Genomic DNA, 144179 nt, shown 5'->3' on the forward strand with positions numbered 1-144179 from the left:
CTTAAAAAACGAAAAAAAAATTATGTAAATACACATAAATAAATAATACCCAAATGGTGTAATGTCCATTCTGTAAATTTTGTAATTTACGCTTAATTATATATTAAAATAAAAAGTTAGAAAACTTGAGGAAGCATTTACAACTTTTGAATGGATAGAATCCTAATAGGTGTAAATAAAAACTTTTTTTCAAAAAAAAATTGTAAATCAAAATTGTTTAAGCACTATTATATCTATGATACTTTTTTTTTTTTTTTTGAAAAAGCTAAAATGAAATTTATTAAAATCTCAATGAATCTTAACCAGCACAATGAGTGTTAGGCTAGGAGTCTTACAGCCCGTTTGGTGCACATGATAAGGAGAAAGGATATGATATCACTATCATATCCTATTTAAATCCCTTGTTTGATGCAACAATAGGAAAGGATAAACCAAACCTATTACTTATCCTATCCTATTCATCCTTTGTATTTTCTATCCTGACAATAAGCTGGGTTAGATATATCCTATCCTTTTTTTCTTATTTTGCTCTTCGTGAAACAGTTTTCAAATCTCTCTTCTCTCTCTCCGTGACTTCGTCTTCATCACTCTCTCTCCATCGCTCATCACCATCCTTTTTTTTTTCCTTTCAAATATTGTATAGTGAAAACATTCCTCAAAATTTAAATGGTTAGGTTTATTGGAGTTGCTGCGCCTAATAATTTCTTCTTTTTGTTCTTCACGTTAGCTTTGAAATTCCATTTGTTATAATTTGCTTTCTAATTAATCAACAATTCCATTTAATTGGGTACTTGTGTTTGATAAAATGAAGCTTTGTAATTCAATTGATTTCTTTAAACAAATTACCATAATAATCGAATATCATAGTTCTGGGCTTTTCTTTTATCAAGATCTGATTTATCGATGAATGTGGTGAGGTGTGCTGAAAATTCTCAATTTTTTTTTGTTTATGGATTTTTCTTGGTAAAAGAATAAAAGGGTAATTTTGTCATTTCATTATTATATATATCATATCACATCATTATCAGAGTGCACACCAAACACATGATATGATAAGTTATTATCATGTCTGTATCATATCCTATCTCTATCCAGCGTTATATCCTATCATATCTTTATTCTATCATGTGCACCAAACATTAAAGAAGCAACATACAAAGGATAGATGGGGAGTCCCCAATAGAAAACCCATGCACCCGTGAATCAAAGAAAAAATTCAAAAAACCTATAGGAAATGTCTCCTAACAAAAGGCTATCTCTGAGATCAATTAATAGAAAAACCAAAACCAAGCTAACAGCGCGATCAACGAAACAACATAAACATATGTTGTACCAAAATCTTCAAACATCGTCACAACACCACAAAAACAACTTTCACCACCCATATTCCACTGCTCGCACACAACCCCTGAACACCAACTTAAAACCCTACACAGCAACCTTTGAAAAACAGTCGGGAATAAAACCCCAAACACCACCCTTAGTTCTCCCAAGCACCTTCACCCAAAACACACATCGAAGAACCGCAAAAGCCAACCACAAACCCTTGTACCATCATACAAACAAGAAAATAAAAACATAGCCATCACTAACAACCACCAAAAACACCACAAACACCACCACAAAAATCAACACCCCTACCACCACCGTCAGCAAAACTACCATTGACCACCACAAAAACCACCATTAACCATCACTAAAAAGCAACACCAGCCACCATGCGCATCACCACCAAAAACCACCACAAACACCACCACCAAAAACCACCACGAGCCCCACCACAAAAGACTCAAAATCAGCACCACCATGAAAACCGCCATGAAGCACCAAATATATGGATTACAAATAAAGAATATTCAATCACCAAATGAACATGGTTTAAATAATCAACTTAAAATTATATCAAAGGACTGACTTTTAGATTCATGATATCTTTGATATATTAATAAAATGGTAAGTAGTCCTAGTTTCATGTCATGATATCTTTTTAAATAAATTTGTGTTTTATTATCTTAAGTTCTCGTCTAACATTGACGGAAATATTTCACTTTCAAAGTTAGCAATTCATAAATAACAATAAGCTACTGATTGAACAAACGCATCAAGTACTCAATTGAATTGTAGCTGACAACAACAAAACAGAAAGAAGAATATGTCAAACAGAAGCTTAAACATGTAGAAAGAAAAATATAACAACAAAATAATCACTAAATGATCGAAACCTTGCTCGTTATGTCCTCAAGGGTGAGCTCTCTTGTTGTTATTGCATGATGGACACTTGTATATCTCGATATGCTTAGCCCTAGCAGGGGTGATATTCACACATTTCCCATGGAACCACCTCTCACAAATGTCACAGAAAATCCAGAATTCATCAGGGCCATATTGCTCACCGCAAGCACCGCATGAGTTCTCTCCGTGTTCATCTTCATCTGCCTCACAAAGTTCTTCCACATCCTCGTCTTTAGGTAACTCCAAAGCCTACTTAAGAGAAAATTCAAAATTATAAACACATAACTACCATATATCCAACAAGTATTAAGGATGTCACTGAAAATGCATACCTTCCCAATCAATGTGTTAAAATCTACAAACTGCATTTCACTTGCACCATCTTCTCGTTGATATTCAATGTCCAATACATTTTCAATGTTTGGTCCATAGGGATGAGAAATTTCTTCCTCAATTATTTTTCTCTCTGGCCTTATCGCATTATTTTCAAGTATTTGAAATTGTTCTATCTCCATATGGGAATTCAGTCTACCAATATCATTATCACCAATAACAATGGTGCCATCCCAATTTATTGTATGAGTTGAAGACAAAGGACTAGGATCAGAAAATAAAACATTTCCAGCCCAATCCTCGGTACCCATTGCCACACAATGAGTCGGGCAATATTTCTCTTCTACTAAAACCTCCTGCAGCATAATAACAAATATGAAATTCAAATCTTTAAAATACAATGATAATCAGCACACTCTTACATTTTTTACCATTGTTTGAAATTGAATAAATAAAAAAGAGCCTTATTCAGCATCAAATAAAGAAAACTTATTGTGACAACTACATAAAAATAGGGTGAGAAAACCACCTTTCCCAAAGCATATTCTTCCTTTATATTACCCATAGAAAGTTCCAATTTTTTAGCTTCCATCTTGCTAAGCATTTCTGAGACACACATAAAACCAGATGCCTTGGCTATACGAACAAGTGCCCCTGTAGGCGGCTGACACTTTAGTCTCCTACATGGTTAATCTTCGTTAAGATCTAATACACAAAAAGTTACAAAATGAAAACTCCAACACCAAAATCATAAAACATGTTTTAAACCACAACTTACATGCACACACTACAGTTGCAAATGCCTCTACACTTCGGGCACATCCAATTAGTCAAAAGGTTTACCTCTTTTGCCTCTTCCCCATATCTAAATTCAACACATGATAATCGTTAGCATACAAAAAAAAACATGCATACAATATGTTTTTGAACCTTTGTACTCAGAATAATTTAAAATAAAAAGTTGGTCAAACCTGTCTAAGAGGCAGTTTTTGCAAAACCTCAGGAAACAAGACTTCCTTTTTCTCAGGTTTTTGCATGTAGCAGCAAAAACCCTTATTTCTTGTCGGCACTTCCATGTGAAAAAAAAAAACAATATTCATGTTAGCAACAAATTGAACTTTTAAATTAAAAAATAAAAGATCTGCAATTTAATTTGTCAAATTAATCTCAAGAAACTAGAAATCAACCTGGTGACAAAATTTGCTAGGAACACGGGTTTTCTTTCCAACTCGATTTCCACGGGATTTTTTTCGTGGGGAAGAAAAATTGGATTTCATGTTGTTGCAAGTGGTGGTGGGAATTTATTGAATTGGTGTTGGATTTAGAGGGATGATTTTTTGGGGTGAGCAGCGATGGAAGGGGGTTTATGGATTTTTTTTGAGGGGTCGTTTTATGATGGAGTTTGATTTAGGGGGTGGAGTTGATTTTGGTGGTTGTTGTTCTCTTGGATGTTGAAGGTAGGTCTTGGTCACCTTCCTTAAGGGTGTGTTTGGTTTTGAGGAAGAGAGTGAAAAAAGACATATGTGAGAAAAAGAGTGAACAGAGAGAAAAAGATGAGAAATATAGTAGATTTTACATATTGTTTTGTACGAGAGAAGAACAAGAGAAATATCGTAGAAAGAAGTTTGTTTAATTATCACACAATGTTTTGGTAAATTAACCAATGTGTCTTTGGATTTAGATCTCTATAGGCAATAGAAGTCATGAATGTTTGTTTTTCAAGTTGAAAACTTGTGTTGGATTAAAGTAAATGGAAGTTGTTATTAAAAATTACTGATTTTTGTTTAAAGAGAGAAAAAGTTTACCGAATTTTATTATTTTAATTTTTTATGGTATAATATAAATAGTAAATATTTTTGTATAAAAGTTAATAATTTCGGTACCAAAAACATGTAATATCGGTCAAAGGATTTTTTTTTAAAGAAATAAAAAGTTTGCCAAATTTTATCATATCGGTCAAAGGATTTTTTTTTAAAGAAATAAAAAGTTTGCCAAATTTTATCATATCGGTCAAAGGATTTTTTTTAAAGGAAGAAAAAGTTTACCGAATTTTATTATTTTAATTTTTTATGGTATAATATATATAGTAAATTTATTTTTTATAAAAGTTAATAATTTCGGAACCAAAAAAAATGTAATATCGGTCAAAGGATTTCTTTTTTAAAGAAAGAAAAATTTTACCAAATTTAATTATTTTAATAATTTCCGTACCAAAAAAATGTAATATGAGTCAAATGTTTTTTCCAAGTGATAAAAACTAGGCTTTTTTTTTTTTGGTACATAATAAAAACTAGGCTTATTTATACCTTTAGTCCCTGCAAATAAGGTTCATTTGAAGTTTGGTCCCTGAACATACTAATTATTTCAAATAGGCACTGCAAAATTTAATTATTGAATAATTAGTCACTCAACCCAGATAATTATTGTCACATCATTGATTAACTGACCTGGGAGTGTTGAGTGGCTTGCTGACTGAGCAAAATTTGATGAGAACAGACGAAAATACCCCGGATCTTCTCAGATAAATAAGAAAGGAAAATTTTGAAGGTGAGAAAAACACAAGAAGGGTGATTAAATTGTGTTAACTTTTTCTTCTTCTTAAACTAAGTTCACAGTCCAGAATTTGGAGCAATGCTCAGAGTCTAATGCAACGGATAAAGTAGAGAGAGAGAGAGAGAGAGAGAGAGAGAGAGAGAGAGAGAGAGAGAGAGAGAGAGAGAGAGAGAAGAGAGAGAGACAAAGCAATTATATAGGTCCCTTCCACAATCTGGTAGTAGTCCGATCCCCCTTACACTTCCAAGGAGAGTTCACTAAAATCAAGTTCTAATTACAAATACCCAAGCACACAAGCAAGAGACTTCAAATACTAAAGCACACAAGCAAAAGATTTTCGATGTTTAAGCATAAAAGCAAGAGACTTCTAAACAAACAAATTACAAAGAAATAAGTTTGGTTTGAACACTTGATATACAATCAGTGGTGTTCACAATACAAAATAAATCAGACTCTTAAGACCTTAGAATTTCGATGTTATTGCATGTTGGTGTCACTTGTATATATCGATATGCTTAGCCCTAGCAGGGGTGATATTCACACATTTCCCATGGAACCACCTCTCACAAATGTCACAGAAAATCCATAATTTATCAGGGTCATATTGCTCACTGTCAAAGTCCAAAAGAAGATTTTAGTGAACTCTCTAAAAATGTAGTTGCTTACTGCGGAGGATTACCACTGGCTCTTGAAGTCCTTGGAGCTTACTTATTTGAGAGGACGGAAGAAGAATGGAGAAGTGTACTATCAAAATTAAAGAAGATTCCCAATGATCAAGTGCAACAAAAATTAAGAATCAGCTGCGATGGTTTAGAAGATCACACATTAAAGGATATATTTCTTGACATATGTTGTTTCTTCATTGGAAAAAACAGAGCCGACGTTACAAAGATACTTAGTGGTTGTGGACTTCATGCTGGTATTGGAATAACACTTCTAATAGAGCGAAGCCTCCTAAACGTTGGAAAGAATAACAAGCTTCAAATGCATGATTTGCCGTTAGACATGGGAAGAGCAATTGTTGGCGAAATTGCAGCAAAAGAGCCTGCAAAGCATAGTCAATTGTGGTTTCATGAGGACATGCTGGATGTTTTGTTAAAAAATACTGTAAGAACTTTTGAGCATCCTCTATAATTTTATCATGATCATAAGACTCTTCATTTATTTCTGGACTAGTTTTTGTCTTCATAACTGTTGGCTGAAATTATTTGGATGCATGATTTGCATTCTCATGTTCATTATAAATGTGCTTAGGCTACTGCACCTCTGCTGTTATATACTATACATATTACTTTCTAATTTATACAAACACAAATACAGACCTAAACAAGGCATTTTACAATAATATGTCGACATTGGTAATAGTTTGAGAAAAAAAGACATAATTGAATACCAAACACACCCTCAATCTGAAGTGTCAATGCTACCTACCTTGCTAGCAAGCAAGACAAATAAAAAAAATATTCTCTTATTTTTCTCAGCTTTTTATTTTTTTTTACTTCACACATGCAGGGAACAGAAAGTGTTGAGGGATTGATTTTGAAGTTGCAAAGCACAGGAAGAATTAGCTTCAGTACCAATGCTTTCCAGGAAATGAAAAAACTGAGGTTATTAAAACTTGATGGTGTTGACCTTGTTGGAACAAAATGAGTTTAACAATGAACCTTAAAGAGTTTTGATGATAACAAGGTATTAAAAATTGTAAATTGGACTAGCTAATATTTGTTCAAGTGTACAGGACCATAATTAAAATAGTTACATCATCATTGGTTCTGAATGAGCAAATAAAAAGCAAAGGAAACAACAAAATTTGAAGCTTGGACGCTGCTGAAGGCAACTTGCTACTGAAGAGAAAAAGCGCTCCTGAAGTTAAGTCGCTTCTGAAGTAAGAATAGTGCTCCTGAAGAATAGTGCTTCTGAAGACAAGAGGTCCAGAAGCCATTTCACCAGAAGCTGAAAATCAACTGGATTTGCGAAGATTCAAGGATTGAAGAATCATCACTGCAAAAGCTGTCTATTGGATTCGAAAACACAACAAAGGATTAGTGGAATTTTGCAACGGTCATTTCAAAAGTGTTTGAAGGCATGTGCTTGCAATTTGGACGAAAGCGTTGACATTTGTACGAATTGTACAACCACGTTCTCCACTACTCTGTTTTGTGTCCACGCTACAAGACAAGAAAACAGCTCCAGAATACGGCTTCGCCTGCATAGATGGTCCTTTGGATAAGGAACGGATTTCAAATTGGTTCTTCATAGGACAACAAACAAATCAGGCAAAAGATCAAAGGTGAAAGATCAAGCTTTTTTAAGCCCATGTCAAATCAATAATATGATCGCGCTTTCTTTAAGCCCATGTCAAATCAATAATTTTTTAATACGGTAGGATAAGACTAGAAAGCTTTTTTTAAATCTACATGATGGGCCTATTTAAGTAAATATGAATGACTTTTAATAAATATTTTTTTATTGTATTAGATTGAGTTTAACATTTTCAATTTTTTATGAACAACATTTATATTAATTGAAGCTTATTACCTTACATTAATTTAGGTTTTTAATATATTTAAGTATGTGTCAAATTACTTATTTAAAGATGTTGGTATTAAATAGATCGTTAAGTACATGTTGAATGTCTTAAAAACACAAAAAATGAAAGGTTTCAATTGAGTTGACAATTTTAAAATGTTTTCTTTAGACATAGGTTAATTTAAACCATTGTCTTTTTTCAAATTAATTTTAAAACAAATAATTTATTTATCAAATCATTTAATTTCGTTTCAAGTTAAAACAAAAATTGATATTAAACCATAAACAACTTGCGCAAAGTAAATAAAGAGAGTAAGGGGAGAGAGACTGATGTGGTATATTTATATTGGTTCACTATTTTTTTTTTGTGGTGGCCGGGGTTTGAATCCCGGACCTTACATATTATGCATTGTCCATACCAACTGAGTTATCCTCGCAAGGACTATGGGTTCACTATCCAACAATATTTAGTCCAATCTAATCTTAATAATATAATGTTTTATTCTCTCATAAAAGAATTAAGCCGCTAACTGAATATTATTTACTCTACCTATATACGTTAAGTACTATTTTTTAAACATTCTATATAGGCTTTCCTTCAAAAAAATAAAAAAAATTCTATATAGGCTTTATGATTATTCATATTTTGCCTCTCTAAGCAGATCAACTTTTTTTCAGTAACCTCTCCAAGATGGATCAATTATGGCTTAAGGGGAGATGCTCCTATGCGAAATGACGTACATACGACCTTCCACAATCCTTCATAAGTTAGTGTATTTGGTTATTATGGCTTAAGGGGCTTGTTTGCGTTGATAGTCATTAGACCGAATAGTGACAAATAATTTTACGTTATTCTTAGCATGTTTTCTAGTCATGATTTGACCAAAATAAGAGAAGTTTAGATAAGTTGCATATGATTTGACCCAAATAAGATGAGGTTTAGATAATTTGGGTCAAATCTAAACTAAAATGACTAAAAAATATGTTGAAAATAACGTAAGATGATCGGTCATCAAGTTGATGGAGAGGCCAATGGAGAAAAGCTACAATATAGAGAAAAAGTTTAACAGATACCAAAATCTAATGACCGGTGAAAATGTGCCACTGTAATCTAGGCAAAAAATATGAGTATATCCCATGACCACCAAGCCAGCCGTAAATCAATTAATTTTACCATGAGTGCAAACTTTAAAGGTAAAAAACCAATGATAATCTACTAATAACTTTCAAGGAGTTAAATGAACCAATTGCCAAGTGTAATTTCTTTGAATAGCACACATCTCGTCGATCATTGATTTCCTTCAGTTAGGGTAGGATAATGCTTCACCTGAAGATTAAGGAATAGAAATTGAAGACAAAGATCATAAGGAAGTATAATGTACAGGAGAAAGTTGATGCTAACACAAGTCAATGTAATGAGGAAATGGATTTGAATTAGGACGTTAACCTTTACGAATAACAATGAGAATATCTATGGTCGCGTCCTGCAAAGGTAGTGGCAACAGAGGAGAATCTTGAATGTCCACGATATTTGGAACAAATGTCGGAACATGCAGACCCGATGGTTGTGGATAGAGACAGTGGTACATTTAAAAGAGGTTGTCCAGTCGAAGGATCTGCGAGAAGGCTGCATGAGGGCTAGTGGGAGAAACAAAAATAGTGGGCTCAGCTGGGACATACATGGTAGGTTTAAGAGAGACAATATCAGACAGGGTAGGCATATCGACATGAAGATGGTCTAGATATGCGTGAGTCTACCCAAAGTAAATAACATATTCAAACCAATGTAACATTTATGGAATTGAGGTACAATCGAAGAGTAGGAGACTAAAAACGATAACCTTTTTGAGGCCGATGATAACCAAGAAAGACATATTATAGTTATCGGGTTGAGAGTTTGTCCAGAACAGGAGAAAGATCATGGAGAAAACATATGGACCTAGTGACACGGGGTGGGAGCGAGTGTAAAAGGGTATTAGGAAAAAGGATATAGTGTGGGACTTGATTACCTAATACCGATGATGACATGTGGTTTATAATATAGAATGTTGTTAGAACATCCTCCCACCAAAAATGAAACGAAACATTGTTATGAAGTAAAAATGTTATAGTAGTTTCAATGAGATGCTGATTTTTGCGCTCGGCTATCCATTTCATTGGGGTGTATCAGCAGAAGAAGTTTGTTGAAGAATACCATTAGAAGCCACAAAATTTTGGAATCGGTGGAACAAATATTCTTTGGTGTTATCACTAAGGAAACACCGAATAGACACTCCAAATTGAGTTTTAACTTCATGATAAAATTGTTCAAAAAGAAACTAGCCTCAGATTAAGTGAAACAGAAATGATTGTTGTGTTTCTGTTAATGAAATAACTTCTCAAATTGATTGATTAAGTGATTATACAAATTGAGGGTTGTTTGATAGCATCAGATTTATGTCTAGAAAGGAGAATTATAGTCTAAAAAAACTCCTCCGAAGAAAGAAAAATAAGTAACATATATTTTTTTTTATTTAAGTAGGGTGTGGGTAATAGACTTAATTTTTTTTTTAGGCCCATAGCTTTTGGAGGCTCGACTTGGTTGAGCAGCTTGCACACCCTCAAAGTCAGGCCTGATGACGACTACACAAAAGAGATAACGTCGAGGGCAAAATGATTCAATGAAAAGTTAACGACTACATGAACAAGGTGGAAATAGTGGTTCGAAGTGTGAATCTCGTTGTACTACGTACCACCAACATTAGTTACATCGCGAAGCAGCACATCCACAAAAGCACAAGGAACTGAAGCTCCCACAGACGGAAGTTCCGACCCAAAAACAAGATATGTTGAAACTGCACAGACTAAAACAAGAAATGCACCATGCCCGACTCGCACTAATCAATGGGCAAACCGCGATATTAGCCAAAACACATTAAACAACATGAAAAGCTACACACGACAGACCCTAAAACAACATTTTTGTACCGTTGCAACCCCAAACACAACACGAACCAACTAGCGAGCACAAGAACTTGGGAAATGAACCAAGTGATAAAAAGAACAACCATGGGTTAAGCACCTTCAGCCACCATCGAATGCGAGAGGACAAGCCCATCAGAGACCCATCGGATCTACCTGAACGACGGGGGTTGAGGTGAAGCCGAGGGTGGAAATGAGTTCTCAATACCTCCTCGGCTCACTGCTAGCTAAATATACATGTTGAAGAACTAGATTTAGATTAGGGAGGTAGGGGAGGATGGTGGTTGTGTAGTGTTGTAAGAGAGAAGGCAGAAGATAAAGTTTAGAGAGAGAGATGGCGTGAACTTGACACACCCACATAAACATACAACATACTTTTAGGAGTGAAAAAACAAAACGAAATGATTAAATATAAGAAAAAAATAAACTAGCAAGAGAATTCTTGTTCACAAGTTTCTTTTTGAGCTTGAAGTAGTTACATTGTGCTCAGAGCTTTATCACATATAAAATTCACAAAGCTATGCATTTAGATAAACCTAAATTATAGTATCCACTAATTCATTCATTAAGCAAATTCATGCAAAATTATTTTTGAACAAGATCATATTCAGTTATTAAATCCTCAAGAACATTCAAAGAATGAATTATTTCCATTTTTAGCACTTGAGGATGAAGACCCACACCTAATTGATAAAAGAAATAACAAACTTTATTACAAAGACATTTCTTCCATCGTCCCATAGTCAAGCAATCCATTAGTAAAAAAGATTTGTCTCAAAATGAACTACTCTTTTCACTTTTCAATGTAGCAATGATTGGCTTCTTCCAATTATAGTACACTATAATTAAGGATTTAAAATCATCGAAAAATAACTAATTTGAAGACAGAAGTAACATTGAATGACCTATATGCAACAAAAATTAATTAAGGGAACAAAATAAAAGAATACTAAAACAAAATAAATAAATTGACTAATTTAGGACCCGTTTGTTTTGGATTTTTGATAAAAAGTCTATTTTTTGATTAAAAAAATCACTTTTTTATTTTTGTAGTGTTTGTTTTAGATTTTTAAAAAGTCCATTTTTAAAAAAAAAAAAAAATCATTTTTAGCCTCAAAATGAAAAGATATTTCAAGTAGGTTTTCTAAAATCTATTTTTTTTCTAAACATAAGGAACTCTAATGTAAGAGTTGCAAATCTTAAAAAAATGATTTTTATCATAGTAAATAAACAGAAATAGCTTTAGATGTTTTTAAAAATCTCAAAAAAAAAAATCTCTAGATCCTTTCAACTCAAATTTTCTTTTTAAGCTGAACAAAAGCACCCTTAATCATATTTTTAAGACGTAAAATCTTTAATTGAATAACCACAATAGTGTCATAATAATTATTATTTTTTTGGTCAGGATAATTATTATTTTTTTTTTTACCTTCCTGTGTGGTTTAGAATTTTATTTTCATTCTCACGTGATTTGCTGGAGATTTGTTTTCCATAATATACTCAAATGAAGTATCATTCAAACCCTCATTTTTTCTGATCGCTAATTTGCTTCTTCTGAGCGGTTGACTCGTTCAGTATCATCACGTGTCACACAACTTACACAATCAAACCCTCTTTTCATAAACAAAACTCACTCACATATTCATTCACAAACCAACCTATATTGTTATATATACAATCAAACCCTCTTTTCACTTTCATTAGCCGCTGCTGCTCCTTTTCCCATTTTGAGCAAATATTTGCATACTTTCAACAACCCAACTTTATCAATCCCACAACTCCGATGTAACCAAGAGCGGCTCTCTTTGCGATCTCTATGCTTGGAACGATGAATCGGGCAACAACTAGATGCACCATCAATGCATGTGTATATTTACCATATCCTACATGGTTTGTGAAATCATCAAAGATAATTTTTATCTTTTCATCGAGTGTAATTTCCTTGATTAATCATGTCCAAAGAAGTTGGTGATGTTGATTCAGAAGATTCACCACACAAAGAAAATGTTGGAACACTAGTTAATTCTAGTGAAGAAAATTGGAAAGAAAAACTCTATGAAAAAACTAGTGTGTAGGTGTGACTTAAAAATGTCCCACATTGAAGGGTCACCCCAACTAGTAAGTGTTTATATATGGGAAAAATGACCTCCAAGGGTGTGCCCTTGGGGTACCCAATTTTGTGAACGGGTGAACGCTTAAAAAAAATTGATATATATTTTTTTGTCACTTGAAAATGTTAAATTAATTAATTAATTAATTTAATCATTATCCGTAAGCGCTACGCGTAACAAATAAATTTGTTACGATCCGACCCGATCCAAAAGCATATCCAGAAATTTCCGGATATATCCAATTAAGAAACAAAACGCGTTTGCTTAAGGATTAATCAGACTTAATCCCCAAGTCACTCATTTTTTGTTACAAACTCTCCCTATAAAAGGAGAGCTCGCCCCATTTGATTCTTTACACCGAAAATTCACAGTCGATGCTTCCTATGTTTTTTCCTCTCTTCTCCCTCCGACTTGTTTTTAACAAGTTTCTTCTGCTTCTACTCCTTTCTGTCCCTTCGGTATTAAGAGTGTTCTTAAGATCATAGTCCCTTGGTCTTAAGTTCATAGTCCCTTCGATAATATATGATTCTTCGGAATATAGAGTACTATTAAGATCATATTAAAGAATGATCTTAACAGTATATATATTATTTTAATAATTTTAAGGAGAAATGGTGGTATCACCATATTTGAGTGGTCGTAGTGCCATATCCATGTTTTGGAGAAATTAGAATGGTGGAAACACCATATTTGAGTGGTCTCAGCACCATAATAGAATGGTAATAATACCATATTAATTTGAACGGTTTCGAATAGAGCGGTTACGTACCGTATCGAGTGGCTTCGATCAAACGATTGAGCCATATTTTGAGGGTGTAATTCTCGAACGATTTTTCTACAGTGCAGTAGTTAATCGAACAGTTGTAGCTGGGCTTGTTTTATCCTGGAGGCGGCGTGGTTGATAGTCTACCTTGCACAACTTTGGGTAGTGCCACGAAACGTCTTAAAGAGAGCGACCTGGTCGTGACTCAACCTAGTAACAACTTCGGTAGATGATAGAATTTGGAAATTCAAATTTAACAGTTTGGAAATCCAAAAACAACAATTTTAAGACGTTTCTATATGCTATGTCTACCGAAGAAGTTACATATTGAGGTTAAGTTGTCCCTACATTAAGGATAAATCAAGCTATAGAATTACATCTTTTGACTGAAACGACGAAGTGCTTGTTGTTTCAAACAATAACACTAAAATTCATGAGATATCAATGTTGTTCTTATTTGATATTAAAAGCCACGGTAGCTCCATTTAATTTTGCCTGGCTTGTTTACCTTTCATATTGATTAAGAATATAACTTTTGACGATGTTAAAGAACTTTTATGCAATTACATAAAAGCATGATGAACCTATATTGGATATGAATTCATTCTTGCTATTGAAAAACCAATATATGCAGCGAACATCTTCTGTGCTAATAATTTGTTGGGATGGATTCGACCGTAACATTAATGAATTGTTCTATACCATCCTGGAATAACCATTTGAAAAAATGCGCAGATTTAATATTCTTAAATTTGTGTCCTTGGTTAATTGGTTGAAGGAACTAACATGATTTTAGTTCTAAGGGAGTGCTAAAATTCGGAAGTTAGTTACTCTAAGAAAGAATCTGAATTTCAGATTTCTATTGAATAAGACTGAGTTGACTCAGACTTAAAGAGAGACTTGTGTACCATGCACTCTTGTGAAAAAGATTGCACTTTGATGGTATGTTAAAAAATTAAATTCTCCTTCTATGTTATTAGTTGTGTGATTTTAATATTTGACATATCAAAATTGATCACGAACAAGTGTTTAAATTTTAAAACTTGAGTAACTTGGACTTAATTCCAAAGTTATATAATTAAACAATTTTATTTATTGCAGTCAAGATATATGAATCAAAAGTTCATATAAATTAGAATTTAGAGGATATGAATCTCTAAACATAATGATATGTGTTAATTTGATGACACATAAAATAGAAATGATAAAATAATATTTTTATCATATTTATTGATGACTGTGAACTTTGGAAAAATAAAATTGATATGCTTGAATGTTCAATTTTTTATAACGAAAATTGAAATTTATAGAGTACCCAAGTCTAAAGACAAAAATTCTAATTAAGAAATTTTTGAAGAAAAGACAATCCAACTTGTCTTATTTTTTGAACTTGGGATTGTCTGGACTATATTTAGATCCTGGACCCCAAGAGAGTTGAACTCACTAGTAGAGCCTATGAATATGTATTCATCACCTATGCGATAAATAACGAAACATATAGGTTTTATGACCTAAATGTTAAAGTGATCATAGAATTTAAAAGATGTCGAATTCTATGTAAATATATACCCCTTTAACTAAAGAATAGTGGGGGCACTAGTGGGGGCTCTAATGGGAGCACGACATTAGTGGGGGCAAATTAAATTTCCCTTTTTAAAAACTAGTGGGGGCACTAAATCTGATCACATTCATGTTATCAGAAATAGTTATGAAACAGTTATGAAAACATCGTACGAGATGTTATAGAACCTCAAGGAGGTAAGAAAGCTAAAATTGCTAAAGAGTATGAACTTGGTTTATACAATGGAAGAAGATCCATTAAGCCTTAAAAAGCTATATCCTTAATGGATGCTGAATTATGGCAAGAAACAATAAACGATGAAATGGATTTTCTAGAGTCTAACAAAACATGAAACTTAGTTGACTTGTCTCATAGTTGCAAAACCAATCGGTTGTATTTGGATTTTTGAAAAAAAAAGGAACTAAAACCTGATGGTACGGTTGATGAATACAAGGCTTTCCTTGTAGTCAAAGGTTTTAGACAAAGAGAAAAATATAGACTTCTTCGACATTCATTCACCAGTCACGAAAATCATATCCATAAGAGTACTAGTCCCTTTAGCCGCCATTTATAACTCGATAGTACTCCAAATGGATGTGAAAGTTGCCTTTTTATGGTGAACTAGAAGAGCAAGTCTATATGGAACAACCTGAAAAAATTTTGCAATTCATGGACAAGAAAACAAGGTCTGTAAGTTAGATAATTATTTGAATGGTCTAAAATAAACTCCTGAGGAATGGCATGAAAAATTTGACATTCTAATGTTATCGAATGAGTATAAAGTGAATGAAAGTGACAAATAATATTTGCACGATCATATGTCTCTATGAAGACGACTTGCTCATATTTGATTTAAAGATTCATGTTATGAATTATGTGAAATCATTGTTTATCAACAACATTGATAAGAAAGACCTAAACAAAAAAAAATTGAAGTAATTCTTGGTTTCAAGATTACTAGATCAGAAAAGATAACTTTTTTGATAATCTCACAAAGTTGAGAAGATCTTAAAGAAATGTAATTATTTCACCGTAAACTTGCAATCACATATTATGATCCAAGTGTAAGAACACTTGAGATGGAATTAGAAAAACAGAATATACGAGCATCATTGGCAGCACTTAGGTATGCCACTGAATGTATTAGATCCGACATTGTCGATGTCGTGAAACTCTTGTGCAAGTTTACTAGTAGACGGGTGGGAAGCATTGCCATGCTATAGAAAGAGTCATGAGGTGTTTAAAGAAGACTATGACTCTAAGATTACTTCACTAGGAGTAACATATTGTACTTAAATGATACAAGATATAAATTGAACATCTTTCAGATGAATATTTAGCGACTAGTGTTTGCACATTGAGCATCACTAGAGGAGTTGTTTGTTAAAACAAATGATATTGACTCAGTCCACTATGGAATGAATCTGAGATGAGAACACTAGATAAAACTAGTGAAGAAGCAAGTTGGCTAAGATCCTTGCTAGCTGAGATCCCTCTATGGGAAAAACCGTTACCTGCTGTGTTAATTCATTGTGATAGTACCGCGGCTATTGCAAAGATTAAGAATCGTTATTACAATGGTAAGAGACGACAGATAAGGCGAAAACATAGCACGATTAGAGAGTGTATCTCTAAATGGAGCGGTTAGAGTTGATTTTGTACGTACGAATGAAAACTTAGCTGATCCTTTGACGAAAGGACTTAATAGAGAGAAAGTCCAAGAAACATCCAGTAGGATGGGACTAATGCCTATAGCCCACAAGTGATGGTAACCCGACCTAAATGACTGGAGATCCCAAGAAATAGGTTCAATGGGTAAAAACAAGTCATGAAGTGGTAGAACATGCTATGAGAGAAAGAATATAGAAAGCATGATCCTGCAGCGAAAGAAGGATGAGGTAATAGTAACTCTTAATGAGATCTATACTCTATGTTGAGTGGGGTACACTGCTACAGGAGTACCCTTGATAGACTCACCTATACGAATGTGGAACTTAGGCCAGTCCTATGGAATTTCGAGGCAGAATTCCTAGAGCATTCGTTAAAACCGGGATACACGTGCAGGGCCTTAAAACGCACGGGCTTTTAGAATACACCTATGAAAAGGTTTGTGTGTGGATTCTATGTCTGAGATAGAGTTCAATGCTGTAAGCAACTCTTGTTAAATCAGAATACCTTCCACTATGCTAAGGTTCAAGTTGTTGGCGACACCTTTGTATATTAGCAAATCTTATGGAAACGTTTTACGTTATTTCTCGAAACCATTTTGAAGTCAAGTGGGGGATTGTTGGAACACTAGTTAATTCTAGTGAAGAAAATTGGAAAGAAAAACTCTATGAAAAAACTAGTGTGTAGGTGTGACTTAAAAATGTCCCACATTGAAGGGTCACCCCAACTAGTAAGTGTTTATATATGGGAAAAATGACCTCCAAGGGTGTGCCCTTGGGGTACCCAATTTTGTGAACGGGTGAACGCTTAAAAAAAATTGATATATATTTTTTTGTCACTTGAAAATGTTAAATTAATTAATTAATTAATTTAATCATTATCCGTAAGCGCTACGCGTAACAAATAAATTTGTTACGATCCGACCCGATCCAAAAGCATATCCAGAAATTTCCGGATATATCCAATTAAGAAACAAAACGCGTTTGCTTAAGGATTAAGCAGACTTAATCCCCAAGTCACTCGTTTTTTGTTACAAACTCTCCCTATAAAAGGAGAGCTCGCCCCATTTGATTCTTTACACCGAAAATTCACAGTCGATGCTTCCTGTGTTTTTTCCTCTCTTCTCCCTCCGACTTGTTTTTAACAAGTTTCTTCTGCTTCTACTCCTTTCTGTCCCTTCGGTATTAAGAGTGTTCTTAAGATCATAGTCCCTTGGTCTTAAGTTCATAGTCCCTTCGATAATATATGATTCTTCGGAATATAGAGTACTATTAAGATCATATTAAAGAATGATCTTAACAGTATATATATTATTTTAATAATTTTAAGGAGAAATGGTGGTATCACCATATTTGAGTGGTCGTAGTGCCATATCCATGTTTTGGAGAAATTAGAATGGTGGAAACACCATATTTGAGTGGTCTCAGCACCATAATAGAATGGTAATAATACCATATTAATTTGAACGGTTTCGAATAGAGCGGTTACGTACCGTATCGAGTGGCTTCGATCAAACGATTGAGCCATATTTTGAGGGTGTAATTTTCGAACGATTTTTCTACAGTGCAGTAGTTAATCGAACAGTTGTAGCTGGGCTTGTTTTATCCTGGAGGCGGCGTGGTTGATAGTCTACCTTGCACAACTTTGGGTAGTGCCACGAAACGTCTTAAAGAGAGCGACCTGGTCGTGACTCAACCTAGTAACAACTTCGGTAGATGATAGAATTTGGAAATTCAAATTTAACAGTTTGGAAATCCAAAAACAACAATTTTAAGACGTTTCTATATGCTATGTCTACCGAAGAAGTTACATATTGAGGTTAAGTTGTCCCTAAATACATTAAGGATAAATCAAGCTATAGAATTACATCTTTTGACTGAAACGACGAAGTGCTTGTTGTTTCAAACAATAACACTAAAATTCATGAGATATCAATGTTGTTCTTATTTGATATTAAAAGCCATGGTAGCTCCATTTAATTTTGCCTGGCTTGTTTACCTTTCATATTGATTAAGAATATAACTTTTGACGATGTTAAAGAACTTTTATGCAATTACATAAAAGCATGATGAACCTATATTGGATATGAATTCATTCTTGCTATTGAAAAACCAATATATGCAGCGAACATCTTCTGTGCTAATAATTTGTTGGGATGGATTCGACCGTAACATTAATGAATTGTTCTATACCATCCTGGAATAACCATTTGAAAAAATGCGCAGATTTAATATTCTTAAATTTGTGTCCTTGGTTAATTGGTTGAAGGAACTAACATGATTTTAGTTCTAAGGGAGTGCTAAAATTCGGAAGTTAGTTACTCTAAGAAAGAATCTGAATTTCAGATTTCTATTGAATAAGACTGAGTTGACTCAGACTTAAAGAGAGACTTGTGTACCATGCACTCTTGTGAAAAAGATTGCACTTTGATGGTATGTTAAAAAATTAAATTCTCCTTCTATGTTATTAGTTGTGTGATTTTAATATTTGACATATCAAAATTGATCACGAACAAGTGTTTAAATTTTAAAACTTGAGTAACTTGGACTTAATTCCAAAGTTATATAATTAAACAATTTTATTTATTGCAGTCAAGATATATGAATCAAAAGTTCATATAAATTAGAATTTAGAGGATATGAATCTCTAAACATAATGATATGTGTTAATTTGATGACACATAAAATAGAAATGATAAAATAATATTTTTATCATATTTATTGATGACTGTGAACTTTGGAAAAATAAAATTGATATGCTTGAATGTTCAATTTTTTATAACGAAAATTGAAATTTATAGAGTACCCAAGTCTAAAGACAAAAATTCTAATTAAGAAATTTTTGAAGAAAAGACAATCCAACTTGTCTTATTTTTTGAACTTGGGATTGTCTGGACTATATTTAGATCCTGGACCCCAAGAGAGTTGAACTCACTAGTAGAGCCTATGAATATGTATTCATCAGGTATGCGATAAATAACGAAACATATAGGTTTTATGACCTAAATGTTAAAGTGATCATAGAATTTAAAAGATGTCGAATTCTATGTAAATATATACCCCTTTAACTAAAGAATAGTGGGGGCACTAGTGGGGGCTCTAATGGGAGCACGACATTAGTGGGGGCAAATTAAATTTCCCTTTTTAAAAACTAGTGGGGGCACTAAATCTGATCACATTCATGTTATCAGAAATAGTTATGAAACAGTTATGAAAACATCGTACGAGATGTTATAGAACCTCAAGGAGGTAAGAAAGCTAAAATTGCTAAAGAGTATGAACTTGGTTTATACAATGGAAGAAGATCCATTAAGCCTTAAAAAGCTATATCCTTAATGGATGCTGAATTATGGCAAGAAACAATAAACGATGAAATGGATTTTCTAGAGTCTAACAAAACATGAAACTTAGTTGACTTGTCTCATAGTTGCAAAACCAATCGGTTGTATTTGGATTTTTGAAAAAAAAAGGAACTAAAACCTGATGGTACGGTTGATGAATACAAGGCTTTCCTTGTAGTCAATGGTTTTAGACAAAGAGAAAAATATAGACTTCTTCGACATTCATTCACCAGTCACGAAAATCATATCCATAAGAGTACTAGTCCCTTTAGCCGCCATTTATAACTCGATAGTACTCCAAATGGATGTGAAAGTTGCCTTTTTATGGTGAACTAGAAGAACAAGTCTATATGGAACAACCTGAAATTTTTTTGCAATTCATGGACAAGAAAACAAGGTCTGTAAGTTAGATAATTATTTGAATGGTCTAAAATAAACTCCTGAGGAATGGCATGAAAAATTTGACATTCTAATGTTATCGAATGAGTATAAAGTGAATGAAAGTGACAAATAATATTTGCACGATCATATGTCTTTATGAAGACGACTTGCTCATATTTGATTTAAAGATTCATGTTATGAATTATGTGAAATCATTGTTTATCAACAACATTGATAAGAAAGACCTAAACAAAAAAAAAATTGAAGTAATTCTTGGTTTCAAGATTACTAGATCAGAAAAGATAACTTTTTTGATAATCTCACAAAGTTGAGAAGATCTTAAAGAAATGTAATTATTTCACCGTAAACTTGCAATCACATATTATGATCCAAGTGTAAGAACACTTGAGATGGAATTAGAAAAACAGAATATACGAGCATCATTGGCAGCACTTAGGTATGCCACTGAATGTATTAGATCCGACATTGTCGATGTCGTGAAACTCTTGTGCAAGTTTACTAGTAGACGGGTGGGAAGCATTGCCATGCTATAGAAAGAGTCATGAGGTGTTTAAAGAAGACTATGACTCTAAGATTACTTCACTAGGAGTAACATATTGTACTTAAATGATACAAGATATAAATTGAACATCTTTCAGATGAATATTTAGCGACTAGTGTTTGCACATTGAGCATCACTAGAGGAGTTGTTTGTTAAAACAAATGATATTGACTCAGTCCACTATGGAATGAATCTGAGATGAGAACACTAGATAAAACTAGTGAAGAAGCAAGTTGGCTAAGATCCTTGCTAGCTGAGATCCCTCTATGGGAAAAACCGTTACCTGCTGTGTTAATTCATTGTGATAGTACCGCGGCTATTGCAAAGATTAAGAATCGTTATTACAATGGTAAGAGACGACAGATAAGGCGAAAACATAGCACGATTAGAGAGTGTATCTCTAAATGGAGCGGTTTGAGTTGATTTTGTACGTACGAATGAAAACTTAGCTGATCCTTTGACGAAAGGACTTAATAGAGAGAAAGTCCAAGAAACATCCAGTAGGATGGGACTAATGCCTATAGCCCACAAGTGATGGTAACCCGACCTAAATGACTGGAGATCCCAAGAAATAGGTTCAATGGGTAAAAACAAGTCATGAAGTGGTAGAACATGCTATGAGAGAAAGAATATAGAAAGCATGATCCTGCAGCGAAAGAAGGATGAGGTAATAGTAACTCTTAATGAGATCTATACTCTATGTTGAGTGGGGTACACTGCTACAGGAGTACCCTTGATAGACTCACCTATACGAATGTGGAACTTAGGCCAGTCCTATGGAATTTCGAGGCAGAATTCCTAGAGCATTCGTTAAAACCGGGATACACGTGCAGGGCCTTAAAACGCACGGGCTTTTAGAATACACCTATGAAAAGGTTTGTGTGTGGATTCTATGTCTGAGATAGAGTTCAATGCTGTAAGCAACTCTTGTTAAATCAGAATACCTTCCACTATGCTAAGGTTCAAGTTGTTGGCGACACCTTTGTATATTAGCAAATCTTATGGAAACGTTTTACGTTATTTCTCGAAAATATTTTGAAGTCAAGTGGGGGATTGTTGGAACACTAGTTAATTCTAGTGAAGAAAATTGGAAAGAAAAACTCTATGAAAAAACTAGTGTGTAGGTGTGACTTAAAAATGTCCCACATTGAAGGGTCACCCCAACTAGTAAGTGTTTATATATGGGAAAAATGACCTCCAAGGGTGTGCCCTTGGGGTACCCAATTTTGTGAACGGGTGAACGCTTAAAAAAAATTGATATATATTTTTTTGTCACTTGAAAATGTTAAATTAATTAATTAATTAATTTAATCATTATCCGTAAGCGCTACGCGTAACAAATAAATTTGTTACGATCCGACCCGATCCAAAAGCATATCCAGAAATTTCCGGATATATCCAATTAAGAAACAAAACGCGTTTGCTTAAGGATTAAGCAGACTTAATCCCCAAGTCACTCGTTTTTTGTTACAAACTCTCCCTATAAAAGGAGAGCTCGCCCCATTTGATTCTTTACACCGAAAATTCACAATCGATGCTTCCTGTGTTTTTTCCTCTCTTCTCCCTCCGACTTGTTTTTAACAAGTTTCTTCTGCTTCTACTCCTTTCTGTCCCTTCGGTATTAAGAGTGTTCTTAAGATCATAGTCCCTTGGTCTTAAGTTCATAGTCCCTTCGATAATATATGATTCTTCGGAATATAGAGTACTATTAAGATCATATTAAAGAATGATCTTAACAGTATATATATTATTTTAATAATTTTAAGGAGAAATGGTGGTATCACCATATTTGAGTGGTCGTAGTGCCATATCCATGTTTTGGAGAAATTAGAATGGTGGAAACACCATATTTGAGTGGTCTCAGCACCATAATAGAATGGTAATAATACCATATTAATTTGAACGGTTTCGAATAGAGCGGTTACGTACCGTATCGAGTGGCTTCGATCAAACGATTGAGCCATATTTTGAGGGTGTAATTCTCGAACGATTTTTCTACAGTGCAGTAGTTAATCGAACAGTTGTAGCTGGGCTTGTTTTATCCTGGAGGCGGCGTGGTTGATAGTCTACCTTGCACAACTTTGGGTAGTGCCACGAAACGTCTTAAAGAGAGCGACCTGGTCGTGACTCAACCTAGTAACAACTTCGGTAGATGATAGAATTTGGAAATTCAAATTTAACAGTTTGGAAATCCAAAAACAACAGAAAATAATCATTTGAAGGTGCTGAATTTAAATTATGTGTATTTTTTTTGGACAGATATAAATTATCTATATATTCAATTTTGTAAGTGTTACCAACAAAATTAAATCACTTAACCTTTCTTTTACTTACACTACGTGTATTCTGAACTGCCTTAACCCCTTATATTACTTATAATATGAACAGACTCTTGAAGATTTGATCGAAGCAAGTGAGGTATATGTCTTTTGCCACAATATTTATAACATGTAAATTTTTTGTGATTTACTTGTTGTTATGTCTTAAATTTTTACCAGTTGATGATAAAAAAAAAAAAAAAATATTACAAAAATGTGTTGGAACTGTTTTGGCGCACACCTGTGGGCTAGAGACTGATTTAGGCTGGTATTATCAAGCTTTCACAAAATGTGCATCGAAAGTTATTGCTGGTAGCATGTACCGTGAGAAATGCAGAAAAACCAAAGAATGCTATTCCAAGGCAAGTCATTCAAATGGGTTTTAATCTATGATGATATGATTACCATACTTTTTTCCGTGGTGATCACGATTATGCATTCAAATTTGCAGGTTTAAGGGTCATATCGAGCTGATAGCCAATTCGGGGTCAACAACTTTCACATTGTTCGACCGTGTTGTTTTCAAAATTTTGGGAAGAAATGTGCAAGATTTACTCGATTCAGTGGATCAAGTAATTCAGTTTTGTTGTAAATCTTGTGTCGTTATAAAAATTAGATTCACTCTTATTTATAAAATTACTTACTCAAATGATATTGATTACCCACCAGAACTCAATATATTTGTGGACAAAAGGATGTTGCTCAAGGTTAAGAGGTCAACGATGCAATCTAGGGTTTTAATCTATGATGATCTGATTACCATACATTTTTTTCCGGTGGTGATAGGTTTAAGGTTCATATCCATCTGATAGCCAATTCGGGGTCAACAACTTTCACATTTGTTCAACCGTGTTGTTTTCCAAATTTTGGGTAGAAATGTGCAAGATTTACTCGATTCAGTGGATCAAGTAATTCAGTTTTGTTGTAAATCTTGTGTTGTTATAAAAATTAGATTCACTCCTTATTTAAAAAATTACTTAGGCTTAATTGCAGTTTTAACCCCTTAAGTTTCTCAAAGTTGAAATTTTGGCCCCCTAAGAAAAAAACTACAAAACCACCCCCAAGTTTTGCAACTGTAGCAGTTTTGGCCCCCCGAGACGAAAAAAAATTAAAAAAATGACACGTGGCGCCTCACTTAGGGTGCCACATCAGCGTAGACCAAGTCAAAATTGGCCTTGGGGTCAAAACTGCCACAGTTGCAAAACATAGGGGGCGGTTTTGTAGTTTTTTTTCTTAGGGGGCCAAAATCGCAACTTTGGGAAAATTAGGGGGTTAAAACTGCAATTAAGCCAATTACTTACTCAAATATTATTTACCCACCAGAACTCTATATTTGTGGACAAAAGGATGTTGTTCAAGGTTAAGGTCAGCGATGCCAATCTATTTCGCAACTGGCGTAATGGCGAAGTTATACAGTGAAGAAAATTGGCGTAGTGACGTAGTTATACAGTGAAGAAACTTACTCAAGATGAGAATATTATTAACCACTTTTTTTACTTTTCATGGGAGCAACGTAAGAAAACAGTTTATGGTTTAATTAATTCATTCTCAACAGTTTCATATCTATATATGTTGTATATAGTGAGAAAAAACTTGAGAAAGCATTTACATTTTTTGAATAGATAGAACCCAATTAGGTGTAAATCAAAACTTTTTGTCAAAAAAAAGGTGTAAAACAAATTGTTTAAGCTATAATAACCCCATTGTATCTATAATATTTAATTCGATTTATATGAAATAAAAATAAGGAATAGTCAATCACCAAATGAACAATTCAAAATCATATCTAAGGACCGATTATTAGATTCATGATATCTTTGATATTAATAAAATGGTAAGTATAGTCCCAGTTTCATGTCATGATATCTTTTTAAATAAATTTGTGTTTTATTATCTTAGTTCTCCGCTAACATTGAGGGAAATATTTCACTTTCAAAGTTAGCAATTCATAAATAACAATAAGCTACTGATTGAACAAACGCAACAAGTACTCAATTGAATTGTAGCTGACAACAACAAAACAGAAAGAAGAATATGTTAAACAGAAACTTAAATAATCACTAAATGATCGAAACCTTGCTCGTTATGTCATCAAGGGCGAGCTCTCTTGTTGTTATTGCATGATGGACACTTGTATATCTCGATATGCTTAGCCCTAGCAGGGGTGATATTCACACATTTCCCATGGAACCACCTTTCACAAACGTCACAGAAAATCCAGAATTCATCAGGGCCATATTGCTCACCGCATGCACCACATGAGTTATCTCCGCGTTCATCTTCATCTTCCTCAGAAAGTTCTTCCACCTCCTCGTCTTTAGGTAACTCCAAAGCCTTAGTCTGCTTATATTAGATGCATCATTATGTTAAAATAAATCAAACAAGACTTAAGAGAAAATTCAAAATTATAAACACATAACTGCCATATATCCAACAAGTATTAAGGATGTCATTGAAAATGCATACCTTCCCAATCAATGTGTTAAAATCTACAAACTGCATTTCACTCGCAGCATCTTCTCGTTGAAATTCAATGCCCAGTACATTTTCAATGTTTGGTCCAGAGGAATGAGAAATTTCTTCCTCAATTATTTTTCTCTCTGGCCTTATAGCACTATTATCAAGTATTTGAAGTTGCTCTATCTCCATATGGGAATTCAGTCTACCATTATCATTATCACCAATAACAATGGTGCCATCCCAATTTATTTTATGAGTTGAAGACAAAGGACTAGGATCAGAAAATAAAACATTTCCAGCCCAATCCTCGGTACCCATTGCCACACAATGAGTCGGGCAATATTTCTCTTCTACTAAAACCTCCTGCAGCATAATAACAAATATGAAATTCAAATCTTTAAAATACAATGATAATCAGCACACTCTTACATTTTTTACCATTGTTTGAAATTGAATAAATAAAAAAGAGCCTTATTCAGCATCAAATAAAGAAAACTTATTGTGACAACTACATAAAAATAGGGAGAGAAAACCACCTTTCCCAAAGCATATTCTTCCTTTATATTACCCATAGAAAGTTCCAATTTTTTAGCTTCCATCTTGCTAAGCATTTCTGAGACACACATAAAACCAGATGCCTTGGCTATACGAACAAGTGCCCCTGTAGGCGGCTGACACTTTAGTCTCCTACATGGTTAATCTTCGTTAAGATCTAATACACAAAAAGTTACAAAATGAAAACTCCAACACCAAAATCATAAAACATGTTTTAAACCACAACTTACATGCACACACTACAGTTGCAAATGCCTCTACACTTCGGGCACATCCAATTAGTCAAAAGGTTTACCTCTTTTGCCTCTTCCCCATATCTAAATTCAACACATGATAATCGTTAGCATACAAAAAAAAAAACATGCATACAATATGTTTTTGAACCTTTGTACTCAGAATAATTTAAAATAAAAAGTTGGTCAAACCTGTCTAAGAGGCATTTTTTGCAAAACCTCAGGAAACAAGACTTCCTTTTTCTCAGGTTTTTGCATGTAGCAGCAAAAACCCTTATTTCTTGTCGGCACTTTCATGTGAAAAAAAAAACAATATTCATGTCAGCAACAAATTGAACTTTTAAATTAAAAAATAAAAGATCTGCAATTTAATTTGTCAAATTAATCTCAAGAAACTAGAAATCAACCTGGTGACAAAATTTGCTAGGAACACGGGTTTTCTTTCCAACTCGATTTCCACGGGATTTTTTTCGTGGGGAAGAAAAATTGGATTTCATGTTGTTGCAAGTTGTGGTGGGAATTTATTGAATTGGTGTTGGATTTAGAGGGATGATTTTTTGGGGTGAGCAGCGATGGAAGGGGGTTTATGGATTTTTTTTGAGGGGTCGTTTTATGATGGAGTTTGATTTAGGGGGTGGAGTTGATTTTGGTGGTTGTTGTTCTCTTGGATGTTGAAGGTAGGTCTTGGTCACCTTCCTTAAGGGTGTGTTTGGTTTTGAGGAAGAGAGTGAAAAAAGACATATGTGAGAAAAAGAGTGAACAGAGAGAAAAAGATGAGAAATATAGTAGATTTTACATATTGTTTTGTACGAGAGAAGAACAAGAGAAATATCGTAGAAAGAAGTTTGTTTAATTATCACACAATGTTTTGGTAAATTAACCAATGTGTCTTTGGATTTAGATCTCTATAGGCAATAGAAGTCATGAATGTGTGTTTTTCAAGTTGAAAACTTGTGTTGGATTAAAGTAAATGGAAGTTGTTATTAAAAATTACTGATTTTTGTTTAAAGAGACAAAAAGTTTACCGAATTTTATTATTTTAATTTTTATGGTATAATATAAATAGTAAATATTTTTGTATAAAAGTTAATAATTTCGGTACCAAAAACATGTAATATCGGTCAAAGGATTTTTTTTTAAAGAAATAAAAAGTTTGCCAAATTTTATCATATCGGTCAAAGGATTTTTTTTAAAGGAAGAAAAAGTTTACCGAATTTTATTATTTTAATTTTTTATGGTATAATATATATAGTAAATTTATTTTTTATAAAAGTTAATAATTTCGGAACCAAAAAAAATGTAATATCGGTCAAAGGATTTCTTTTTTAAAGAAAGAAAAATTTTACCAAATTTAATTATTTTAATAATTTCGGTACCAAAAAAATGTAATATGAGTCAAATGTTTTTTCCAAGTAATAAAAACTAGGCTTTTTTTTTTTGGTACATAATAAAAACTAGGCTTATTTATACCTTTAGTCCCTGCAAATAAGGTTCATTTGAAGTTTGGTCCCTGAACATACTAATTATTTCAAATAGGCACTGCAAAATTTAATTATTGAATAATTAGTCACTCAACCCAGATAATTATTGTCACATCATTGATTAACTGACCTGGGAGTGTTGAGTGGCTTGCTGACTGAGCAAAATTTGATGAGAACAGACGAAAATACCCCGGATCTTCTCAGATAAATAAGAAAGGAAAATTTTGAAGGTGAGAAAAACACAAGAAGGGTGATTAAATTGTGTTAACTTTTTCTTCTTCTTAAACTAAGTTCACAGTCCAGAATTTGGAACAATGCTCAGAGTCTAATGCAACGGATAAAGTAGAGAGAGAGAGAGAGAGAGAGAGAGAGAGAGAGAGAGAGAGAGAGAGAGAGAGAGAGAAGAGAGAGAGACAAAGCAATTATATAGGTCCCTTCCATAATCTGGTAGTAGTCCGATCCCGCTTACACTTCCAAGGAGAGTTCACTAAAATCAAGTTCTAATTACAAATACCCAAGCACACAAGCAAGAGACTTCAAATACTAAAGCACACAAGCAAAAGATTTTCGATGTTTAAGCATAAAAGCAAGAGACTTCTAAACAAACAAATTACAAAGAAATAAGTTTGGTTTGAACACTTGATATACAATCAGTGGTGTTCACAATACAAAATAAATCAGACTCTTAAGACCTTAGAATTTCGATGTTATTGCATGTTGGTGTCACTTGTATATATCGATATGCTTAGCCCTAGCAGGGGTGATATTCACACATTTCCCATGGAACCACCTCTCACAAATGTCACAGAAAATCCATAATTTATCAGGGTCATATTGCTCACTGTCAAAGTCCAAAAGATGATTTTAGTCAACTCTCTAAAAATGTAGTTGCTTACTGCGGAGGATTACCACTGGCTCTTGAAGTCCTTGGAGCTTACTTATTTGAGAGGACGGAAGAAGAATGGAGAAGTGTACTATCAAAATTAAAGAAGATTCCCAATGATCAAGTGCAACAAAAATTAAGAATCAGCTACGATGGTTTAGAAGATCACACATTAAAGGATATATTTCTTGACATATGTTGTTTCTTCATTGGAAAAAACAGAGCCGACGTTACAAAGATACTTAGTGGTTGTGAACTTCATGCTGGTATTGGAATAACACTGCTAATAGAGCGAAGCCTCCTAAACGTTGGAAAGAATAACAAGCTTCAAATGCATGATTTGCCGCGAGACATGGGAAGAGCAATTGTTGGCGAAATTGCAGCAAAAGAGCCTGCAAAGCATAGTCGATTGTGGTTTCATGAGGACATGCTGGATGTTTTGTCAAAAAATACTGTAAGAACTTTTGAGCATCCTCTATAATTTTATCATGATCATAAGACTCTTTTCATTTATTTCTGGACTAGTTTTTGTCTTCATAACTGTTGGCTGAAATTATTTGGATGCATGATTTGCATTCTCATGTTCATTATAAATGTGCTTAGGCTGCTGCACCTCTGCAGTTATATACTATACATATTACTTTCTAATTTATACAAACACAAATACAGACCTAAACAAGGCATTTTACAATAATATGTCGACATTGGTAATAGTTTGAGAAAAAAAGACATAATTGAATACCAAACACACCCTCAATCTGAAGTGTCAATGCTACCTACCTTGCTAGCAAGCAAGACAAATAAAAAAAATATTCTCTTATATTTTTTCTCAGCTTTTTATTTTTTTTTACTTCACACATGCAGGGAACAGAAAGTGTTGAGGGATTGATTTTGAAGTTGCAAAGCACAGGAAGAATTAGCTTCAGTACCAATGCTTTCCAGGAAATGAAAAAACTGAGGTTATTAAAACTTGATGGTGTTGACCTTGTTGGAACAAAATGAGTTTAACAATGAACCTTAAAGAGTTTTGATGATAACAAGGTATTAAAAATTGTAAATTGGACTAGCTAATATTTGTTCAAGTGTACATGACCATAATTAAAATAGTTACATCATCATTGGTTCTGAATGAGCAAATAAAGAGCAAAGGAAACAACAAAATTTGAAGCTTGGACGCTCCTGAAGGCAACTTGCTACTGAAGAGAAAAAGCGCTCCTGAAGTTAAGTTGCTTCTGAAGTAAGAATAGTGCTCCTGAAGAATAGTGCTTCTGAAGACAAGAGGTCCAGAAGCCATATCATCAGAAGCTGCATCATCAGAAGCTGCATCATCAGAAGCTGCCTCATCAGAAGCCATTTCACCAGAAGCTGAAGATCAACTGGATTTGCGAAGATTCAAGGATTGAAGAATCATCACTGCAAAAGCTGTCTATTAGATTCGAAAACACAACAAAGGATTAGTGGAATTTTGCAACGGTCATTTCAAAAGTGTTTGAAGGCATGTGCTTGCAATTTGGACGAAAGCGTTGACATTTGTACGAATTGTACAACCACGTTCTCCACTACTCTGTTTTGTGTCCACGCTACAAGACAAGAAAACAGCTCCAGAATACGGCTTCGCCTGCATAGATGTTCCTTTGGATAAGGAATGGATTTCAAATTGGTTCTTCATAGGACAACAAACAAATCAGGGAAAAGATCAAAGGTGAAAGATCAATCTTCAACAATGACTCTTTGATGTGCTGGCAATTTCACAACGTCTCTTTCACACCTCTATATAAAGGAGTGAAGACCTAGAGATTTGGCAATGCTGAACAACAGACTCTCAATATTTTTACAAGTGCCAAACCTCTGCTGAAATTGTTCTGCATTCACTTAGAATTTCTGTGTCTCAAAGTCATATCTTAGAAATTCTTAAGTCCATTGAGTCTGTATTTGATTTGTACTGTGAGCACCTCTGATTATATATCAAGTGTTCAACCTTAAACAATTTTCTGTGTAATTTTGTTTAGTTAGAAGTCTCTTGCAGTTGTGCTTGAGCAGGAAGTCTCTTGATTGTGTTCTTGAGCAAAGGAAGTCTCTTGCTTGTGTGCTTGAGCAAAGGAAGTCTCTTGCTTGTGTGCTTGAGCAATTGTAATCAGATATTACTCTTAGTGAAATCTCCTTGGAAGTGCAAGGGGGACTGGACTACTTCCGGATTGTGGAAGGAACCAGTATAATTGCTTTGTGTCGTTCTTCTTTTTTTTCTCTCTCTCTCTCTCTCTCTCTCTGTTTTATTCCGCTGCATGTAGATTCTGATAATCACTTCAGAAGCTGTCTCACTTAGCTTCTGATCAAGTGTGTTCAGTTTTAGGAGAAACGAAGAATTTTTCAAAACACAATTCAACCCCCCTTCTTGTGTTTTCCTCACCGTCAATTGGTATCTAGAGCCTTGGTCTGTTGTGTAACATTTAACCGTGCAACAGTCAAAGATCTGAGAAAAACATGTCTACTCCTCCTCCTACTGGTTCTGATGATACTAGCTATAAACATGTCTCACATGATTATAGTGATAGTAAGAAATCCAGTGTTGGAAAGATTCCAAAATTCAATGGAGATGCTGAAGAATTTTCTTGGTGGAAGACCAACTTTTACAGTTACATCATGAGCCTAGATGAAGAATTTTGGGATATTCTGGAAGATGGTGTTGGAGATTTAGTCCTTGATGAAGAAGGAGTTGCTGTGGATAGAAAGAAACATACTCCTGAGTTGAAGAAACTCTACAAGAAGCATCATATTATCAGAGGAGCTCTTGTCACTGCTATACCCAAAGCAGAGTACATGAAGATGAGTGACAAGTCCACTGCCAAAGCTATGTTTGCTTCTCTCTGTTCAAACTACGAAGGCAGCAAGAAGGTCAAAGAAGCTAAAGCTCTCATGCTTGTACATCAGTACCAGTTATTCAAGATGAAGGATGATGAGACTATTGAGGAGATGTACTCAAGGTTTCAAACCTTAGTCTCTGGGCTAAAGATTCTGAAGAAGAGCTATGTTGCTTCTGATCATGTAAGCAAGATACTCTGAAGCTTACCTACCAGATGGAGACCAAAGGTGACTGCCATTGAGGAAGCTAAAGATTTAAACACTTTAAGTGTCGAAGATCTTGTTAGTTCTCTCAAAGTTCATGAGTTAAGTCTTAATGAACATGAGTCTACTAAGAAGAGTAAATCAATAGCTCTTCCATCCAAAGGCAAGTCATCAAAAGCTCTCAAAGTGGTTGAATCTGAAGAAGAAGATCAATCAAGTTCAGATTCTGAACCAGATGCTGCTGAAATGGCCATGCTCTCAAACAGACTTCAATATCTGGCCAAGAAGAACATAAAGTTTTTAACCAAGAGGAGTAACTCCAGAAGCTCAAGGAAAGAAGATCAGAAGGGGTGCTTCAACTGTAAGAAGCCTGGACATTTCATTGCTGAATGCCCTGATCTTCAAAAAGAAAAGTCAAAGGACAAGTCAAAGAGGTCTACATTCAAACCAAGCAAATTCAAGAAGCAGATCAAGCAGAGTTTAATGGCAACCTGGGATGATTTGGGAAGTGAATCTGGATCTGATAAAGAGGAAGCTGATGAAGATGCAAAGGTAGTTGTTGGGTTGGTAGCAACAGCAACTTCAGAAGCTGGATCAGATTCAGACTCAGAAGATGAAAACGAGGTTTATTCCAAAATTCCCAGAGATGAACTTGTTGAGTCACTTAAAGAACTTCTTACACATTTTGAAGTAAGAACCAATGAGTTGTAGGATTTAAAAGAAAAATATGCTGATTTGGTGAAACAGCAAAAATCAACTCTATTGGATTTGAAAGCTTCTGAACAAGGACTTAGGGGCTTTGACTTCATGTGTAAAACGTATGAAGATCAGCTCAGGTTCTTATGTCAGAAGCTACAATAAAAGTGTAATGAAAAACCTTTAAGTAACCATGAAATTGCTCTTGAAGATTTTATTATATCTGGCATTGACAGAAGCAGAGTGACTTCTATGATTTATAGCATTTACAAGAACAATGGCAGAGGAATTGATTTTCCAGAAGTGAAACTTGAGAAAACCAATCTAAAATCTTGTTGTGAATGCATCAAGGAAGGTCTGAAAACCTTCTTTGTACCTGAAGGTGCTGAGTTGGAAACTGTTGTTCAATCAGAACCTGAAGCTTCTAGTTCTAAGGCTAAGATTACTTCAAAGCCAAAGAACTCTAAGTCAAAGGCTATAATCAAATCTGATTCCAAGACTTCAAAGATCAGGATCCTGAAAAGATCAGAACCTGTACCTCAGAGTCTGGTGAAACCAAAATCTGAGGTTCTGAAGTCTAAGTTTCAGAAGAAGACAGTTACTGCTTCTGAAGTACCAAAACCAAAGGTAATGGTTAATCAGAAGCAACCCAACTCACAGCACAAGGTACAAGGAGCGAAGAGTAAAGCCTTAAGCACTAACCTTCCAGGACCCATAGGACAATGGGTACCTAAATCTGAAAATGTCAATGATGCAGGTATGTCTAAGAGTGGCACCAAAGTAGAGATCATGGTACCTAGACAGCGGTTGCTTAAGACACATGACAGGAGAAAAGTCCAGTTTCCTCAGCCTAACAATGAAAGAGGGAGGAAATGTGAAATTTGGAGGCAACCAGTCAGGCAAGATCATAGGTACAGGAACTATTGGTAATTCCTCTACCTCAATTAATAATGTATGGTTGGTAGATGGACTTGAACATAACCTTTTGAGCATTAGTCAATTTTGTGACAATGGTTATGATGTGCTTTTTGAGAAAACCAACTGTACAGTAATCAACAAGGAAGACAAATCCATTGTGTTCAAGGGAAAGAGAGTTGATAATGTCTATAAAATCAATTTTTCTGAACTGGCTGATCAGAAGGTGATTTGCCTTCTATCAGTGAATGATAAGAAATGGATGTGGCACAGAAGGTTGGGACATGCTAACTGGAGGTTAATCTCTAAGCTTAGTAAGTTACAACTTGTCAAAGGGCTACCAGACATTGACTATCATTCAGATGCACTATGTGGTGCATGTCAGAGAGGGAAAATTATGAAATCATCTTTTAAAACCAAAGACATTGTTGTTTTATCTTGGTTTTCGGGTGTCAAACATTGATTACGTTTGAACCTTTTAAACCGGTGATATCTTATTTTTTCTTGGGAAGGGAAAAAGTAAGCAAAACCCTTGAGAATCGAGGTCCGGGAGTTGTTTTCGCTACGGGAAGGTGTTAGGCACCCATAACGACTATAGTATCCTATAGGAACCGTCTTTATTTTCTACGCGCGCGCTTTATTTTTAAATGCTATTTTGAAATGATATTTACACCTAAGAGTTACTAAATGAAGAATTGGAGGGAGAAGAATGTTTTTGGATTTTTGTTTTAGTTGAATTGAAGGAATTTTGTTCCTTGCCTACGTACCCGTTTAAGGGATCAAATCCACCGTAGTTCTCTTCCAAAAATGTTTTTGTTTTTGTTGGTTGATTTTAAGTTTGAAAATGGAATTTTGAAGAATAGAAGGAGGCCTCAAGGGCATGAGATTTAGAAAAGGTGAGGTGGAATTAGTTATTTGCAAAATGTGGTCTAAACATGATTATTTTTCATTGAAATTTGATTAAGAAAATGAAAGGAAAATCAATGGGATTTTGATCCCAAGGTTTATTATGAAAAAAGGTTTGAGTGATATTGTTCATTTTTTTTTGGAAAATGATTTTTCTAAGTATAAGGCCTAAACATACATCTAAACATACAATCCTAAACATACATCTAAACATGCATATTCTAGCTATATACCTAAAGTGATGTGTGTGCATGTGTCGGTGCTTGTGTCGGTGTACATTATTAGAGTCCATTGTCCTTTACATCATACCCTAGATACATTCTATGGCCTCTTTGCCAAGAAATTAAAAGAGAAAAATGGCATGAAGTAAAATATTACAAAAGCTCCTAAGTATTACATTCTAAGCCTTGGTACAAATTAAATTGCAAGAAGATAAAGGTGAATATGAGATGAGATGGGAATACTTATGAAATGATGAACAAAAGAGTTAGTGATAATAGGCATAGTATGGTAGGAAATATTGACAAAGAAATAAGGCATGATAACATGATAAAATGGCAAGGAAAGATGACAAAATACATTTAACAAGATACCAAAATTCCAAGCAAACAAAAGACCCATAACCCTCACATTGTAACTTTTTTCAAAGAGTTTTGGGGTCAGCCCTAATGTGAGAGTTACAAGAAAATTATAAGCCAAGGAATCATGATATGAAACTAGGTCTATTTTTGCACCAATTCACATATTAAAATGACAAATAACTTGCTAACTAAGCAACCAATTATCACCCATTCAAAACAGCACCAAACACTACATATTATGCAACAAATAACACCCTAAGATCACCCATCAAGTACCAATTATCATGAGCCAAGATATTGGAATTAAAACATGCAAAAAGGCTTCACTAAATATGATAAAAAAACAACACAAATCGCTCACAATCTCACATGTATTTTTCCATCAATTTTCAACATGCAAAAGGTCACAAGAAACAAGTCTTAATCACTCAAAGCAAATGTAAAAGAAATCGCAAGGTTTTGCAAGTTTTTCATCAAGATTTCCAACAAAAATTAAAGAAAAAAAACAATAAACCAAAGTAAAAATAATTCTCCAGTATTTCTTGATCAATCTTGACATGCAATATGTCAAAATTGATCAAAAAGTACAAAGAAAATTATAGGAATTTTTCCAGAATTTTTAAAGGACTTTTTGAACACGCAGGGGTGCAATTAGCAAAAAATTAGTAAAACATGCAGGAAAAGGGGGGTGCGTACAGCAAAAACGTAGTGAGAAAAAAAAACAGCAAGAAAGGCATGGGCCTGGAGCAGGTTAGTGGGTAAGGGCATGGATCATGGGTTCATGGATTCACATAAAGGAGGTTTTGCCAAAAGAAAAAATCATTTGTTACAAACTTGAAGAAAAAAACGTGAAATGTCCTTCTTCTTTCTTAAGCTACAGCGCTGGCCTCCTTCTTCTCCGGTGAGGCATCAGTTTTCCGGCACGGTGGCCGGTGATGCACCACCGTGCCGGAATTCGAAAACTCCGCCGTTTCCCAAACTTCTTTACATCAAAATGATTCCCTTCACCTCCTCTATTCAAATCCATACACAAAATTACCAAAAACTAAACAACAGAGCTGGATCTACCCTTCAATATTTCGACACTTTTCACATGTTCTTGGTTCATACCAAAAAACGGGAATGAGCAAGCAAAATAACACGAAATTCACCGCATACAAAACGAATTGGTGGATGAAAATAATACCTTGAGTTCGGATTTGGTATGGTCCTGTTATTGCTTCTTTCCACACTTTCAATCCTCTTCTTTTGCAATTTCGGTTCTTGCCTTGAGTTCGTATACGTCGCTGTTTGTTATTGAATTCGGACCAGCTCCTTCTTTTCCTCTTCCTTGCGGTTTCGGCTTGCTTCTATGGCGCCCTTGAATCGGAGGTTTGAAGGAAGTTAAGATTTCAAATTTGGGGAGCAAAAAATGAAAAAGATTGCAAGAGTAAAGCTGAATGTGAATTGAAGGTTGGTGATGGAGATTGAAGGTAGTTATGGAGGTTAAGAGGTGAAGATTGTGGTGGTTTTGATGGAGGTGTTGTGGTGGTGAGAGGTGGTTTATGAGTTTGTTATGGTGGTGGAGGAGTTTGTTAGGGTGGTTGAGTTAGTTAGAGGTGAGAAAAGTGGTTTGTTGTGGTGGTGGAAGATGAGAAAAATAGTTAGTTATGGTGGTGGTGATGTTGTTACGTGAGAGAAGAGAAGAAAGAGGGAAGAAAGAAAAATTTTTTTTGTGACTTTTTGGTGAATTTTTGTGAAAAGTGTGATAATGATTGGTGTGTTGAAAATTGACCATAGTTTGACTTATATAGGTGATGTGGTAAGTCTTGGACCAATTGGAATGGGACATGTGGCACTTGGATCTAACAAACTTTTGTGGACTAATGACATTTGGACACGTGGCACTTGGACTCTAACAAACTAAAAAAGGGATTAAAATGCAAATAATAAAAGTGCGAGGACTAAAATGAAAATTAAAACTAAAATTGAATTGAAAAAGTAAACTGAAAATTAACGTAAAACGAGACGATTAAAAACAACAAAGCAGATTAAAACGAATCAGAAATATTATGTGAAATGACCAAAACGCCCCTAGGGACTAAAATGACTCGAAACGACTTAAATGCAATTTTAAAATGATTTTTTAACAAGGGACTAAAGCAAGAGTTTATACAAGCGAATTAAAAGACTCAGAGACAATTTTTAGAATTTAAACAGGGTTTTAACACATGAAAAGACTAAAATGCCCCTAGGGGCAAAACTGACTCAAAATGACTTCAAATGCAATTTTAAAATGGACTTTGACATAAAATTGAAATGAAGACTTATTCAAATCAAATGAAAAGACTCAAACAAATTTTTAAAGGACTGAAAGAAATTTTAACATAGGAAATGACTAAAATGCCCCTAGGGGCTAAACTGACTAAAAAATGACTCAACTGATATTTTTGAAATGGATTTTGACGTGAGATTGAAACAGGGACTTATACAAACCAATTAAAAAGACTCAAACAATTTTCAAGGATTAAAATGAGTTGAATGCAGGAAATGACTAAAATACCCTTTTATGCGAATTTTGCAAGTAATATTGAAATAAAATGCAGAGAAAGATGTAATTGATCAGAGACATATCAAATGAAAATACAAGAAAAGAGGAATTGAACTAGTATTTTTAGGTCCAAAATTAGGGTATAACAACTGCCCCTATTTAAGTTTCTTTGTCCGGAGAGTCAGGAGACGAAGTCCTTGATTTGACGGGACGAAGATACTTAAATATTAACATTTGCACTGCTTTTGGACATAAAAATACGTTTTCAGATTTTCAAAAATATGAATGTCATGCAATACTTTGATTGTGAATGCAAGACAAACAACTGGAGTCCATGGAACATGTCATGTCACTGGGGATTCAGATGGACATTGACAGGGTGGACAAACCAGGGGATAGAAACAGGGTACAAGCTATTCTTTGGATCGAACTAGCCACTTGACCGAGGAATACAAAGCAAGAGATAGGTGCAAGCTGTTCTTGGGATCGAACTTGGCACTTGACCGGAAACATAGACATATAGGCAGATACAAGCTGTTCTTTGGGTCGAACTTGATACTTGATTGAAAATACAAACAGATAAACAGACACAAACTGTTCTTTGGATTGAACTGGCCGTTTGGCTGGAGACATAGACAAAAGGGTAGATACAAACGGTTCTTTGGATCGAACTCGCTTGTTGGATTATCACCACGTCATGTGGGAAGGTGCAAACTGTTCTTTTAGATCGAACTTGCCGTTTGACCGATAACAAAGCATAAGCTGGGTACAAACTGTTCTTTTAGATCGAACTTGCCGTTTGACCGATAACAAAGCATAAGCTGGGTACAAACTGTTCTTTTAGATCGAACTTGCCGTTTGACCGATAACAAAGCATAAGCTGGGTACAAACTGTTCTTTTAGATCGAACTTGCCGTTTGTCCGGAAGCATAGGCATATAAGCAGGTACAAGTGGTTCTTTTTTGGATCGAACCTGGCGCTTGACCAGTATTGAAAGTCTGGTTTAACAAGATACCCATTGAGGGTAAATTGTCATTGACTTGATTTGAAAATAGACATGACCATTTTTGTTGGCCCAAAAGCAAATTGAGAGAGAATTGACATTGATTTGAATTGAAAGTTGACATTGAAAGAGAGATTGAAAATTGAGATTGAGCAGAGACATAGACATAGACATAGACATTGGATTGGAGAGTTGCAATTGACATTGAAATTGGATTGGAATTGAATTGAAAATTGACATTGACATTGACATTGACATTGACATTGACATTGACATTGACATTGGATATTGACATTGACATTGACATTGGATATTGACATTGACATTGACATTGACATTGACATTGAGATTAGATATTGACATTGACATTGGATATTGAAATTGGAATTGAAATTGGAGATTGACATTGAAATTGGAATTGAAATTGGAGATTGGAAATTGCTTCGAATTGACATTGTATTGAAATTGAAATTGAGATTGCTTCGAATTTGACAGTTGATATGATTTGAAATTGAGATTGGAAAGTTGAGATTGCATCGAATTTGACAGTTGAAATTGAATTGAATTTGACATTGGAATTGGAATTGAAATTGAAATTGAATTTGACAGTTGACAGTTGGATATGCAACATGTATGCATGGTATAGCAAGATTATTGGATGTATGAGCACATAAAATGCATGATTATGCATGTATGAATGCTTGAAATGCATGATTGATTGGCAGTTGGACAGAGAAAGTTTCACAGAGATAGACAAAACATTGGAAGATTGGGCACGTAGTGGCTCGTGCTGCAACATATTCACAGGGGAAAACCTCTTTGGAGAGACCGTCGTTGAGAGACGTATCAAAACCATGGCTGAGGGCAATAAAACTTGTAAAGGAAATAGCCTTGGAAGGTTCTTGAATACAGGTCGCCATTGCTAGGCGTGTCAGTGCTGGGTAATCATTGGATGTTCGCATCTGTGGTCAATGCTTTTCAACATTCTTTCATTTTCAAACCCCATTTTTGCCTGAACCGCCCTTTCGGGTTTTCGATTCACCGGGGAATAATATTCTTTTCATTGCCCCATTTTTGCCTGAATTGCCTTCATAGGTTGTCAATCAGCGGGGTGCTCATTTTTTCCTAAGCCGCCCTTTCGGGTTTTCAGCTTAGCGAGCTTTTTATTTTCATTTTTCATTTTTTCATTTTCATTTTCATTTTCATTTTGTTTTTTCATTCTTGCCATTGACCACAGATCATCCTGGGGAGTAACCTGTTTGTACCATGTATTGAAATAGACATTGACATTCATTCATTCATGCATGTTTCATTGAAATGTACCCCGTTGCTCAGGTTTGCTTTCAAAATAGACAGAAAAAGATTTTTTAATTTTCAAAAATGTTTGTTTCAGACATTGACATTATCAAAATAGAAAGAAAATATTTGTATATAGCATTGAAAGTAGGAAGAAAAATAGAGTTTCAAACAATAGAAAGGCTCAAATTGATGTAGAAGAGTGAAAGTCAGCCAAGGGCATGACTCCACGGATTTACAAAGCTTGGAAAATGGTAATTTTATTGGTTGGTGATACATTGAACACGATGACCGCTACATTTCATAGAAACTTTGAATTCACAAGTACAGAAGCCTCTGATGAAGACGACCGTTGACAGTTGCAGATGCCCCAAGGGGTGATGGTGATTTGCCAGATATAGTTACTTGTCTTTTATCAACCTCATTTTTGCATGAACCGCCCTTTCGGGTTTTCGGCTCATCGAGGCGCTCATTCTTGCCTGAGTTGCGTACAATCTTCAGCGAGCTCTTTCGTATTCATTTTTTTGTCCCTAACTTTTGGCTGGATCGCCCTTTCGGGTTTTCGATCCACCGGGAAGCGCATTTTTGCCTAGGCCGCCCTTTCGGGTTTTCGACCTACCACGCTGTTCTTTTCTTTTTAGACAAAGTATTTCTTGACTATATCGGCATTAACAGGATTTGGGAGTTCAACACCATCCATGTGTGTAAGAATCAAAGCACCACCAGAGAAAGCCTTCTTGACAACATAAGGACCTTCGTAGTTAGGTGTCCACTTGCCCCTTGGGTCGGGTTGCTGGCTTATCCTTCTTTTCAATACAAGTTCGCCTTCCTTGAATTCTCGAGGTCGGACTTCCTTGTCAAAAGCATTCTTCATTCGCACTTGATACAACTGTCCATGAGTCATAGCATCCATACGTTTCTCTTCAATCAGATTCAGTTGATCATACCGACTTTGACACCATTCAGCCTCAGTTAACTTTGCTTCCACGATTACTCGAAGAGATGGAATCTCCACTTCCAGAGGGAGAACTGCTTCCATACCATATACCAAAGAGAAAGGAGTTGCCCCGGTTGAACTGCGCACTGTAGTACGGTAACCATGCAAGGCAAAAGGTAACATTTCATGCCAGTCTTTGTAAGTAGTGACCATCTTCTGAACAATCTTCTTGATGTTCTTGTTAGCGGCCTCAACTGCACCATTCATCTGAGGTCTATAAGGAGAAGAGTTGTGATGTTCAATTTTGAATTCTTCACATAAAGCTTGCATCATACTATTGTTCAGATTGGAACCATTGTCAGTGATGATTTTATTGGGAACACCGTATCGACAGATGATGTTATTCTTGATAAACTTTACAACCACTTGCTTAGTCACATTGGCATAGGAGGCAGCTTCAACCCACTTGGTGAAGTAATCAATAGCCACTAGAATGAAACGATGTCCATTGGAAGCTTTTGGTTCAATTCTTCCGATCATGTCAATGCCCCACATAGAGAAAGGCCATGGGGAAGATATAACATTGAGAGCATGTGGAGGCACATGGACTTTGTCAGCATAAATTTGACATTTGTGGCATCTCTTAGCATGTTTGTGGCAGTCACGCTCCATAGTTATCCAGTAATAGCCGGCTCTTAACAGTTTCCTTGACATGGCATGGCCCGAAGCATGGGTCCCAAAAGTACCATCATGTACATCATGCATCAATTTCTCGGCTTCTTGTTTGTCAACACATCTCAACAAGACCATGTCATAGTTCCTCTTGTATAGGATTTCTCCGTCCAGAAGGAATTTGCTAGCCCATCGTCTCAAAGTCTTTTTATCCCTGTTGGAAGCACCAGGTGGATATTCACGATTCTGCAAGAATTGCTTGATGTTGTAATACCAAGGCTTTTTATCATTCACAACCTCATCAGCCTGATCTGGCATATTTTCGATAGTAAACACATGAGCGGGTCTATCAAGACGCTGTACTTTGATTACAGGCACGTCATTCCAGTGATTGACACGAAACATGGAAGACAGAGTAGCAAGAGCGTCAGCCATTTGATTCTCATCCCGAGGGATGTGGTGCAGCTCGACCTTGGTAAAGTATGTCAACAGACGTCTTGCATAATCACGGTATGGGATCAGCTTCTCATGATGAGTCTCCCATTCACCTTTTATCTGATTAATAACAAGTGCAGAATCTCCATAGATGTCAAGGTGCTTGATTCTCAGGTCAAGGGCTTCTTCGATGCCTAAGATGCATGCTTCATATTCAGCTATGTTGTTTGTGCATTCAAAAGTTATTCGAGCGGTGAAAGGGATGTGATGCCCCTGCGGAGTTACAATGATGGCTCCAATCCCTTTACCATAAGCATTAACAGCACCATCAAACACCAATCCCCACTTGCTATTGGGGTCCGGCCCTTCATTGATCAGTGGTTCTTCACAGTCTTTCGCTTTCAAATACATGATCTCTTCATCAGGGAAATCAAACTTAATTGGCTGGTAATCATCGAGAGGTTGACAAGCAAGATGCTCAGCAAGGATGCTTCCTTTGATTGCTTTCTGAGCTTTGTACACAATATCATATTCAGACAACAACATTTGCCAACGTGCGATCTTTCCAGTAACAGCAGGCTTTTCAAAGATGTACTTGATTGGATCCATTCGGGATATCAACCAAGTTGTATGATTCACCATATAATGACGCAGGCGTTTGGCAGCCCAAGCTAAAGCACAACAAGTCTTTTCAAGCATTGTATACCGAGTCTCACAGTCGGTGAACTTCTTGCTCAGATAGTAGATAGCATGCTCTTTCTTACCAGTCTCATCTTGTTGACCGAGAACACAACCCACTGAATCATCCAACACTGACAGATACATAATCAAAGGCCTTCCTTCCACTGGCGGGACATGGATGGGTGGTTCCAACAGGTATTCTTTGATGCTATCAAAAGCTTCCTGACATTCATCATTCCATACAACAGGCTGATTCTTTCTGAGCAATTTGAAAATTGGTCCACAGGTGGTAGTCATGTGAGATATGAATCTTGAAATATAATTCAGACGTCCGAGGAAACCTCTGACTTGCTTCTCAGTTTGAGGGGCCGGCATCTCCCTGATGGCTCGGACTTTGTCAGGATCAACTTCGATGCCTCTTTGGCTGACAATAAAGCCTAGCAACTTTCCGGATCTTACGCCAAATGTGCACTTGTTAGGATTCAACCGCAGCTTGTACTTTCTCAGTCTTTCAAACATCTTTTTCAAATACACAACATGCTGCTCTTCATCACTTGACTTCACAATCATATCATCAACATATACTTCAATCTCTTTGTGAATCATATCATGAAACAGAGTGGTCATACCCCTTTGATAGGTAGCACCAGCATTTATCAAGCCGAACGGCATCACTTTATAACAGAACGTTCCCCATGGAGTGATGAAGGACGTCTTTTCTCTATCCTCAGGAGACATTCGTATCTGATTATAACCAGAGAAACCATCCATGAAGGAGAACACTTTGGATTGAGCCGTACTGTCAACAAGCACATCTATATGAGGCAATGGGAAGTTATCTTTTGGACTGGCTTTGTTCAAATCTCTGTAATCAACACACATTCGAACTTTCCCATCTTTCTTTGGTACTGGTACGATATTGGCAATCCACTCAGGGTATTCAGCTGTCATGAGGAAACCCGCGTCAATCTGCTTCTGCACCTCAGCCTTGATCTTAAGAGCCATGTCTGGACGAGACCTTCTCAATTTCTGTTTGACAGGAGGATATTCAGGTCTTGTCGGAATCCGATGTTCCACAATCTTGGGGTCTAGACCCGGCATATCTTCATAGGACCATGCAAAGACGTCTGGGTAATCATGGAGAAGCTGAGTAATCTTCTTTTTCACCTCTGGCTCAAGTGCAGCACCGATCTTGATCTCTCGCTTGTTTTCTTCAGTACCCAGGTTGATAAGCTCAATTTCTTCCTGGTGAGGCTGAATGGCTCTTCTTTCTCGCTCAAGCAGTCGAGTGATCTCATACGGTATCTCTTCATTATCATCATCCTCATCTTCAGCTTCATATACAGGGAATTCAAAATTTGGATGAACCATAGGGTCACTGTGTTCAACGGGTTTATTATGGTTCAATCTGCATAATATGATTGGGATGATTTTAGAAAAAGTTTTTCATGCAGATTTTTGAAATTAATAAGAAAATACAGATGTTTTGGTTTTTTCTGGCATTACCATTATTTCCAAGAAAAAGGCACTAAAAAGTAAAAAACAAAGAGTCGTGAGAAAAACGACAACTTTTATTGATAACGGCAATGCCGAAACAAACATGCCCTTACAATGATATCACTTTGGCCTTGGGCAGAGCGAAAGGATTGTTATTTTGAGAACAAAAAACATGAGCAACAAAACACATTACATGGAAGCATGCATGACTAAAGGAACATCAATGGCCTCCCAATTTTTCTCAGTGCCTCCTGGTATAACAAATGTAGGCACGTGACTTCCTTCAGCAGCATCTTCAGTAATAGCGTTGATGAACCCAGCACTGTAGAAGGTTCCCTTTGAAACACCAGAAGTTGGAGAGAATCCAAGGCCCTCTTTACGCTTGTTTTCCAGAATCTGAATCACTTTGCCCCAGCCGGCAGCTTGCCCTGCCTGGACAGCCTTCTGGGCGTCTTTCAGTGAAGCCATAGCAGTACCAGCCCTCCGGGGTTCTGCACCCTCGACAGTCAAGCCTTGAAACGACGTCCCTTCAGCGGACCCTGCTTCAACACAAGAGAAAGATGATACCTGGCTAACCAGAAATGCCTCTTCACCATGCACAGTGACAATCTTACCATTCCTCATGAACTTGAGCTTCTGATGCAAAGTAGAAGTGACTGCTCCAGCGTCGTGGATCCACGGTCTTCCGAGGAGACAGCTGTAAGAGGCATTAATATCCATGACCTGGAAAGTAATCTGAAATGTCGCGGGACCAATGGTAATTGGCAAGTCCACTTCCCCGAGAACATCCTTGCGGGATCCATCAAAAGCTTTAACCAGATAGCTGCTACCCCTCAGAGAAATTCCATGATGGCTCAACTGCCTTAGTGTGGACTCAGGCATTACATTCAACGATGATCCAGTGTCCACGAAAACATTAGATATCATATCAGACCCACAGTGCACCGAGATATGTAGAGCCAAGTTGTGGTGTTTCCCTGCTTCGGGGAGTTCATCGTCACCGAATCCCAAGCTATTGCAAGCGGTAATATTACCCACTATTCCATTGAATTGCTCCACAGAGACTTCATGATCAACATAGGCCTGCTCTAGTATCTTCATCAACACCTTCCTGTGAGCTTCTGAGCTCATGAGCAGGGACAAGATGGATATCTTTGATGGGGTTTGTAGCAGCTGGTCAACAATCTTATAGTCACTTTTCTTGATAAGCCTCAGGATTTCGTCCAGATTGGACTCTTCAATAGATTGGCCTGCTGGGCCGGTATTCTTGTCAACAGGAGGAGCAACTGGTGGTGTTGTTGTGGCAATGGGTGTCACCACCTTCTTTTGAAACAAGGGTGGACGGACTTTCCCGCTTCTGAGAGCTGTAACTTCACTAGCAACATTATCAACTGTAGCTGGGGATACCAGAGGCACCTCCACCCCGTTCTCAATCATGGTTGCATTATACTTGTAGGGAATTGCTTTGGTAGAGGTATAAGATACCGGACCAGGTAACCTGATCACCAAAGGCTCAACATTCTTTGACTGAGATACACTTTCAACAGGAGAGTCATGGAACACTGGTACAATCACACATACATCACTGGTAATCAAGTGCTTGTCATCCATCAGCCTCTGGATATCATTTTGCACAACACCACAGCCCATAGGATTCCGAAGACATTCCGGACAAGAAGCATGATCATGTTTGAACAGAGAAGCCTGGCAAAGTTTGACATGTAATGGCACCAAGGGAGTAACAACATTGCGGACATCCAACATGGGATCCTCTTGAGGAACGGGAACCCTTTCAAAGGCCTCAATCATATTGACAGTAGCATGGTTTGGCAGCGGGTTGTCAAGAACATGAGGAACACTATTCTCAAAAGTCAACCGTCCCTTTTCTATCAGGTCTTTCACAATATATTTCAGAGCAAAGCAACCTTCAACATCGTGGCCTTGAGCGCCCTGATGGAATTCACATGTCAGATCCTGTCGGAACCTGGGAGGCAATGGATTAGGCGGAGGCTTGCCTGGTCTAGTGACACAGTGTCCCTTAGCCAGTAGAGTTGGGAGCAGCTCACCATACCGCATTGGTATTGGTGGAAAAGAAGGTTTGGGTCGGGGACCCTGTTGTTGCTGCCGTTGCTGTTGAGCGGGAGGCTGTTGTTGTACTTGCTGAGGAATGGCATTGACGGGCATTGGTGGTTGACCCGGTGGTAGAGGATATTGCTGGTAGAACGGTGGGAAGAAAGGATGTTGAGAGTACTGCATGTAGTGATAGGGCAGAGGTAATTGTGTAGCAGCTGCAGCTGGGTTACCAGACACCATTCCTACGTCAGATTCTTTCCTCTTATGGTGACCATTGCCATACTTCTTTGGCGCACTGTTTGAAGATTCACCTTTCTCAAGGACAATAATACCATCTCGGACAGCCTCCTCTAAGCGAGTTCCCATCGTAACCATATCAGAGAAGTTGTTTGGGGCAGAGACTATCATTCTCTCCTTATATTCCTTCTTCAGAGTCTTCAGGAATGTCTGTGTTAACTCTTCCTCATCAAGTCGAGGAGAAACACGGGCAGCTGCCCCTCTCCACCTTTGAGCATATTCACGGAAGGTTTCATCTGATTTCTGAGACAGAGCCTTGAGAGAGTCCCTATTTGGCCTTAGACAGGTATTGAACTCATATTGACCTTCAAAAGCAGCAGCGAGTTCCTCAAAAGTATGGATGTTATCTTTGCTCAAACTAGTGTACCAATCTGCTGCATCGTCTGTCAAGCTACTCTGGAAGCAATGGATCATCAGTGCATCATTATCTGCATAATTAGCCATCTTTCGGACATATCGGATGACATGGTTGTGTGGACAAGAAGTTCCATTGTATTTGTCAAATTCTGGCTCTTTGAATTTCTTAGGAACCTCAAATCGGGATACCAAGCACAGATCACGAGCTTTAGCAGGAGCACCATTGTTTCCTCGGCTAGCTTTGACCTCACGGAGTTCTCCAGCCAACTCCCTTAACTGTCTCTTCATAGCTTCCATTGCGGAATCTTGTCCCCGCGGAGTATCAACATCAATCACCTGTTGCACGGTGTGGACAATAGGATAGGTAACAACAGTGGTTACTTGAGGCATAGCAGTGGATACAGGAATCTGTCCTTGACCAGCAAAACCAGAGACACCAGCAGCGGTATTAGGAGAGTAGTAAGCTGAGAGGCCATAAGGACGGCCGTTGGGCATAACAAAACAAGCATCAGTAGCCACAGTAGACAGTGGAATAGAGGGAATCACCTCAGCAGTAACTGGAACAGAAGTGGCTGGTTGTTCCTGTGCAGCCATCATAGCGGACATAGCGTCATGAGCCTTGGCAAAGTCTTCTTTCATAGCAGCGAATTCGGCACGGAGCTGAGCATTTTCTTCTTCAAAATTAGCCATCATTCTTCTCTTGTGAAATCTTGTCTGATGAATTCTATCTGGTTGGTAGACTTTGCGAACACGAGCCACTTTTCAGACTGCGGCGGACAAAACCAGGAGGCAATGAGCACGAGAGAAGTTTTTTGTGACCAATGAATGCATATGATGCATGAAATGTGTTAATGCATATGCAAAAAGACTCTTTTTTGTGTCATCGAAGGGTTTTAGACAAATTAAAAACTTGTAAACATTACTAAACAACGATTAACATAAACGGGAATCAAACAACTAACATATAGTTTTACAAGACAATTTCAGCATAAACAAATGGAAATAACAATAGGAAATGGAAATCCTCAAGCATAGGAAGTGGAAGCATCATCCTCAGACTCAGACTCATAGTTGCAATATCGTGCATAGAAGTCATGGGCACCCCTAGCCCTCTTGGAGTCCCTCATAAGCAGTCTATCTTTCTCCTCAATCTCTCTTTTAGCCTTAGCTAGCTCTTTCTTTAGTGTCAAGACTTCATGAGTCTTCTGCTCATCCTTTCCATCCAAAGTCATGATCAAGTTCTCAGCCTCATAGTATCTAGCCCTCCACCGATGCTTCTCCCGACTCTCCATAGCTAGATGCTCCTGATACATCTCCTGGGTAGGTGGGAGTAGAGGTAAAGGCATGGTAGGAACAGATGCAGACACATATCTCATAGAGGGGTAAGGCATACCAATCTCCTCAGCTTGGTTTATCACCCACTGTGTATAGGCCTCATGAGCAATTCCGGACCTTACACCCATATGCTTCACCTCTTTCTTCCGAAGCTTAGTCCAAGCTTGCATGAAATCTTCTCTAATTCCGGTGGGAGCATTGGAGTAGTGAAAGAAGTAAGGAGCTGTAGCAAGATTGATGGGCTTATCTTTCATCGGAAAACCAAATTGTCGTAAAGCAAGCTCCGGGTTATAGTTGATTCCACCCCGGGTACCAAGAAGAGGTACATTAAGAAACTTTCCACCACCAAGGATAATTTCCTTAACCCTAGAAGCGGGAGTGAGCCAAACCACTTCATTAGGAGTGAGAGCCATAATCCTCTGTGAAATAGACCAATTCTCCGGATTGTCATGGAAAGACTCCGGAAGGTGCGAAATAAACCACCTATAGAGGAGAGGCACACAACAAAGAATGTAGCCACGACCCTTGCCGGAACGATCATGAATAGCATGGTATGTGTCAGCTAGCAGAGTAGGAACCGGATTCTTGGAGTGGAAGATCATAATAGCATTCATGTCCACGAAGCCATCAAGATTCGGAAAGAGAATAAGCCCATAGATGAGAAGTGCAAGAATAGCCTCGAGAGTGTCCTGACAAGTGGTATTGAGGTTGGCTTTCCCAAGAAGATACTCTGAAGTTAACCCTCGGATACGTGCCTTAGTGACAAGATTCTTGGAGACATCGGTGGTCCTGAGATAGAGATCCTTAGCAATAACCAATGGAGTAAGAGGAGGCTCAAGTCCTGAGAAAGGTACCCCCTTAGCAATAGACAAATCCATCAAGGAAGAATAAGCCTCTAGAGTAGGCACCAGCTGAAAGTCCGGGAAAGTGAAGCACCGATAGTCCCGATCATAGAATTGCACTAGAGTGTGCACAAGCTTCTCATCCACATTAGTCTGGAGAATAGTAAGTAGAGCCCCGTAACGACGTCGGAAACCAGTCGGATCCTCAATCTTGAGTGCCAAATCTCTCAAACTAGCCAAATCCACTTCCTTGAGCTTGTAGGAATTAGTCCTCTTCATTCCTACAATGTTTACAAATTCAACTTGTCTAAGCCCTTCGATAACAATGCATGGAAAAAGTTTATGCATGTATGCATGTATGCATGAATGCATGATTATGTTCAAGTTCGGAGAAAACATGGTGGGTTGAAGTTCAAAGTCGAGGAGTCATGGGTGGACACGGTGTCCGGTGAAACTAGGGCTTTAGGATAATAGTAACCGGGTTCTAAAAAGTTCCCAAGTTGCAACCTCTCCGACGTATATCACGGTGTCACGAGACAACACTCGCTCCATGATTATCCGCGGAAGGTCTAACTTGAGTGTAGTATCGCGTGACGACTAAAACTCGAGACGACACTCGGTTTAGCCTCCGCACTACGTCCTAGAAAATGGCCAGGGATGGGTTTGGTTATCTATGGTTCATAGCGTCATAGAACAATTAGAAGTAAAGTGCCTAAACGCGACAACACGCGCCGACAACATCACCCCCAAAATGCCTCAGCTATGTGGGATTGATCGCATAATCCAAAACACGAGGCAACCCCCGGAATGAATTTTCGATTATATCCCTCCTAAATCCTAAGTTCACTCAGCCCGGGTGCAGGACTTTTGATAATCTCACCCCACACGTTTGCAAGAAATTAAACATTTATTCACATAGGAAAGCAAGTAAAGGAAGCAAGTAAAAATACAAGCGCAAGCGTAAAAATAAAGACTAGGCGTAACTCTCGAATCTCCCCAGTGAAGTCGCCAGCTGTTTTATCTTGGTTTTCGGGTGTCAAACATTGATTACGTTTGAACCTTTTAAACCGGTGATATCTTATTTTTTCTTGGGAAGGGAAAAAGTAAGCAAAACCCTTGAGAATCGAGGTCCGGGAGTTGTTTTCGCTACGGGAAGGTGTTAGGCACCCATAACGACTATAGTATCCTATAGGAACCGTCTTTACTTTCTACGCGCGCGCTTTATTTTTAAATGCTATTTTGAAATGATATTTACACCTAAGAGTTACTAAATGAAGAATTGGAGGGAGAAGAATGTTTTTGGATTTTTGTTTTAGTTGAATTGAAGGAATTTTGTTCCTTGCCTACGTACCCGTTTAAGGGATCAAATCCACCGTAGTTCTCTTCCAAAAATGTTTTTGTTTTTGTTGGTTGATTTTAAGTTTGAAAATGGAATTTTGAAGAATAGAAGGAGGCCTCAAGGGCATGAGATTTAGAAAAGGTGAGGTGGAATTAGTTATTTGCAAAATGTGGTCTAAACATGATTATTTTTCATTGAAATTTGATTAAGAAAATGAAAGGAAAATCAATGGGATTTTGATCCCAAGGTTTATTATGAAAAAAGGTTTGAGTGATATTGTTCATTTTTTTTTGGAAAATGATTTTTCTAAGTATAAGGCCTAAACATACATCTAAACATACAATCCTAAACATACATCTAAACATGCATATTCTAGCTATATACCTAAAGTGATGTGTGTGCATGTGTCGGTGCTTGTGTCGGTGTACATTATTAGAGTCCATTGTCCTTTACATCATACCCTAGATACATTCTATGGCCTCTTTGCCAAGAAATTAAAAGAGAAAAATGGCATGAAGTAAAATATTACAAAAGCTCCTAAGTATTACATTCTAAGCCTTGGTACAAATTAAATTGCAAGAAGATAAAGGTGAATATGAGATGAGATGGGAATACTTATGAAATGATGAACAAAAGAGTTAGTGATAATAAGCATAGTATGGTAGGAAATATTGACAAAGAAATAAGGCATGATAACATGATAAAATGGCAAGGAAAGATGACAAAATACATTTAACAAGATACCAAAATTCCAAGCAAACAAAAGACCCATAACCCTCACATTGTAACTTTTTTCAAAGAGTTTTGGGGTCAGCCCTAATGTGAGAGTTACAAGAAAATTATAAGCCAAGGAATCATGATATGAAACTAGGTCTATTTTTGCACCAATTCACATATTAAAATGACAAATAACTTGCTAACTAAGCAACCAATTATCACCCATTCAAAACAGCACCAAACAATACATATTATGCAACAAATGACACCCTAAGATCACCCATCAAGTACCAATTATCATGAGCCAAGATATTGGAATTAAAACGTGCAAAAAGGCTTCACTAAATATGATAAAAAAAACAACACAAATCGCTCACAATCTCACATGTATTTTTCCATCAATTTTCAACATGCAAAAGGTCACAAGAAACAAGTCTTAATCACTCAAAGCAAATGTAAAAGAAATCGCAAGGTTTTGCAAGTTTTTCATCAAGATTTCCAACAAAAATTAAAGAAAAAAAACAATAAACCAAAGTAAAAATAATTCTCCAGTATTTCTTGATCAATCTTGACATGCAATATGTCAAAATTGATCAAAAAGTACAAAGAAAATTATAGGAATTTTTCCAGAATTTTTAAAGGACTTTTTGAACACGCAGGGGTGCAATTAGCAAAAAATTAGTAAAACATGCAGGAAAAGGGGGGTGCGTACAGCAAAAACGTAGTGAGAAAAAAAAACAGCAAGAAAGGCATGGGCCTGGAGCAGGTTAGTGGGTAAGGGCATGGATCATGGGTTCATGGATTCACATAAAGGAGGTTTTGCCAAAAGAAAAAATCATTTGTTACAAACTTGAAGAAAAAAACGTGAAATGTCCTTCTTCTTTCTTAAGCTACAGCGCTGGCCTCCTTCTTCTCCGGTGAGGCATCAGTTTTCCGGCACGGTGGCCGGTGATGCACCACCGTGCCGGAATTCGAAAACTCCGCCGTTTCCCAAACTTTTTTACATCAAAATGATTCCCTTCACCTCCTCTATTCAAATCCATACACAAAATTACCAAAAACTAAACAACAGAGCTGGATCTACCCTTCAATATTTCGACACTTTTCACATGTTCTTGGTTCATACCAAAAAACGGGAATGAGCAAGCAAAATAACACGAAATTCACCGCATACAAAACAAATTGGTGGAAGAAAATAATACCTTGAGTTCGGATTTGGTATGGTCCTGTTATTGCTTCTTTCCACACTTTCAATCCTCTTCTTTTGCAATTTCGGTTCTTGCCTTGAGTTCGTATACGTCGCTGTTTGTTGTTGAATTCGGACCAGCTCCTTCTTTTCCTCTTCCTTGCGGTTTCGGCTTGCTTCTATGGCGCCCTTGAATCGGAGGTTTGAAGGAAGTTAAGATTTCGAATTTGGGGAGCAAAAAATGAAAAAGATTGCAAGAGTAAAGCTGAATGTGAATTGAAGGTTGGTGATGGAGATTGAAGGTAGTTATGGAGGTTAAGAGGTGAAGATTGTGGTGGTTTTGATGGAGGTGTTGTGGTGGTGAGAGGTGGTTTATGAGTTTGTTAGGGTGGTTGAGTTAGTTAGAGGTGAGAAAAGTGGTTTGTTGTGGTGGTGGAAGATGAGAAAAATAGTTAGTTATGGTGGTGGTGATGTTGTTACGTGAGAGAAGAGAAGAAAGAGGGAAGAAAGAAAAAAAAAATTTGTGACTTTTTGGTGAATTTTTGTGAAAAGTGTGATAATGATTGGTGTGTTGAAAATTGACCATAGTTTGACTTATATAGGTGATGTGGTAAGTCTTGGACCAATTGGAATGGGACATGTGGCACTTGGATCTAACAAACTTTTGTGGACTAATGACATTTGGACACGTGGCACTTGGACTCTAACAAACTAAAAAAGGGATTAAAATGCAAATAATAAAAGTGCGAGGACTAAAATGAAAATTAAAACTAAAATTGAATTGAAAAAGTAAACTGAAAATTAACGTAAAACGAGACGATTAAAAACAACAAAGCAGATTAAAACGAATCAGAAATATTATGTGAAATGACCAAAACGCCCCTAGGGACTAAAATGACTCGAAACGACTTAAATGCAATTTTAAAATGATTTTTTAACAAGGGACTAAAGCAAGAGTTTATACAAGCGAATTAAAAGACTCAGAGACAATTTTTAGAATTTAAACAGGGTTTTAACACATGAAAAGACTAAAATGCCCCTAGGGGCAAAACTGACTCAAAATGACTTCAAATGCAATTTTAAAATGGACTTTGACGTAAAATTGAAATGAAGACTTATTCAAATCAAATGAAAAGACTCAAACAAATTTTTAAAGGACTGAAAGAAATTTTAACATAGGAAATGACTAAAATGCCCCTAGGGGCTAAACTGACTAAAAAATGACTCAACTGATATTTTTGAAATGGATTTTGACGTGAGATTGAAACAGGGACTTATACAAACCAATTAAAAAGACTCAAACAATTTTCAAGGATTAAAATGAGTTGAATGCAGGAAATGACTAAAATACCCTTTTATGCGAATTTTGCAAGTAATATTGAAATAAAATGCAGAGAAAGATGTAATTGATCAGAGACATATCAAATGAAAATACAAGAAAAGAGGAATTGAACTAGTATTTTTAGGTCCAAAATTAGGGTATAACAATTGTTTCAACCTCAAGACCCTTAGAGCTGCTTCACATTGATTTATTTGGACCAGTGAGTACTGCATCCTTGTATGGAAGTAAATATGGATTAGTCATTGTTGATGATTACAGCAGATGGACTTGGGTGAAATTCCTGAAAAGTAAGGATCATGCATATGAGGTATTCAGTAACTTCTGCACACAAATTCAAACTGAAAAAGAGTCAAAGATTTTGAAAATCAGAAGTGATCATGGTGGAGAATTTGAAAATGAGTCATTTGAAGCTTTTTGTGAAAAACATGGAATTATCCATGAATTCTCTTCTCCTAGAACTCCACAACAAAATGGGGTTGTAGAGAGAAAGAATAGAACTTTACAAGAAATGGCCAGAACCATGATCCATGAAAACAATTTGGCTAAACATTTTTGGGCAGAAGCAGTTAATACAGCATGTTATGTTCAAAACAAGATCTGTATTAGACCTATTTTGGAGAAAACAGCATATGAACTCTTTAAAGGAAGAAAACCCAATATCTCTTACTTTCATCAATTTGGATGTACATGTTACATTCTGAACAACAAGCTCTACCTAAAGAAATTTGATGCCAAGGCCCAAAGAGGAATCTTCTTAGGTTACTCTGAAAGGTCAAAGGCATACATAGTGTATAATTCAGAGACACTCTGTGTTGAAGAATCTATGCACGTTAAATTTGATGATAAGGAGCTTGAAGATAAAACTTCAAAGCAAGATGAAAGTTTTGCAGAGATACAGGTTCCTGAAGCTACTCCAGAACCTGATCAAATAGCTGAATCTGAAGATAGTCCAGAAGTTGAACCCACATCAGAAGCGCAAGATGAAACTGCTTCTGATGAAGCACAAGATGGCTCACATCAAGAAGATCTTCCCAGAAACACATTCAAACACAAGTCTTCACATCCTGAGGAGCTAATCATTGGAAACAAAGATAGTCCAAGAAGAACAAGATCACATTTCAGACAAGAAGAGTCAATGATTGGACTAATCTCAATGATTGAACCTACAACAGTTGATGAAGCACTTTCAGATGATGGATGGATCTTAGCTATGCAAGAAGAGTTGAATCAATTTCAAAGAAATGATGTGTGGGATCTGGTACCCAAACCTCAGCACAAGAACATTATTGGAACAAAATGGGTATTCAGAAACAAGTTGAATGAGCAAGGAGAAGTAACAAGAAACAAAGCCAGACTTGTTGCACAAGGGTATAGTCAACAAGAAGGCATTGATTACACTGAAACATTTGCTCCAGTTGCAAGATTGGAAGCAATCAGGTTACTTCTTTCCTATGCAGTTAATCATGGCATAATATTATATCAAATGGATGTCAAGAGTGCATTTCTCAATGGTGTCATAGAAGAAGAAGTGTATGTCAAGCAACCTCCTGTATTTGAGGATATTAAATATCCTGACCATGTGTTTAAACTGAAGAAATCACTATATGGCTTGAAACAAGCTCCCAGAGCTTGGTATGATAGACTAAGTAATTTCTTAATCAAAAATGATTTTAAAAGAGGACAGGTTGATACAACACTCTTCAGAAGGACCCTTGGGAAAGATATTCTTGTTGTGCAAATATATGTTGATGATATAATATTTGGTTCTACTAATGCATCTCTTTGCAAGGAATTTTCTAAGTTAATGCAGGATGAATTTGAAATGAGCATGATGGGAGAGCTGAAGTTCTTCCTTGGCATTCAAATCAATCAATGCAAAGATGGAGTCTATGTTCATCAATCAAAGTACACAAAGGAGCTTCTGAAGAAGTTCAAGCTTGAAGATTGTAAAGTAATGAACACTCCAATGCACCCTACGTGCACCTTAAGCAAAGAAGATGAAGGAGCTAAAGTTGATCAGAAGTTGTATAGAGGTATGATTGGTTCTTTGTTATACCTTACTGCATCTAGGCCAGATATTTTATTCAGTGTATGCTTGTGTGCAAGATTCCAATCAGATCCTAGAGAATCTCATATGACTGCTGTCAAGAGAATCTTCAGGTATTTGAAATGAACAACTAATCTTGGACTCCTTTATAGGAAATCCTTAGATTATAAGCTAATTGGATTCTGTGATGCTGATTATGCTGGTGATAGGATTGAAAGAAAGTCAACCAGTGGCGATTGTCAATTTCTGGGAGATAATCTTATATCCTGGGCTAGCAAAAGACAAACAACTATTGCTATGTCTACAGCAGAAGCAGAATACATTTCAGCTGCAAGTTGTTGTACACAACTACTTTGGATGAAACATCAGTTGGAAGACTATCAGATAATTGCTAACAGTATTCCCATTTATTGTGATAATACTGCTGCTATTTGTTTGTCTAAAAATCCAATTTTGCATTCAAGAGCTAAGCATATTGAAATCAAACACCATTTTATCAGAGACTATGTTCAAAAAGGAATTTTAGATATACAATTCATTGACACTGAAAATCAATGGGCTGATATATTTACTAAGCCTTTAACTGTTGAAAGATTTGATTTTATAAAGAAAAATTTGAACATGCACTACGTGTCTGATTAAAGTTTGCTTGCTCCTGAATAGGATTTTAGGTTCTGAAGTTAGTTCAGAAGCAGTAGTCCATCAGAAGCTCTTTATTGAGATTCTGAGGAAAACTCGCTTCTGATGATGACGTCAGCATCTGAAGTCCAGAAGCTGGATTTTTTGCTTCTGAATAGTTGAATTAGTGTAAACGTTGGGAGTTACTTTTTAAGGTAACTTCTGGCCCACTAACTTGGTAGTTACTCTGAGAACTTCTGACGTGGCCTGTTTGTATTGGTGTATAACTAAAAGGGCAATGATGATTTAATAGCTTTGAAAGTACTTTTCACGCGCCCCCAATTTTGTCATTAATGTATGTTTGTTTGTCTCTTTTGAATTGCAATCGTTTTACTTTTAACACTTTGTCAATTCACACACTACTCACTCACAACAAACACATTTGCTCTCAAACCTGTTAGTGCGAAGTAAGCGCATTCTCTCGACCCTAGAACCCTAAAATCTTCATCTTCTTCAAATCTTCTTCAAACATCATCAAATGGCATCATCAAGCTCAAAAGTTTCAGAATCTACCTCAAACATGCAAAGCGCACCAGAATCTGGGTCCGTCTACAAAGAGAAGACTATGGATATTCCATGGAAATCCTTAATCATCCAAATAGAATCACCGGTGGACTTTGCTTCACTTAAGAAGTACGAAGTGAAAATGGAAGGATTGATAGAAACTCAGAAGCTGTCTGAGTATTTCAAGATGCTAAATGGGCCAACGTATGTGAACTTGGTCAAGGATTTTTGGTTAAGGGCTGAGGTGTACAATGAAAAGCCTGCAAAAGTCGTAAGCAAACAAGTTGGGTCAAAGAAAGGGAAAATGACCATGGATATGAACCCTACCTCATTTGGTAGCTTAGAAATAAGGTCTGAAGTGATGGGCATTCCTATAACCATCACTGAAGATGTTATAGCTAAAGCTTGTAGAATGAATGCAGAGGGAAGATTCCAAGAAATAGTCAAGAAGGACGATGTCCTGCTACAAGGTTACTACAACACTCTTCTGGGTGGGAAGAAAGATGCCAAGCCTTCTGAAATGGAGATTCACAACAGGATGTTGGTGAAATTCAGTAATGATTGCTTCTTTCAAAGAGCAGGAGGGTCTGATCAACCCAACAACCAACAGAAGCTAGCAATTTACTTCATGGCTATTCTGGAAAAGATAAACTTCCCAAGATATGTAATGGATCATCTCTGCTGGGCTATAAATGAAAGCACTATCAGAGGAAGGAAGCAAGTGCCTTATGGAAGATTATTGTCTGAGATCTTTCATCAAGGAAGAGTGCCGGACTTCTTAAGAAAGACAAGGGATGCTTCTGATGAATGCTTTAAGGTTTCCACTGCTAAGAAGACTATCTGTAGCAAAACCTTGCATTCCATGGGTCAGTTCAAGAACGCCCCTCAAGATGAAAAGTGGTTGGAGTTGACCACAGAAGAAACTGAGATTATCAGGGACTTTCCTTCCATCTTTAAGGAAACCAATCCTGAAATCTTAGCCAAATCAGTAGCTGAGTACGTCCTGGAGGAAGATGCTAGCCCTCAGGAGGAAGCTGCTCCTGGAAAAGGAAAGAAATTCAAGGGAACTACTGCATCAATAACTGCTACTGATAAGGGCAAGCAACATAAGGTTGCTAAAAGGAGGAGAGGGAAATCTGAAACTGTTTTCCATAAAGAAAGGTTGGAGGAAGCTCTGGATGAGCTAGAGAGAGAAGAGGCTGAGCCAAAGCTGAAAAGGAAGAAGGCTCCTCTTGATATGAAAAGCTCTATGGTTGAAGTAAATCCAGTCATGAAGAGGATGGCTAAGGAACATTCTGATGATTATCTAGCAAATTGGCGAGAAGAAAAAGCTTTGAAGGAATTTGCTGGTGCTGATAATGTAGAGCAAGGACAGATGGATCAGAACGAAAATCTTAGAACTTCAGAAGCTGATGCTTCAGAATCTAATGCTGCAAAGTATAAAGGAAAGAGGCAGAAAGTTGGTGCTGCTTCTATTCCCATCAAAAGAAGTAAAGGCAGATCAGAACCTATCATAACTAAGGATAAATCTGTAGAATTCAAGGAAGTGGCCGTTCAAGCTTTGAAGAAAGTTGGAACATCAGAAGCTGTTCTAAAAGCATCAGATGCTACCATGTCAGTAGTTGGCTCTTCAGTCAAGGTAATTCAGATTCCAGTTACCTCTACCCCCATCTCATCCTCTTCACCACCTGCACCTGAACCTACAGAAGACACTTCTGTTTTAGACAATCTTGCTCTCCACTACTCAGGTGAGCTACTCAAAGTTGTGTCAAACTCAGAAAAAGCCTCTGAGACAACTCCAGAAGCAGCTGCTTCTGATAAAGTTGTTTCAGAAAGCCCCCATCAACAAACACCTGAACCACACAAACCCACATCACCCCCACAATCACCAATAGTGACCATTGACCCCCAACTCAACAATCAAACAACAACTTCACCACAACAACCACCAACTGAAACTAACTATCAACATCCAGAACACTCACCAGAACAAACTCCCATGGATATTGACAATTCTCAAGTCAATGTCCAAGACTCAATCTCTACCGCACACATTGCTTCTGACCAGCCATCAACCTCAACCCCAACTCAACACATCACCATTCAAGTTTCTAGCCCTGTTCAAGACCTTGAACTTAGTGATTCTGATCTTGAAACTCTTGAACAACCACCCCCAAACTTCCTGGAATCTGGATATATTAATGCTGAGCTACTCACTATTCTTTCTCAAATGCATAATTTGGTGGATCAAAGAAGGACAATTGATCTCACCAATGCATATGAAGACTCTTGGGCATCACTTCAGAACCGAGCTGCTGAGTTTATGGAAGATGTAAAAGACAAGTGCATCAGAAGCAAGGAAGCTTCTGTCAGAAAGTTAATGGAGCATTTGAAGAAAAGTCTCAGAGTTAGAAGTCCTACACTGCTCCTAGCAAACAAGTCATTCTTCTCAGAAATGGACTACTTGACCAGAGACGCAAGGATGTTTAAGCTTCTGAGGCAATAGATGGCAAAGCAGCAGCAAGAGGCTAGAGAAAGGGAACATGCTCTTCTCCAGAGGCAACAATATCTTGAAGAACAGTTGCAGAAGAAAATTGAAGAAATGGAGAAGATGAAGAAACAACAACAAATCAACCCTTAGTTGCACACCTTAGTGTTTTCTTTTGTTTGTTGTTTGTTTTAAGTTCTTAGTCTCTGCTTCTGAAACTGTCTTGCTTTGATGTTTATTGCTTCTGAATGCGTAACTGATTCTGACTCTGATTGCCTGAATATTCTAGTTATTTACTTATTATACTCTCTTCATGTTTGAGTTTTTCTCACATCTTTTTGTCTCTTATGCTTATTTTCTTTTATTTCAATTTTTTTTGATAATGACAAAAGGGGGAGTATATGTGACAAGTATTTAAAGGCTCTGAGCCCCATTAATGATATTTGAAACTTTTTGAAAAACTTCTATCATTTTTTACCTTATTGGTATAAGCTATGAACGAAAGAAGGAGTATCAAAAATCAAGTAAAATTAATTGAACCATTCTTTTTATCTATAAGTTAATTCTTTCAATGATTCAATTTTTTTTAAGCTCTGATAATTTTATTATGCATAAAATGAATTTAATTAACCTGGATAGAACTTAGGGGGAGCTTACAAACCTCACCTTAAAGACTATCAGACTCAGGGGGAGTTTGAGCTTACAAACCTCAGGACCCCAAAGTCAACTTGTTAATTAGATTAACAACAATTGATCAATTTTTAAATACTTTTGTTTGTCATCATCAAAAAGGAGGAGATTGTTGGAAAAAAATGAGTTTAACAATGAACCTTAAAGAGTTTTGATGATAACAAGGTATTAAAAATTGTAAATTGGACTAGCTAATATTTGTTCAAGTGTACAGAACCATAATTAAAATAGTTACATCATCATTGGTTCTGAATGAGCAAATAAAGAGCAAAGGAAACAACAAAATTTGAAGCTTGGACGCTCCTGAAGGCAACTTGCTACTGAAGAGAAAAAGCGCTCCTGAAGTTAAGTCGCTTCTGAAGTAAGAATAGTGCTCCTGAAGAATAGTGCTCCTGAAGACAAGAGGTCCAGAAGCCATATCATCAGAAGCTGCATCATCAGAAGCTGCAGAAGCTGCCTCATCAGAAGCCATTTCACCAGAAGCTGAAGATCAACTGGATTTGCGAAGATTCAAGGATTGAAGAATCATCACTGCAAAAGCTGTCTATTGGATTCGAAAACACAACAAAGGATTAGTGGAATTTTGCAACGGTCATTTCAAAAGTGTTTGAAGGCATGTGCTTGCAATTTAGATGAAAGCGTTGACATTTGTACGAATTGTACAACCACGTTCTCCACTACTCTGTTTTGTGTCCACGCTACAAGACAAGAAAACAGCTCCAGAATACGGCTTCGCTTGCATAGATGTTCCTTTGGATAAGGAATGGATTTCAAATTGGTTCTTCATAGAACAACAAACAAATCAGGCAAAAGATCAAAGGTGAAATATCAAGCTTCAACAACGACTCTTTGATGTGCTGGCAATTTCACAACGTCTCTTTCACACCTCTATATAAAGGAGTGAAGACCTAAAGATTTGGCAATGCTGAACAACTGACTCTCAACATTTTTACAAGTGCCAAACCTCTGCTGAAATTGTTCTGCATTCACTTAGAATTTCTGTGTCTCAAAGTCATATCTTAGAAATTCTTAAGTCCATTGAGTCTGTATCTGATTTGTATTGTGAGCACCTCTGATTATATATCAAGTGTTCAACCTTAAACAATTTTCTGTGTAATTTTGTTTAGTTAGAAGTCTCTTGCAGCTGTGCTTGAGCAGGAAGTCTCTTGATTGTGTTCTTGAGCAAAGGAAGTCTCTTGCTTGTGTGCTTGAGCAAAGGAAGTCTCTTGCTTCTGTGCTTGAGCAATTGTAATCAGATATTACTCTTAGTGAAATCTCCTTGGAAGTGCAAGGGGGACTGGACTACTTCCGGATTGTGGAAGGATCCAGTATAATTGCTTTGTGTCGTTCTTCTTCTCTCTCTCTGTTTTATTCCGCTGCATTTAGATTCTGATAATCACTTCAGAAGCTGTCTCACTTAGCTTCTGATCAAGTGTGTTCAGTTTTAGGAGAAACGAAGAATTTTTCAAAACACAATTCAACCCCCCCTTCTTGTGTTTTCCTCACCTTCAGACCTTGCCGGAGATTTTGGATACATTTCCAACAACTGAAATGGATCGATTGGCAACGATCAACCTTCAACTTTTCACCCAACTCCTTTGATCAGGGAAATCTTATTGTTTTTGAATTAAAATATAGCAATGTCAAACAAATTTGGAAAGAAACTAAGGTATCATGACATTCTCTTTTTAACCTCGAAGATTGATCTAACAATAAGATCTGTTGCAAATTTTTCGTTTCCTATTTTCAACTCGTATTGTTTTTTCTAAAATATTATTTTCTTGCAGTTGATGAAGATGCTGAAAATTCTCAATCTCAGTCATTCTATGCACTTGAAAAGCACCCCTGACTTTTCAAAATTACCGAATCTAGAAAAGTTAATTATGAAGGACTGTCAACGTTTGTCCGAGGTACACCCGTCCATAGGAGATCTCAAGTATCTTCTTCTGATAAATTTGAAGGATTGTACCAGACTTGTCAATCTCCCAAGAGAGGTCTATCAATTGAGATCAGTGGAATCTCTCATCCTTTCTGGTTGTTCAAAGATTGAGAAATTGGAAGAAGATATATTGCAAATGGAATCCTTGACAACTCTAGTTGCAGCAAATACTGATGTCAAACAAGTGCCCTTTTGGATAGTAAGATCAAAAAGTATAGGATATATATCTCTATGTGGATATGAAGGATCATCACATGATGTTTTTCCTTCTCTTATTTGGTCTTGGATGTCACCAACAATCAATTCCCTATCCCCTAATTCACCATTTGGAGGCCATTCGTTGTCTCTAGTTTCCTTGGACGTAGAGAGTAATAATTCGGGCTACCAATCACCAATGCTTACCATCCTTTCAAAACTAAGATGTGTTTGGGTTCAGTGTCACTCAAAGAATCAACTAACTGAAGAATTCAGAAAATTTGTTTATGGTCTATACGGTGTGAATTTTACTGAGTTGGAAACAACATCACATGGACCACAAATCTAAAATCTTTCCTTGAAATCAATTGTTATTGGAATGGGAAGTTCCCAGGACACTCTTGGGAAGATCTTATCCATAGTCACATAATTCGTGTAATCAAGGGAGAATTGCGAATTGGTACGTGAGTACCGAATTCGGGTACTTCGGCGTATTGGTACGCACAAACCAGCGAACCAAGAGTACCAAAGCATGGTTACCGCTGATTGGTTGAAAAAAAGGTTTAGACTACAAAATAACTATAAAATGAATCACCATGAGTTGAGGACTGAGTGAGAAGAACAGGAACAAAGAGTGGAGAGTGAGAAACTTGGTAGAAGAAATTAGGTCTGGAACAGTGGTGGCGGCTGTTGTTTGAGCAGATGAGGAAGATGATAAAATTTGGGTTCTTGTGGAAATTGGGCTTTTCTCTTGTTGGACCATTTTTTTATATTGGACTTTGCTGCATTTGGCCCAAAGAATTTTGAATTGCTAACTCTGCAGAAAATAATAATATAAGTGTATGACCTGATTTCTTTAAGAAGTAAACTCTTTTCTTTTTTAACTAAACTACTTTTTTTTAGAAAATCTATAAATATATTTTTTGTAATTAAAAGTTTTAGTAAAAAAAAAATACTTTTTTTTATAGCTCACTATATTTATTTAGGTATTATTAGTACTACGAACCGGAGCGTACCGAAGCTGTATACCCCTATACGTACCGAATTCTTCTCCTGTCGCGTACCGCGAACCCGTACCCGTATCGCGTACCGGAACGAACCGCGAATTATGTGACTATGATCTTATCACAGGTTTCTTCTCTATCCTTTTAATATATATTATTAATTAGAAGAACATGGAGTGATCTTTTTTTCTTGATTTCATTAAATGGTAGTGTTATGAATCAAAGGATTCCATGGTTCTAATTCAAATGCAATAGAAAGATAGATTGTATAGTTCTCTCTAGGAGTCATCACAAAGATGCAAATGAATAAAAGATGTGAAATAGTACATAGGTGTAGCTTATTTATAATGATTTGGAGTAACTAACTCCCTAACTAACTTGCTTGCTCTCCAAATTATCTAGATTGCTTGCTCTCCAAGTTATCATCTCACTATACTCTAATAGGTAGTATAGAAGGTTTTGGTATTGACAAGAAATGTATTCAGGTATCTCTCAGATAGTCTAATATAAATGCTAGGGGTTAAACATATAACACAGAAGTGAAGTAAATTTTGAGATAATTACGTCCTTTTTTCGTTTTCTATATATCGTGTTTCTTTTACTTTTCATATAGTGTTTCTTTTGTCCATTTGCATGGCACAACTAGAATTATATATATATATAATATTAATAACTAAGCATATGTTAATGATACAGGTATTGGCAACCAATTCTAGTAATTCTTTCCTTTCGGGTGACAACTGTCCTTCTTGGTTAGCCTATACATGTGAAGGAGAAGGACCTTCCTTAGTTTTCCAAGTGCCCAAGGATAGTGATTTCTGCATGAAGGGAATAGCTTTACGACTACGTGTTCTTTATTCATCAACACCTAGAAACGTAGCAAATGAATGTGTCATTAGTGTCTTGATCATTAACTACACAAAACTCACTATCCAAATGTACAAGCAAGACATAATAATGTCATTTAATGATAAAGATTGGGAAGGTTTAGCATCAAATTTAGGACATGGTGACAATGTGGAGATATTTGTAGCAATTGAGCATGGATCGAGTTATATATGACCAGTCAAATGCTACGGAATTTGAACCATCAAATGCTATGGAAGTTGACCCATTGACTGACACTAAATTTGAACCATTACATGAATTGGAATTGCAACCATCACCTAATGTGAAAACGGAGCCATCAGCTGAAGAGGAAGTGCAATCATCACCTAATGACCTATGTTTGAATATTTGCCTATTTACTATTCTAGTATTTTATATTCTTATTATTTTCTTTGATTTAAGGAGATAATTAAGTTGTAATCTCACTATTTAAACCAGCTCATGCTGAAGAATAAATCTTTACAGTATTCACCTATTTCTTTCTACATGGCATCAGAGCCCCCGATTCTGAGTTCTTGCTTCTGCATAAACTATGGTTTTGGTTGTACCGTTATCAGTAAATCGTTGTTGTAGCCTCTATTACCAACATCTCACCACTATTCGTGTCTGATCACCATCCTACGTTGATCTTATCAAACAATCAACCATACCATAAGAGTCAGAACAAAAAACTTAGTCAAACTCTGAAAAAATCGTCGTCGAAAACCACCCACGCGTCGCCTATCTATTGGAGTGTGAGACACACGCCACCTTCCGCTGCCTAGTTTTTTTTTCTTTCATTTTTTTCACAGATTGGAGGTCGGTTCATCCTCCGTTTAGGTGGTTAAAATCACGATCTAAGACACTTTGTATTTGGGTTGTGTTTTTTGCGAAGGTTTCCATTTTGCAATTATTGTTGGTGGTATTCTAAAGGGGATTAGTCTGCTATGTTATGCAGAAAAATAAGAATCGAAGGAATAATAATTTGGGGCTGAATAATGCTTGTTTGGTTCTTTGTTTTCTTTCTTTTTTTTTTCTTGCTTGCTTACATATCAGATGGTGGAGAACTCTCATTTATAGTGAGTGAAAGAGCTCTCTAGAAAGCATTAATGAACTTACATTAGCCTAGGTACATGATTCTACAATACTCTAGGTACATTTTTCCAATACAAGCATTTATGATATAAGATACATTTTTCCAATACAAACATTTATGATATAGCACATTACTCAACATTCTCCCCCTTAATGTGCTGTTCTTGAACTCCAAGAGCTTCTCTTAATTTCTGGATTTTTTCTCTAGGAAGAGCTTTTGTGAAAATATCAGGAACTTGATCATTTGTCTTGCAAAAACTCAGCTGCACCTCCTCATCTTCAATTGCTTCTCGAATGAAATGATGTTTGATGGCTATATGCTTTGTTCTTCCATGAAAGACGGGATTCTTAGCCATAGCAATGGCTGATTTATTATCACAATGGATAGTCACAGCTTCTTGTTTCTCACCAAAGTCTTCAAGTATTCTCTTCAACCATATTGCTTGTTGAGTAGCTAAGCCAGCTGAAATATATTCAGCTTCTGCAGAAGATTGAGCAACAGTTTGTTGTTTCTTTGAGCACCACGAAACTGCTCCTGAACCTAATGAGAAAACATATACAGAGGTGCTTTTCATGTCATCCATACAGCCTGCCCAGTCACTGTCGCAAAAGCCAATTAACTTACTTTCAACCTTGCTGTCATATTTGATTCCACAGTCCAAAGTGCCATGAATATACCTCAACACCCTTTTTGCTGCTCCTAGATGGATATGACTTGGATCATTCATGAACCGAGAAAGTAAACTTGCAGCAAACATGATATCAGGTCTTGTATTAGTGAGATAAAATAGATTACCAACCAGACTTCTATAGTTACTAGCATCGACCTTCTTTCCTCCATCTTCTTTCTTCAATTTTTCATTCACAACTAAAGGTGTATCAGTTGGATTGCAGCCAAACATTCCAAACTTCTTCAATATTTTCTCAGCATATTTCTTTTGACAAATGAAGACTCCATCATCCTCTTGGTAAATTTCGATTCCAAGAAAATGATGTAGTATGCCCAGATCATTCATCTCATATCTCATCATCATTTCTTTTCTAAAATCTTCAATCAACTTTAAGTTATTTCCGCTAAAGATTAAATCATCAACATAAAGTGCAACAATTAGAATATCAACCATACCCAGTCGTTTGACATACAAAGTAGGCTCATTCTTGCTCTTCTCAAAACCTTTTTCTATGAAGTAATTGTCAATATTGCTATACCATGCTCTTGGTGCTTGTTTCAACCCATAAAGAGCTTTCTTCAATTTATAAACCATTTCTTCTTGGCCTTCAATTTCAAAGCCTTGAGGTTGCTGCACATATACTTCTTCTTTTAGCTCTCCATTTAAGAATGCCGACTTCACGTCTAGCTGATACAACTTCCATCCTTTTTGGGCTGCAAGTGAGATTAACGCTCTAATGGTGTCGACACGCACCACAGGAGCAAATGTCTCTTCATAGTCAACACCGGGCTGCTGTGCATAGCCCTTTGCAACAAGCCTCGCTTTGTTCTTTTGGACTGAACCGTCTGGATTATGCTTCACCTTGTAGACCCATTTCACGCCAATAGCTTCTTTGTCATTTGGCTTCTCCACTAGCTCCCAAGTCTTGTTTTTTTCAATTGCATCTATTTCTTCTTGCATTGCCTTTCTCCAAGTATCTTCTTTAAAGGCTATGTTACCACTCTGTTGGTGGTATTCTAAAGGGGATTAGTCTGCTATGTTATGCAGAAAAATAAGAATCGAAGGAATAATAATTTGGGGCTGAATAATGCTTGTTTGGTTCTTTGTTTTCTTTCTTTTTTTTTCTTGCTTGCTTACATATCAGATGGTGGAGAACTCTCATTTATAGTGAGTGAAAGAGCTCTCTAGAAAGCATTAATGAACTTACATTAGCCTAGGTACATGATTCTACAATACTCTAGGTACATTTTTCCAATACAAGCATTTATGATATAAGATACATTTTTCCAATACAAACATTTATGATATAGCACATTACTCAACAATTATTTATAATTTGACTTTTTTTGTTTTTGTTTTCTGCTTGATGTCAAAGTTTATTGATGATAAAACGTCAAATAAACCGTCATTTGATTACTGTAAACGCGTGTGACATACACGTGAAACATGTTTTAAGCTCCATGGCAAGCCTCTGAATTGGAAAAAGAAAAGTGGCAAAGAGGGTCGTGCATTCTAGGCGAATAATTATGACCAAGAGCTTTCATTCACAGTAAACCAACTATGCAAACTGTTCAAACTTTTGGAATCTTTTACTCCTTGCTCTTTAACACAAAAAAGTAATTCAACATGTGGTGTAAGTCCCAACCGTGCTTGGATAATAAATTCAGGTGCAACTGATCACAGAGTCTACATTGTTTTTTCATATATTCCCTGTGTAGGTAACCAAAAAATAAAAGTAGCAGATGACTCTTTTTCAGCTATTGGCGGTAAAGGTTCAGTTGTGTTGTGTCCAATGTTGACTCATAGAGATGTACTACATGTTCCAAACCTTTCTTGTAGTCTAGTGTCTGTAAATTAGCTAAAGATAACAGGACGTTACAAATATAATCTAGGAAAAGGTATCTGTAGGATACATTGAGAAGATAGGGCTCGAGTTAAGAACCAAGTTAATAAGAACCACTCTCTCCCATGACTAAAAAAAATGAACTCGAAGACAATAGACGATAGGAGATAAGATTAATGAGAGGAGCCATGTTCCTCTCAAACAGAGGCTTAACACCCATAGTAAGCCCATGTACTTGAAATGAATTGTACTTATACTTCAATGGAGAAACCCCCTAGCTAGCTTTAAGAAATCATATTCAACATGAATCACGATAATACAACCCCTAGCAAATTTCACATGAATACAATAGGCTAGACAAAAACATTTTAGGATAGTCGTGATAGCCATAGATGCATTACTAATGAGAAAGGTGTCATCTTCATACTTTAGATTACACAGAGATCCTAGACTCCTTGATTCTAAACCCCAAAATCTCTCCAAACTCCTCTTCCTTTAGATGGAACCAATTAATCAAGACATAAAGACTCATCAACAAAACACACGCACGGATCAAAGACGTCCAGTTCCTAAAAAAAAAACTAAAATGCCTTATCATAGGCCTTCTCAAAATTAATATTTTGAATTAGACACTCTCTCCCCTATTTTCTAGCTAAGTCAATAATTTCATTTATAGCCACCACCCCGTCAATCAGTTACCTCGATTTTGTAAAGGTTAACTGATTAGAGGAAATGATTTTGTCCATAATCAGCACCAGCTACCCTGCCCAAACTTTTGCAATCAATTTGTACAGAGATCCCAAAAGATCAATATTCATAAACTCCTCGAAAGAAGGGGGAGAATCAAACTTTGGAATAAATTTAACAAAGTAGAAGAAGAAACTCTTAGGGAAATTGCCATGGACATGGAACTTCTCAAACATAGTACTTAGCTCCTTTTTTTTTTATTTTTTTATTTTAGTCAGGTAGCCTAGTGGATAGAATTCATCTTTATCAAGGTGAATAAGTGGGGTGTCTGGGATTCAAACCCCGGCCCTTACGTATAACTATGCATGTCCCTGCCAACTGAGCTATGCTCACGGGACTACTTATCTCCCTTTTAACAAGGGCCAAAACATCATAAAAAATACAATGAAACGATTAGGACCTAGTTACAAACAATTACAATTTCGTTTATGAAAGGTAGAATTGAAATTTACAATTTTGTGCAGGTCTTGTCTATTCTTTTCAAAATAAATGGATATTTTTTTGGAGGGAAAAAATATATGCTAGAGTAATTAATAAAATATAATATATGTTGGTGGTAACTCGTAAATAGATATCAATTTTTAATGTAGTTAGATTTAAGATATAATAAATATTTTTCTCATAAAATATATACTTTTTGTTTTATAATATTGATTTAAGCATGTTATTACTACGAGCATTTAAAGTTCTTAATTTATATTTTAGCTAGTACACACCACCAAAAAAAAATATATAAATACAAAGTCAAATGTATTTATCCATATTTTGGACCATGTACATTTGAATTACTTTTACAAAATCAGTTTGGTCTTTGATTGAAAGTATCTTTTGTCACTTAGTTTGGTTTTTTGTTAGATAGTTTCACCCCTAAAATTACTAACATAAGATGGCTCCAGTATGCTATTGCAATTTTAATGCATTCATAGATTATAGTAACATCTATCAAACATATTGGGATCTATTTACTCATGTTGAAGATGGGTTCTATCGCTTAGACACTAACCATCCATACTTTTTTGTTCCAAATTAAAACAAAATAATAAATTATGACTTCTAAAGTCTTTAGTATAAGACTGATATTTCTACTAACTAGGACGTTTTATTTGAAGGATTTTTAGAAGAACCCTTAGGTTGTAGCTTTTGGATAACAAGAACATTAGAAGTTCAAGAAGCAATTGAATCTTGATCATCCAAATATTCAAATTCACCATTTCCGGTTCTCTTGCTTCTCTTCCTTGGGGCGTCTTGGCAGTCTGGTCTAGCCGCCGATGATGTTGGAACCTTAAACCTTCCTTCCTCTGACACGGCTATGGCCGGAGTTATTCCTGTGCCGGTGGCTTTAATAATCCCAGGTTCAGCTTGTTCCAACAACCACTTTATTGTTTCTCCAGCAGACTTGTGACCAAGCTCCCTTGTCAACTGAAAGATCCTCTCTGCGCATGTTGTCGGCAGTGTGACTCTCGGAACACGTCCCTCCACCTTCTTGCGACGGTCTTTAGATGGTTTCTTTGCTGTCGGCATTGTCATTGTCATATCTTGCTCTAGCATGTTCAACGTTTGTTGTTCCATCCTAAACAAAAATTAATAAATAAAAAATATATAAATTCAAGTATGATCAAAATGAAAAAAAAAATTAAAAATTTATGAAATTCAGAATCAGTATGTGAGAAAATAAAAATTGGGGCCTACTGTGTGTTTTGGAGGCAGAAAGCAATTCAGAATGAGAGATTTTGATGATATTGACTATGGCTTAAGGCTTTCAAACACACAACAAAAGATTAGAAACAAACCCTAACAATAAAAGAGAACCCTACTTATAAGAGTGAAAATGGGCCAGACCAGCCTACGATCGAGCTTTCTTCAAGCCCATGTAAAACCAATTTATTTATTTTTTAATATGTTAGGTTAAGACATTTTAAAAATCATATTGAATTAAAAATGATAGATAGACTTCAAAACAGAAAGAAATCTTTTTTTAAATTTACATTTTTTTTTTTGGAAAGGAAAGCTTTTTTAAATCTACATGATGAGCCTATTTAACTAAATCTGAATAACTTTTAATAAATATTTTCATTATATAACATTGAGTTAAAAAATTTCAATTTTTCACGAACAATGTATTTATTAATTTAAGCTTATTAACTTACATTAATTTATCTTTTTAGTATATTTAAATATGTGTAAAATTACCTATTTCAAGATGTTGATATAAAATAGATTGTTAAGTACATGTTGAATGTGCTGGAAAACACAAGAAATGAAAGGTTTTAAATGTGTTGACCACATTTTAAAATGTTTTCGTTAGACATAGGTTAATTTAAACCATTTTCTTTTGTCAAATTCATTTTAACACAAATAAGTTGGTAAATCATTTATCTTTGTTTGCAAGTTTAAACAAAAAAGGTGAAATTAAACCATGTGCAAAGTAGATAAACGAGAGTAAGGGGATAGAGAATGATGTGGTATATTACTTTTCAACTCATTTGGTTAACAACTGTGTGGGTAATCTAGTGTGAAAGAAATGCTCGAGTCTTTCGTCAAAAAGCATAATCGCTTCAACATCTTTTAGACAAAATTAAGATATAATCTTATTGGTGGCTAGAAGCAAATAGAATTAATTTTGTTTTTAACTATCATTTGTTCTGTGAACTTGTTAGGGAATCACTTTGTTTTGAGGTTGCTATGTCCTCTTCCTTTTTTCTGTTTTGATTTTGATGTAATGTGAATCTTTTCTTCCATATTTTTGGCCCATTTTAGTATCTTTCACAAAAAAAATATATACATGATGTGGTATATTTATACTAGTTAACAATCAAACAATAGCTAGTCTAGTCTACCTCTAACAACTTAATGTCTAATTCTTTAAAAAAAGACTTGATCCACTAAGTATTAATTTTTTATTTGGTGGTGATAAAGAAAAAAGACTTGATCCACTAAGTATTAATTTTTTATTTGGTGGTGATCAGGGTTTGAACCCCAGACCTTGCATATTTTATGCATTGTCCATACCAACTGAGTTAAGTTCACGAGGACCACTAAATATTATTTCCGCTAACTATTCATGTAAGTATTATTTTTTCAATATTCTCTCTAGGCTTTAAATAGATTCAGTATTTTTTAACAACCTCTCCATGTAGGACAATTATCTATTTATTTTTACAACGAAATAGGATCAATGGTTAGATGTACTCTTCATATCAGATAGACTACTAGGATGACGACAAGTTGTCAGTTATGGGCTTTACTACGAATGTGAGTCTATGTTTTTTGCAAACGAATATTATTTATTGGTGACATATAGGGCGAACTATACACTAAGTGGTTCATGGGGAACCATAAACAAGAGCCATATAGAGTTATGTAGTTCTATCAGATCTTACCATGTACGCTTCACACATAATAAGTTTTTACTAGTGCAAAAAAGTGATTTAGAGACCCCGAATTTTAAAGGTTGCAGCAGAAGGCAAATTTAAAAGGTAATGGTGACACATTTGTAATAAGTTGTTGTCTTGAAATTTTGCGAGGTGGTTATTTCAAGATAAAACTTACAACACCCTGGACCTAATGATAATTTTTCAATTTAGATGATAATATGTAGTGTCGTTGCGTATTTTATGGTCAATTGTCCCTGATCGGTTTGGGAACAAAACTAGGATGATGTTGATGTTCATGTTGATGACAATCTAGAATAGTGGTGGAGGAGCTTTGGTACATTAGAAGTTGTTCATTGACGGTCGAGAATAAACCTGCAAAATAGGTAACTACTGTGACACTCAAGCCAGTGTTAGAGAGAGAGAGAGAGAGAGCATATAAATGTGATCATACCAAAGGCGTGGCGTGGAGCCACACTTATATTAGCTAAGCTTGGGGTAACTGCTTTAGTGAAATCCGACGATAGATATATGTAAGGGTTAGTTAGAGATCGATTCATAGATCATGATCAACTGGGGGAGTTGTTCTTGTGCGACAGGGCACACATATGACCTTCCATAAGCCTTCCTAAGACGGTGTATTTGGTTAGTGGGCCATTTGAAATGGGTGGTTGTATGGACCGAAATACGGTTTTTAACAGTCTCCTCAAGTACTTATTGTTATTATGACTGAAGGGATTTGTCTGCTTTGATAGCCACGAGGCAGACAGACGACAAATCATCTTACAATATTTTCAACATTTTTTTAGTCATTTTAGTCATGATTTGACCCAAATAAGAGAGTTGAATTCCTTGCAAAGTGTTATGAAACTCAAAGAATGGAAAAAGTATCAATTCTCATTATTTGGAAATGAAGTTACAAGGAGTATTTATAGAGAAAAGAGTGTAGTACAATTGTAAAAGAGTGTAGTACAATTGTACTATCAACTTCCACCAGTGGACTTCCACCAGTGGATCATACTCTTCCACCAGTGGATCCAAGTAACCTATTATTGCTCTTCCTATTTTCTTCTTCTTTCTCTAATAGCCCCCCACAAGCTGGAGAATGGTAAATGTCTAACATTCCCAGCTTGAATAAGAGAGTGTTGAAAGGTTGGGGAAGCAATGGCTTAGTGAAAAAGTCTGCCAACTGATCAGAAGAAGAAACAGGGAGCAGTTTCATGATGCCTGCTTGCAACTTCTCTCTCACCAAATGGCAATCAATCTCAAGATGCTTGGTTCTTTCATGAAAAACTGGATTGGCTGCAATATGGAGGGCGCTTTGGTTGTCACAATAGAGCACAGGGTCTTTAGCAAGAGTAACATGCAAATCCTGAAGCAGGTAAAGAAGCCATTGCAGCTCACAAGTTGCTGCACCCAAAGCACGATACTCAGCTTCTGAAGAAGATCTTGAGACAGTCAATTGCTTCTTAGTTCTCCAAGAGATCATGGATTGGCCAAGAAAGAAGCACTGGCCTGAAATGGATCTTCTGGAGTCTAAACATCCAGCCCAGTCAGCATCTGAATATCCAGTCAAGCATAGAGATGAATCTCTAGGAAAGAACAAACCTTGGCCAGGACATTTCTTGAGGTATCTTAAGATTCTAGTGGCTGCATGAAAATGTTGTTCAGTTGGAGATGTGAGGAACTGGCTCAATTGTTGAGTGGCAAAAGTGATATCTGGCCTTGTATTAGTCAGATAAATGAGTCTACCAATCAATCTCCTGTATGAAGGTACATCACTATAGGGTGCACTAGAATCATTATGAAGCTTGCAAGAGGGGTCAGAAGGAGTAGAAGCAGGCTTGCAAGCAAGATGGCCTGTGTCAGTCAGTAAATCAATGCAGTATTTTCTCTGACAAAGAGAGATACCTGAAGAGGAATGTGCAACCTCTAAGCCAAGGAAATATTTCAATTGACCAAGATCCTTGATTTTGAAGGAAGCATGCAGAATGGCCTTGATGGATTGAATTTCAGTAAGAGAATCACCAGCAACAATCACATCATCCACATAAACAAGTAACACTGTGAATGAATTATCAGTCTTTTTGGTGAACAATGAATGGTCAGAAGTGGATTGAGTAAACTTATGATGAATAAGAAGGGATGTGAGTTTCTCATACCACTTTCTACTGGCTTGTTTCAATCCATAAAGTGACTTAACCAATTTACACACTTGATTAGGTTTGGATGGAGTGATGCCTTGAGGAACAAGCATGTAGACATCTTCCTGCAAATCTCCATGAAGAAAAGCATTGTTGACATCTAATTGATGAATGTGCCAGTGATTAATTGATGCCAAAGCAATGACAGTTCTAACAGTTGTTAATTTTGCAACAGGAGAATATGTGTCAAAATAGTCCAAACCCTCTATTTGATTATAACCTTTAGCAACCAAACGTGCTTTGTACCTTTCTATAGAGCCATCTGCATGATACTTGATTTTGTAGATCCATTTACAACCAATAGGCTTCACATTTGGTGGTAAATCAACCAGTTTCCATGTCCCAGTATTCTCAAGAGCAGTCAGTTCAGTTTGCATAGCTTGATTCCAACAACTGAATTTGCTTGCCTCAGCATATGTGGTAGGTTCAGTATGGGAGTCAAGGGATAAAGAATAAGCACATTGTGAAGGTGACAAATTTGAAAAAGACATGTAATGGTGAAGAGGATATGAAACATTATTAACATGTGAAGCTGAAGAGTGGTCAAGACTGCAGACATAGTCTTGTAAATGAGATGGTGGATTGACATTTCTAGATGACCTTCTCAGAGCAGGAGGTGGTGGGAGGGATGGTGGAGAAGGAGTGTCATCATGAGGAGAAGGATCAATGTCAATAAATGTGGGTGTAGGTGGTGATGAGGATGGGTTACTTGCAGTGGAAGCATCTGATGGGAAATAATCCCAATCAGTGGTGACAGAAGAGGAAGAAGGAGGGTAAGGAAGAATATGTTCATGGAAACTGACATGTCTAGAGATATGAATCTCTCTAGTGTGAATATCTAATAGGACAAAACCCTTAAAACCAACAGAGTAACCTAGAAACACAGATTTTCTGGCTCTAGCATCTAGTTTTGTTCTATGAGAGTGAAGAGAAGTAGAGTAACACAATGAGCCAAAGACCTTGAAAGTATCAATATCAGGAACTTTATTGTGAAGTAACTGATAAGGAGAAAGATTGTTTAGAGTTGGAGAAGTGACTCTGTTGATTATAAAGGTTGCATGTAGGAGAGCATATGACCAATAGGAAGCAGGTAACTTTGACTGATAAAGAAGGGCTCTACCTACATTGAGTATGTGTTGATGTTTCCTTTCAACCCTACCATTTTGTTGAGGGGTCTCAACACAAGATTTGTGATGAAAAATACCTTTAGAGGCATAGAATGAATTTAAAAGAAACTCAGGACCATTGTCACGTCTAATGGTTTTAGGAGTAATATGGTATTGGTTTTCTATAAGAGTGATAAAGTTTTTGACATGTTGGGACACTTCAGACTTGTGTTTTAACAAAACAATCCAGACAAATCTACTATAGTCATCAAGAATGGTGAGAAAATATCTGTGATTATGTACAGAAGGAATGGATAAAGGGCCCCAAATATCAAAGTGCAACAATTCAAATTTACTGGAAGCAACAGACAAACTATTGGAGAAAGGCAATTGTTTTTGTTTAGCAAAATGGCATATATCACAAGTGGCTTTGTGATCAAAGGTTAATGAAGGATAAAGGGAAACCATATGAGACAATCTTTTATGGGAAACATGTCCCAATCTGAAATGCCATAAGGCAGAATGAGGAATGGTAAAGGTTTTATTGGTGGAAATGTGATTAACAGATACACTATTATGTAAAGGAAATGCATTGGAATCTAAAACTAATCTATAAAGACCAGCAAAAGGTTCACCCAAACCAATCATCCTCTTGGAATGAAGATCCTGTAACAAACACTTATTGTCATGAAAAATGGCACAACAATTGAGAGATGAACAAAGCTTAGAAATTGAAATAAGATTGAAATTGAATGAAGGTGAAAAAAGAACATTAGCAAGATAAAGGTGAGGTGTGAAGTGGATAGTGCCAGAATATTCAACTAACACAAAAGAACCATTAGGTAAATTGACAGGTTTTGGTGCAATTTTGTGGAAAGAAGTGAACCAATGTGAAGATGAAACTATATGCTCATTGGCTCCAGAATCCAATAACCAAATATCTGATTTAGAGGATATAGAACAAGAAAATATGGAAGCAGAGATACCTGACTCAAGTTTGGAGATAGAAGTGGAATTGGAAGGAGTGTGAATATGATTGGCACTTGAAGAAGGAGTGGAAACTGTTAGTGCAGGAAGCAAATTCACTTGTTGTAGCAAACTAAGCAACTGATCATATTTCTCTTGAGAGATACTAGTGGTGGAAGATGAAGAAGCATCATTGCAACTTCCTGATTGAGCCTCATTATCATCAAAACTGCTTGAGGCATTGACAGAAGCATTGGACTTCTGAGAATTTGGATTAGGAAATCCATGTTTCTGATAACAATATTCAATGGTATGATTATTCTTGCCACAAAAGGTACAATGTCTAGGTGGCTTTGATCCAGAGTAATAGCCCCTCCCTCTGCCTAAGGGTTTGCGTGCATCAGAGGCATTGATAACAGATAAAGGTTCATCAATGGAGGAATGCAATGAACTATTGTTACTTTCCTCTTGTATGACCAATGAATAAACTTTTTTAATGGAGGGAAGTGGATCAAGCATGAGCACCTGAGTCTTAACAACATTGAATTGATCATTTAAACCAGTCAAAAACTGTATCACCTGATCTTCAAGCCTGAAATTGCGAGCTTCACGCATGGCAGCACAACGACATGGATGAGGACAGGTGCAATGTGGCATGGGACGATGTGAATTCAACTCTTCCCAAAGAGTCTTCATCTCAGTGAAGTAATCTAACACTGATTTTGAACCTTGCTTCAAATTATTGATCTTGGAACGAAGAGTAGCAATACGAATACGATCAACTTTGGAGAAACGTTCTTTGAGATCTAACCACGCATCAATGGCGTTTTCATGAAATACTAGGGTTTGTGCAATTTGAGGAGTATCAGAATTGATTATCCAAGATTGAATAAGATGATTACACCGTTCCCAAGCAGCGCGATTCAAATCATCATCATCTGGAATCTCCATAGATCCATCAATAAACTTCAACTTATTTTTCGCGCCAAAAGCACGAATCATGGAACGGCTCCATGCAAGATAATTTGATCCATCCAATGGAGGAGCAACAATCACTGAATTTGGTCCTTCACTTGGATGAACATAGAACACTGATTCAGTATCAGGTTGGTTGTTACGAACCATGGTGAATTTGCGAAGAAAATTGCGAAAAACAGAGTGCAAACGAAGTGCAACGAAGTGCAAAATCAACGATAGAATCAAATGCAGATAAGAAAACCGTGAAGGTTTCTGCAAAAATCAACGAGAATCAACGAAGAAGATGAGAAATTGGATCGTAACTAACTTCTGTAACTAACTTCCGCCATGGAAGAGAGAAAAAAAGCTCTAGATACCATGTTATGAAACTCAAAGAATGGAAAAAGTATCAATTCTCATTATTTGGAAATGAAGTTACAAGGAGTATTTATAGAGAAAAGAGTGTAGTACAATTGTAAAAGAGTGTAGTACAATTGTACTATCAACTTCCACCAGTGGACTTCCACCAGTGGATCATACTCTTCCACCAGTGGATCCAAGTAACCTATTATTGCTCTTCCTATTTTCTTCTTCTTTCTCTAATACAAAGCGTAAAGTAAAGCCCATGTTGCGTGAAGTTCCTAAAAGAACCTTTACTGATGAATGATTATAATCAGCTTATGAATTGGTAGCTATCACAAGGAACTGTTGTGCTGTTATTAGATGAAGCATCATTAGCAAATGGACGATCTAGGCTGTTTTAATGTTCCAGTTTCAATTGAATTATTTTCTAGGAGAGGTGATTTGCGATATTGGAGCAAGTGCAAATATGATGGCACTATCAATTTTCAACATTATCAAAGGTTGAGTTTAAACCTTGTGAGGTTTCTAAGCTAATAAAATACTTCTACAACTATGAACCATATGAGGAAGACGGATGAGAAACCTTTACATATAATAGGGTTGTATGGACTGGAGACAATGAGCCTTAACGTATAGGGCTCCAGGGAACAATGTAGACTTATATGTCACAATCGAGATGTAAAACACACGTTGAATGAGAGGTAACACATTCGTATATATCCTCTTCTATTTATCTTTCTAAGTATTTTTCGATTCATGTCAGAAACAATTACTTGCTTGAATTTCTACTATTCCTCATAATTCTTTTTAATTTTAATTTTTGCATGAATTACATAACATTTACGATTCAAAATTTTCATATTCTTTTATTCCCAAAAAGTTGTATCAGACCAGTTACATCAGAAAGTATCTTTACCCCAAAGTTCAAGAGCATGATAATTATTAGGGATTGATGTTGAAGATACTCATCATAATCACCACCTATTTTCAGTATAGCATAACCGGTGAGACTTTGAGCCATATATATTTCATTCTTCTAATACAATTCTTTCTATATGTGTGTTACATGTTTGAATGTTATTTTTGCTCGGAATTCAGGTTGTTCTCTACGTACTATCAGTTATATTACTTTACACATAAGGGACTTGTTTGGTACCTTGAACCTTTTCAAGCCACCCTTTATTATTATTATAATTTGATAAACCCCTTTGAACCTTCATGCAATATTTTTTTTTTTTGTTACTAAGTGACAAATCATGTCTCAAGTTTGAACCCTTAATGTCATCTATTTTATTTCTTTTGGAGTTAGATGGAATATTTTTATAGAACTAGTCATGATTTGAAACTAAGTTTGGAATTGCTAATTTGGAATTATCAACATGGGTAGGGAACCAATAGAAATTGTTTAACCAAAAAATGAAAAAAAATTTGAAAAATATAGATAAACGATAAAAAACGGCCTTTAAAAAAATTTAAAGTGAAAATCAAGAGCCAAAATTGGTTTCTTAAAAAAATAGAAAAAGATAAAAAAAAAAAAAAAAAAAAAAGTAGTTCTACTAGTATCCATCTTGTTTTGGTGCAAGGAAGATAGGTTGATAATGCTTGTTTAATTAGGAATGAGTAGGTTGAAATCCAATTTCAAGTTGTTTTGTTAGTCTACTTTCCCAAATGTATCTCACTTTAACCTAAGTCACATTATAACCCTGAAAGACCTCTAAAGTGTGTAGATAATATGATCTTCAATATCTGTTTAGAATTGTTTCAACCTCACAACCAGATGCATTCAGATGATGAATGGAGTGGAAAAATATCGTGACCAGCCCTACTGACTTTAGGAGATACATACGTTTATCTAGGAAAAAAGTGTGGTTGGGAATATGAACTATCTTCTCTAAGTCTGTCTCGGTTGCATGGATGTAGCGAGTTAGTCAAGCCTAGAAATGGAATGGATGATTATTTGGGCAATCTCTTCGAAAAGGTATGTTCTCTCAAAAATTTATACAAATTTAAAATTCAATTAGTTCTTTTAGTTACTTAAGGGAAATCAACGGTTGAAGTTTGGGGTTGTGATACAACATATTTTTCAGCATGTTTTAAGTAATTTTAGTCATGGTTTGACCGAATTAAGAGGAGTTTTGGATAAGTTGCCTATGCTGTAAGGGACATTTTGTAAATTTTTTCATATCGAGTCATGTAATTCAAGTTCTTCCCTAAACCAAACAATTGTTAGCTGTTTTTGATGCATTCCATTAAAAAAATAATGTAATTCGGCAAACCAAGACACCTCATTAAGAACATGGAAGACATAAAATGAATATTCAAAAGGCCTTTGAAGGCATTACTAGTTGAGGAAATTCTATCCCAAGTCCCATTAGATGTTTGAAAGTGCTTGCAATAAGGCCTCTAAATTACTCAATAAGACAAAGAAAATGATAAAAACGCATTAGAAGAAAGTGTTACGCAGCCCGGGTGTACAAAACAATGTTGAAAAGCACTATTTTAGGGACGAGAAATGATATTTGTACAACCATTTGTGACAACATTTTGGACAACTTTCTCTCTCATACTCACATGTTGTACTTTTTATCTCTCTTCCTTTTTCTCTTTCCATTGTTTTTGACCAATAAGAAGAGAGAGAAACAAGGTTGTCATGAAAGTTATCTTGAAATAGATGTACATATATCACTACTCTTTAGGGACCATGTACTAGGTATGCATGCCCATGCACGAGGCGCACGCGGTTCCAGGAATTAACACCCAATATAAGCTCAACTACCAGAAAGGAATTGTCCCTATATTACGTACAATGGAGAAACTTCTTTGTTAGACTTAGGAAATTATCTTCATCATGAATCCCAAGAATACAACTCTTAGCAAAATTCACATAAACACAACAGGCTAAACCAAACCAATGTAGATGGTCGTGATATCACAAAGGTTAGCCATAAATGCATCACTAATGAGAAAGGCGTCATCTTCATACTTTTAATGACACAGAGAGATCATATACTTTCCGATCCTAAACCTCAAAAACTCTCAAAAATCCTCGGACTTTATGAATATAATTAATATCATGAGTTAGGCACCATTAATGAAGACATAAAGACGCCTTGACAAAACACACACAGAGATTAAAGAAGTCCACTTCCAATCAAAATCCCTATGCCTTATCATAGTAAAATCCAAGAAACTCCAACTTAGAGAATCATAGGATTTCCTAAAATTCATCCTTAGAATGAGACACTCTCTCCCCTATTTCCTATCTAGTTCAATAATTTCATTTATATTCACCATCTCGTCAACAAGTTACCTCCATCTTGCATTCAATCTATACAGAGATCCCAAAAGAGAAATAGGCCTAAAGTCATCGAAGGAAAGGTGGGAATTGAACTTCGGAATCAAACTAACAAAGGGTCAAAACATAGTACTTACATCCTCTTTCACCAAGGGTCAAAACATCTTAAAAGAAAAACAGAAATGAAATGATCAAAACCTAGTTCCAAACTATTACAATTTCTTTTATGAAGTGTAGACGAATTGATATTTATAATACTGTGCGGGGCTTGTGTTTTCTCTTCAAAACAATTGGATATTTTTATGGAGGGAAAGAAAATAATATATAATAGAGTAATTAAAAAATATATAATATATGTTGGTGGTACCTCGTAAATAGATATCAATTTTTAATGTTTTTACATTTTAAGATATAATAAAATATTTACTTTTGGTTTTTATAATATTAAATTAAGCATGTTATTACTACTAGCATTTAAGCTTCTTCATTTATTTCTCAGCTAACGCACACAACAAAACAAAAATATAAACATAAATCCTTCAAAAAAAAAATATAAACAAAAAGTCAAATGTATTTATCCATATTTTGAACCATGTACATTTGAATTATTTTTAAGCGTATCTAAGCTGGGAATAGTGTTTTTACTAAATAAGTTTGGTCCTCGATTGAAATTATCTTTTGCCTCTTAGCATTGTTTTTTGTTGGATACTTCACCCCTAAAATTACTACATAAGATGGGTCAAGGATGCTTTTGCAATTTCATTACATTCAAAGATTATAGTGAAACCTCTCAAACATTTTGGGATCAATTTACTCACGTTTGTAAAAATAAGGGTAAAATTTAAAAAGGGAAATGGACACACAAAGATTGATTTCCTTGAAAAAATAAAAGTTGAAAATGGGTTTTATCGCTTGGATACAAACCATCATACTTTTTTGTTCCAAATTAAAACAAAATACGAAAAAAAAACATATATGATCACTTCTACAATTTATAGTCTAAGCCTGAAATTCAACTAACTAGGTGCTTTTATTCCAAGGATTTTCTAAAGAACCTATAAATTGAAGCATTTGGGTAACATCAACATCATAATTGGAAGAAGCATTTGAAGCTTGATCATCCAAATCCACAAATTAACCAATTGAGGCTCTCTTGCTTTTCTTCCTTGGGGCCTTTTGGCCGTTTGGTCTAGCTGCCGATGTTGTTGGAACCTTCAACTTTCCGCCCTCTGAAATGGCTATGGCCGGAATTATTCCGGTGCCGGTGGCGTTGATGATTGCAGGTTCAACTTGTTCCAGTAACCACCCTATTGTTTCTCCATCAGACTTGTGACCAAGATCTCTCGTCAACTGGAAGATCCTAGATGCACATGTTGCTGACAGTGTGACTCTTCGGACACGTCCCTCCACCTTCGTGTGACGGTCTTCTGATGGTTTCTTTTCGGCCGACACTGTCTTTTGTGGTTCCAGCGGGTTCAACGTCTGTTTTTCCATGCATCCTGAACAAAAATTAATAAATACATAATATATAAATTCAAGTATGATCAAAACAAAAAGATTTAATCTATGAAATTTTGAAGCAGAATAAAAGAAAATAAAAATTGGGGCCTACTATGTGTTTTGGAGAGTGAAAACAATTGAGAGGGAGAGATTTTGATGATAGTGTCTGTGGGTTGAAGCTTTCAGACACACATCGAAAGATTGGAAACAAACCCTAACAACAGAAGATAACCCTACTTATATGAGTGTAAATGGGTCAGACCAACCAGGGCCTATGATAGCGCTTTCTTTAAGCCCATGTCAAATCAATAATTATTTAATATGGTAGGATAAGACTAGAAAGCTTTTTTAAATCTACATGATGGGCCTATTTAAGTAAATATGAATGACTTTTAATAAAAAAAAATTATTGTATTAGATTGAGTTAAACATTTTCAATTTTTATGAACAACATTTATATTAATTGAAGCTTATTACCTTACATTAATTTATGTTTTTAATATATTTAAGTATGTGTCAAATTACTTATAAAGATGTTGATATTAAATAGATCGTTAAGTACATGTTGAATGTCTTAAAAACACAAAAAATGAAAGGTTTCAATTGAGTTGACAGTTTTAAAATGTTTTCTTTAGACATATGTTAATTTAAACCATTGTCTTTTTTCAAATTAATTTTAAAAAAAATATAATTTATTTATCAAATCATTTAATTTCGTTTCAAGTTAAAACAAAAATTGATATTAAACCATAAACAACTTGTGCAAAGTAAATAAAGAGAGTAAGTGGAGAGAGAATATTCGGAAGTTAGTTTGAGATTAGTTCATACATCAAGATCAACTAGGGGAGATGTTCCTGTACGAAACGACGTACATATGACCTTCCACAATCCTTCAAAGTTAGTGTATTTAGTTAAAGGGCCTAGTGAAATGGGTCATTTTATGGGCTGAAATCTGGTTTGAAACAGCTCCCCCTCAAGTGTTGATTGTTATTATGGCTTAAGGGACTTGTTTGGGTTGATAGTCATTAGACAGACTAGTGACAAATAATGTTACGTTATTTTTAGCATGTTTTCTAGTCATGATTTGACCAAAATAAGAGGAGTTTAGATAAGTTGCTTATGATTTGATCCAAATAAGAGGAGATTTATATAATTTCGGTCAAATCTAAACTAAAATGACTAAAAAATATGTTGAAAATAACGTAAGATGATCGGTTATCAAGTTGATGGAGAGGCCAATGGAGAAAAGCTGTAATACATACAAAAAGTCTAACAGATATCAAAATCTCATGACCGGTGAAAAATGTGCTACTCTAATCTAAACAAAAAATCTGTGTATACCAAGCCAGCCGTAAATCAGTTAATGTTACCACGAGTGCAAACTTTCAAGGTATAAAACCAATGATAATCTACTAATAACTTTCAAGGAGTTAAATGAACCAATTGCCAAGTGTAATTTTTTTGAATAGCACACATCTCGTCGATCATTGATTTCCTTCACTTAGGGTGGGATAATGATTCACCTGAAGATTAAGGAATATAAATTGAAGACAAAGAACAGAAGCAACTATAATGTACAGGAGAAATTTGATGCTAACACAAGTCAATGTAATGAGGAGATGGATTTGAATTAGGACGTTAACCTTTACGAATAACAATGGGATGTCTATGGTCGCGTCCAGTAAAGGCAGTGGCAACAGAGGAGAGTCTTGAATGTCCACGGTATTTGGAACAAATGTCGGAACATGCAAACCCGATGGTTGTGGATAGCTACAGTGGTATGTTTAAAAGAGGTTGTCGAGTCGAAGGATCCACGGGAGGGCTGCATGAGGGGTAGTGGGAGAAATGAAAATAGTGGGCTCAGGTGGGACATACACGGTAGGTTTAAGAGAGACAATATCATGCAGGGCAGGCATATCGACATTAAGATGGTCTGGATATGCGTGAGTCTACCCAAAGTAAAGAACATATTCAAACCAATGTAACATTTATGGAATTGACGTACAATCGAAGAGTAGGAAAGTAACAACGATAACCTTTTTGAGACTGATGATAACCAAGAAAGACATATTATAGTTATCGGGTTGAGAGTTTGTCTAGACCAGGAGAAAGATCATGGAGAAAACATATGGACCAAGTGACACGGGGTGGGAGCGAGTGTAAAAGGGTATTAGGAAAAGAGATATAGTGTGGGACTTGATTACCTAATACCGATGATGACATGTGGTTTATATATAGAATGTCGTTAGAACATCCTCCCACCAAAAATGAAACGGAACATTGTTATGAAGTAAAAAAGTTATAGTAGTTTCAATGAGATGCTGATTTTTGCGCTCGGCTACCCATTTCTTTGGGGTGTATCAGCGCAAGAAGTTTGTTGAAGAATACCATTAGAAGCCACAAAATTTTAAAATCCGTGGAACATATATTTTTTGGCGTTATCACTAAGGAAACACCAAATAGACACTCCAAATTGAGTTTTAACTTCATCATAAAATTGTTCAAAAAGAAACTAGCCTCAGATTAAGTGAAATAGAAATGATTGTTGTGATTCTTTTAATGATTTAGCTTCTCAAATTGATTGATTAAGTGATTATAACAATTGAGGGTTGTTTGATAACATGAGATTTATGTCCAAAAAGGAGAATTAGAGTCTAAAACAACTCATATGTGTACCGAAGAAAGAAAAATAAGTAACATATATTTTTTTTTATTCAAGTGGGGTGTGGGTATTAGACTTAATTTTATTTTTAGGCCCATAGCTTTTGCATGCCCGGCTTGGTTGAGCAGCATGCACACCCTCAAGGTCGGGCCTGATGACGACTGCACAAAAGAGATAACGTTGACAACAAAATGATTCGATGAAAAGTTAACGACTACATGAACAAGGTGGAAATAGTCGTGCGGAGTGTGAATCTCGTTGTACTACCACCAACATTAGTTACATTGTGATGCAACACATCCACAAAAGCACAAGGAATTGAAGCCTCCACAGACGGAAGTTCCGACCCAAAAACAAGATATATTGAAACTGCACAGACTAAAACAAGAAATGCACCATGCCCGACTCGCACTAATCAATGGATAAACCGCGATATTAGCCAAAGCACATTAAACAACACGAGAAGCTATACACGACAGACCCTAAAACAACATTGTTGTACCCTTGCAACCCCCAAACACAACACAAACCAACCAGCGAGGAAAAGAACTTGGGAAATGAACCATATGTTAAAATGAACAATCATGGGTTAAGCACCTTCAGCCACCATCGAATACGAGAGGACAAGCTCATCAGAGACCCATCGGATCTACCTGAACAACGGAGGTCGAGGTGAAGCTGAGGGTGGAAATGAGTTCCCAATACCTCCTCGGCTCACTGCCAGCTAAATCTACATGTTGAAGAACTAGATTTAGATTAGGGAGGTAGGGGAGGACGGTGGTTGTGTAGTGCTGTTAGAGAGAAGGCAGAAGATAAAGTTTAGAGAGAGAGATGGCGTGAACTTGAGTTATTATAATTTATTCTTCATGTTTTTGTATCACTTTCTACTCTTTTCAACTAGACACACCCACATAAACATACAACATACTTTTAGGAGTGAAAAACCAAAAACGAAATGATTAAAGATAAGAAAAAAATAAACTAGCAAGAGAGTTCTTGTTCACAAGTTTCTTTTGGAGCTTGAAGTAGTTACATTGTGCTCAGAGCTTTATAACATATAAAATTCACAAAGCCTTGCATTTATAATATCCAATCACTACTACAAAATACCCCCTTTAATAGCACTTCTTTTGGTAGTGAATAATTCATTCATTAAGCAAATTCATGCAAAATTATTTTAGAACAAGATCATATTCAGTTATTAAATCCTCAAGAACATTCAAGAATGAATTATTTCCATTTTTAGCACTTAAGGAATAACAAACTTTATTACTCCGTCTCATAATAAGCTATCTATTTGTAAAAAGTATTTGTCTCAAAATGAATGACACTTTACTTGCCTTACTGCTTGATTGATTACTTTTTTCCAATAACTAATTTAACTGACAGAAGTAAAGTTGAATGGCCTAAATGTAACAAAAGGGAGCCAAGCGAAAGAACTTGATTGGTAAATACTAAAAAAAATTAAAGAATTTTACTAATTTAATCATATATTTAAGACGTAAAATCTTTAACTGAAGACCCAAAAAAGTAACTTGATTTCACTTCCAGTGTGCTTTTGATTTTTTTTTTCAGGTTGAATTTTATTTTCATTCTGCACGTGATTTGCTGGAGATTTGTTTTCCATAATATACTCAACTGAAGTATCATTCAAACCCTCATTTTTCTGATCTCTAATGCTTCTTCTGAGCGGTTGACTCGTTCAGTATTATCACGTGTCACAACTTACACAAGCAAACCCTCTTTTCACAAACCAAACACTCACTCACATATTCATTCACAAACTAAACCCTATATTATTATATATACAATCCAAACCCTCAACTCGCACATTCATTCTTTCTCACGTAGCGTTACACAATCATACCCTCTTTTCACTTTCATTAGCCGCTGCTGCTCCTTTCCCATTTTGAGCAAATACTTACATAAATTCAACAACCCAACTTTATCAATCCCACAACTCCGATGTAACCAACAACCCAAGAACGTTGAATCGGGCAACAACTAGATGCACCATCGGTGCATGTGTATATTTACCATATCCTACATGGTTTGTGAAATCATCGAAGATAATTTTTGTCTTTTCATCGAGTGTAATTTCCTTGATTAATCATGTCCAAAGAAGTTGGTGATGTTGATTCAGAAGATTCACCACACAAAAAGAAAATAATCATTTGAAGGTGCTGAATTTAACTTATGTGTATATTTTTTTGACAGATATCAATTATCTATATATTCACTTTTTTAAGTGTTACCAACAAAATTATATCACTTAACCTTTTTTTTACTTTCACTACGTGTATTCTCAACTGCCTTAACCCCTTTTAGATTCGGAACTGCCTTAACCCCTTATATTACTTATAATATGAACAGACTCGATGAGACATACCTTGAACTAACTCCATTTGTTAGTCAAATGAATGCGTCTTCTATACTCTCACTATTGAAGATTTGATTGAAGAAACTGAGGTATATGTATGTCTTTTGGTAGCAATATTTATAATATGTATTTTTATTGTGATTTACTTGTCGTCATTATAATGTATATGTCTTAAATTTTTACTAGTTGATGACAAAAAATAATTTACAAGCATGCTTCGGAACTTTCTGGCGCGGACCTGTGAGCTAGAGACTGACTTAGGCTGGTATTATCAAGCTTTCACAAAATGTGCATCGAAAGTTATTCCTGGTAGCATGTATCGTGAGAAAAACAAAAAAAAACCAAAGAATGCTATTCCTAGGCAAGTCATTCAAATGGGTTTTAATCTATGATGATCTGATTACTATACTTTTTTTTCATCGTGATCACGATTATGCATTTAAATTTGCAGGTTTAAGGTTCATATCCAGCTGATAGCCAATTCGGGGTCAACAACTTTCATATTCTTAGACAAAATTTGGGTAGAAATGTGCAAGATTTGCTCGATTCAATGTATCAATTCAGTTTCGTGTAAATCTTGTGTTGTTATAAAAATTAGACTCACTCCTTATTTAGAAAATTACTTACTCAAGTGATATTGTTTACCCGCTAGAACTCTATATTTGTGGACAAAAGGATGTTGTTCAAGGTTACGGTTAGCGATGCCAATTAATTTTGTAACGAGAGCTTATACATAGACACCGCATACACCCCTTAAACCTCCACGCATAAATGCAACATGTGGCAATGTGGGTCCAAAATAACTACATATCCTTTGTTGCACATTACCAAAATACCCTCCCACATAGGGTGTGTACAAGAGAGGTATGGAAAAAGGGTGTCTATCTATATTTTCCCTTTCGTAACTGACGTAGTGGCGTAGTTATACAGTGAAGAAACTTACTCAACATGAGAATATTATTAACCAGTTTTTGACTCTTCATGGGATCAACGTAAGAATACAGTTTATGGCTTAATTAATTCATACTCAACAGTTTTCATATCTATATATGTACTTGAGAAAGCATTTACAATTCTTGAATAGATAGAACCCAATTAGGTTTAAATCAAAACTTTTTGTCAAAAAAAGGTGAAACACAAATTGTTTAAGCTATAATAATGCCATTGTATCTATAATATTTAATTTGATTTATATGGAATAAAAATAAGGAATAGTCAAATCACCAAATGAACAATTCAAAATCATATCTAAGGACTTATTATTAGATTCATGATATCTTAGATATTAATAAAATGGTTAGTAGTCCCAGTTTCATGTCATGATATCTTTTTAAATAAATTTGTGTTTTATTATCTTAGTTCTCCGCTAACATTGAGGGAAATAATCCACTTTCAAAGTTAGCAATTCATAAATATTAATAAGCTATTGATTGAACAAAAGCAATAAGTCCTCAATTGAATTGCAGCTGACAACAACAACAAAACCAAAAACAACAAGTAAATAAACATCTACAATGTGCCAAACAAAAACTTACACATCTAGAAAGAAAAATATAACAACAACATAATCACTAAATGATCGCAACAATGCTCGTTATGTCATCAAGGGCGATCTCTCTTGTAGTTATTGCATGATGGACACTTGTATATATCATTATGCTTAACCCTACCAGGGGTGATATTCACACATTTCCCATGGAACCACCTCTCACAAATGTCACAGAAAATCCAGAATTCATCAGGGTCATATTGCTCACCGCATGCACCACATGAGTTCTCTCCTTCTTCATCTTCATCTTCATTAAAAAGTTCTTCCATCTCTGTATAACTATACGCTAGATTTTCATAGATTTTTGCGTGTAGCAGTAAAAGCTTTATTTCTTGACGGCACTTTCATGTGTAAAATTAAACAACATACATGTTAGTATCAAATTGAACTTTAAATTTAAAAATAAAATATGTGCAATAGAGTAGAAGCTTAGAAATCAACCTAATGACAAGTTTTGCCAGGAACACGTGTTTTTTTTCCAACTCGAATTCCACGGGATTTCTTTCCCCTGGCATTGATTCGTTGTGAAGGAAAAGAACGTTTCATGTTGTTATAAGTGTTGGTGGTGGTGGGAGTAGATTGAATTGGTGTTGGATTTAGAAGGGTGATTTGTTGGGTTTAGCAGGGATGGAAGGAGGTTTAATTTCGTTTTCAGTGGCCGATTTACTGAATTTTATTATTTTAACTTTTTATGTTATAATATAAATTGTAAATATTTTTTTATAGAAGTTAAATTTTCGGTACCAAAAAAATGTTATATCGGTCAATAGTTTTTTTTTTTTAAGAAAGAAAAAGTTTACTGAATTTTATTATTTTACTTTTTTATGGTATAATATAAATAGTTAATATTTTTTTTTTATAGAAGTTAATAGTCTCGGTATCAAAAAAATGTAATTTCGGTAAAAGGTTTTTCTTTTTAAAGAAAGAAAAAGTTTACAGAATTTTATTATTTTAATTTTATATGGTATAATATAAATAATAAAAAAATTATTTAGAAGTTAATAACTTCGGTACCAAAAAAGCGGAATATGGGTCAAAGGTTTTTTTTTCCAATATAAACTAATATTGATCAAAGAAATAAAAAATAGAGCGTGAATAAACATAGGAGAGTTAGACATCCCAAAGAAACCTGATGGTCGGATTTGAAAAAGTGGACCAAATCGTTCAACAAATTTTAAAGTGATAAGTAGAGTATCATATCCATAAGGATTGTCATTTCGTCCAAACAATTCACGTTACTTATTTTTTGTGACGATGTAATAATAAAAGAGTTAAGGGTTAGAGATTGCAATTTTTATCTATTTGCAACAGAGCAAGTTACCTGTTTGGTTGCAGAAAAGTAAGTAGCCTTTAGGACTCTTCGAAACCCCCTATCTATTTTGTTCGAATTAAATAATATTCATGTCGCGTTTAGCTATCTTAAGTAGAATATACAAGTGATAAGGTCGTTGGGACGTTCTAATGCTAATGCTAACAATTTTACGACAATTTTACGACAATTTTTGATAAATCCTAATGCTAACAATTTTACGACAACGTTGTTTGATTTATTTGACAGGTTGGCAACACAACAATTATTAGTAGCAATTACTATATGGAGTTTATGGAAGAGTTGTAACACTAAACTATGGGAAGCCACTAACACCTCTCCCTCTTCCATAGTCACATGAGAGGTACACAATGAAGATCATGACCATTCTTATACCGAGTCAGAGTTAGACATGATCAAATGTAATGTGGACGCCGCCTTTTCCAATTAAAAATCTATCTTGGGGTGCGATGTGTTTTTGAAACTCTACATGATTACTTTTGTTGAGCAGGTCAGATCATTCCTTGTCTTCTACCACCGCTCTAGAAGCCGAAGTTATAGTCTTACTAGAAGCTATCAAAGTGGCTATATCAAATGGAATGCATGTTGTTTGGTTTGAAACTGATTTCAAAACATTATCTCATGGTCTCGCCACAAACAATCTCCCCCTTAACGAGTTTGGTGACCCTGTGTCTCAATGTAGAAGTTTCATATTTAATAGAAATTACTTTATAGTGTCGTAAGTTCGGAGACAAGTAAATAAGGTCGCTCATATTATTGATAGAGCATCGTTATCTCACCCCCCTAAATGAAAGAACCTAGTTCTTTCAATAAAAATAAAAGGGTAAATTGCAGTCGCCTCCCCTGAGGTTTCTTTAAACAACACATAGACCCCCTATAGTTTAAAAATGAACATTAACCTCCCTTATTTGTTTTTGTAATTTACATATAATTCCCATCTATGTTAACACTAGTAGTTTGTTTAACTTCTTTGTTGCAGCATAAGCTTTTGTCAGCTAAGATGTCTTTCGCCATGGCATCTCTTTGCACAGGAAATTGGCACCTCATCTCAGTGGCAAATAATTAAAAAAAAATACACAATGGGGAAGAACAGTTTGATTGTCCATAAATAAATTAATGCGACAAAACTCGCAAACAATTCATCAGTTAACATACACTACAAACTAAATCTTGGGATTCATCAGGGTAGATAAATAGAAAAAACAATCTAATGAATGAATTATATGATTCTTTTTTTTTTTTGACAAAAACAAAATTCATTCATTCAAATCGAGAGATTACATCATTCAACACTGCTAAAAACATAAAGGATGAATCTGGGAACAAACTCACAGCATCCAAGTACAAATTCACAGCATCCAAGTTAATAGCATATAACGGCATAATGCCTACAAAACTATATGATAAAAATTAAAGTGACCGGAATATCCATGGCCTCCGGATCTGCAACGTTGATGCCCAAATCTTTGATTGAATAATCGATCTTTCAATATGAATCAAATGAACACCGCAAGAAGATGGGAAATCAAACAACGCCGCACAAGACGACGAACAACAAACCACCACACTTAAATGATGAAATCACAAAGAAAAAACCTAGATCTATGTGAAAATCCCTTATTTAGATTGAAAAGAGAGAAAAAGATGAAGAGGGGTGATTTCAGGTCAAAAATTGACCCAAAACCACCCCTCAATGAAGAAACTGAAAGAGAAAACTAGGGCCGGCTTGTTGGCGAGGGAGGGGAAGAGAAAACCTCAATTTCAATAACACCAACTGATTCGAATGAATTATATGATTCAACACAGATGATTATAACAAAATTAATAATCTCCCTCAAAACCTCTGGGGAGGTGAGTGTAATTTGCAAAAAAAAAAAGATGAAAGAACTTTTTTTAAGGAAAAAATTAAAGAACTTGATTGGTGGATACTCAACAAAATTAAAAAATTTAACTAAAGTAAAAAACTTTTTTTTTTAGGATTAATTTTATTTTCATTCTGCACGTGATTTGCTGGAGATTTGTTTTCCATAATATACTCAACTGAAGTATCATTCAAACCCTCATTTTTCTGATCGCTAATTTGCTTCTTCTGAGCGGTTGAATCGTTCAGTATCATCACATGTCACAACTTACACAAGCAAACCCTCTTTTCACAAACAAAACACTCACTCACATATTCATTCACAAACCAAACCCTAGATTATTATTATATATACAATATACAATCTAAACCCTCAACTCACACATTCATTCTTTATCACGTAGGGTTACACAATCAAACCCTCTTTTCACTTTCATTAGCCGCTGCTGCTCCTTTCCCATTTTGAGCAAATATTTGCATACTTTCAACAACCCAACTTTATCAATCCCACAACTCCGATGTAACCAAGAGCAGCTCTGTTTGCGATCTCTATGCTTGGAACGATGAGTCGTGATCAATGCATCTGTTAGAGATCTGATGCGAGAAATATTGTTGATGGCGACTTCTGTATATTTACCATATCCTACATGGTTTTTGAAATCATCAAAGATAATTTTTGTCTTTGCATCGAGTGTAATTTCCTTGATTAATCATGTCCAAAGAAGTCGGTGATGTTGATTCAGAAGATTCACCACACAAAAAGAAAATAATCATTTGAAGGTGCTGAATTTAAATTATGTGTATTTTTTTTTTTTTTTGAGAGATATAAATTATCTATATATTCATTTTTTTAAGTGTTACCGACAAGATGTGCACCGAAAGTTATAGCTGGTAGCATGTACCGCGAGAAATGCAAAAAAACCAAAGAATGCTATTCCTAGGCAAGTCATTCAAATGGGTTTTAATCTATGATGATCTGATTACTATACTTTTTTTTCATCGTGATCACGATTATGCATTTAAATTTGCAGGTTTAAGGTTCATATCCAGCTGATAGCCAATTCGGGGTCAACAACTTTCATATTCTTAGACAAAATTTGGGTAGAAATGTGCAAGATTTGTTCGATTCAATGTATCAATTCAGTTTCGTGTAAATCTTGTGTTGTTATAAAAATTAGACTCACTCCTTATTTAGAAAATTACTTACTCAAATGATATTGTTTACCCGCTAGAACTCTATATTTGTGGACAAAAGGATGTTGTTCAAGGTTAAGGTTAGCGATGCCAATTAATTTTGTAACGAGAGCTTATACATAGACACGGCATACACCCCTTAAACCTCCACGCATAAATGCAACATGTGGCAATGTGGGTCCAAAATAACTACATATCCTTTGTTGCACATTACCAAAATACCCTCCCACATAGGGTGTGTACAAGAGTGGTATGGAAAAAGGGTGTCTATCTATATTTTCCCTTTCGTAACTGACGTAGTGGCGTAGTTATACAGTGAAGAAACTTACTCAAAATGAGAATATTATTAACCAGTTTTTGACTCTTCATGGGATCAACGTAAGAATACAGTTTATGGCTTAATTAATTCATACTCAACAGTTTTCATATCTATATATGTTGGATAGTGAGAAAACTTGAGAAAGCATTTACAATTCTTGAATAGATAGATCCCAATTAGGTGTAAATCAAAACTTTTTGTCAAAAAAAGGTGTAACACAAATTGTTTAAGCTATAATAACGGCATTGTATCTATAATATTTAATTCGATTTATATGAAATAAAAATAAGGAATAGTCAATCACCAAATGAAGAATTCAAAATCATATCTAAGGACTGATTATTAGATTCATGATATCTTTGATATTAATAAAATGGTAAGTATAGTCCCAGTTTCAAGTCATAATATCTTTTTAAATAAAATTGTGTTTTATTATCTTAGTTCTCCACTAACATTGAGGGAAATATTCCACTTTCAAAGTTAGCAATTCATAAATAACAATAAGCTACTGATTGAACAAACGCAACAAATACTCAATTGAATTGTAGCTGACAACAACAAAACAGAAAGAAGAATATGTCAAACAGAAACTTACACATTTAGAAAGAAAAATATAACAACAAAATAATCACTAAATGATCGAAACCATGCTTGTTATGTCATCAAGGGCGATCTCTCTTGTAGTTATTGCATGATGGACACTTGTATATATCATTATGCTTAACCCTACCAGGGGTGATATTCACACATTTCCCATGGAACCACCTCTCACAAATATCACAGAAAATCCAGAATTTATCAGGGTCATATTGCTCACCGCATGCACCACATGAGTTCTCTCCTTCTTCATCTTCATCTTCCTCAAAAAGTTCTTCCATCTCGGATGGGCGTGTGTGGTGAATTTATGTTATAGGATAGAAGGCCTCCTAAGAAATTGAGAGAGAGAAACGGGTCTTGCTTCTTTGATAAAAATCTCAAGGATCATACACAATACATATATAATCCTAATAATATTCCTTATGCTATTGGATTGATCTCATCCTTTCTACCAACTCCTAACCAGGCCGGGGGTGCAAACAGCTCAACAGAGCTGGGCCTCCCCCAGCCATGGGCCTCATTTTTTTTTAATACCCACTAGTACTACTGCCTTCCAATTTTTTTTTAACACCCCCAGCCATTTTCCGTCCTCTTGTTTTAGCCTTTTAGGCCTATTTGAAGTAGGTCCTCTTGCTTTTGGTGTTAGGTGGGGGTTCCTCATGTATACGGTAGTCATTTTCACCTTTGGGTGTACTGCATATATACGACACCTGTATTTATCTTTTAAAAAATATAAATAGAACACTGCTCTTTCAAAAAAAAAAAACGTTTTGATTTTATCACTGGCCTCTTTTCATTCCCAGAGCCGAGCCTCTGAATTCTTAGGGACGGCCCTGCTCCTAACAGACATATTAGTCATCAAGCTTCTAGAATACTAATGAGTCATCATACATCTAGAATAACTAAGACACTTGAATAAATGAGATAAAACATTAAATGGAAATAAAGTCTTTGAACTTCTTAGGCTTGATGATGTCTCTCTTGGGCCTTTTCTGCACACAGTATGGCTCACATCCCTGGTCTGTATCAATCTCCTCGTCTTTAGTTAACTCCAAAGCCTTAGTATGCTTAACCTGAGATTTTATAGCCCGCTGCACTTTCGAGTTGCACTTGGATTTGCTGCCATTATGGCTTGAAGCTACTTGTTTCTTTTCTGCTCCAGTAACAACTTCAAATATTGACGGCATATCATTTATCATATCGAAAAGGCGCATCCTGTCAGATTTGTCAAATCCACATCTTGCCCCAAAGTAGTGTGCCATGGCAATTAACCATGCATCACTATGAACAGCAACTAAGGATAGCCAATCTTTCTCTTGCATGCGATCCCTTTCAAAGTTAAATCCCAGCATAGGCTCGGGAAGATCTGGGGGAACTTCCATAGAAGGTAAATTGACTTCCCATTGCTCATTAGGGAAACTGTATAGCCACAGACTCTCCTTCTCTGGGTCAGATTGGTTATAGAACTCTTCAACATCAGTGGTGAGAGCCTTGATGAGACCAGCGCGACGACCATTGAAATCTCTGAAAACTTCTTCGACGGTGTGTAGATTATATTGTATGCCGTTGTTTGAGAGGCATTTTCGGCAAAGCCTCAAGAAACAAGACTTCCCTTTACTTAGATTTTTGCGTGTAGCAGCAAAAACCTTTATTTCTTGTCGGCACTTTCATGTGTAAAATTAAACAACATACATGTTAGAATCAAATTGAACTATAAATTTAAAAATAAAATATGTGCAATAGAGTAGGAGCTTAGAAATCAACCTGCTGACAAGTTTTGCCATGAACACGAGTTTTTTTTCCAACTCGAATTCCACGGGATTTCTTTCCCCTAACATTGATTCGCTGTGAAGGAAAAGAAGGTTTCATGTTGTTGTAAGTGTTGGTGGTGGTGGGAGTAGATTGAATTGGTGTTGGATTTAGAGGGGTGATTTGTTGGTTTGAGCAGGGATGGAAGGGGGTTTAAATTCGTTTTCAGTGGCCGTTTTACCAAATTTTATTATTTTAATTTTTTATGGTATAATATAAATTGTAAATATTTTTTTATAGAAGTTAAATTTTCGGTACCAAAAAAATGTTATATCGGTCAAAAGTTTTTTTCTTAAAGATAGAAAAAGTTTACTGAATTTTATTATTTTAATTTTTCATGGTATAATATAAATAGTTAATATTTTTTTATAGAAGTTAATAATTTCGGTATCAAAAAAATGTAATTTCGGTCAAAGATTCTTTTTTTAAATAAAGAAAAAGTTTACCGAATTTTATTATTTTAATTTTTTATGATATAATATAAAAAATAAAAAATTTATTTAGAAGTTAATAACTTTGGTACCAAAAAAGTGTAATATGGGTCAAAGGTCTTTTCCCAATAAAAACTAATATTGATCAAAGAAATAAAAAATTATTATAAAATAAGAGTGTGAATAAACATTGGAGAGTTAGACATCCCAAAGAAACGTGATGGTCGGATTGAAAAAGTGAACCAAATCGTTTTCTAAATATTAAAGTGATACGTAGAGTATCGTATCCAAAAGGATTTTCGATTCGTCCAAACAATTCGCGTTACTTATTTTTTGTGACGATATAATAATAAAAGAGTTAAGGGTTAGAGATTGCAATTATTTTTTTTTTTGTTTGCAACAGAGCAAGTTACCTGTTTGGTTGCTGATAGACTTTTTGGCAAGTGTACCAAAACCATCGAAGTAATAAATAAGATCGAATCTATGAGGTCCGTTTTTAACTTGTACTCAGCAATTTCATTATCAAAAAGGATGGGTAAAATTTCTATTGATGCCCTTGGCAGTTGAATTGGTTTTTATAAATTAAATGGAATAAAAATAATAAAGATTGCTTTTTGAAAATTAGAGAGATGTATGGTTAAGACCTTTGAATCCTCCGAAGTCACTAGTGCAGAAAACACTTTTTAAATCGAGTGAATATGACTTTTTAAATCGGGTGAACATCCGATTTATTGGTGGCCGATTTAAAAAGTGTATTTGATTTTAAGTCAGCCCCCTTTACCCGATTTAAAATCGTTTAATTTAAATCGGTTGAACCCATCTAAAATCTTTTAATTTAAATCGGTTGATACCATTTAAAAAAAGGCTAACAAGAGTCAAAAATCTTTGAATTTAAATCGGTTCACCCCATTTAAATTCTCTCTATATTTTAATTTTTTTTATACACGATTATGGTACTGAATATAATATGAAATATCATATGATATATGATCAATGAAGGTATAAAACAATAATATTAATTTACTAAAACGTAATGTGTGCTTACTAGTACATGTCAAATTACAAAATAATTATGGACCACAATAATTTGAATACCTCTCATGTTTATTGAGACTAGGAGAGGAGTATATGTATCGATGCCCTGCACACATTTAAGAAACATGGTATAAGCAGAAGTAGAACAAATGATGACATAAGAGAATGATGACAAGCAAAACTTGATGATCTTAATTTAAATGTTGTTATCATCTTAGTTTTGGTACTGTAAATCTTAGCAGCCACAGTATTTCAATAAGAAAAATACTAACAACTATTAAAACATATCATACAAACCCACAGGAAGAGCTTACCACAAGTGCAGTTCAGCCTACTTTAAATATATATAGTTTTAAAAATGCAGTCCCAGTTTTTCAATAAGGAAAATACTAACAGTAAGACGAACAACATAATAAAGAAAGTATGAACATCGAATCTAGTATCAAAAGGCAAATGACAAATAGTAAGTCAGTCACCTACATTAGCTCTTCAAGCAGGCGAGGTGCTGTCTCAAAAATCCGTTTGAAATCACTTGCTAAAGATGGAGACAGGGCTGCAAATGCACGAGTCAACCGAGCTTGATCTAACAGCTCCGTCTAAACGTAAATAGCATAGGGGTGAACACAAAAAGGATTATTTGAAATCAAAATAGAATAAATGATTTTGTCCATAATCAGCGCCACCTTCCCGGCCAAAACTTTTGCATTCAATTTATACACAGATGATCCCAAAAGAGAAATAGGCCTAAAGTCCTCAAAGAAAAGGTGGGAATTGAACTTTAGAATCAAACTAAAAAAAAGGAGAAACTCTTAGGGTGGTTACCATGGAAATGGAACTACTCAAACATAGTACTTACATCCTCTTTCACCTTTCTTAAAAAAAGAGAAATGAAATGATCACAACCTAGTTGCAGACTACAATTTCTTCTATGAAGTGTAGACGAATTGATATTTATAATATTGTGCGGGGCTTGTGTTTTCTCTTCAAAACAATTGGATATTTTTATGGAGGGAAAGAAAATAATATATAATAGAGTAATTAAAAATATATATAATATATGTTGGTGGTACCTCGTAAATAGATATCAATTTTTAATGTTTTTACATTTTAAGATATAATAAATATTCTTTCTTATAAAATATTTACTTTTGGTTTTTATAATATTAAATTAAGCATGTTATTACTAAGAGCATTTAAGCTTCTTCATTTATTTCTCAGCTAACGCACACAACAAAACAAAAATATAAACATAAATCCTTCAAAAAAAAATATAAACATAAAGTCAAATGTATTTATCCATATTTTGAACCATGTACATTTGAATTATTTTTATGCGTATCTAAGATGGGAATAGTGTTTTTACTAAATAAGTTTGGTCCTCGATTGAAATTATCTTTTGCCTCTTAGCTTTGTTTTTTGTTGGATACTTCACCCCTAAAATTACTACATAAGATGGGTCAAGGATGCTTTTGCAATTTCATTACATTCAAAGATTATAGTGAAACCTCTCAAACATTTTAGGATCAATTTACTCACGTTTGTAAAAATAAGGGTAAAATTTAAAAAAGGAAATGAACACACAAAGATTGGATTTCCTTAAAAAAAATAAAAGTTGAAAATGGGTTTTATCGCTTAGATACAAACCATCATACTTGTTTGTTCCAAATTAAAACAAAATACAAAAAAAACATATATGATCACTTCTACAATTTATAGTCTAAGCCTGAAATTCTACTAACTAGGTGCTTTTATTCCAAGGATTTTCAAAAGAACCTATAAACTGTAGCATTTGGGTAACATCAACATCATAATTGGAAGAAGCATTTGAAGCTTGATCATCCAAATCCACAAATTAACCAATTGAGGCTCTCTTGCTCTTCTTCCTTGGGGCCTTTTGGCCGTCTGGTCTAGCTGCTGATGTTGTTGGAACCTTCAACTTTCCGCCCTCTGAAATGGCTATGGCCGGAATTATTCTGGTGCCATTGGCTTTGATGATTGTGGGTTCAGCTTGTTCCAGTAACCACCCTATTGTTTCTCCATCAGACTTGTGACCAAGATCTCTCGTCAACTGGTAGATCCTAGATGCACATGTTGCTGACAGTGTAACTCTTCGGACACGTCCCTCCACCTTCGTGTGACGGTCTTCTGATGGTTTCTTTTCGGCCGACACTGTCATTTGTGGTTCCAGCAGGTTCAACGTCTGTTTTTCCATGCATCCTGAAAAAAAATTAATAAATACAAAATATATAAATTCAAGTATGATCAAAACAAAAAGATTTAATCTATGAAATTTTGAAGCAGGATAAGAGAAAATAAAAATTGGGGCCTACTATGTGTTTTGGAGAGTGAAAACAATTGAGAGGGAGAGATTTTGATGGTATTGTCTGTGGGTTGAAGCTTTCAGACACACATTAAAAGATTGGAAACGAACCCTAACAACAGAAGATAACCCTACTTATATGAGTGTAAATGGGTCAGACCAACCAGGGCCTATGATCGCGCTTTCTTTAAGCCCATGTCAAATCAATAATTTTTTAATATGGTAGGATAAGACTAGAAAGCTTTTTTAAATCTACATGATGGGCCTATTTAAGTAAATATGAATGACTTTTAATAAATATTTTTTTATTGTATTAGATTGAGTTAAACATTTTCAATTTTTTATGAACAACATTTATATTAATTGAAGCTTATTACCTTACATTAATTTATGTTTTTAATATATTTAAGTATGTGTCAAATTACTTATTTAAGGAAGTTGATATTAAATAGATCGTTAAGTACATGTTGAATGTCTCAAAAACACAAAAAATGAATGGTTTCAATTGAGTTGACAATTTTAAAATGTTTTCTTTAGACATAGGTTAATTTAAACCATTGTTTTTTTCAAATTAATTTTAAAACAAATAATTTATTTATCAAATCATTTAATTTTGTTTCAAGTTAAAACAAAAATTGATATTAAACCATAAACAACTTGCGCAAAGTAAATAAAGAGAGTAAGCGGAGAGAGAATGATGTGGTATATTTATATTGGTTCACTGTTTTTCTTTTTGTGGTGGCTGGGGTTTGAACCCCGGACCTTGCATATATTATGCATTGTTCATACCAACTGAGCTATGTTCACGAGGACTATTGGTTCACTATCAAACAATATTTAGTCCAATCTAATCTTGATAATATAATGTTTTATTCTCTCATAAATGAATTAAGCCGCTAACTAAATATTATTTACTCTACCTATATACGCTAAGTACTATTTTTTTAACATTCTATATAGGCTTTCCTTAAAAAAAATAAAAAAAAAATCTATATAGGCTTTATGATTATTCATATTTTGCCTCTCTAAGTAGATCAACTATTTTTCAGTAACCTCTCCAAGATGGATCAATTATGTATTTATTTTCAATAAGATCAATAGGTATGTGTGTTTTTTACAAACGAATATTATTTATTGGTGATAACAAAGGGTGTTCATTGACGGTCGAGAAGAAACGTGCAAAAATGATAACTACCATGACGCTCAATGCAGTGAGAGAGCGGGGGGGGGGGGGGGGGGGGGGGGGTTAAATTTATATGTATGAGGGGTGTGGCATGGAGCTAAGCTTATATGGCTAAGCTTAGGGTAACTGCTTCCGTGAAATCCGAGAACCGATATTCGGAAGTTAGTTTGAGATCAGTTCATAGATCAAGATCAACTAGGGGAGATGTTCCTATACAAAACGACGTACATACGACCTTCCACAATCCTTCATAAGTTAGTGTATTTGGTTAAAGGGCCTAGTGAAATGGGTCATTTTATGGGCTGAAATCTGGTTTGAAACAGCTCCCCCCTCAAGTGTTGATTGTTATTATGGCTTAAGGAACTTGTTTGCGTTGATAGTCATTAGACAGACTAGTGACAAATAATGTTACGTTATTTTTAGCATGTTTTCTAGTTATGATTTGACCAAAATAAGAGGAGTTTAGATAAGTTGCTTATGATTTGACCCAAATAAGAGGAGGTTTATATAATTTGGGTCAAATCTAAACTAAAATGACTAAAAAAATATGTTGAAAAATAACGTAAGATGATCATTTATCAAGTTGATGGAGAGGCCAATGGAGGAAAGCTGCAATACATGGTAAAAGTCTAACAGATACCAAAATCTCTTGACCGGTGAAAAATGTGCTACTCTAATCTAAGCAAAAATTCTGTGTATACCAAGCCAGCTGTAAATCAGTTAATGTTACCACAAGTGCAAACTTTCAAGGTATAAAACCAATGATAATCTACTAATAATTTTCAAGGAGTTAAATGAACCAATTTCCAAGTGTAATTTATTTGAATAGCACACATCTCGTTGATCATTGATTTCCTTCACTTAGGGTGGGATAATGATTCACCTGAAGATTAAAGAATAGAAATTAAAGACAAAGAACAGAAGCAACTATAATGTACAAGAGAAATTTGATGCTAACACAAGTCAATGTAATGAGGAGATGGATTTGAATTAGGACGTTAACCTTTATGAATAACAATGGGATGTCTATGGTCGCGTCCAGTAAAGGCAGTGGCAACATAGGAGAGTCTTGAATGTCCACGGTATTTGGAACAAATGTCGAAACATGCAAACCTGATGGTTGTGGATAGCTACAATGGTACGTTTAAAAGAGGTTGTCGAGTCGAAGGATCCGCGGGAGGGCTGCATGATGGGTAGTGGAGAAACAAAAATAGTGGGCTCAGGTGGGACATACACGGTAGGTTTAAGAGAGACAATATCATGCAGGGTAGGCATATCGACGTTAAGATGGTCTAGATATGCGTGAGTCTACCCAAAGTAAAGAACATACTCAAACCAATGTAACGTTTATGGAATTGACGTACAATCGAAGAGTAGGAGAGTAACAACGATAACCTTTTTGAGACTGATGATAACCAAGAAAGACATATTATAGTTATCGGGTTTAAAGTTTGTCCAGACCAGGAGAAAGATCATGGAGAAAACATATGGACCTAGTGACACGGGGTGGGAGCGAGTGTAAAAGGGTATTAGGAAAAGGGATATATAGTGTGGGACTTGATTACCTAATACCGATGATGGCATGTGGTTTATATATAGAATGTCGTTAGAACATCCTCCCACCAAAAATGAAACGAAATATTGTTATGAAGTAAAAAAGTTATAGTAGTTTCAATGAGATGCTGATTTTTGTGCTCGGCTACCCATTTCTTTGGGGTGTATCAGCGCAAGAAGTTTGCTGAAGAATACCATTAGAAGCCACAAAATAGACACTCCAAATTAAGTTTTAACTTCATAATGTAGCCTCAGATTAAGTAAAATAGAAATGATTGTTGAGATTCTTTTAATGAAACAGCTTCTCAAATTGATTGATTAAGTGATTATACAAATTGAGGGTTGTTTGATAACATGAGATTTATGTCTAAAAAGTAGAATTAGAGTCTAAAACAACTCATATGTGTACCGAAGAAAGAAAAATAAGTAACATATATATTTTTTTATTCAAGTGGGGTGTGGGTATTAGACTTAATTTTTTTTTTAGGCCCATACCTTTTGCAGGCCCGGCTTGGTTGAGCAGCATGCCCACCCTCAAGGCCGGGCCTGATGACGACTGCACAAAAGAGATAACATCGACAACAAAATGATTCGATGAAAAGTTAACGACTACATGAACAAGGTGGAAATAGTGGTGCAGAGTGTGAATCTCGTTGTACTACCACCAACATTAGTTACATCACGAAGCAACACATCCACAAAAGCAGAAGGAATTGAAGCCCCCACAGACGGAAGTTCTGACCCAAAAACAAGATATGTTGAAACTGAACAGACTAAAACAAGAAATGCACCAGGCCCGACTCACACTAATCAATGGACAAACTGCGATATTAGCCAAAGCACATTAAACAACACAAAAAGCTATACACGACAAACCCTAAAACAACATTATTGTACCGTTGCAACCCCTAAACACAACACGAACCAACCAGCGAGCACAAGAACTTGGGAAATGAACCATATGTTAAAAAGAACAACCATGGGTTAAGCACACCTTCAGCCACCATCGAATGCGAGAGCACAAGCCCATCAGAGACCCACCGGATCAACCTGAACGACGGGGGTTGAGGTGAAGCCGAGGGTGGAAATGAGTTCTCAATACCTCCTCGGCTCACTGCCAACTAAATCTACATGTGTTGAAGAACTAGATTTAGATTAGGGAGGTAGGGGAGGATGGTGGTTGTGTAGTGCTGTAAGAGAGAAGGTAGAAGATAAAGTTTAGAGAGAGAGATGGCGTGAACTTGAGTTATTATAATTTATTCTTCATGTTTTTGTATCACTTTCTACTCTTTCCAACTAGACACACCCACATAAACATACAACATACTTTTGGGAGTGAAAAAACAAAAACGAAATGATTAAAGATAAGAAAAAAAATAAACTAGCAAGAGAATTCTTGTTCACAAGGTTCTTTTTGAGCTTGAAGTAGTTACATTGTGCTCAGAACTTTATCACATATAAAATTCACAAAGCTATGCATTTAGATAAACCTAAATTATAGTATCCACTAATTCATTCATTAAGCAAATTCATGCAAAATTCTTTTTGAACAACATCATATTCAGTTATTAAATCCTCAAGAACATTCAAGAATGAATTATTTCCATTTTTAGCACTTAAGGATGAAGACCCACACCTAATTGATAAAAGAAATAACAAACTTTATTACAAAGACATTTCTTCCTTCGTCCCATAATCAAGCAATCCATTAGTAAAAAAGATTTGTCTCAAAATGAACTACTCTTTTCACTTTTCAATGTAGCAATGATTGGCTTCTTCCAATTATAGTACACTATAATTAAGGATCTAAAATCATCGAAAAATAACTAATTTGAAGACAGAAGTAACATTGAATGACCTATATGTAACAAAAATTAATTAAGGGAACAAAATGAAAGAATACTAAAAAAAAAAAAATTGACTAAATTAGGAACCGTTTGATTTGGATTTTTTTTTTTTGAATAAAAGTCTATTTTTTGATTAAAAAATTTATTTTTTTATTTTTGTAGTGTTTGTTTTAGATTTTTAAAAAATCCATTTTGTAAAAAAAATCATTTTTAGCCTCAAAATGAAAAGCTATTTCAAGTAGTTTTTCTAAAATCTATTTTTTTTTCTCAACACAAGGAACTAGGCATGGCAATGGGGCGGGGTGAGGACGAGTTTTACATTCCCCGTCCCCATACCCGATTGTCATATACTTACCCGTTACCCTACCCATACCCAACGGGATGAGAAATTGAACCCCAACCCCGTCCCCAACGGGTTCGGTTATCCCCGCCCCATCCCCGTCCCCACATTGAATAATTTTTTAATAAAAAATAGAAGTTTTTTTGCAACCCCTAGAGAAATGTTGTAATGCATTATCGAACAATATGCACACTTTAACATTTGTTAGATCGATTGATTTAGTTGCGTCTTTAAGTATCAATGGTAGTTTTTATAACACGACAATTATTAAACAAAATAACATGACATATCAACATAAAATAGTTTTCTGCATTCAGGACGGGTTTGGGTATGAGTTTGGAGTTGGTACCTATATACCCGTTACCCGTCCCATACCCGTGTTTTGGAATCGGGGAAAACTCAAACCCATACCCATACCCAATCAAAACGGGGAAAACCCGTCAAATTGGGTTTAGTTCGGGTGGGTAACCACGGGTATGAGTTTTTTGCCATGCCTACAAGGAACTCAAGTGTAAGAGTTTCAAATCTTCAAAAAATCATTTTTATCATAGTAAATAAACATAAATAGCTTTAGATTTTTTTAAAAATCTCTTAAAAAAATCTCTAGATTCTTTCAACTCAAAACCTTTTTTTTTTTTTAAAGATGAATAAAAGCACCCTTAATCATATTTTTAAAACGTAAAATCTTTAATTGAATGCCTACAAAAGTGTCATAATAATTCTTTTTTTTTTTTACCTCCTGTGTGGTTTAGATGGTTTTTTCTAGATTACCCTCTCTTATTTAGAGGGTATTTACCCCTCATGATATCAACCAATCAAAATGTAATATACATTGGCAACATTAAATGTCAATAAATGAGTAATTTTTTTTCTATAAAAAAAATCAATTTTAGGCAACTTTTAATACTTTTAATTTTTATTTAATTATAGACAAGATTACATTATATGTCCTTTATCTTATTTATTTGTAACACTTTGGTCCTTTATCTTTATTTTTTTCCGTTTAGGTCTTTTATCTCTCATAAAAGCACATATACATCCTTTTTCTCATTTTTTATTAAAAAAAATACATAATTTTATTTTTTAAAATATATTTTTATGAAAAATGAAAAAAAAATCCAGAAATATGATGAAGATGTACATCATCTCCATCTTCTTTCTTTGAATCTTCATCATCTTCATTGAATCAGAAAAATTATACACAAATATATCTCCAAATATCATGAATTAATGTTATGTTCACCTCAAATCTTCTTTTAAACACAAAAATCAAAACCCTATAGAAAAGAGATTTAGTTTCATCACAAAAAAAAATTAGTTATATAAATTGTCACACCGTATATTATTATTATTTTCTAACTCAATATTCAAACCCGGCATAAAAATAACCCCAAAATTGAGAGCAGCTTTGCACATCAATTTTGTTGTTTCCAGAACAATCTTAACTTTTGTAAAGCCTAACCCTTCCGTCAGTGACTAAGCCTCCACTATCCTCCTTGCAACATTTGTGAAATTAAGGTTTTGATTTTTGTGTTTAAAAGAAGATTTGAGGTGAATATAACATTAATTCACGATATTTGGAGATATATTTTAGTAGAATTTTTTTTATTTAAAGAAGATGATGAAGATTCAAAGGAAGAAGATGAAGATGATGAACATCTTCATCATATTTCTGGATTTTTTTTTTCATTTTTAATGAAAATATATTTTTAAAAATAAAATTATGTATTTTTTAATAAAAAATGAGAAAAAAGATGTATATGTGCTTTTGAGAGAGATAAAGGACCTAAACGGGAAAAATAAAGATAAATGACCAAATTGTTACAAAAAAATAAGATAAAGGACCTCTAATGTAATCTTGGCTTAATTATATTTAGGTGTTCAATCTTAATTAATTTACACTACAACACTGGCTTAGAACAATTAAAATTTCACATCAAATTTCTTTCATCTGAATGTCCTTAAATTTATCGGTTACATTCATAAAATTTCTTCTTCCCATTTTGATTGTTCAATTTTGTTCTAAACTGCTGCATTTTTCAATTTTCGTGAGAATCGTCGTCGTTCGTTTGATTCCAAATATCGTGAGAATTACTGTTATTTCCAGAACCACGTCAGGTATGGTGAGTTGATTTTTCTTTTTGATTTGATTTTTCTTGGTTGTGAGGTAGTTAATTATAACAATTGAGTAAGTCATCTGTTATACTTTAAGGATTGCTAGCAGGTGTTGCCGCTGTGATGTTTTGGGAGTTTGCTATAGCATCTTTTTCGGTTGCTGCTGAAATGGTTATGTCATGAGGCTTTTGTTCTTTTGTTTGGACTTAAAGGCTTTGGCTGATAGGCAGGTCTATGCGTGTTAGCAGATTTTATTAGGTTGGCTGCTTAAATAAAAAAAGTCACGATACCTGACGCGGTTCTAGAAACAACGACAATTCTCACTATAATTTGAACCTGCAGCAGTTTGGAATGACAAAATTGAACAATCAAAATGGGAAGATAACGGAAAAGAAACAAGAATTGATCAATAGGGAAGAATAAAGAAGAAATTTGAATGAAGGAGATGTTTTTGTTCTCACATTCGGGGTTGTGGAATGGAAGAAATTTTATGAATGTAAGTGATGAATTTAAGGACATCCAGATGAAAGAAATTTGATGTAAAAATTTTATTTGTTATAAGTCTTGTAGTGTAAATTAATTAAGATTGAACACCTTAATATAATTAATAAAAGAGTAAATTACACTCTTCTCCCCTCAAAGATTCTTGAATTACACTCCCATCCCCTCTTATGTTAAAATATACACTCCTCTCCCCCCTTATTCCAAACATATTAGAAAACATTTCATTCCCCTCCCTTAAGAGAAGCTTGAATTACATTTCTCTCTCTTCTTATGTTAAAATCTACACTTTACTTCCTCAATATTTTTTTTTAATAATCTAGCAAAAAAAATAAAATAATCTAACACACTTAAATAAATAAAAAAATACCGGGGGTCTATTTTAACATAATCAAAATTTGAATACATATTTTTCGCTATTTTTTATTCACAATTACATTAACATATAGTTTTAAACCCTATTATAAAATATGAAACAACCAAAAAATAAAATTACAATAATTACTAAATACAGTAAAATATGGTTATTTAAAAATTAGTTTTATATTATAAATTATAAACTTAATAGCAAAATATTTAAGTTTAATTACCATTGATATTTAAATTATAAAGAAATGAATTTATTTTTCTTAAATGGTGGTTCAAAATTAGTATATATCATAAAAATATTTATTTATGTTAAAATAGATTAAAGTGTAGTACATATTTAATTATTAAGGGAGATGGTTGTAATTCAAGCATCTTCTAGGGAGAGGAGTGCAGATTTTATTTTTAAAGGGAGGGAAGTGTATATTTTAACATAAGAGTGGAGGGGAGTGTAATTTACTCTAAATAAAAATTAAAAGTATTAAATGTTACCTTATGATTAAGATTAACTTTTTTATTTTTAGAAAAAATTGATTTATTTATTTGACATTTAATGTTGTCTATGCATATTACATTTTGATTGGTTGATATCATGAGAGGGTAAATTACCCCTTAAACAAGAGAGGGTAACGTAGTTCTCACCGGTTTAGATTTGTTCTCAACCGAAGTATCATCCAAATCCTCATTTTTCTGATCTCTAATGCTTCTTCTGAGCGGTTGACTCGTTCAGTATCATCACGTGTCACAGCTTACACAAGCAAACCCTCTTTTCACAAACTAAACCCTCAACTCACACATTCGTTCTTCTCACGTAGGGTTACACAATCAAACCCTCTTTTCTCTTTCATTAGCCGCTGCTGCTCCTTTCCCATTTTGAGCAAATACTTACATACTTTCAAAAACCCAACTTTATCAATCCCACAACTCCGATGTAACCAAGAGCAGCTCTCTTTGCGATCTCTATGCTTGGAACGATGAGTCGTGCAACAACTAGATGCACCATCAATGCATCTGTTAGAGATCTGATGCGACAAATATTGTTGATGGCGACTTCTGTATATTTACCATATCCTACATGGTTTGTGAAATCATCAACTATAATTTTTTATCTATTCATCGAGTGTAATTTCCTTGATTAATCATGTCCAAAGAAGTTATTGACGGTGATTCAGAAGATTCACCACACAAAAAGAAAATAATCATTCGAAGGTGCTGAATTTACAAAAATGTGTTGGAAATGGTTTGACGCGGACCTGTGAGCTAGAGACTGATTTACGCTGGTATTATCAAGCTTTCACAAAATGTGCATCGAAAGTTATTGCTGGTAGCATGTACTGTGATAAATGCAAAAAAAACCAAAGAATGCTATTCCTAGGTAAGTCATTCAAATGGGTTTTAATATATGATGATCTGATTACTATACTCTTTTTTCTTTTTTCGTTGTTATAAAAATTAGAGTCACTCCTTATTTAGAAAATTACTTACTCAAGTGATATTGTTTACCCGCTAGAACTCTATATTTGGACAAAAGGATGTTGTTCAAGGTTAAGGTTAGAGATGCCAATCTATCTCGTAACCGACGTAGTGGCGTAGTTATACAGTGAAGAAAACTGGTGTAGTGGCGTAGTTATGCAGTGAAGAAACTTACTCAAGATGCGAATATTATTAACCACTTTTTTTACTCTTCATGGGAGCAACGTAAGAATACAGTTTTCATATCTATATATGTTGGATAGTGAGAAAACTTGAGAAAGCATTTACAATTCTTGAACAGATAGAACCCAATCAGGTGTAAATCAAAACTTTATGTCAAAAAAAGGTGTAAAACAAATGAGAATTGCTATATCTCCCGAATTCTAATTTCCCGAATTTATTCCGAGAGCAATTTAGCCAATCAAAACTCATGCTTTTCCACAATACAAGGACGTTAATTGTGTAGTGGGTAGTTCCATTTCAATTGCCCACAATTCACGGAACCCTCTTCTAATAATACAACAGCAAATATTTGTGAAAAAAAGAACAAAAACAGCACAAAAAGGCAACAAATCATTCGGGATACTCTCGGGAAATAATGTCTCGTGAGATATAGCATTTTTCAAATCAAATTGATTAATGTTATGAATATTATAAGTGGATGTCCATATAGCAATTGAGTTATTGGGTCATACTATTAGTTTATTGGACCATATTGTTATTGCTCTCGAAGTTATTGGTGCTTGCTCCCCAAGTCATTGTATTTCTCTACAAATAGAGCTCATATGTAACCTAATTGCACATACAAAGAGAATAATATAATCCTCTTTCTTCTCTCTCTATTCTCTCTTCTTCTCTTTAATTTCTTATTCTTATTCTAATAGTTTCATAACAATTAAGATATATTAACGCCATTATATCTACAATATTCAATTTGATTTATATGGAATAAAAATAAGGAATAGTCAAATCACCAAATGAACAACTCAAAATCATATCTAAGGACTTATTATTAGATTCATGATATCTTTGATATTAATAAAATGGTAAGTAGTCCCAGTTTCATGTCATCAAGGGCGAGCTCTCTTGTTGTTATTGCATGATGGACACTTGTATATATCGATATGCTTAGCCCGAGCAGGGGTGATATTCACACATTTCCCATGGAACCACCTCTCACAAATGTCACAGAAAATACAGAATTTATCAGGGTCATATTGCTCACCGCATGCACCACATGAGTTCTCTCCGTCTTCATCTTCATCTTCCTCAAAAAGTTGTTCCATCTCTGATGGGCGTGTGTGGCGAATTTATGTTATAGGACAGAAGGCCTCCTAAGAAATTGAGAGAGAGAAAAGGGTCTTGCTTCTTTGATAAAAATCTCAAGGATCATACACAATACATATATAATCCTAATAATATTCCTTAAGACACTTGAATAAATGACATAAAACATTAAATGGAAATAAAGTCCTTGAACTTCTTAGGCTTGATGATCTCTCTCTTGGGCCTTTTTGGCAACTCCAAAGCCTTAGTCTGCTTAACCTGAGATTTTAAAGCCTGCTGCACTTTCGAGTTGCACTTGGATTTGCTGCCATTATGGCTTGAAGATAAAGACTTATCCTTTACTTGTTTCTTTTCTGGTCCAGTAACAACTTCAAATATTGACGGCATATCATTTATCATATTGAAAAGGCGGTTCCTGTCAGATTTGTCAAACCCACATCTTGCCCCAAAGTAGTATGACCAGCAACTAAGGATAGCCAATCTTTCTCTTGTATGCGATCAGATTGACTTCCCACTTCTCACTAGGGAAACTGTATAGCCACAGATTCTCCATCTCTGGATCAGATTGATTATAGAACTCTTCAACATCAGTGGTGAGAGCCTTGATGAGACCAGCACGACGACCATATTGAAATCTCTGAAAACTTCTTCGACGGTGTGTATATTATACTGTATGCGCATGTTTGAGAGGCATTTTCGGCAAAGCCTCAAGAAACAAGACTTCCCTTTTCTTAGATTTTTGCGTGTAGCAGCAAAAACCTTTATTTCTTGTCGGCACTTTCATGTGTAAAATTAAACAACATACATGTTAGCATCAAATTGAACTTTAAATTTAAAAAAAAAAAATATGTGCAATAGAGTAGAAGCTTAGAAATCAACCTGATGACAAGTTTTGCCAGGAACACGTGTTTTTTTTAATAGCATTTTAGTCCTTACTTAATTGCGACCTTGCGACCTTGTAAGTTTAGTCCTTACTTAATTTTAATAGCATTTTTAATCCCTACAAAAAAAATTTACTTATAATTTTAGTCCCTGCTAAAATAAATTTTGTTTAATTATCCTTCAACTCTTAAATTTTTTAACGATTCTTTTTATACAAGTTTAGAACACTATGAATGGTTCATTTACTAAAATCTATATTTTTTTAACATGAAATAAATTAAATATGAATTTTTTAAAACGACAAAAGTTTAAGATATAAGTAACAAAAATATGGACGTAGAAATCAAATTTTTGCGATATTTTTTTCGGAGGACCTTTTAATAACGTTCTTAACACGCCTGTAAAAAATTGTTGAAAAACTTAAGAGTTTAAGCATAAATTAAACAAATTTGGATTGAGTAAGGACTAATATTGAGTGCAGAAATTTTTTGTAGGGATTAAAAATGCTATTAAAATTAAGTAAGGACTAAACTTACAAGGTCGCAATTTTGTAGGGACCAAAAACATAATTAACCCTAATATAAATAGTTAATATTTTTTTCTAGAAGTTAATAATTTCGGTATAAAAAAATGTATTTTAGGTCAAAGGTTTTTTATTTTTAAAGAAAGAAAAAGTTTACCGAATTTTATTATTTTAATTTTTTATGGTATAATATAAATAATGAAAAATTTATTTAGAAGTTAATAACTTCGGTACCAAAAAAGTGTAATATGGGTCAAAGGTTTTTTTCCAATAAAAACTAATATTGATGAAAGAAATAAAAAATAATTATAAAATAAGAGTGTGAATAAACATAGGAGAGTTAGACATCCGAAAGAAACCTGATATCGTTTACCAAATATTGATGAGAAGCTATGGAATGATGTAGATACACGACTTGAAGTGTCGGTTAGACTAGCGCGCGAATCACTTTACCAATGGCAGCATGTGCGTTTGAAGCAGAAACATATGGGTAATATTGTGTCGGACTCGGGAAACAACACCACAATAATATTGAACAACAATAACAATGTGACTAGATGGCGAAAACCAGCCTTGGGTGAAGTCAAATGTAATGTGGATGTAGCGATTTTTAAGGATCAAAGATGTTACGGCGCCGGTATGTGCCTAAGGGGAGGAAACGGTGAGTTCATAGCAGCAAAAACAACTTGGTTTTAAGGCATTCCACAACCACAAGAAGCAGAAGCATGCGGTCACAAAGAGGCGATAATTTGGCTTGGTAATCGAGGTTTAGCGGCGGTGTCCATAGAACTTGACTGTAACCAAGTGGTTGACAGCATCTTCAATAACGGTACCAATTCTGAATTAGGAGCCATTTTAAATTATTGTAAAGTTTCACTTTCTCTTTTACCAAACTTTAAGATAAGTTTTGTTAGGCGACAAGCATATTATATTTCAAATCATTGATCGACACTTAGTTCTCTTAACGCCAAATGACATGTATTTTTATTCACTCATTCGAATAACTTATTAGTGATAGGTAGCATGAGGCACAAGATTAATACACACCTTTTATTATAAACATTTACAGATAAAAATATTATTGTAGTCAACTTCTAAGATATGCATCATATAACTATGGACATCATGTACTCATGATAATACTACATTAATTATGATATCATGATATTAGTATGGTATCATATTAAATTATTGAGCAATGCTATATCTCTAGAAAAATAACATCAAGAATTCTTCAAGAATAAAGAGCAGCCAATCACAATGCACTATTTGCCACAATTCAAGGAGGTGTGGCTGAAAAATAGGAAGTGAACAAATAAATCATGCAATTAAAACTTGCCACATGTGTCTTGAAAAATTCTTGATGCTATTTTTCTAGAGAAATAGCATTTTCCTAAATTATTACCCACCCTTTACTAACAACTTGGACAATCAATCTTCACGTAAAGCATCATATATGTAAGGGGTGTAACACAACTACATATAATCAATAAATAGAAACTGGTCCATAAACTAAGTTACAAAAACCAAGTCCTACAAAATTTTAAAGTTGGGAAACTTATACATACAATTGAACAAAAAATTCTATCCAAATATGCAGTAGAGAAGAGTAAAACTTGAAGTAAAACAAGGAAAACCAACAAGTGTTACTACCTATTAATTAAAGAGACATATAACTTTATAAATTAGACATTATAAACCATTAAAGTAAAGCTTCAAGTTTTAACAAAAAGAGAGTTAACTGCATTATGACTTAAGCTTCATCAAACATTCAATTCATCAACTTAACTTTTATGATTCATACATTACATAACCATTATTTATTATCATATCAACAATTATTGCCAATAAACAATTCCTTTCATAGGTCATATTCTTGTTTAGAAAAATAAGCTACTAAGTGTAAAAAATAAGGCATCGCTAGTTCTTAGTATAGCCAACTATAATATCTAACCAAACCCTAAGTCTTACGTATCCAAAACTTAAATCTTTTACATCATTCTCCACATTAATTGTATTATGATCTTTAATGAAACATGTCAAGCATTTTGATCATAAATTGGCCTATACAACTCTAATTTGTATGGGACAAAACCAAAGGATATTTTTCGCTTTGTGGCTTTGTCGCTTTGACATTTCCTCGTTCGCTGATGTAACATTTAATTTTCGCTCTTAGTTCTCTTCTGACACTTCTTGTGCTGGAAAAACTAAGAAGCTTGATTAATATATTTCATTTTGACTTCTTCAACAAACAACAAATCTAAAAGACCAATGTGGTACAAACGTCAAAATTAAAGGACTCCTATATATATTTTGCCAAAAAGATATTATTGAGAAGAATGGGGAAGAAAATAAAACGTAAAAAAAAATGAATAAAAATAAGCAAACAATGAACTAGCTACAAAGTTGTTTGAATAATATCATGTTTGAACTTGAAATACATACATTGTTCCCAAAGAATTATCAGAGGCTAGGCTTGTTAAACAAATCCAAATAATAATAGTAACTTAATCCTCCATTACTTTCAACAAATAATTATTTCCAATGCTAGTGGTTAGGCATGTAGACCTACACTAAAATGATCCAAACATAACCATTTTACGCTTAAAAAACGAAAAAAGATTATGTAAATACACATAAATAAATAATACCCAAATGGTGTAATGTCCATTCTGTAAATTTTGTAATTTACGCTTAATTATATATTAAAATAAAAAGTTAGAAAACTTGAGGAAGCATTTACAACTTTTGAATGGATAGAATCCTAATAGGTGTAAATAAAAACTTTTTGTCAAAAAAAAAGTGTAAAACAAAATTGTTTAAGCACTATTATATCTATGACACTTTTTTTTTTGAAAAAGCTAAAATGAAATTTATTAAAATCTCAATGAATCTTAACCAGCACAAGGAGTGTTAGGCTAGGAGTCTTACAGCCCGTTTGGTGCACACGATAAGGAGAAAGGATATGATATCACTATCATATCCTATTTAAATCTCTTGTTTGATGCAACAATAGGAAAGGATAAACCAAACCTATTACTTATCCTATTCTATTCATCCTTTGTATTTTCTATCCTGACAATAAGCTGGGTTAGAAATATCCTATCCCTTTTTTCTTATTTTGCTCTTCGTGAAACAGTTTTCAAATCTCTCTTCTCTCTCCGTGACTTCGTCTTCATCACTCTCTCTCCATCGCTCATCACCATGCTTTTTTTTTCCTTTCAAATATTGCATAATGAAAACATTCCTCAAAATTTCTATGGTTAGGTTTATTGGAGTTGCTGCGCCTAATAATTTCTTCTTTTTGTTCTTCACGTTAGCTTTGAAATTCCATTTGTTATAATTTGCTTTCTAATTAATCAACGATTCCATTTAATTGGGTACTTGTGTTTGATAAAATGAAGCTTTGTAATTCAATTGATTTCTTTAAACAAATTACCATAATAATATAATATCATAGTTCTGGGCTTTTCTTTTATCAAGATCTGATTTATCGATGAATGTGGTGAGGTGTCCTGAAAATTCTCAATTTTTTTTTTGTTTATGGATTTTTCTTAGTAAAAGAATAAAAGGGTAATTTTGTCATTTCATTATTATATATATCATATCACATCATTATCAGAGTGCACACCAAATACAAGATATGATAAGTTATTATCATGTCTGTATCATATCATATCTCTATCCAGCATTATATCCTATCATATCTTTATCCTATCATGTGCATCAAACGGACCATTAAAGTAGCAACATACAAAGGATAGATGGGGAGTCCCCAATAGAAAACCCATACACCCGTGAATCAAAGAAAAAATTCAAAAAACCTATAGGAAATGTCTCCTAACAAAAGGCTATCTCTGAGATCAATTAATAGAAAAACCAAAACCAAGCTAACAGCGCGATCAACGAAACAACATAAACATATGTTGTACCAAAATCCTCAAACATCATCACAACACCACAAAAACAACTTTCACCACCCATATTCCACTGCTCGCACACAACCCCTGAACACCAACTTAAAAACCTACACAACAACCTTTGAAAACAGTCGGGAATAAAACCCCAAACACCACCCTTAGTTCTCCCAAGCACCTTCACCCAAAACACATATCGAAGAACCGCAAAAGCCAACCACAAACCCTTGTACCATCATACAAACAAGAAAATAAAAACATAGTCATCACTAACAACCACCAAAAACACCACAAACACCACCACAAAAATCAACACCCCTACCACCACCGTCAGCAAAACTACCATTGACCACCACAAAAACCACCATTAACCATCACTAAAAAGCAACACCAGCCACCACGCGCATCACCACCAAAAACCACCACAAACACCACCACCAAAAACCACCACGAGCCCCACCACAAAAGACTCAAAATCAGCACCACCATGAAAACCGCCATGAAGCACCAAATATATGGATTACAAATAAAGAATATTCAATCACCAAATGAACATGGTTTAAATAATCAATTTAAAATTATATCAAAGGACTGATTTTTAGATTCATGATATCTTTGATATATTAATAAAATGGTAAGTAGTCCCAGTTTCATGTCATGATATCTTTTTAAATAAATTTGTGTTTTATTATCTTAAGTTCTCGTCTAACATTGACGGAAATATTTCACTTTCAAAGTTAGCAATTCATAAATAACAATAAGCTACTGATTGAACAAACGCATCAAGTACTCAATTGAATTGTAGCTGGCAACAACAAAACAGAAAGAAGAATATGTCAAACAGAAGCTTAAACATGTAGAAAGAAAAATATAACAACAAAATAATCACTAAATGATCGAAACCTTGCTCGTTATGTCCTCAAGGGCGAGCTCTCTTGTTGTTATTGCATGATGGACACTTGTATATCTCGATATGCTTAGCCCTAGCAGGGGTGATATTCACACATTTCCCATGGAACCACCTCTCACAAATGTCACAGAAAATCCAGAATTCATCAGGGCCATATTGCTCACCGCATGCACCACATGAGTTCTCTCCGTCTTCATCTTCATCTTCCTCACAATGTTCTTCCACATCCTCGTCTTTAGGTAACTCCAAAGCCTACTTAAGAGAAAATTCAAAATTATAAACACATAACTACCATATATCCAACAAGTATTAAGGATGTCATCGAAAATGCATACCTTCCCAATCAATGTGTTAAAATCTACAAACTTCATTTCACTCGCAGCATCTTCTCGTTGAAATTCAACGTCCAGTACATTTTCAATGTTTTGTCCAGAGGGATGAGAAATTTCTTCCTCAATTAGTTCTCTCTCTGGCCTTATAGCATTATTATCAAGTATTTGAAGTTGATCTATCTCCATATGGGAATTCAGTCTACCAATATCATTATCACCAATAACAATGGTGCCATCCCAATTTATTGTATGAGTTGAAGACAAAGGACTAGGATCAGAAAATAAAACATTTCCAGCCCAATCCTCGGTACCCATTGCCACACAATGAGTTGGGCAATATTTCTCTTCTACTAAAACCTCCTGCAGCATAATAACAAATATGAAATTCAAATCTTTAAAATACAATGATAATCAGCACACTCTTACATTTTTTATCATTATTTGAAATTGAATAAATAAAAAGAGCCTTATTCAGCATCAAATAAAGAAAACTTATTGTGACAGCTACATAAAAATAGGGAAAGAAAACCACCTTTCCCAAAGCATATTCTTCCTTTATAGGCCCAACATTAGTATTATTACCCATAGAAAGTTCCAATTTTTCAGCTTCCATCTTGCTAAGCATTTCTGAGACACACGTAAAACCAGATGCCTTGGCTATACGAACAAGTGCCCCTGTAGGCGGCTGATGCTTTAGTCTCCTACATCGTTAATCTTCGTTAAGATCTAATACACAAAATGTTACAAAATGAAAACTCCAACACCAAAATCATAAAGCATGTTTTAAACCACAACTTACATGCACACACTACAGTTGCAAATGCCTCTACACTTCGGGCACATCCAATTATTCAAAAGGTTTACTTTTTTTGCCTCTTCCCCATATCTAAATTCAACACACGATAATCGTTAGCATACAAAAAAAAAACATACATACAATATGTTCTTGTACCTTTGTACTCAGAATAATTTAAAATAAAAAGTGAGTCAAACCTGTCTAAGAGGCATTTTTTGCAAAACCTCAAGAAACAAGACTTCCTTTTTCTCAGGTTTTTGCATGTAGCAGCAAAAACCTTTATTTCTTGTCGGCACTTCCATGTGAAAAAATAAACAATATTCATGTTAGCAACAAATTGAACTTTTTAAATTAAAAAATAAAAGATCTGCAATATTTAATTTATCAAATTAATCTCAAGAAACAAGAAATCAACCTGGTGACAAAATTTGCTAGGAACACGGGTTTTCTTTCCAACTCGAATTCCACGGGATTTTTTTCGTGGGGAAGAAAAATTGGATTTCATGTTGTTGCAAGTGGTGGTGGGAATATATTGAATTGGTGTTGGATTTAGAGGGATGATTTTCTGGGGTGAGCAGCGATGGAAGGGGGTTTATGGATTTTGTTTGAGGGGTCGTTTTATGATAGAGTTTGATTTAGGGGGTGGAGTTGATTTTGGTGGTTGTTGTTCTCTTGGATGTTGAATGTAGGTCTTGGTCACCTTCCTTAAGGATGTGTTTGGTTTTGAGGAAGAGAGTGAACATATGTGAGAAAAAGAGTGAACAGAGAGAAAAAGATGAGAAATATAGTAGATTTTACATATTGTTTTGTACGAGAGAAGAACAATAGAAATATCGTAGAAAGAAGTTTGTTTATTTATCACACAATGTTTTGGTAAATTAACCAATGTGTGTCTTTGGATTTAGATCTCTATAGGCAATAGAAGTCATGAATGTTTGTTTTTCAAGTTGAAATCTTGTGTTGGGTTAAAGTAAATGGAACTTGTTATTAAAAATTACTGATTTTTTTTTAAAGAAAGAAAAAGTTTACCGAATTTTATTATTTTAATTTTTTATGTCATAATATAAATAGTAAATATTTTTTTATAAAAGTTAATAATTTCGGTACCAAAAAAGTGTAATATCGGTCAAAGGATTTTTTTTTTAAGAAAGAAAAAGTTTACCAATTTTATCATATTGGTCAAAGGATTTTTTTTAAAGGAAGAAAAAGTTTACCGAATTTTATTATATTAATTTTTTATGGTATAATATAAATAGTAAATTTATTTTTTAGAAAAGTTAATAATTTTGGTACCAAAAAAATGTAATATCAGTCAGAGGATTTTTTTTTTAAAGAAAGAAAAATTTTACCAAATTTTATTATTTTAATTTTTTATGGTATAATATAAATAGTAAAAATAAATTATAGAAGTTAATAATTTCGGTACCAAAAAAATGTAATATCGGTCAAATATTTTTTCCAAGTAATAAAAACTAGGCTTATTTATACCTTTAGTCCATGCAAATAAGGTTCATTTGAAGTTTGGTCCCTGAACTTACTAATTATTTCAAATAGCCACTGCAAAATTTAATTATTGAATAATCAGTCACTCAACCCAGTTAATTATTGTCACATCATTGATTAACTGACTTGGGAGTTGAGTGGCTTGCTGACTGAACAAAATTTGATGTGAACAGACGAAAATACCTCGGATCCTCTCAGATAAATAAAAAAGGAGAATTTTGAAGGTGAGAAAAACACAAGAAGGGTGGTTGAATTGTGTTAACTTTTTTTTCTCTTTAAACTAAGTTCACAGTCCAGAATCTGGAACAATGCTCAGAGTCTAATGCAGTGGATAAAGTAGAGAGAGAGAGAGAGAGAAGAGAAGAAAGAGAGAGAGAGAGAGAGAGAGAGAGAGAGAGAGAGAGAGAGAGAGAGAGAGAGAGAAGCAATTATATAAGTCCCTTCCACAAAATGGAAGTAGTCCTGTCCCCCTTACAGTTCCAAGGAGAGTTCATTAAAATCAAGTCCTGATTACAAATGCCCAAGCACACAAGCAAGAGACTTCAAATACTAAAGCACACAAGCAAGAGATTTTCGATGTTCAAGCATAAAAGTAAGAGACTTCTAAACAAACAAATTACAAAGAAATAAGTTTGGTTTGAACACTTGATATACAATCAGTGGTGTTCACAATACAAAACAAATCAGACTCTTAAGACCTTAGAATTTCTAAGACTTGAAAGTTGTTAGTGTTTGATGCACAACAATTTGAGCAGAGTTTTGGCACAGTTTTTATGTTGTAGAGTCTCTCATAAACTTCAAGTCTTTATTCTTTTATATAGAGGTATGAAAAAGTCGTTATAGAAGCTTAATCAATCAACATTAATTTGTTGCTTGATAATGTTAATGTCATAGGAGGGAATAATTTTAAAACCATTCCCTGTATTGAGAATTAACCGATAGAGACACATTTGTAGCTTATACTATGCGCAGGAAATGTTGGAGTAGTGGAGTAGTTGTTGTACAATTATACTAGTGTCCTTCCTTTGTCCATTCTCCGTGGATAAGCATTCAATGCCTTCTAATTCCTCTGAAATATCCGTTGCTTTAGTCTTCTATTACAAATGCTCAAGCACAAAAGCAAGATACTTCCAAACAAATAAATTACACATAAATACATTTGGTTTGAACACTTGATATACAATCAATGGTGTTCACAATACAAAACAAATCAGATTATTAAGACTCTAGAATTTCTAAAATATGAAAGTTGTTAAGAAATTCTAAGTATTTGATTCACAACAATTTCAGCAGAGTTTTGGAACAGTTTAATTGTTGTTGAGTCTCTACAAATCTTCAAGTCTTCATTCCTTTATATAGAGGTATGAAAGATACGTTGTAGAAGTGCCAGCACATTAAAAGAGTCGTTACTGAAGCTTGATCATCACCAATGATATGTTGCTTGATTTGGTTATTGTCTTAGGAGGGAATAATTTGAAATACATTTCTTGTATGGAGAATTAACCAGCAGAAACACGGCTGTAGCAGTACTATGTGCATACATGAGTGGAGTAGTGGAGTAGTGCTTGTACAATTGTACTATTGTCCTTTCTTTGCGCTCTTTCAGTGGATAAGCATCCAATGCCTTCTAATTCCTCTGAAATAGTTGTCTCTCCAGGCTTATATTCCTTCTGCAATCTTGTGTCTTCAATAAATATAACTAACTCCAGGTTCTTGACTTCAGACTCTGATGAACTTCAGACTCTAGGTGACTTTAGACTCAGACTTGCAACATGAGCATCCTTTGTAAATTCATTTGCTCTAGTCTTTTCTTCCAGAACCAATATTTTGTTTAAAAACTTATAAACTTTAGTCTATGGTCCTGCACACTTGAACAAATTTTAGCATATTCCAATTGAACTTTTAATACCTTGTTATCATCAAAACTAAGATGGCAATGTTAAACACACTTTGTTCCAACAAATTTTACCCCTGATTCATCTTCTCTAAATTCAACAACTACTAAAATCTCTAGAACTCTCATCAACAAACCTCATCTCGAAATCTTCGGTAACATTACAAAACCACTCACATCCACGTCTTCAATTGGTATCACCTACATTTTCAATGTCACATTTTCTAGTAGCATGCTAGCATTAACATGCTGCTAGTGTTAAAAAGCTTAATAATCGGTTATTTCAACCAATCATGGTATTCAAAGGAAGATTCTTCTCTTCCAAAAGTTATGATACTTCTACTCTTGATGCTTCTTTAAACAGTCCTCATCTATTTCTTCTTCGAATTCTCCTTCTTGATCTGATAAGAAAACACCTAAATTGAACATTGTTCAAACCCTAAATGCCACCGGAACCTTCACCAACGGCGGCGCAAGCGGCGAAGGAATCAGTGGAGGTGATGAATTCATCTCTGCTACTGTCGTGATTCTGCAATTTTTAATTTGCTTCAGATCTGAATTTTTTGTAGGGATTCTTTTGCAGTTCGAGTGTTATGTTTTGGTTCTAGTGGCTACTGTTCTATGCGTATGTGGCTGAAGTGAGTTTCCATCAGTTTTGGGGTCTATTGTTCTATTTTAATGTTGCCACTACTACCCTTTCTCGTTTTTCCATTCATATTTTGCGTGTATTTGGGTACATCTTGTGGAGGTTCATGGATGTGCACCTCATTTATTCTTTTCAAAGATAAAAAGGAAAAAAAAAAGTTGCCCCTCATTGTTGACTCATTATTTTTCTATTTAATCACTTTTCTGGATGTTGGGTACTTTGTAAATTGTAACAGTAAGAACAACACATTTTATTGTTAGTTTCGTTTGTTTTTTTTTTTTTTTGCACAAACAAAGTTAGTTTCGTTTGTTAATACAATTTATGGATGAATAAGTATGTTCCTTTCTAGTGTTGTTGCACATTGGAGTAATAATGTTAGATTCTCTTGATGAAATCAGAAAATGTTGTTATTGCTTTTGGGAGAAATGTTTCAAGATTTAAGAAGAAATGGTGTTGCAGAGAAGTGAAGGAGGCATATGATTTTGAGAAGATGAACACAGGAGTATAATGGTCTTTTCGTGTTTATCTAAGAAACTCAAGGGTATTTTTGTCACCAACTTTTGTTGAGTCAAACAACCACTTGGCCAAATAGCATTGTGTTTGAAATAATTAGTAAGTTCATGGACCTAACTTCAAATGAGTCGTATTTGCAAAGACCAAAGGTATTAATAAGACTAAACTAATATTGGTCAAAGAAATAAAAAATAATTATAAACTAATAAATAGAGAAAAGTTTGTTTAATTTGTGAAAAGACCAAAATATCCCTATATTTAAAAAATAATATATTGTTTTATTATCCCTAGTCATTTAATGTAATTAATGACCATAAATTTTAATCTGAAAGCGTAGTAAAAAAAAAGTCTTTTATAGTGGAAATAATTTTTTTTTCTGAAAGGATTTTATAAGGAAATAATTGAAAGTATGAACTCTTGCAAATTGAAATAATATACTTGATTAAAATAAATGACATGATTTTTTTTTTGTCAAAAAAAAATACATTTAAATACATCTACCTGAAAAATTAAAAACGGAGTGGGACGAGATAAAAATATACACCACATTACATTTAGCAGGGTATAATATACAAAGCATTACTTTTATATTACTACCAGTTACAAACCCGCGCTTCGCACGGGGTGGATTGCTTTTTTTCGGATAATTTTGTTATAAAGGAATGGATTATTGTAGGCAAACATAGATATTACATGCATATAAATCTAAAAAACCATGAACCATAACATACCAAATCCAAGATGAGTACAAAGCATGGTTGGAAACGAAACCAAAATATGCAGATTTTGTGATCTATACAGAAGCTATACAACACAAATTTTAAAGTACTCGTGCATTACGGATTATAAAATTACATTTCCAAAACGACCTGATCATCTTGAATCTCAAAACTAACCATTCCCTTGTGTTGTTTACTGGACGCAGATATGTTTGACATACATTTTGGTTGGTGGATCCTCCAAATCAAAGATCAATAAGTCATTCTCTTGTAAGCAGCGGTCTATGACGAAGTCAAACCATTCAACACCCAAAGATTTCTTAGCATTCCTCCTGCCAGCAGTTCTAACCTTGCAATTATATATCTTGTGTGTCTCCACATCTTCTAAAGTCATCCTTAGATATTTTCTCTTCAAGACTCTTTTGGATATTTGATTAGGAAAATGCTATGTAAAATCAAAAATCAAACTTTTAACTTAGATAGATTGCTTCAGCACAATTTTGTGGGGTGAAAAAGACTTCTTTAAGACCGATGCTATGATATGCTAATATATTACAGTTATAACACCACCTAAATCAAATCTAACAGAGGATGGTATATTATACATGTATGTTTATATTTTTTTCAATTGTTTTATTCATTTGCTACATTTCTCTGCATTTTTTGAAAATCACCAAGTTTGCATTTTTGTCTTCTCTCTACTTTGTACTAATTTTTGGGTATAAAAATATATGGGACAAAATCAAAATAATATAGAACATTTTTTTTTGCTACCTGAATAACTGAAAACAAAGTGGATAGAGGTAAGCTTTCCAATATTTATCCGTGTGTTATTTGTTACTCATAACAGATGGAAATATTTATTTCATAATAGAAGATGATGCTAGATTTATTAAAAATAGATTTTTGCATACCAAGACTTGGGGTCTTTCAATGGAAGCCAAAGTGATGATAATCCACGCCGTCAGTTTCTTGCACATTGTCGACAACACCTGCATTTGCCTGGAGTTCGTTTCCAGTTCATGCTTCATCCTCATTATTATTCATTTGTTCAATGTTAGCCTCATCGTCCGAAATAATCTCAATAGGTTCCTCTTTAACTTGCATGGGGAACACATTTGGAATGTGAATTGCTCTTAGTTGTGGCAGCTTATATATATTCTCCTCGCCCTCGTAGTCGAGCCTAACTTGGTTGGAACCAAAATCCCAAACTCGTTAGCAATTCTGATTCCATTACCCATATACACCCCTATCTCATCCGTGCCAAAATGTGTGATATAGTCAATCCCTTCATCAGAAAGAAGCAATCCAGGAGCCATGATATTGATCTCTGCAATGTTCCTTGTAGTACTGGTTTCGAATACGGACTCTAGCCTACATTGACATAAAAAATACGTTGTTCAGGATAATTAAAATTATTTATGCAATCCTGTACTTTTATTGTTTCAATGAGTTTGTTACCTGGTTTGGCCAAACAATACTCCTCGTACAACTTGTTTCGAGAACCATCTAGATTGAAACAAAAACTTATAAATAATTTGGTTGATTTTTGCAAAAAAAAAAAAAAAATATATTGTCATAAACATATAGGAATGTAATTTATAACATTGGTATTCTAAAAAGTTGTACTTCAGTCTGTCCATCGGTTTCTGGGTGATATGCTGAACTAAACTTCAGTGAAGTGCCTTGGACTCGAAACAGCCCTCTCCAAAATTGCTCATAAATATTGGTCAAAAACATATAGAAATGTAATTTATAAAATTGGTAATTTATAACATTGGTAATATATATATATATATATATATATATATATATATATATATACACACACACACACAGTTTCATATTTGATTTGTCTTGGTTTTATGTTTCTTACGGAATGGCAAATTCTCATTTCCATTGAGAATATATCAAATATAACATTACAAAATATTACTCACTTTTCTGTTTATAAAGTAGAAAAATGATATTTATACAACCATTTTTGTACATCTTCTCTACAATTTTCTCTCTCTTCCTTTTTCTCTCTCCATTGTTTTTGACCAATGAAAAGAGAGAACAACAAGGTTTGTTTATAAATTACCAATGTTATAAATTACATTCCTATATGTTTATGACCAATATTTCTGAGCAATTTTTGGAGAGTTGTTTCGAGTCCAAGGTACTTCACTGAAGTTTAGTTCAGCATATCATCCAGAAACCGATGGACAGACTGAAGTTGTGAATAGGAGTCTGGAAACATACCTCAGATGCTTTGCAAGCGATCACCCCCGCCAGTGGTTTAAGTTTATACATCTAGCAGAATATTGGTTTAACTCATCCTTCCACACAACTATTGGCATGACTCCTTTTGAAGCTCTATACGGCCGTCCTCCACCTCCCATCCGTGATTATGTCAAAGGACAAGCTTCTATTGTGGACTGGACAACACTCTCACCCAAAGACAACAGATCCTCAGTATACTCAAGGAGAATTTAAAGAAAAGTAAAGAACTCATGGAACAACATGAAAATCTGAAAAGAAAACACTGTACCTTCCAAGCTAGTGATCGGGTCTGGCTGAAACTCTAACTTTACAGGAAACACACAGTACACCGCCGAACCTCACCAAAAATGGCTAAACAGTATTACGGCCCCTTTCCGATCCTTAGTAAGATCGGCGTCGTCACTTATGAGCTCCAACTCCCACCGTCCTCTCGTATACATCCTGTGATCCACGTCTCACAGCTCAAAGCTTATCATGGTTAGACTCCCTCCGTTCATTTTTGCCCTATTCCACCAGATTTGGAACCAGAGGAAGGGCCTAGTGATCCAACTGAACCAGTGGACGAAGACGCCGGCCACCACAGGTTGACGGAAACAGAGAAGAGCTACCAGCAGGGAGGAAGCGCATAACCAAAAGACACAGGTTTTGGGAGAGAGAATAAGTGTGAAGGAACCCTAAGTACACCAAATATTATACCAGTTCCTCTAGATCTACTTTCTGAAGATAAGAGTACTAATAATAATCACTTTAGCCCCAAGACTATTTTCCAACCATCCGATCTTATTCCTTGTCCCAAAGACGTTTTGGAACCGTTAGATGTTCCTGCTCCATCTACCACAGAATCTTCGAAACTAGTGTTTTCACCCACCCAAGTGACCCTACCTCCAATCAAATCTGGACCGTCAATCTCAACTACCACACCTTTCATCAATCCTGATGTACCCCCACCAAAACCCACCATTAGGGGTGGAAATAGGCTAGGCCGGGCCGGGCTTTGTAAGGCCCAAGCCTGGCCTACTTCAAAAATTATAGGCCTGAGTCTGGCCTATTACCCGTCATAGGCTCAATTTCGAGGCCTGGCCTGGCATATTTAAAGGCCTGATGAAGCCCGAAAGCCTATTTAAAAGCCTATTTTACACTAAAGTCTAGCAACACATGTAAGCCTACTACTAAATAGGCCAAAATTTACGAAGGCCTAAAGCACATGAATATATGTGCTACTAAATAATGAAATCTTACAAAGGTCTAATCACACCAATATATCTACTACTAAATAACCAATCATATGAAGGCTTGAGTTTATGAGAAAAAAACTTCAACGATATCAATAATGGAAGATATATTATACATAAAAAACTTAATAGGCCGGCTCGACGGGCTTAATAGGCTTTTTTGTAAGCCTTAGCCTGGCCTATTTAATTAAATAGGCTTTATAAAAAGCTTGAGCCTGACCTTGTTAATAAACGAGCTGGCTTGTTCCCACCCCTGCCCACCATGCACCTTCCCACACCCGATTTCTCCACCCAAACATTGAGGTCAAGGTTTCTTGTGAAGCGGAAGGTAGTGATAGAACACGGGACCAACTAAGACAAAAGAGGGTTACTTCTAAGCCAGCATGGAGCAAAGACTATGTCACTAAGTAGTTTTATTAATCTTTTGGACTATGAGTTGTATGTATGGACTTAAGGCCCAGGCTCAGTTTGTATTAGGTCTTGACCTAGCTATATATATAGAGGTGTTAGTGTCTCCCCCAAGATATGAAAATAATTGCTGCCTTTATCTTTTCCTTATTTTATCTTTCTTATTTTTGGCATAGTTTTGAATCTCATAACAATCATACGTAAATCCCATCACCTACACTAAAATGTTCCAAACATAACCCTTTTACGCTTAAAAAACAAAAAAAAACATTAAGTAAATACACATAAATAAATAAAACCCAAATGGTGTTGTCCATTCTGTTAATATTTATTCATTTATAATCTACAATACATTCTACTGATATGATTTGATTTACTTGTTTTTCATAGGTTATCTACTTGATTCATAACACTATCATAACACTATTCATAACACATAAATAAAAAAACCCAAATGGTGTTGTCCATATCAATCTATCTACTTGATTCATAACACTATTATTGATTCATAACTTTAAAAATGTGTTTCCTTGAGAAAGATATGAATCAAGAATATTCCCTAAAATTGTATAGGTTATTGAGTCCATTAACCTCTAGCATAATCATATTTACATGATCAGACCACACACGTGCCCGTCTTTCAGCTCTTTTTGTTGCGCTAAGTTTGAAAATTATGAACGGTATTTTTTTTATGAAATTTAAATTTTGATTAAAAGTAAAAATATAAATGCTTTTTCTTTCAAATTATAACAAATCAAACTAATCATAATTATCTATTTCAATAAAACCAACAATATAACAAAAAGATATAATCTAAATTTTTATTTTTGTAATGACACCAACAACAATCTTTATTATGGAAAAAGTTATTATTTAAGGGTATAATTGAGATAATGAAAAAGTAAGTATATATACACTTATCTTCTAGTTTGTTACACTTTTTAAATGATAAAGTAAAAAATTGGACATTTGTTTTTGTTACACTTTTATTTGAATAATTGAATTTATTCTTATCTATTTGTTACATGTGTTATTTATATTGAAAATTAAGGACATTTTTTGGAAAGAGAGAAAGTCAGCCCAAAATTGAGGGTATTTTCTTCATACGAAAAGCACCTAAGGAATTAAATTTCATGAATAACACCTTTCATAATTTTCAAACGTTAGCAGAATAAAAAGAGAGAAAAGATGGGCACAGTTAATAAAAAGACTTGTTAAAGCCCTTTTTTTTTGTGGTGGTCGGGGTTCGAACCCCAGACCTTAAGATGGGCACAGTTAATAAAAAGACTTGTGGTGGTTTGGGTTCGAACCCCAGACCTTAAGATGGGCACAGTTAATACTTGTTAAAGCCCTTTTTTTTGTGGTGGTCGGGGTTCGAACCCCAGACCTTACGGGGTTCGAACCCCAAACCTTACATATTTTATTTTATGCATCGTTCATACCAACTGAGTTATGCTCACGATGACTGTTTAAAGCCCTTTATAACAAAATTAAGAGTTATTTAATTTTAGTTTACACTTTTTTTTAAACAAAAAAAAATATGTTTTATTTATGTACATCTTTTTCGGAGATTTATGTGCATTTAAGTAACATATACTTACGTGTATTTTAACTAACACAACTTAAACCCTAACAAAACGGATCGGTTCTGTATATATAACACATACACAGTGACAATGTATATTTTGTGCTATTATTTAGTGTGACATATATTGTGCTATTCTTCAGTGTGACATAGTTATTCTTCTCAGCAAGAAACAAACCAAGTTTCTTTTCAGAATTTCACTTTTTATTCGATCCATTTGGTTAGTTCAAACACTAGTTTTCATCTCTCTCTTTTTTCCTTTTAATGTTTGTGTTTGTGATTATGCTTTTTTGTTTTTGTGATTTTATAGGGTTTTCTGTTTTTCTTTTCCTGTAATATTGATGTTGTTTTTGTTTTTGTTTTTGTTAAGTATGTCTCATGCAGTTTTTCCTTTTTACTTTTTATGTTTGGAGCTTCACAACCTTGTGTTAGCTCCATTAACCCAGTTAATGTCGTTGACAGATTCATGTGGTGGAAAGGGTGGGATCTAGACCCTCTCTTATTTATGTGTGTGATTTTTTCAGGTTTTCTGTTTTCCGACCCCTGATATATTATGCATTATCCATATAAATATAAATTAAGTTAAGCTCAGGAGGACTTTGTTTCATAGTTTTATCCTTGGGCTTTGGTTACTTTTAAACTGAGTATTATTTCACAGCATAAACTGAATTTTATGTTGATGTAAAGATTATTTTCATTAATTTTTTGTGTTTTGAATCATATGTTATGATACGGATTGAACCTAACTCTACCTCAAAATCAAAATCATGCCTTAAAGGGGAGTATTTCTCAATCATATATAAACCCTCACACCAAATTCATGACTCCATATGTGGGACTCCAATTTGGGTTCATAAAACCCTCCTTGCACATGAAAATCGGTTACACGTTATGTTGACGATTACTAAACCCTTGTACCTATTTATCGGTATTTTAGTAGCATTGCATGTTTAAGTCTTTAGTATAGTTGGTAGATGTTTTTTTATTTATTCCTTGACATAGGGCTTTCACATCACTATTTCATGTTTTTGGGGTTTTGCATTTTCCATATGTTATATGCGTTTGGGTTTTTTATGTGTGGTGATTTAAAGTTTTTTCTGTGATTTATTCAGGATATGAGATCACAAAGCGAAGATCGTTTGCCCCCACCACCTCCCACTGTTCCTCGAAATGTTAAACCAATAAAAATTGAACAAGAGCATGTAAAGAAGAAGCTTTTAACTAAAGTTCCGATGGCTAGACGTGGCCTCGGAACAACGGGAAATAAACTGTCTTTGTTAACAAATCACTTTAAAGTGAATGCTGCTAACACTGATGGGTTTTTCTTTCAGTACAATGTATGCATTGTATTTCATTATTCAGTTGATTTGTTACTAATATATATGTGTATAAGTTTTCGCTAAGTGTTGGCTCATACTATGTATTGGTGCAGGTTGCTATATTTTTTGAAGATGGACGCCCGGTTGAAGCGAGCGGTGCTGGCAGGAAGATACTTGACAAAGTTAAAAAAACTTATGATTCCGAGCTTAGAGGAAAAGACTTTGCTTATGACGGGGAGAAGACTCTATTCACAATGGGCTCTCTAGCTCAGAACAAGCTTGAGTTCATTGTCGTTCTTGAAGATGTAACGTCTAGCAGGTTGAAATGTGTGAATATTGGTTTTTGAAATTGGTATTTCACATCTTTATTAGTATTTCTGATATTTAACTTTTTCTTTTATAGGAATAATGGAAATTGTAGCCCGGATGGGATCAGAAGTTCCAATGACATTGATAGGAAGAGGATCCGAAGACCCTACCGATCAAAGTCATATAAAGTTGAAATCAACTATGCATCAAAAATTCCTCTGCAAGCCATTGACAGAGCCTTAAAGGGTCATGAAACCGAGAATTATCAAGAAGCCCTAAGGGTTCTTGATACTATCTTGAGACAACATGCTGCCAAACAGTGCGTGTTTTCATTAATATATGTAATTTTAACTTAATATCGAACAACAACATTGATAATATCTTTTTAATATCTATTGCAGAGGATGTTTGCTTGTGCGCCAAAGTTTCTTCCACAATGATCCGAGGAGTTTCAAGAATGTAGGTGGTGGAGTACTTGGATGCAGAGGGTTGCATTCGAGCTTTAGAACCACACAGAGTGGACTGTCTTTGAATATAGGTTTTATCTTGATGCCTTTGTTGCTACGTACCTTCTCATCTGAGTAATAATTTTTCACAATTCCTTAAAAAAAAAATTCAATTTGTATAGATGTGTCGACAACAATGATTGTCCAACCTGGGCCTGTAGTTGACTTCTTGATTGCAAATCAAAATGTGAAAGATCCTTTCAACCTTGATTGGATTAAGGTAACGAAATTTTTCGAAGACTTGTTTGTTTTGTTATTTGTTCTTTTACCATTTTCCGTGCTTAATTGTTCTTTAACTAAAACAAAACCTAATCATGATACTTCATCTATTTTATTGTGTAGGCCAAAAGGACTCTTAAAAACTTGAGGATCACGACTATGCCAGCCAACCAAGAGTTCAAAATCACTGGGCTGAGTGAAAGGCCATGCAAAGACCAGCTGTGATTTTTCTATCCAATTATATATTGATTCTTGTTGATATGATATCCATTTCTTAATCTTCTTAATGTCGGGATTATTAGTTGAAGTTGCAGCCTACATGATGATTGTTGTTATTAATGAAGATGTCGGAATTGTAGGTTTACGTTGAAGAAGAGAGGTGCTGCTCCTGGAGAAGATGATTCAGAGGAGATCACAATTTATGAATATTTTGTTAACCGGCGAAAAATTCCTCTTAAGTATTCTGCTCGTCTTCCATGTATTAATGTCGGGAAGCCAAAACGACCTACTTATTTCCCAATTGAGGTAGATTAGTTGCTTTATTTTAGCCTAGTACTAATTTCAGAATGTGCATTTGAGATTAAAAATTCATTATCTCAAGAACTAAAGAATGTATTTAAAAACTTATGTTCCTATTGATGTAGATTAGGTTCTTACAATTATATCAATGAATGAATTACTAAACTCTTAGTTCTCTTTTTTTTTAAACTCTAATGATGTGCATATTTATCTTTAATGATCATTAAATATTTTCTTCCACATGTGTTTACTTAGCTTTGTTCATTGGTATCCCTACAAAGATACACCAAAGCCCTCTCCGCGCGTCAAAGAGCCTCCCTTGTGGAACAGTCGAGGCAGAATCCTCTAGAACGGATGAAGGTTTTGTCAGATGTAAGTCTATTTGATATATAGTGAGTAATGAATTGTCGTATAAATGTCACTTTACTAAATATCATTTTCTGATTTACAGGCGTTGAAAACAAGCAACTACGGCTCTGAACCCATGCTACGTACTTGTGGCATTTCAATAAAACCGCACCTTACACAAGTTGATGGGAGGGTTTTGCAGGCTCCAAGGGTATTTATGTTTTACTATTTTTATCATGAAAATGCTTAATTATTTCTTTCTCTTGAAAAACTCACAGTTACAGTTTTCTTTAGTAGTTATGTTTCACCATTTAAATAATAAATCACTGTTTTTTGAATACTTAATATCATTTATAAATTTTATAAGTCTTCCCATAACTTCTCTCGATGATTGAAAAAGAAACATTTGTTAAATCTCTTTGCAAATAATTTTATTTTTATTATTTAGCGAAATACATGTTAGTCCTAATAAAATGTGTAGTGTATGGTAATCAAATGAATTTTACCAAATATTAGTTTGATGAGAAAGTGTTTCTAGTATTGCTTTATTTTGTCCAATATATTGAGTTCTACAGTGTGATATAAAATAGATGCTATATTTATTTTCAGTTGACGTTCGGCAATGGGGAAAATTTCAATCCCAGAGATGGTAGATGGAACTTCAATAATAAGGTATTAATTTTAAATCAAAGAAAAACTTCTACTTATTTTTTTATGGTTTTCATTCAAAAACATTTTTCTTATCTAATAACTTAATATTGTTTCCAGAAAATTGCGCAACCGGTTATAATAGCAAACTGGGCTGTGGTGGACTTTTCTAATTACCGTGATGTGCGAGGACTTGTGAGGGATTTGATAAAATGTGGAAGAATGAAAGGAATTGTAAGTTCTGTTACAGCATATTTACTAACATGTAGGAAAACAGGCTAACTTTAGTATTAATCGTTTGCTTTTGGCAGCATATCGAACCACCTTCACATGAATTTGAAGAAAATCGCCAATTTAGCCGCGCACCACCTATGGTTAGAGTTGAGAATATGTTTCAGCAAATGCAGTCCAAAATGAAAGATCCTCCTAGGTTTATCCTTTGCCTGCTTCCTCAGAAGAACTGTGATCTTTACGGTTAGTTCCTTTATATATTTCAATGTTCTATTTACCTTTTTTTAATGCATCTAATAAACACCCTTAATACAAAAATTATTGGAAATTTGAAGGTCCATGGAAGAAGAAGAATCTTGCGGAGGAAGGAATCATTACTCAGTGCATAGTGCCTAGCAGGGTTAACGACCAATATCTAACCAATGTTTTGTTGAAGATCAATGCTAAGGTATATTAATTCTTTCTTTAAATTCTTTCTATTTTGTTATTGTTGGTTTTGTTATTATTATTATTATTGCAATTTGTCAGCAGCCATTTCCTTTCGTACTCCGACTGATGGTTTTCATACTTTTGTAGCTTGATGGGATGAATTCTTTTTTAGGCATTGAACACGCTCGTTCGATGCCTATTGTTTCTAGAGAACCTACTCTCATTTTGGGCATGGATGTTTCTCATGGTTCACCTGGGCAATCTGAAATTCCTTCAATTGCTGCGGTAATAAAAGTTCTTATTGTGTGTGCTCATAAAAATATATCTCAAGTTTTTTATGGTTTCGTTCTAAATTTCCCAATTACCTAAATGTTTTTATAATCACCGTGTGAATGTGTAAATAAATATGTAGGTCGTAAGCTCGAGGCAATGGCCACTGATATCTAAATATAGGGCATGTGTTCGAACTCAAGGTTCAAAGGTTGAGATGATTGACAACTTGTTCAAGCCAATGCCTAATAATGAAGATGCAGGAATTATAAGGTTTATATATTTTTTATTCCCAAACTTTACCTTGAAATTAATTCAAGACGAATTGCTACTCATATCTTTTTGCTCATCGATAAGTTCTAATATTCGAAGATAGATTGCAAGCAAGAATCCTAATTTTTTCAACAACCGACTTTTTTGTATGAAAAATATCGAAGTTTTTATTTTGTTGTATAGCACACTCCTCTTCCCATGAATTCTGCATGATCATTGAACTATCATGTTCTTAAGTCTTACTTGATATGGCTAATTTATTTTCGGAATTGGTTTTATGATACCAGGGAACTTTTGGTTGATTTCTATAATAGTTCTGGGCAAAGAAAACCAGCCAATATCATCATTTTCAGGTTAACTTACTTTCCCAATTTTTTACCATTCATTTTCTTCTACCTGTTAGTTGCAATCATTTTTATGATACTTTTCTTTTTTCATCCCAATATAATTAATGTTATTGCAGTTGGCTTACTGCTAATACTGTGCTTTTGATGGGCTGAACTGTGTTTCTCTTTTCTGATGAATGTAGGGATGGTGTTAGTGAGTCTCAGTTCAACCAAGTTTTGAACGTCGAACTCGGCCAAATCATTGAGGTTCTTAACTTCATCAAATTTGCATTAAATATATGATTTGTTTTATATCGTTGATATTTAGTAAATAGAAAATGATTATATTTACATCGTAAATATATTCTAGCTTACTCTAGAAGCTACTTAGCATAGCATATTATGTAGAATACTCCTTCCGTAGTGCTATTCGGTCACACGGTTTTCAACATATATCTCTCTTTTTCAACATATATGAATTGATCTTAATCTTTCAAATTAGGCTTGTAAATTTCTTGATGAAGACTGGTACCCCAAGTTTTTGTTGATTGTTGCCCAGAAGAGACATCACACAAAATTCTTCCAACCTGAAAATCGAAACAATGTGCCGCCTGGTAAGCAGCTTGTTCTTATGTTTGTCATAGTTCCATTATATAATAAAGTTGGTTTCATAGCTAACCTCTTTTTGGTTTTGCAGGAACTGTTGTGGACAACAAAATTTGTCATCCTAGGAATTATGATTTCTATATGTGTTCTCATGCAGGAAGAATTGTGAGTATCATTTACTCTTTTTTCCGATGATGTTCATTTTAGTCGAGCTTTATTTTTGAAGTTGCATGATTGTTGCTTCATTTCCACAAACAAATGTGTATATATGTTCTTTTAGGTGCCTCGACATTTTTTCTTATATGTCATGTGCGTATTCATGTCTCGTGTTTTCATGCTTGATTCATTCAGTTGTTACTTCTCTGTCGAGTATGAAGCTGTTCCGAGTTCAGTATACATATTTTCATTGAAAAATATACGAATCTTGTGAACTGGTTTTTTCTTTGCTCTTTTTTATGCAACTAGAAAAAGACTTCAAATTTGAATCTTTGTTAACTATTGTGTTATGGTTATTTGTGTGAATTTATAATTTTAATCCTTTATTTTATCATGAAATTCTATAGCAACCATAACACAATGGTTAACTAGAAAGCATCAAATTACATTTTATTTTAACCATTATGTTATGGTTATTTGTGTGAATTACATAATGTGAATGTATAACTCTTAACCCTTTTTATTTGCATTCTTTCATGAAATTCTATAGCAAACTTTGTATAACTTATCTTACTTATCAATCAAAATATGTTGCTAGGGTACAACCAGGCCAACACATTATCATGTTCTTTTGGATGAGATTGGTTTTTCTCCAGATGAATTGCAAGAGCTTGTGCACTCTTTATCTTATGTGTAAGTGTACATTTGGATTTGATTACTTTGGAATTATTTTTCTGTCATTCTTATATTCAATGAAGTCGATTGAAGTAAATTATTGTAGTTTCTTATAAAAATATTTGTTATGACAACAGCTATCAGCGGAGCACCACTGCCGTCTCTGTCGGTAAGTTCAGTCTAAGGTTATTTATTTTTCCGCTCAATTACCTTTTTGGCCCCTTAACTTAATTTCGAGGTTCAAATTGGTCTCATAACTTCAGAAATTTTCACTTTGATCATTTAACTTTACTTATTTAACTCATACGGGCCATTTTTCTAAAATACATATAAACGGCGTTAGTGAAAGTTGATGCGACACCTCACATGACCTTCACGATTAATCTATAGTTGAAATGCATCACGAAAACCTTATTTTTCTCCAAACCCTAGGGTTTGTAAAGGGTTTAAAATACAATTATATTTCATATTTGCTTCACATTTATGCATATAAACTTAATACATCCTCTATTCAAAATGTTTCTATACCATGTCAACTCTATGTTAGAGCCACGTATATACGATTTAAACATAAAAGACCAATTTAAGCTAAAAACGTTAAGTTAAAGTACCACAATGATTTTTTTTTTTTTTAAGTTCTGCGACCAATTTGAACCTTAAAATTAAGGTGATTTTTTCTTAAAGTTATGCGACCAACTTGAACCCTAAAATTAAGTTAGGTGACAAAAAAGTAATTAAACCTATAAACAAGTTCTAATTAGTAAAAACTTCTATGCAGTTGCTCCAATATGCTACGCACACTTGGCTGCTTCTCAAGTTGCACAGTTCATGAAGTTTGAGGATATGTCTGAAACTTCTAGTAGAAGAGGAGGTGATAGGAATGCCTCCCTCGTCCCACAGTTACCAAAGTTAGATAGGAGAGTATGCAACTCTATGTTTTTTGTTTGAGTTAATGAAATTATGATCCCATCAAACTTATTTAATGTTAGTGGTTAACTTTCAAAACTTATTTTAGATGAATATTACTCCCTCTGCCTTCTATAAATTGATAGGATTTTATCATGTCGATTATGCAAACAATTTTTTAACTATAGTTTTTTTTACTAACAAGACAAATGTTAATATTTAGTAAAAAAAAAAATATGTTAGTATATAAGATGTTCAATTTGTTTCAATGAATATTATTAACAAACAAACTTTCCCCGCACAAGGAGTGTTAGATAGAAGCAAAGAGAAAAGTGTTGTTACATCATAAGAAAGGGAAAAGACCTAAAAGCAATGCTAGGAAAAAATTACAAGCATAATAAAGTATTGAACCACTACTTGTGGTAACTAAAAGCAAAGTTGACGTTTGTACCAAAAAAAAAAAAAAAAAGCAAAGTTGACGAATTTTTCCTTAAGTCATCCATAAGAATGTGCCTTAATTTTGTCAAGCAGGTGGTCGATATCAGGAGAATATTTTCTCTTATTTTAAATTGATTATACTTTGTACTAAAAAAAATTATTATATTTAAAATCACTTATACATCACAGATATCACATCATCCTCTTTATTACTCACAATGTGTGGAAGATGTGTTGTTGTTTTTTGAATTCGAAAAAATACCTTGAGAAAATACCATTTAAGATATTACTGGGTAGAGTCATGGATTAGGTCTTTTTTTAAGATGCTTGACGACAGTGCCTGAAATTATGCAAGGCAAACTATCAAACAAGATGTCTCTAGAATAAAACAGGATCAGTTCACTGTTGCAGTCTAGTATTGCATATTAGAAAACCGCTCTAGGATTACACCATCTAATACGGCTATTATACGGACACTATAATTTGGTATGGAAACCACTTGAAACCGAAAGGAACAAAAGAAAGAAAAAGGAAATTAACAGCTTGTTAACTCAATAGCTAAATGGGGAAAAGAGAAGAAAAGTTTCGATAACTCATAAAACTTTTTGGTGTACTGAATGACTTTAACGGGTCCTCTATTTATAGAGAGATTTTGCAAATAATCTTAGTGAGACTTGGGAAATAAGCATGACGTAGATCAGCTTAATTAACAAAACGGTTCAGCAGATGTGGAAATATGACACGTGGACTTGAAGGAACTGAAAAAATAGAAGAAGCGGTCAGAGTGGATAAACACGAAAAACACACGAAATAATGTTTAATTTTTTAGAGGCATATTAAAATTGTTCTGGACCACTCACACGGCTACACGTGTACAATAATATTCCTCCTTAAGGCTGCACACTCAAAGAAGCACGCCAACATGCATGCACCGTGCAATACCATAGCACGCCTCATTGTCGAGATCACGCTACATGTGTCCTTCCCCGCTCCTAATCATACGCCGCATAACCCGAAGACGGTTATGCCACGAGCGCGCCTATATAAGGGTGAACTTGCTTCACCCTCATGGTACACAACACTTTTCACAACACTTACACTTTCTCTCTCAGTTCCCATACTGACTTGAGCGTTGGAGTGCTAACGTGCCTGCAAGCACCCTTCGTTCCACCGCGAAGACGCATCGCCGCCGCATCAGAAGCATTTACCAATCATCGGAGCACTCTCTACAACCGTTGCGACTCAACCGCTCCTACTGGACATGAATTAAAAGATGTGATACTCACGATGGGGGGAAGCTGAAGGCGCACGATCAAAGGAAGTCTCCGAACCAAAAGGAACCAGGTACCGCATGAAACAAAATTCATCAACACGATAAGGTGCCAGGAATTTACACTTACCACCGCATGAAACAAAATGCATCAACACGATAAGGTGCCAAGAATTTACACTTACCAGTGCATGAAACAAAATGCATCGGAGCTTACTTAGCGAGCTGGGCGCCGCATGAATTAAAATGCATCAATGCGACCCGAACGAAACACCCGAGCAATCCTCCCAATGTATCATGAAATCAAAATGCATACAATCTAAAACGTAGCATGAAATAAAATGCGCAAACAGAAAGGGAAAGGAGAAGCTCGGGCGGTACAACATTTACTTGGGAAGATTGAATCTCTAAAAGCTTGTTTAACTTTTCTATCCTGTAAAGGGGAAGAAGAGGTGTTGTCAGATGTTGATATAGAAGAAATGCATGGTATTACTTCGGAGAATCATTCTTTGTCTTGTGTTAATACTAGTATTTGTTGGGAAGCAAACCATGATGCTTTAGCTTAAGAAAGGTGACGTAAATTCTATTTCAGCATTTAGCCGCGTGAGATCTTCCAACGTTAAAGATTACTATTTCAGCGTTACATGCATTAAAACTGTAACACCCACGACGTGGCTTTCGATATCCCGCCAGTTGGATACGAAAGGTTCCCGCCAGTTGGAACGGGCACTATCCGTAAGGATGACCCCACGTTAATAAGAGGAATCGAATCACATCGAAATGAGAGGGATCCGGAGGCCGTGTAGGTATGGGACTACATGGTTGAAGGAAGGCTTATAAGAATTGTTAGGTACTACCCATATCAACAAGATGCATCTTCTTTTCGGTAGCTCATTCCATAAGAACTCCACAGTTAAGCGTGCTTGACTTGGAGCAATTTTGGGATGGGTGACCTACCGGGAAGTTTCCCGGTAAGCGTGCGAGTGAGGACAAAACACGCTGAAAAGACTCGTGTTGGTTTGTGGGGTTAGTCGGCAATCCTAAAAGCAGTCTGGGATGTTACAAAAACTATTGTTGTTTAGCGATAAAAAATCCAAATACATATATATGTGTTAGTATTAATATAAAATATTTAATTAGTAAAACAATAACGTTACGTGTTATTTATATATTATGCATAAAAATAATGAATTTGTCAGTTAATTAATGTTTATATAATAAAAATAAATAGTTGACAATCTATCATGTGCTTGACACGGGTGTCCAAACTAGTAATCAATAAATGCGGTTGGTCAATTTATACAAACACATGGAAAAAAACACAAACTTAGTAAAACAATAACGTTATGTGTTATTTATATATTATGCATAAAAATAATGAATTTGCCAGTTAATTAATGTTTATATAATAAAAATAAATAGTTGACAATCTATCATGTGCTTGACACGGGTGTCCAAACTAGTAATCAATAAATGCGGTTGGTCAATTTATACAAACACATGGAAAAAAACACAAACAAAGAGTAAATCTTCAAACATCATCACCCTACGTTAACTTAGGGCATTAAAAAAGTATGATTCATAATACGGATCTTGATCTAATATATATATATTATAACTAGCAACAAGCCTGTGCTAAGCACGGATCCGTGCTCCGCATAGGTTAATTTGAAGGAGAAGACTATGCATCAAATTGCATTGCAATGCTATATGAATTGATAAAATAAGAAGAAGAAAAAACTATTAATAAATCAGTCATTAATGTTAGAAAGGCAATTTACATTGATTTTCTTTAGTTTTTCTTAAATAACACAAGCATTCCATCTAATTTTCCAAACACATCAATTTCATCTCATTTTATCCATTTTAATAACTTTGTACATTTAATTTCAGCCATTTTTGGTTGATGTATTTTTTTTTTCTCTTTTCACGATTAAGTTAAATGAAGTTTTTTCTTGCAATGGAGTAACAATAACAACACACCAATGAAATCAAACATCGACAATTATATAAGAGATCAAAAGAGAATATAAAAATAAGAAGAATTTTGGTGGATGGACATTGTTGTTGATCAAATAAAAGGAAATAATCTTCGATATATTCATTTTATTATATTAGAGTTTAAAAATTGAACCACCTTGACAAAGGAATAATAAGTTGGAAAAAATCGCCGAAGTGAAAAATGGAAAGAAAAGAATGGTCAAAAATTAAGGTCATTACTCGTATGAAGAAGTTAAAAAAAAAAAAGAATTAACAAAGTTTAAACCGTGTTATATTATAAAGGAAGTGTTTGTCAATTTGATAAAAAAAAAAATAAGGGAGGTTAGTGTTTGGTTAAAAAATAGAGCGGGTATTTGTGTTATTGAAGAAGATCTTAAGGGAGGTTAGTGTAATTTGCACATAATTTTTTTCAGAGTAATTTGCCCATGATAAAATCATTGAAATAGTTGTTATTAAATATTATGAAGCGGTCCTTCAACAAAAATATTATGAAGTGGTAAACTAAAAATATGTAAAAATATTTTTTAAAAAATTATATTATTGATAAAGATGTCGTTATGAGACCGGTGTATGAGTTGTATAACTATATTATTTAGTATCTCATTTAGTAATTTTTTAAAAAAATTATAAAAAAAATATAATCTATTTTGTGTTTTTTTATCGTAATAAAATCATTTTTCTTTTAAAAACAGAAAAATAATTTTTTTAAAATGATTTAATTTGTTTTGATACATCAATATAACAGATATTTTTTGTTACAAAATCACATCAATCTTTTGCAAGTTATTTTTTCTCTCCATTAAATAGGATTTTTTGTTACAAAAGACACAAAAAGATAATAGATTGTAAATTGTTTTAAATTCTTTAGATATTTAAAAGTTGAATTATATAAAAATTTGTTTTAATTGGGATTAAGATTAAGTTTGTTTGTTTAAAAAAAAATTACGTTAGTGTGTTTTTCGAGTAAGTTTATTTTAATTTGTTTTTAAGAAACAAAAAATAGGAGGTTGAAGCAAAAGACACAAAAAGGTATAATTTTGATGACGTAAGATTGTATTTTTGGTAAACATTAAATTTCATAATTAATAAATAATAGACATTGCGAGTTATGAGAGCGGTTTATGCGGGTCCGTTTGATGGTCATGATAGGATATGGGCAGGATAGGATATAAAGCTGGATAGAGATAGGATATAATAAGGACATGATAAACATTAATCATATCATGTGTTTGATGCACACATGATAACAAACAGGATATCATTATAATTAAATGAAAATATTGCTCTCATAATTAATTAAATATTGTAAAAATGACATGTTATTAATTATAATAGAAAATATATACTATCATTATTTTAAAAATGACAATTTTTAAAAACGGCATAATATCAAGATAATAAATAAGAAATGATCTTCTAATCTCATCAGGATAATTTCTAACCCAGCCTATACCTAGGATAGAAATTACAAAGGAAAGTCTGGATATGATAGAAAAATGGTTTATTTTATCCTATCATTTTGGTGCATCAAGCATGAGATTTAAGCAAGATATGATTAATGTATCATATCCTGTCTCTCTATCATGGCCATCAAACGCACCCTAACAGTTCATAAAACACCAATTTTAGCCCATTAATTGAACTCAATTAATCATATTTTAAAAGGAAAATGCTACTTCTCAAGAAAAATAGCTTCAAGAATTTTTCAAGACACAGTTGGCAAATTTTAATTGGATGATTTATTTGTCCACTTCCTATTTTTCAGCCACACCTCCTTGAATTGTGGCAAATAGTGCATTGTGATTGGCTATTCTTTATTCTTGAAGAATTCTTGATGTTATTTTTCTAGAGATATAGCATTGCTCATTTTAAAAATTAAAAAAAAAAAACATAACATCAAATAGCAGCAACACCAAGCTTAAATATTCGTACACAACCATGTGAACGACCCTAACAATAGCATGTCGACATCAATAATAATTTGAACAACTTACATAATTGAATGCGATAGCACAAACATAGTTATAGAGACAATCCCTTGATAATCCCATTAAATCATCTTTAGGCACTCTCTTGAGTTCCAGCACCACTCATAGAAAAGGCATGGTGTGTTCCTCTCGATATATTTAAATTCCAATACAAAAACAAAACTTTAATATCTTCTACAATCTCCTCCACCATCTTGTTCCGGTTTGAGAAAATTCTCTCATACCTTTCCTTTCAAATGACCCAAATCGTAGCATGTCAAATTAACCAAAATCGTTTCTCTAACTTCTTATTCGTAGACTCAGCAGTCCAGCAGCTCCAATGTGTGAACATAATAGTTTTCAAATTTTTTGCATCATTGTAAAATTTACATTACATTTCCTGTTCTAAATATCAGATTTCATAAAAAGGTCAATTTACACACTAACAAACTTTGAATTAATTGCAGAGTTTGTAAAAGAAAATTGTTAGTAGTTGTTACCAACACACTTATCACTGATGATTTAATTGTTGAGGTGAAGGATGTGTTTTCACGAAGCCTATACTAGAAGATTATTAGCCAAGGTGTACTCATACAATATCCTATAAGTCCTGGGAGCAATCTTTGGTTAATTTCCAAAATAGAAAATAAATAGATACTTCCTTTTCAAAATCGCATTACCAGCGCGTCATAATCTCGCAAACATTTCTTGTCTTCATCCAGAAATCGCTCTTGAAATGCCTCTTATCCTCGTCAATCTTTTCAGTAAAGCAAGAAAATTGCCTCATATGCCCCATGGTATATAGGGGTATAAGACAATTCAAAGAGGGTCGTAAGTATAAGATGAGGTATACTTACAAGTTACAACCCCTTTGAATTGCCTTATACCTCGTCCTATACTACCGGTCATCCGAGACAATTTCCCTACTTGACTAAAAAAGTTGACGAGGAGAGGAGGCATTGTAAGACCGGATTTTGGATGAAGAAGGGAAATGTTCCCGAATTTAGTGTCGCTGGTAACGTGATTATGGGAAGGAAGACTATTTATTTTCGACATTGGAAATTCCCCAAAGATTGCTTCCACAACTGATTGGATTATGTGTGAATATAGCTAGGCTAAGAAGCCCTTGATATTGGATTATGCTTGACTAAACCACCACTCTCAAATAACTCAGGCTCGGTTCTTACAACAACCAAACTTTGTTTCCCTACAAAATGAAAAGTATAAAATTTCAACTTATACAATAGCAAATTCATATAAAAGAGAGAAAGAGTGTGACCATAGATTCACACATGTTTGAGATATTTGCACATAATAACATTTCTACCTAAGCCAGTCATTTATTAGTTTCCAATTTAGATAGTCTTTTGGAATAGACACAGTGACCTAAATATTATTGAGATAATCGGATTGAAAATCCCTTGTTTTTCACCGAACATACAAATGTGTTAGCATCAAACTCAACTTTATTACAATTGTAAATCAAAAACATACAGAATTTGTAGCTAGTCAAATTAAACCTCAAAACATCACCATCCTACAACATATTAACAAAGTTTAATTTTCAGCATATAGTTTCCAATTGTAGCTAGTCATATATTCAAGTTCAAGTTGTGCTCTCTCCAAAAATCACCACATCTCAAAATAAAAACATATGAACAAAAATAACAAATCAAGACACACGCATAAAGAGTAAACTTCAAACAACATAATCACCCTACAATTTTTTCAATGAGTTAAACAAATATATGCAATCACAATATTTATCTTGAGAAACAACACTTCATTTTCTCTCCCACTCTTCCCCTCCCTCTCCAACAAGCCGGTCCTAGTTTTTACTTCCAGTTTCTTCATTGAGGGGTGGTTTTGGGTCAATTTTTGACCTGAAATCACCCCCTCATCATCTTTTTCTCTCTGTTTCAATCTAAATAAGTGATTTTCACATAGATCTAGGTTTTTTCATTGTGATTTCATCATCTAAGTGTGGTGGTTTGTTGTTCGTCGTCTTGTGCGGCGCTGTTTGATTTCCCGTCTTCTTGCGGTGTTCATTTTATTCATCTTGAAAGATCGATTTTTCAATCAAAGATTTGGACGTCAACGTTGCAGATCCGAAGACCATGGATATTCCGTTCACTTTAATTTTATCATATATTTTTGTAGGCATTATGCCATTATATGCTATTAACTTGGATGCTGTGAGTTTGTTTGCAGATTCATCCTTTACGTTTTTAGCGGTGTTGAACGATGTAATCTCTCGATTTGAATGAATGAATATCAATTTGTTTTTGTCAAAAAAAAAATATTTATCTTGAGATAACAATATACTTAATG

At 34.8% G+C, this 144179-nt stretch overlaps 4 protein-coding genes and 2 pseudogenes across 4 annotated transcripts; 2 read left to right on the forward strand and 4 right to left on the reverse strand.

Annotated features, from left to right (window-relative positions):
* Window positions 1-2238: 2238 nt before the first annotated feature.
* On the reverse strand, window positions 2239-3842 carry LOC146914799 (uncharacterized). The gene is made up of 6 exons (XM_085721141.1): window positions 3753-3842; window positions 3537-3634; window positions 3344-3430; window positions 3095-3245; window positions 2565-2921; window positions 2239-2481 (listed from the first exon to the last, which is right to left on the reverse strand). Exons 1-6 carry the CDS (start codon window positions 3840-3842, stop codon window positions 2239-2241), a joined length of 1026 nt encoding a protein of 341 aa, XP_085577267.1.
* A 21561-nt stretch (window positions 3843-25403) lies between these two features.
* Window positions 25404-95915, reverse strand: LOC146914800 (PHD finger protein ALFIN-LIKE 7 pseudogene; annotated as a pseudogene).
* LOC146914801 (uncharacterized) lies at window positions 61551-62576 on the forward strand. Its single transcript, XM_085717509.1, has 2 exons — window positions 61551-61700; window positions 61819-62576. Exon 2 carries the CDS (start codon window positions 61822-61824, stop codon window positions 62512-62514), a length of 693 nt encoding a protein of 230 aa, XP_085573635.1. The 5' UTR covers window positions 61551-61700; window positions 61819-61821; the 3' UTR covers window positions 62515-62576.
* A 3258-nt stretch (window positions 95916-99173) lies between the features above and the next one.
* On the reverse strand, window positions 99174-103385 carry LOC146914802 (transcription factor TCP9-like). The gene is made up of 4 exons (XM_085721142.1): window positions 103373-103385; window positions 103048-103115; window positions 102874-102934; window positions 99174-99538 (listed from the first exon to the last, which is right to left on the reverse strand). Exons 1-4 carry the CDS (start codon window positions 103383-103385, stop codon window positions 99174-99176), a joined length of 507 nt encoding a protein of 168 aa, XP_085577268.1.
* Window positions 103386-110090: 6705 nt separating this feature from the next.
* Window positions 110091-110988, reverse strand: LOC146914803 (PHD finger protein ALFIN-LIKE 4-like; annotated as a pseudogene).
* A 17546-nt stretch (window positions 110989-128534) lies between these two features.
* LOC146914804 (protein argonaute 4-like) lies at window positions 128535-136328 on the forward strand. The gene is made up of 23 exons (XM_085717510.1): window positions 128535-128652; window positions 129545-129769; window positions 129865-130070; window positions 130155-130379; window positions 130462-130598; window positions 130689-130786; window positions 130909-131006; window positions 131145-131310; window positions 131560-131676; window positions 131756-131863; window positions 132262-132324; window positions 132421-132534; window positions 132612-132774; window positions 132867-132979; window positions 133108-133245; window positions 133373-133503; window positions 133791-133856; window positions 134033-134096; window positions 134332-134443; window positions 134527-134600; window positions 135190-135284; window positions 135404-135435; window positions 136045-136328. The coding sequence occupies exons 2-23, from the start codon at window positions 129548-129550 to the stop codon at window positions 136212-136214; spliced, it is 2712 nt and encodes a 903-aa protein (XP_085573636.1). The 5' UTR covers window positions 128535-128652; window positions 129545-129547; the 3' UTR covers window positions 136215-136328.
* Window positions 136329-144179: the final 7851 nt, after the last annotated feature.

This window comes from Medicago sativa, chromosome 6 (assembly GCF_051527215.1).
Source record: "Medicago sativa cultivar Bolivia chromosome 6, Bolivia_mono, whole genome shotgun sequence".
Taxonomy (NCBI): Eukaryota; Viridiplantae; Streptophyta; class Magnoliopsida; order Fabales; family Fabaceae; genus Medicago; species Medicago sativa.

What these genes read in the sequence shown, in the direction of transcription:
- LOC146914799 (XM_085721141.1), bottom strand. Translation starts at nt 3,842, where the DNA reads ATGAAATCCAATTTTTCTTCCCCACGAAAAAAATCCCGTGGAAATCGA. An exon ending in TGCAACTGTAGTGTGTGCAT is followed by an intron (nt 3,246 to 3,343) that starts GTAAGTTGTGGT and finishes TTAACCATGTAG; the next exon opens with GAGACTAAAGTGTCAGCCGC. An exon ending in TTAACACATTGATTGGGAAG is followed by an intron (nt 2,482 to 2,564) that starts GTATGCATTTTC and finishes TCTCTTAAGTAG; the next exon opens with GCTTTGGAGTTACCTAAAGA.
- LOC146914801 (XM_085717509.1), top strand. Translation starts at nt 61,822, where the DNA reads ATGAAGATGCTGAAAATTCTCAATCTCAGTCATTCTATGCACTTGAAA.
- LOC146914802 (XM_085721142.1), bottom strand. An exon ending in TGCTTCGTGATGTAACTAAT is followed by an intron (nt 102,935 to 103,047) that starts GTTGGTGGTAGT and finishes TCTTTTGTGCAG; the next exon opens with TCGTCATCAGGCCCGGCCTT. An exon ending in CCAAGCCGGGCCTGCAAAAG is followed by an intron (nt 99,539 to 102,873) that starts GTATGGGCCTAA and finishes ATTTTTTTTCAG; the next exon opens with GATGCATGGAAAAACAGACG.
- LOC146914804 (XM_085717510.1), top strand. Translation starts at nt 129,548, where the DNA reads ATGAGATCACAAAGCGAAGATCGTTTGCCCCCACCACCTCCCACTGTT. An exon ending in TGTTGAAGATCAATGCTAAG is followed by an intron (nt 132,980 to 133,107) that starts GTATATTAATTC and finishes ATACTTTTGTAG; the next exon opens with CTTGATGGGATGAATTCTTT. An exon ending in GTTCTCATGCAGGAAGAATT is followed by an intron (nt 134,601 to 135,189) that starts GTGAGTATCATT and finishes ATATGTTGCTAG; the next exon opens with GGTACAACCAGGCCAACACA.